The sequence below is a fragment of the Pyrgilauda ruficollis genome, unplaced genomic scaffold, assembly GCF_017590135.1.
Source record: "Pyrgilauda ruficollis isolate IOZ18807 unplaced genomic scaffold, ASM1759013v1 scaffold43, whole genome shotgun sequence".
Classification (NCBI taxonomy): Eukaryota; Metazoa; Chordata; class Aves; order Passeriformes; family Passeridae; genus Pyrgilauda; species Pyrgilauda ruficollis.
The window spans coordinates 11335604-11454366 of NW_024525823.1; the positions used below are offsets into that span (position 1 = coordinate 11335604).

Genomic DNA, 118763 nt, shown 5'->3' on the forward strand with positions numbered 1-118763 from the left:
ACCCTGCCCATGGTCAGAACAATTTAACCCACTGAGCATATACGAGAAACCAGTCTTTGCAAATGTGTTTTGTGCATCTTAATTTCTCTGGCCCAGGCAAACACCATTTTGCAGATGGGCGAACTGAGATAGACAGATAAGCTGCCACCTGTCCAGAGCTATAGCAACAAATCAAACCTACCCAAAAATTCAAAGGCCTCTGAAAACACCAACCACAAACCTGTGAAAAGTCCTCTGTCAAGCAGGGAAAGACAGGGGCGATAAAGACTAAGTCGAGCTAGCAGACCTCACTTGAAGAGGCAGCTTTTCTTCACATCTATGGCTAAGCTTTTTATCCTTAAGTGACACCATCTGTTCTGACAGACAGTTTTATAAAATTTGAATAAGGTGACCTGGATAAAGCATGCCTGTTATATGGAAATGCCGGTGTCATACGTGGATGTGGAAAGGTTGTGGATGGTTCACGCATCAAGCACTTTCAGTGTCTCGTCATAAAAGGCCACACAAACCTTTTCTGACAAGCCACAACACAAAGCGAGCCATGCTTTTGATAACAATGCTGCAATAAGTTTTCTACTATCTTACAAAGACCTTGCAGACAGCATTCACACTCCTTTAAGTATTCATGTATATAGGTAACTTTTTAACATATGAAGCCATGGTCCATCCTCCCCCCTTTATAATACAGCCGCATCACTGTACAAAGACCAGCACCAAGGATATAAATATGTCTCTGCTGACACCTGGTTAATGGCAACAAGCAAGGCCTGCAGACTGGACTGTCATTTGGTGGTCTCTGGAAAGGAGCACCAGCAGAGAAAAGACAATGGGGGGGTCAACGTGAACTGACCTTCCTCTTTCTCCAATGAAGAAGCTTCTGTCTGAACCTGGACTAAAGGAAAACACAATTGTCATCTCCTTTTTTCCTTGTTTCTCCTCACCTGTCATGACTATGGGCAGTGTCTGTTCCAGCAAAGATTCCAGGAATGTGACAAGGGCTGATTCTGTATCACGGTTGAAGGGCACTGGCAAAGTGCAGGTAGGAGTATTTATGAACCTACTTGGCATCTCACTTCATGTTTTATCAGTGCATTTGGTCCCTTCTTTTGGAAAGCGTTAACCATCCACAAACAAGAGATAAAACATTTCACTGCTTGTCTCTGAGTTTGTAAGAGAGCAGAGAACTCATTTTTTTAAAGCAATTGATGGGGAAAATCAAGTGGTTTTTAGCAAGTCATGAATGCAGAGCTGTATGTAATTACACTTGTCTGTGTTTATGAGTGTTTGGACATATGCTTCACTGATATAGAGAGGACAATTTTTAAGTGTAGTATGTGCCATCTGCAAACTACTTGCTACAGGATGTCAATTAAACTGGATGTTAATTATTTTAAGATTACATGTTTCTAGAAATAGCTCTAATGAATAAAATTTTTCTATTTTTTTAAATTAAAAAACCCACAACCAACCAACTAAACCACAAAAAAACCAACCCACGAAACAATAGGTTCTGTTTCTCAAAGGTTCGTTAATGCTGAAGATTGGAAGGAAGCTGCTGCCCCCTCTTGGCACCACACACAAATGCAGGTACTTGCACGGAAAGAAGAAGATTCTGGTCACAAATTGCGATTATTAAGTAATAGACAAGTTTGGAAGTGGAAAACAGCATAAAAACCGACACAGCCCCAAGTACACTTGCCTACTTACCCAGACCATTCAAGATAACCCCATTAACTTAGTAAGATGTGGGGGTCATAATACATAGAATTGCAACATCTTTCATTTTAAAATAAAAGTAAGTAATACGTGACCTGGATTTAAAATACCACTTCAAATAATACTTAAAGGAGGACCTTAATTCTTCTGGTTTCCTGAATTGCCTTGTAACACCCCACATCTCTCACAAATTAGGAGAACACCTAAACTGCCACACTGGATAAAAAAGGAAGATCAAATAAACAGGAAAGCCTGCAGCAGCGCTCATTTGACAGCTATACAGAAATCCCCCTTTATCAAATATAAAAAGTCAATTTCTCTGTTCCAAGCCCAAACCTTCCACCCTCAGAAGGTGAGGACACCCACTGAGGGTTTAAATTGCAGCACACATGGGGAATCCCTTCTGACAGACCCACAGATTACCATGCAAATTAAAAATTAAACCAAGAGCTGGTGCATTTATGGACATAACTCAAAGGCTTCACTTCTACAAGAGGATCAGCATGGGCAACCTAGAGCAACCTTATTCCCTGACCTTTAGCAGAAGAGTCAACAGTGGCAAACCCTCTACAGGTTGTTCCAGCAGGGATTGAATAGGGACACTCCATTTCTTATTGGAAGGGAAAGCATTCAAGTCAAGGACATCTCCAGCAGTGTAAGCCCAGTGGACCAAATATGTGACTATTCCAGTTCAGCAGTATGACTTTCAATGCTTCCATTCCCCTAAAGAAATTGATGACAGACAGAAACACTTGGACAACAGCAAGTAACATTAGAAAAAATATTTTCACGGGGATCTGACTTATTTCATTTGACAGAAGTAATATCTATGCAAATATTTAGACAGTTTATAGGCAAATTAAGATTTAATCAACAGGGTTTACAGAGATTTACAGATATATTTGAAGACTTGCAGTTTTAACAGAAAAGTTACCAGCTGTCTCCCAAGAACCCCTGACTTCCAGCACTACAGGCAATCAAAACATGTCTGTGAACGCCTGTACTTTCACTCTACTTGTATTTACATTTTCCCAACTTCCTCATTGAGACCCAGCCATTGAAAACCAGGCAGCAGAGAGCTAATGGCCCCACAACTGATGCACAAGAAGCTGGGGAGCCAGCTAAGGCTGCAGAGCTTTTGCATTTCAAAAAGGAAATTTGAAGAAACACAGAGTGCCAAAAACTCTGAAGGGAAATGTGATCACTCTCTCCAGTAGAAAGTTACAAAGAAAAGCTGTAACCAGTTCTCCTGGTATCAATACATGGACTTTTAAAATACCTCTCATAAGGGACTGGAAGAACACACTCCTGCAAGGCCTTCAAAACATTGGCAGCTCCAACGCTTAACCTAGGTACAGCTGGAAAACACAAGCCTTAGCACGTCAAGCAGAAGGCAGACAGAGAGACACCAAGTAATTTAGACAGTTGATTGAATCAAACACTTGTATAAAGTGTGGAAAATTTACCCAAGCGACTTAAAGTTTTCACCTAAGAATTTAAAATCCTTGAAAAAGACTACTTGGCCATTTTCCAACATTTAAATCAGAAGCATCAAGCCCTACACAGGAGCGGGCATCACGAGCAGATTCCAAAGTACATCTGTGGGTTAGGGTGAACAGAGTAGCTAGGACAAGGCTACTCTGAAGCATTAAAAGCAATATGAGAAAAGAAAATCCAAAGAAATGGAGTATTTCTCTTTCAAAGTCAGCGTGTTTTCCACTTCTCAACTCCTCGGTTCCCTTACAACTATGAAACTTCTGAAGAATTGGGAACTGCGTCCTATGGGAAAAGACACACTGGACAAGGTGATAATATGTTCCAATTATTATAGTGTAAGTTGAAGCTTACAAAGGCAAGCTTGAAATATGTTAGCCCATATTTTTTCAGGCCATTGAGCTGAGGTTTTAATCAGCAAAATCAGACTTCCACATATACTAAGGACATGTTTCTCTTCCTGTCATGTGTGGGTCTCTGGGAAAAAAAAATGCGGAGGATTCTTCAGTGACCACAGTCACTGGGAGCATCCTCTGAGGTTCTTCAGCAGGACACTGGAACACAAATTTTGAATGATCTTCTTTGATCTCAGGTAACATAAAGAAGTAATTTTGTTTCTCCTCTATCATCTTCATTCATAGCTGCCTCCATTCCTCTGCTTGTTTTACAACTCAAGCTAGATTTCTCTCCTTTCCCTCTTCTTTCCATCTGCTGAAGTCACCCATATCTAAACCCTCCTAAAAAATTTAGAGCTAAAAAATAAACAGTTAACAGTTTGAGCCCTCACCAATTGTACATTCTACATCTTTTCATCCAACATGACTCAGCCTTGTCTATTGAGACAGTTCCTACGCTCACAGTTTTCTGCCCTCTGCTTACACACTCCCAATAAATCCTTAAGCACTACCATAATTATACTACTACCAGTTACCACAGCACTGCCTTTCACTTAGCTCTCTGCTCATTCAGATGAACTTCATGCTTTAGGGTGAGATGACCACTCCAGTACAGGTATACAATTTAAAACACAAAACAGACACTCAATCTGAACAAAAGGACTTAAATATCAGGACTAAAAGTTGTAACTTAAAGGGAAGTGTTTTGTAACTGCAGTGGAAAACTTTGAAGACTTCAAAATGCATGGAAAACAAACAAACACCAACCAAAAAAATAGAGATAAAGGGCAGTTTCCACAATTTTAGCCAAATTACTTAACCCTTTGACAGATCTAGGTCTTTATAGCTCTTCCTGGTCAAGGGTTTCAGAATATTTATGGTATTATTATACAGTCAGAATACTTATGGTATTATTATACAGTCAGAATATTTATGGTATTATTATACAGGCTTCAGTCAGTTTTGGTATTATTATACAGTCATATGCATTATACTGCAAATATTTGTTGTCTTTTAACTGAAAAAGATTCAGCAGAAAATGCATCTCAATGAAATCTCAGACATGTCCTGTAACTGTCTTTCAAAACAATGTATTTTGCTCTTAATTATTGCCAGCCAAGACTAGATTAGAGTCAAACTTTACATTATGCTGTTCTGGTTTCCCCCATATTAGCTTTTTGGCCAGGTGTGGACTACACGCTTAACAGACAAAAAACACACACATGGTTGGGTCTTTTTTATGTACAAAAAGAGAAAAAAATGAAATACAACTCTGAATTAGGTGCAGAAATTACTGCAATGCAGAAGAGTATATTTATTTACAGTCTAATAAAAATATATTATTTTCAGCTCAGCTAGGTGTATACATGTTTTGCAAAATGTTCTATCTGCTACAGAAATGAGAGTAACCCATAATGTAATTACGTTTGAACAAATACAATAAATATCTGTATTTTGTTTGATACAACTGTGGATTAACATATATTGAGATGGATACAAACCTTCCTCACTGCCAAGAATACACTTCTACAAAGGAAATACTACATACAGCCTTTGATCAGAGTTAAATTTATTGCCGTAAAGCACTTTCCTTATCTTACATGCTTTTAATTAACATTGGTCCCAGATGCCAACAAACACTGTCCACCTTTAGCTTAAAATACAATTGTCTTACAATTGAAGATTTTAATAGGAAAGGAATTATATACCAAAAAAATTGAAAAATTATCTTTAGAATATTATTTTATTTTTTTAAGTAAAAATATATATACACACGCAAGTAAACTGTTTTACACTTTAAAAAATAAAAATTAAGTCTGAACACTGACTTTCCTCAGAAATTCTTCCAAGTCTAACTCATTAAGCCTCTGGGAATCAGCAGGACTGAGTCTTCCAGTTACCGACAAAGGGGAGAATACACATTTGTCCATTGAATCTGGAAATCTCAACTTGCAAAACTTTTCTCAGTTTAAATATTAACCTCTAAGCATTTCAGTACAATTGCAAATAAACCAGTATGTTAAATCAGGTGGTAACAAGTACAGCATAAGTGGAGACAGACTGTAGTGTCTGAGTGAAATCCTCCCATCCACAGCTTCCTGAACAAAGATTATAAAAACTGCTGGGAAGGAAATCTGGTGATAATTTACTGCTACCTGATATGTCTACTCCCAGTCATCTTCCTCAGCAATTGTTCCTTCTGTTGATCTCATATAGAGATAAAAATAAAGAAGAGCAGAGAAAAGGTCTAGCAGATGAAGAAGAGAGCACAGCATCACGTGAAACTGGCAGATGAGGAATGTTAGGAAAGTAACTCTAGAAACATTCTTCCACTTCAGGCTAAAACTGATCAAATGCATTGAACAGAAAATACAGTGCGCCATGAAGTAAGGAAGAAAAAATAAATTAAAAATTTCATCTTTCCCTCAAATAAAGGGAAACTGTACAGGAAAATTGAATGTCTTTTTAAAAAGTTACAAGACTAGTTGGACAAGTCTAATTTCTAAGAACTGCAGGAAGATTCCACAGCAATGATTTTCAAAGACAAGATGACCACAACTGTCTCTTCCTGACAGAGAGGACATTGTGTGTTCCAGGCCACAGACAATTTCAGAGTGCACTCTGCTTGAGTAGCTGTGGGAAAAACACAAATCTGGATGCAAACATTCTGGCAGTGGATTCATCTGCTAACACACAGCCAATGTGTCCTTAAGTTTTTGAAGCTTCAGAAAAAGAAACATGCCTGAGGACCTGTTTCTTCTTCACACAGCTTTATTTTTAAATACTAGTTTCTGTTCGGTGAAAACTGTACAGCCTTGACTATTTTAAAAACCTTCAACAGTATGCTGTACGACAAACACTAGTATAAAAAATGAACCAAATAATGTTACTCCACTGAGTAAGTGAAGCTCATGCACACGCACACACACACACACAAAATGACCGTGTAAATAGCGAAGTTAAGGGATTTATAAATAGCAAAATCTTTGAATAAAGTATATACATTTTTAGGCTTTTTCTATAAACATATAAATATATATAGTGCTCCTAGGAGAGACAAGGTAACTGTGTTCTACGTCACAACTTAGAACATAAGATTAATTGATGTTACTCTAAAGGCCTTTGAGGTTTTTCCTTATGTATTTATATCCTACACAGTTAACACTTGCAAAGATGTCTTTTCACATTAGTTCCACTTTCAATGTACAAAACCATTTTATGTTACAGTTCAACAGCCTGCAGAGCAGTGAACAGGAAAGATGGCACTGCATGCTGAAATAGTAAGTGTGAAGAAAATGTAGAGCTTGTCTGTGGAGTGTGCTGCTCTTCAGCAAGAGCTACAAACGAGCATGAGAAACTGCTCGAGACACCACCCTCAGCCTCGCCACCTGCAGACACGCCAGGGGCCTTTAGATGCACACCAATAAAAAACTATTTTAAGATACACTGCTCTCACAAAGGGAGTAACATTTTGCTTCAACAGTAAGACAATTATAGGTTAATAGGACAGCCATAACATAACACAGATAGGGTCAGGCACCGTATGACTCTGAGAACTTCCTGTAAAGTACTGTGCACTCAACTTCTACTTCCTTAAGGATTATTTGAATGTGAAATGAGTATGTTCAGTACCCATCAAAAGCACTCATCATTTCATAAGGTCAAGCTAATGATGACCAATTCAAACAACTCTGTATTAGCAATAACCATATCCATTCAAAAACAAATGCTAAATTGATGATGCTCAGAAAAAAATACCAAAGGGCTCACATTAATTGTGAGTAAATTTTCAACTAATTTCACTTTTAAACCCCATACTACTCTGTTTAACTACTTTTGGAGCAGGTTTCAAATGGAACAAATGGTGGTGAATTTAAATAAAAACAACAAATGCAAAAATCTCACTCATAAAATTACCATGGTTGAACAATCATGATTAGCAAGCACTCCACTGCTTACATGGGTTTTGATAGTCTTTGCTCAAATAAAAGCTTTCACCTTTACTAGTCTGAGAAAAAAAAAAAAAAAGTGTTTTTTAAAGTTACACTTCAAAAATCCTAAATACAAAACACATGGATGCAATGGAACAAGTGTCCCCCCCATCTGTCTAGGGTTAAAGAATGTTTCACACCAAACCGAACATCAGCTGTCCCTTTAAAACATCAGAGGGTCAAAATTAGGCCTGTCACTCATTATTCTGCTTCCTTAGGGACATCAATGAGATTAAAAGTGGAACATACTGAGGTTATCCACTTTAAAAATCCCACTCTTTGGTGGGACTACTCTTTTATTATTAAAAGAAATTCATTTCACATGCTGGGTGTTCGATAACTACTGTATGTCACGCAAAAGACAGTTTTCCACATTTAGAATTGCTCACAATGAAGCCCTGAGGTAACCGCCTTTTTTCCAGGCAACAGTAATACAGTTCCTTTTGACATTTAATCATCCTTTTACAACCTATACTAGTATATGCAACTTTAAGCAGTCAGTATTGATTATCAATTGCTCCCAAAGATGGGATCAGTCCAGGTTTTGCTTTTTTTTTGATAGTTTTTAGGATAATGACTCAGCAGAATGGGCTAACTTGGGTGCAGTGTCTTCTAAAGAAGCTTCAACTGAATTCCCCAGGTCTCCATTTTCATGTCCATCAATACTTGGCTTCTTATCAAACACTGCAAGTTAAAAAGAAAATTTATTTAAGGAAAGAAGCAATCTTGGGAAGGACAGATCAGTGATCCTTGTTTCAAAAGCTGCAATGTTTCCTGAAATGACTACTAAAATTAAAGCTGATAGGTTTTAGCAGAACAGAGCATGGCAGGAAAATAGGAACTGTTTCTTTGCTTTTCTAATTTAAAAAATGTATCTGAAGAAGTCACCAACATGAAGTGTTAAGGGGAATTAACGACTTCTAGTCAGAAGTAGGAAAAGATAAGAATAAATTTGAATTTCAGCCTTTGGGAAAAGATGACCAAGAAAAAAGTTCATAAGTTAATTCAGTTAATTCAGTTGTATCTAAGTAAACCAGGCCAAACAGTGAGGGACCAACCAGATGAACTGACAATCTATTAGTAGGTTAATTGAATTGACAGCAGATTAATTTCACAATGAACATAAAAAAAGTATTTTCCAGAAATTGGTTTGCATATTGAGACTTCAGAATTAAACTGCATGTAACACATTTTAGAAGGTTTACCTTGTGAGGGTTTGACATCCACATTTGCATCTTTCCTATTAGAACTTGAATTTGCACCTTCTTCCAATTCATCAAGATACAAACGGTAACGGTGTCCACTCTCATCCTCATATTCTACATTTTCATCATCCGAATCAACTTCTGGAGCAACATACACTACTTCAAATTCGATTTCACCTCTCTAAAATGTAGCCAAAAATACAAATTTACTGACTACTGCACAGCTACCCAGCAGGACTACCAAGATGAGCTAGGTTACTAAAAAAAATACATTTTACTGTTGTAAACATATTTCTGTAAATTCAATTCAGTTGACACTGATTCAACTGTGTTGAATATTTTGGATAGGTGTCTGAGTTAAGTTTATACTGACTAAATTAGAACAGCTCTATAGCTAAGCTTTACCAAAACTACCCAAATTTCTTATATGCCAGTACATTTCAAACAGTGATTTTTAAAGAGGAAGTTTTCTGATAAATTAGGCACACGTGTTAATTGTCGGAAAATGGGATGCAAATCAGGCAGAAGATTCTGGACCACAAAGGATATGAGAAACATTGTTTGGCTGGAGCTGTTCAGTCATAAGAGTAAAGCATATGTCAATAAGTATTTATTTCTGTGGGGAAACGTAATAAATTGATTTTCATCAGCCTTACTGAATAATGATTAGCCAATACATGTTTAACTGAACAACTTCTGACCCAGCATTTCTCTCCTTAAATTACAAAACATAAGAGGATTAAGTGTAAGGTGATAGAGCCTCAAGAATCACTGTAGCTTAGCATTACACTGTACTTAAGAGGAAACATTAAAATTCAAGGTAATTCAAAAGGCAGAACACAGGAAGCGTCTAAATGTGCCTATGGATAACAGGTCCAAACTGACCTGTTGGGAAAGAATAGTTACAGCTTCTTTATGCTTGGCATCTCTTAGATTAACTCCATTTACTGCCAGAATAGCATCACCAACATGCAGTCCTCCACATCGATCGGCAGGCTGCCCAGGATGGATTTCAGAGATCAGTATTGGAACACCATGCTCCTTCCCACCCTATTTAAAAAAAAAAGAGCAAATTTTAATTAACTGAGATGCCTTTTAACATAAAATTGACATTCTGATAGTAGCTCCTAAAGTGCTTATTTCAACTTCTATTTTAGAAAATTAGAAATCATTCTTCAAACAAAGAATGTCTAAGAATGCGTGAGCTGCCTCCCTTAATTCTTCTCCCCACAGAAGAATGGAAAATTTCTAATATGTACTCAAAGTCAAAGCACACAATTCTGAATACGAATAAAACTATAAAATCATATACAAACTCATGAAAAGCAGAAAACCTCACTAAAAAAAACATACCAGGCACCATATTGACTTGCAAGAAACAGTATTCGTATTTCAAATAAAAATCTCATAGCCAAAATTTTCCAAATTTGTTGTAAAAAGTTTACACCGCTTTTGTTAGGTGAGAGATGCCAATACAGATATTTTTAAAAAAGTTATAATCACAACAGCTAAGCCTTGGAAGTCAGGTCTCTGATTGTCTCTGCTCTTCTAAATATTTACACCTGGAATTACCCCTGGCTAATCTGCTTAAGTGTCTATACCCTACACATAAATAAAAATCCTAAGTTTAACATAAAGTAGCAATTATCTATTTCCTAATCTATCAAAATGGGTCTTGAAGTTCTGTGACCATAATGACCATAGTTATGGGTTTGTGTATGCTTTTTTCATTTGTTCTAACCACACATTTACTGATCCATGCATCTTACAGAAGTAGGAATACAAACTTGAATTGCTGCTTCTATGTCATAGAAAATAAATACAAATATTTACTGTGATTGAAATTCCTAGTCCTTCATGGTCTTCTTTAACTAGCAAAACTTTTCTGATTGGACCAACACCTTGACTCTTCTTTAAGGCATCAGGATCCTGGTTTGATAAAAAACAAACATAGCACAAACATAAATGTGTGAACCAAAAACTGATGCATTTCAGCATTTTGGGTTTTTGTAATTATATATAGGCAGTGTTATGAGCAAGAGTTTTAAACTAGCTCCAAGCAGGACAAACTTACAGTGCCCCTTTACAAAAAGAGAATGATATCAGAAAAGATTCTTCATTATGCACCCCGATGAGAATAATTATTCAGATTACTTCACTGCTGATTAGTGCACAACACAGAACTTAACTTCAAAAGAAGGAAATCAACCACATATTAAAAACACTAAGAGACCACATGAAGGAGTGCTGATCACTGCTGAAATGCTATATGATGTAAACTCATCTTAAAAGTACCCAAATCACAGAAGATGATGTAATATACTCCCAAGGAAGAGGTTGCTTGCTCGAGTTTATTTTTACAGTAATAAAAATAAACCACACCAAAAGCCATTGAACACAAATCTAAAAGAGAGACTAAATAAACCAAGATTTGTTTTTTCCTTTTGTTAAGTCACTGATGCCATTATGCATACCTTTAAAATCACAAATACATGTGTCCATCAATGTTTTATATGCAATTAGCAACATAAGCAGTAAGACCCATCTGACCAGCTAAGGTATTTAGAATAGCTCAAAGCAAAGCACTTTGCTGAAAATGTCTGGTTTTCTGTACTGAACACTGAGGTGATTGACAGGACATGCGCCATGTTGGGTGAGTTTTACCAAAGATACCCATAGTGAAATGCTGTTTAAAGGTTTTATTTTTAAAAGAACATTTAGGAAGAAAAAAAAACCAAAAAACCATGGTCATTTAGAGGGATATGCTATTCAGCATGGAACTGTCCTTCAACATACAAAAGGACAATATATTTACAAGTGACATTTGAAAAAAACTCAACACTGAAGTGAAAACAATCACAAAGATGAAGAGGCAATTCATATCTGGAAATCATGGAGGAATGGCTGATCTTTTCAACTTACATGTCCTGGTGGGGCTTGCATTGGTCGTTTGAGATCGTTCCGACCTCGACAAGCTCTAATGACAGTTTTGTGGCGGTGAAGGTGTATTTCTGCTTCCAGCTGGTTCCACAGCTTGTCGTGAGCAGGTCCTTTCATATCCCGGCCCAGCAACTGAATCTGCTGGACCCTACACAGTGACAAAGAGAGTACAACAATGTTGCACTACAACAGGAAAAGCAATGCACAGTAGGACTCATACACCTCATCCGCCTACAGCACGCGATCACGCAGCAACCGGCGCAAGAACCCTGGGGATTTTTGCTCTTCCTTTTGTTAATTAACTGGAAACATGAGGCTTTTCCTCCTTAGTCTTACCCTTGAACCTGCCTCTGGGGATGCAAAGGAAGGAAACAACAACAACAAACATCTTATGCTAGGGGACATGGATTGACTTCACATACCTTCCAGCTAGTTCCTTATCTAAATACTTGGCTGCCAATCTTGCTCCATAAACCTCAGCCTGAAGCACAGCTATGTGTCTACGGAGGGCTTCATTCTCCTTCCTCAGCAACTTCACCTCAGCTTCCAGTTGAGCTTCTTTGACTTTTTCCTTCTTGTTAGCTTCAAGTTCTCTCTCCTTTACAATGACAAAAAAAACCCCAACCAAAAACAAAGAAAATAATATTAAAAAGCTTTTATCCAAGTTAATAATAAAAGAACTTACTGTTTCTACACACACAATCTGAAATTATTTTCCTGTGTACAAGATATGCATGCAGGAAAAGAAATTAAACAAAAAACAAAGCAGGGACTCTGGCACTACAGCTAGTGGTTTGCATACTATCCTACACAAAGGTGGCAGAAATTTAAATAGCCTGAATATCATCCTTACATTTTCTTGTCTTGCAAATAGGAGATGGAAAGTTAAGCAATACTATTTTCAAAATTAAAGAGTAACCATGAAGCTACTAAATATTTCAATTTAACTAAATTCTTAAATGATTCTTAGGATGATGATGACATGGAAATGTAAGTCTGCATGTCCTTAAAATGACAATTATTTTCATGCAAACAACCAAGAATGTCCAGCCAGAGACATTTCCAGATCAGAGTCTGAAGACCACATGAATAAAGCCAAGGATTCTACACATGAAGATGCCCACCCTGACAAAACCAGAAGAAAATTAGTGCAAAATAGCTCTGTTAAAAAAAAACCCAAACAACAACCAAACAAAACAAAAACAAAACCCACATTAAAACCACATTTTAAGCAAGCTATCACCCTGTGCTTCACCCCCTGAAAAACGAATTATGGAAATATAAATTAGTTCCACACTGCTCCATCCCAAATGTACACAAATTGCATAGTCATTACCTTTTCTAATACCCAGCATACTGGTGCAAAAGGAATTAGATTGCTAATCTACAAAATCTACTTTAAGGAGAGTGTGCTTGATAACTTGTCTTTTATATCTTGTTCTGCACACCTTTTACAAAGTGGGAGAAAATCTCCACCACAAACCAGGAAAATAGTAAAGATACAGGGCCTAATACTGTTTCCTTTCAAAACCAGCTGTCAACTGAAACAGCAATAAAAACTAAGTTCACCATAATGCATTTCTAAAGGCACCTGGAGTACCCAAAAAACCCCGTTCTCTGTACCTGTACCAATTACATTGTTAAAAAAATAAAACCAGGTAGTGCTACTAAAGAAGCAACAGGACAGATATAAAATTTTACAGAACTGGCAAGACAAATCTGCTATCAAATTGTGCATATGCTATTCACTATTCCAAGCCTGGATATAAAACCATTAATATGGTCGATATCACCACATTTGAGAAACTATACAAAATTGGTCCTTCCAAATGGAATTATTTTCACAACAGATATATGGAAGCATTTACTGACTTTGCCAGAAAGTCACCTCTGAATTTGATAGACTCTACTGCCTCCCTCATCTGTTAAATACTTTTATCAGTTTAGAAGAACGGCGTACACACATATGTACATGTTGGTCACGAACTGCCCAGCACAGTGCTCAGGAGGAGCAGCTCAAAGATAGCTTGAAATCACTGGCATTTCACTTCCTGCAATTCCCATGATGCCCCATCTTCAGATCAAGTTTGGCTCCATAGGCATCTTAGAAAACATGCCACACAAAGCCACTTCTGGTCTCTGGCCTTTGGGCTGGGGTTGTCCTGTGCGAATGACTCTGCAGCAAATCTCTTTCTGAACTGCAGGATCACACCTAAGCCAGGAATTTTGACTAATCTACATTTCAAAACAGGACTTTCTAAGATTATACCAGTCCTTTTTACTATTACGTTGGTCTTGGGCTATTTTCTTTACAAGAATTCAAGAGTGCCACCACGCTGTGCTGTCTTCTGCCACACACTTGAGGAGAAAGAAGGGTCACAGTTCAGACTTAACATCTGTTTTACAGTAGCTACAAAGTCCATGTACAAATACAATGTTCCTGTTAGCTCTGTTCCTGTTGTTCCTGTCAATATTGCATTAAGGTGATCTAAATAGCAGTATAGGCTCCCTGTTTGTCCACTTTTAGAACACTTATTATTTGACAAATATAAAAATACAAGATAGGCATTAAGATAGGCGTATTCTAACCTCCCTCAGAAAAGTGAATTGTTGAAGTGACCAAAGATTCTTGATTACACCAGCGAATTTCAAGCAGCACATTTTACAGTATTTATATAAAATAGCCAGCTTAAACACCCTCATGCAGACTCAGATTTTCCATTGATTTTCTCTGAATTTGGTTTGTCATTTAAATTAAACAGGAAGCCAAATGTTACACTTCTACACAGAATCACTTTTATTCATGCATTTTAAAAGTTACACCTAAAATACAAAAATACAAGGGAAATGCAATCCCATAGAAGTGTTCTCTTCCTATTTTCTCCGTTATTATGACTACTCTTTTATGACACAGGTGAAAATTACACCCAGAAACCAATCTTCTATGGACTGTCTCCAACTGATCACCACATGAAATAAATAAAAAAATATTAAAAGATTTGCAATACAGAATTTCTGAAGATGTCCTGAAAGAGCATGTCCTGTTTTGAATGACTGTCAAAAGATTTGATGAAAGTCTCAAAAATGTTTAAAGAAATCAAGAAAGTTAAGTTACAGAACAGTTTCATGCTTTCTAGTGTTCATAGTATGGCACGGGTTGTGAAAACAGAAAATGTATTTTCTGTTGGTAATATTAAAAAAAAAAGTTACAGAAAGGTTGAAGACTAAAGCTTACAGTTACCAGCTATTCTGTGGCTTTTCAAAAAACCCAATACTGAGTAATGATAACAAAGCATGTAACACAATAAAAGTAGAAAAGCTGTTTAAAAACCTTTCAAGTCTATCACTGTGAAAAGATAAAAGTCAATTTTGCTTCACTTTTTATTTATATCTGTGTAATTGAGTTCATATGCTTTTGGCTGTTAAATCAGTCAGTAAACCATATTAAATCATGCCCATGACAAAAATAAGGGGAAAAAAGGAGAAGTTGACATGATTTTTAAAAATACAACATGCAGAATACTTCATATTACATTCATAGATGCGTACAGCGTTTATGCTTTAGCAACTGTATAACCTTAACAGTATTTGAGATACTGCCAGAACAATCTTTCAGAATGTCACGTTGCCAGATATCACCCCAAACTAGCTGTAGCAATAATAAACAGAATACATACGGAATTAGGAAAGAGGGCACCACATCTAGAAAAGAAAAATTAAAATGCAAAGGAAATTCTTTACACAGTATCTTTCCAACTGTTGAGATGAAGGAACAAGCCAGATCTGTTTTGCCAGTTTCTGAGGCCAACATATATATAAGTTGTTGCACAAAACAAAAGCACTGCTTAAACATAAAAAAATGGCAATCAGCATACTTACCATTTCATCCACAGATAGGACAGACTTAAGACAGAAGAAAAGAGTTCCATAATTAGAGAAACAGGCAATAGGAACTTCAAGAAAATGCAACAACATAAATTACTTAGCCCAAAAGGACTTCACCAGCAGACTGTATATTTCATCAGATGGCACAAAGAACAAACACACTGCTACTTAGCAACAATTTTGGTATTTTATAGTGAAATTTATTAAAAATCTTACTAAAAACTTAACTTGAGTGTAGCATTGAAAATAATACTTCCTAAAATACCAAGAATCTCTATAAATAGCAAAATAATGCAATATACATAAAAGAATCACAGAAAAATCCAGTCTGTAATATAACATTATAAAGGTAATAGATTTTTTTCCTTTCAGAAAGAACAACATAATAGGAGTTAGAAGAGGGACATAAAGGACAGGCAGAAGTATCAGAAAAGGCATCAAGTAAAAAACTACACAAAAAAAATTCAACCAGGCAACTTCATACTCTCACAAAGAGTTATTACGATTGCACTAAGAAGATTCCCCACTCCTAAAAATGGACTTGGCCTAAACTACACAATTATCAATTGCTTAGCAATCTAAACATTTTAAAATGTCCTAGTTCACCACTGTGTACAGTTCTACAGATTACAGGGTATACATTTATGCTAAGAGTCTAAAGAGTCTACATTCAAAATAAGAGTGTCTATCGCTCAAGAAAGCAGGAAGTCAATTGATTGAGCTTTATTTCCCCATTGCACGTTCTGTTGACACAGTTCTTCTTTGCCCTCAGAGACCTTCTGATTGCCAGAAGGTCAGCACAACAGTTTCATTTACCCAAACATCAGAGGTCCCATTTTATTGTCATTTAAGCAGCCCCAGTTTCGCTTGTTCTAGCTTCGCAAACTTTCATAGCTTTCTTTATCTAGAAGAGTTTAAAGTTGAGCTTCTGTCCTTTAAAACTATGAATTCCCTAAAGGCAAAGTAAAATAAACTCAAAGCACTAGTCCTCGTATTTATAAAAAAGAAAAACTAAAGGAAATTAAACAGATAATGCCAGTCTAAGCTGTTAATAAAGTTCAATTTCAACACAGATAAAACTGAACCAATGTATGTAAAATGCTTTTATTGTCACCTGTGGGAAGAAGACTGCTGTCAATAGCATGGAAATTTAATATATCTTTAGAAATCATTTATAATAAGGTAACAAGAAACAAAATGCTTAAAAGTACTAGTCTGTGTGTGAGTCAGAAGCTAAGTCAAACTAAGAAAATCTGGGGACCAAAACCACTCACAGTGATGTGTTAACTTAAAAAAATTTCTACATGTAAACCTGCAGTCTAACACTTACAAAATGCTGGTGATATTTAACTAATGCTTGTTTAAAAGCCACAAGAATTATTTACAGCTCTAAATAAACTTCACCATACTGTAGCCATAATTTAGTAGAGAAGAAATTATGTGTGGACAATCCAGAAAATGTTGCTCTTATACTGCATATACAACTACGTAGCCCTATGAAGACAGCTTTAATCAATTACAGCTTTTGAATCTGAAACACAAAGAATTTGGGTTACTCCTGTTGTTCAGTGATTAGCCTAGGCATCCTTTAAAACTTATAGTCTACTACTGTATTTTATTGTACATTAATTAACGGGACAAAATAGCAAAAGAGACTAATCTAATATTCCATGTATGTTGGGAGTAGGTATTTGCAACCAAACACAGACTTTGATTCATACCAACAGTTAGAAATCACATGTATACAATACTACTCTCCTGTATTTTTTAATTTACCAAGTCATAGTATTAAAGCCTGAATTTGTGGAGTGGCTAGTAACAAGGCAGTCTATACTTGGGCTATCAGTCAATGCCAACTAACTGCACAGATTAATTGCTGTTATCTTTTGGTGGGCTTTGTAAAGGTCTGAGTTTAAAAAAAAACATGCAGTCTACTGAGTGCTTCTATCAAAGCCTTCTTCTATTATCTTTTGCTTAATAAATCACAAAAACTTTTTTTTTTTTTTTTTACTTTCAGAAACCAGTAAAAATTGATTATTTAAAAAAAAACCAACTTATTAAATCCTTACTCTTTATCCTGATATTATTAATCTTATTTTTAATGGTTGCTAACAACCAACTACAAATGTTACTTAAAAGCAAAAAAGTTAATATTTTTAACATGAGAATTTGTAATCAGCTTATTCACACCTTCCAAGGAAGAACTTCAGCCAGGAGAGGAAGAAGAGTAACATAATCCCACATTCAAGCTGCCATACTCACCAGTTTTGCCTTAATAGCCCCAGAGTCAACATTCTGACCAGTCTTGGCATGTAGCTGAAGCTGAACAGCGTGGAGCTGCAAAAGCTGATCGTGCACTTCCTTTTCCAATACTGCTTTCTCTGCCTGTGTTTCTGTCAGCTCAGACTTCAGATCAACCAGCTGTGCCTGTGGAGATACAATCCATCATAGTAATGAGAGCAAGGATTAAATGGGGTCACCAGAACTGTGACACATAACAGCACTTGCTGGTACAGGGATGCTGCACCTGGTGGAATACAGGTTAAGAATACCTGCTGTCACACATTCCCCAGTAACCTAGCTTTAACACTGGATCATTTGCAGAACTTTCTCCCCAACTTGCCACAAAATTCATGCAGCCACAGAACCAGCATCAAATGACCATATATCCAAGAGTAAAAACAGCTGAGCTTTCCTTCATGCAGACAAATGCATGTGATGCTGGTGTTCACTCCAAACCAAGGCAACAGCATTAAACCTATGTAGGATTTACACCCAGAGCAATGTAAACAGAACTTTAAATTGTAAAATGATCAAATCTTACTGAAAAAAATTGCTCAAAGTAAAATGACAATTATTTATCCAATGCTGAAGTCAAATGATCCTACTTACAGCTGGCCTACTTTCAACCGAAAATATTTCAGAGTTTAACTGAAATAGCAAATTAGTTGGATAAACCAGAAGTCATGAAATGCCCCTAAAATGCATATGCAGAAGACAAGAAATAGTTATTAACTCTTGAAAAAAGTGGTTTTGAAACATTTTAAAAACAGTTTTCATGTAAGGTTTATTTACAAAGCAGAAATCTGTAATGAAAGAACAAACATTAACATGTTTACAAAGTTACTTATTATCTAAGTTCAAGTAGCATTTTATAAGATAAGCTACATTTAGATAAGCTTTAAAGCTACTATTTGCCAAAAAAAACCCCAAGGAGTATGATTTCAGGGGATTTTTAGGTAAATTCCTAGAGTACATTTTTGAATCCAAAAGATTTGGAACTAAAGACCAAAATGAAAAAGTGACTAATTCTTAAAAAATGCCCTCTCATTATTAAACCAGGGTATTTTAGGCATTTTAACAACATTATACTAACATTCAAATTTACATTGAAACTCAAGTTGCAAGGCAACTGGTATAAAATGTCTGTGTCTGTTAATGAAAAAAAAGCAGGAAAGATTTGACTATCAAATCAAATCAAAGGGGAGGATTTACTGTGTCTAACTTCAGGTACACAGTTTAGATGGATAGCCTCCTCAAGCTTCCAGAGTAATTCAGACACCAGTAGGCACTTCCAGAGGTGATTCAGAGCACCCAGGGTGCAACTGATGAGACGGAGCAAGCCAACCTCCAGCATGTGGCTGCCAAGAAGAACAATCTCCCCTCCTGCCTCTTGGCTATGCTCTTTAGTCCCATATCTCTGGAACTGAACACAACAGAACAACCTTCCTTGAGGCAGAGCCTCAGCAGATCAGGCCAGCACTTACTTTTTGCCAAAAAAAAAAAAAATGGAGCTGCATGCATTTTCACTTTCCAACTGCCAGAATAGCAAAAAAAAAAAAATTCAAAAAGTTGCAAACCCTTGCAAGAACTCTAAAGCAGAAATTGCCTTTTACAGTAAGATGATATTTAAAACACTACAAAGCCAAATGATTTCAGAGAAATGAGTTACTTACAAAGCTGCATTGCTGTCCCCAGTGACCAGCCACAGTTAAAGTCTCTGCTGTGGCTTACCCACCTTCTAACAAAAGCAGACACACACCTGAACTAACACAGCAAATGAAAATATCAGCAGCATAAAAGCTGATGATACAGTACAGAGCAGATAACAAAGACCTTAATAATGAAGGCACAGTTTGACCCAGTCACAATTTCACATAATAACAATATTTTGTTATTATTACATACTGCATATATTAAGCCTATTTAAAAAAAAAAAAAGGCACCACTACTGACCTACTCCTTTCTAACAGCTGACATGCTGACTTTTATCTACTCTAATTCAAAAGACCTGCAGAATGGCAAAGTGGCAGAACAGCTAAATTAGACCAATTTAATATTTTCCAGCCTCACCTAATAAATAATGGCAATTGGAGTTCTGGTGGGAAAAAAACCCCAAATTTATTTCCCTGTGCAAATAACAAAGTAGCAAGAATGATGGCTACCAGCTTTGTTGGGTGAATGAAGCCCCAAACGTATCAAAAAAGACTGTCAAACATGTAATAAAAATTAAAAGCAGTACTCTACATACAACCTGACATTCAAATTCATATCCTGCTGTTTTAATCACACAATGGCCTGGGTTGAGAGGGACCTTAAAGCCTTGGTTCCGACCCCCCTGCTATGGACAGGGATACCTTGCACTAGACCAGGCTGCTCAAAGCTCCATCCAACCTGGCCTTGAACACTTCCAGGAATGGGGCACTCCAGACAACCTGTTCCAGTGCATCACCACCCTCACAATAAAGAAGAGGGACCTTAAAGCCTTGGTTCCGACGCCCCTGCTATGGACAGGGACACCTTGCACTAGACCAGGTTGCTCAAAGCTCCATCCAACCTGGCCTTGAACACTTCCAGGAATGGGGCACTCCAGACAACCTGTTCCAGTGCATCACCACCCTCACAATAAAGAATTTTTTCCTATTATCTAATCTAAATGTACTCTCAGTTTGAAACCTCCCCCTCGCTTTGTTACCACATGCTCTTGTAAAAAGTCCCTCTCCCATCTTTCTTGTCCCTTCCCTCCAGTTACCGTAAGGATTGAATAAAGAGCACAAAATAAAAAAAAAAAAAAAAAAAGCAAAATGAGTAATGATAAGAGCATATATAATGGAATTAACCTGTTTATGCATTATGAAAAGTCATAAATCTATCCCCAGGAACCGATGCAGACACAGGAGTCATACCAAAATGCAAACACAAGCTACTTTCATATCCTGTGATTTACTCCTATGAAGGTTGACAAACCTTTACATTACTTCACAGAAGTCCTGCCATTCTCAGCTCAGCCAGCTCACTTAATTTTCCTTGATATTGCTCTTACTAGCACCAAATTCCCCAATTAGTTATAAAGAAAACATATGAAAAGACTGTTGGAAATTCAGCCTCTCTATCTTCAATTTTGGAAGCTACTCAGTAAAAGCCAGGGATGGGGCAGAGATAGCAGATGAAATCATGAGCACAAACAAGGACTATCAGTAAAGCCATTCCTTCCCAGAGCACCATTCACTGTATGAGGCAAGGGCTCTGCAGAAAAAGATGGTGCCAGATAATATTATATTTCTATAAACATAATAGGATAAACACAAGGATAAACTAATGCTGCACAAGCAAATGTACTAATCCTTTAATCTGGATGCACTGTCCAACAAGACTGTCAAAGAGAGATGGCCATGTATTCTGGTGGTCACCTGCAACTACCCTAGAATTTGCAGAGAAGTCAGCTGGGGGCAGAAGTTACAAATACCCAGCCACAGGAGACCATTGAGCTTCATGGTTAGGTGAGTGCAGAAAGAGCCACCGAACAACAAAAACAGAACAGAAACTTTGAACGGGGAACAGTGAGGGGCAGAGGTTGAAGAGAAGCTAACGTGTTGACTTCCATAACCTCCTCTTAACTGTAACTTGCTGATTCAGCCCAAAAAGGAACCCTTCTGGGCAGAACACAACTGTGCAGATCAGCAATTACCACTCATCAGCAAGCACCACACTGCAAGGTTACACCTCAGCTTCTCTTTGCTCCCTCCTTTGCGTCTCTGCTCCAGTCAATGCACAGCAAACAGCACCACCAGACTGTGGTCATGGAAGTAGGATTTAATCATGAAAACCTACACCTACATGAATCAAGCAGACAGGACATGAAACTACTGCTTCAGATTATCACCACAGGCTATTTCTAAATTCTAAATAGAAGTCTACAATTCAAGTAAAATAGAGATCTTGTCCAAATTCATCAAATAGCAAAATTCAACATTAATCTTCCACACAATCTAACATCCAGATGATACCAGAAAAATAGTTTTAAAAGGCTAACAAAACATTTAAGCAATTTTGGGACATATTTTGTCATTTACCAGGTGGTTTGTATTTCTCAAAGGTCTTACTGCTATGAAAATTACATGCCAATTTCAACTGAAATAACTCAAGAATTTATAAACTACTCTTTTTAGTCACATAAAGATAAAAGAAATCATGGCATTAAGCAATTAATATTTCTTCCACAGAACATGTCAAAAATTTTAAAAGAATAAAAAATCTCTAGACAAAAGAGCCCATACATTGCCCTATTTTTAATCACCAGTTCTTATTTCAGGTTCAAGCAGTTACAAATTATAAAAAAATTTAGTTTGTTACATTATCTTACATTCAGTATGTATTTTAAGCTGGCAATAAAATAAATGTCATCTCAAATGCTAGGGTTAATTGCATTTATAGTCATGGAGTTCCTGAAGTCTTAACTAGTGTTTTGCATCAGGAGTCTTAGAACAAAATATTAGTATTTAACTCTCTTCCAATCAATTTATATAATATTTTTCATATGATGGTCTGAACTCTCATTGGTACATTTTTCACAGAAAAGTGACCATTAGTTATGCTAACAGAATACTTAGAATAACTAACCAAAAATAATTTATTTCTATTAGATCTCAGAGACATACTCTAAGATCTTATACTAAGTTTACACATTGTAAAAAACAAGAACATAGATCTTGCCCTGGGCAGCTTACAATGTAAAGACACCAAGGAAGGGATGAATAAATGTAACAGAGAAGTACAAATACAGCTGGGTATTTTTGTACAGAAGTGCACGACAGGAAGCAGACAAATGCTAAAACCACAAGTTACATACGACTGCTCAGAAGCATCACTGCTTGAATGAGGCACTAGAAGATGGCAATATTGCAACCCCTGAAGATCTAAAGCGTGAGGGGAAACACACAGAAACTGAGAAAACTTCACAAAGTGGGATGATGGTGACTTACATACCATGGTGACAGGAAACAACCTCCGGATCTAAAGCGTGAGGGGAAACACACAGAAACTGAGAAAACTTCACAAAGTGGGATGAAGGTAACTTATGGTTACATACCATGGTATGCATACCTACAGGAAACAGCCTCCACCACTGATAGGGAAAGCAGCTGCAGGGCGGTGAGGGGCAAACTGAGAGATGGCATCATTAGACAAAGTAACAACAATGGGTTTAGCTTTGGGAAAAGCTTTTTCATCTTCTGAGCTATCATTGCAGTAACTTCTGCAATATGGACAAGAGTTGCATTTGAGTTAATAGATACAAAATATATCTATGACTTGCACATTGCCCAAAGTGAAGCCAAGCTGAATGGGGAAGCTGGGTCACAGCCTGCATACTACTAGGACAAGACAGCAGCATTATTCACCACAGCAAATAAAAATGAGACCAAGACAGACCTCAATCAACTCAAAGTATAATGAATGCACTTCTTGGTATATGAATTTCTAGCTCAAAAAAAAAAAAAAAGTCTAGACATAGTTCAAACATAATAGAAAACTCAGATTTTTCAGCAAAGGGAAGCTAGACACATACAAAAGGATCCATTAGCAGCCTCAAGTGACTAGAAGTCAAAAGGCAAGAACTCATCAAATGCCTTTAGTTTTTGTTTAATTTCAGGCCTTTAGCATACACCTTATTCATTCTTATGCCAAGCCTTCTAAACTCATAAAAACTGAAAACTGTCTAGTTTCTAAAGATTTTTTCCTACCATATAACCTCTGATTGCCAGAAGCTAAAAGTTCATTCAGAATTTTTTAGTTACCTAAATAAGGCCATCTTGAACCATCTTTTTATCTGTATGTACACATTTTTCCCTATTTCATCCTTCTTCCCTGTTGACTTGAACGGAATTAATTTTCAAAATACAAATGAATCTATTAAAGTGGTAAAGGTGTGTATGATTAAAGTTCCTGCAGGAAACAACTTTTACACTAAACAGCTGCCAGTAGGAAAGAGTGACAGATTAGTGCCCTTTCAGAGGGAGAAGTGGGAAGAGTCAAATCTTTAGCTAATTTATTTGTTTAATCCTCACAGAGACCGAAGCCGACAGCCTAGTGTATAGGCAGCACACGTGCAGTTCTGAGCTAAAGACTGAGCTGCTGTCTCGTGTCCAGCCAACTAACCAAAAAATGTAGGGATGAAAAGGCAAAGGAAAGGATGCTGTGATGTGAAAACTCCTATATCATGCAAGAGAACAGGAACTGCCTGAATCAGAAGGTCTTAGTGACTTGGAAAAGTGCTCAACACTTCCATTCCCCACAAATCACGATATTACCAAGCTCCATTGATTCTGTTAATAATAAAACACCTCTGGTGTACAGATATATATATTTAATAGCTAATTTTGAAGGACAGGTCCTTATGTATCTTGCTTTGGGATCAAACCAAAATACACAGTCAAATCAAGTTTATGAGGTGCTTTATTCCCTCAGCAGCATGTCCTTATGTAATTTAGACTAGACTCCATAAAGTTCACCAACATATGCATTTATGTATTTCAACATTTCACTCCTGATCAGGACTATTAATCTTCTGATTTAAAGGCTGCAGGACCCAGGATCAAGAAACACAACAGAGCGCACTACAATGCTCCAATTACTCTGTGGCTCCTGTCCCAGCATATGCACAAAAAAGCAGTATAAATATCAAGATATGACGCTAGCATATTTGCTTATCATTTCATTCTGGAGGCATTTTTTTAAAGACAGAAACGTCATTTAAAGGCAAATGCAGGTAAAAAATAAAAATCTTATAATTATGCTTTACAAAAAATGAAATCATTATTCCTTAGTGTTCCCATAACATTACACAAGTGCAGGACACAAAAGTTCTTCAGAACATGACAGCTGCAGCTCCTACAGCCTGCAGATACACACTCAGACACCAGATAAGCAACAACGACAGAGCCTGGCCTGCACAGCCCACATACTGCCACGTTTTCATGGGGTCCCCTTGCATCAGCCCCTTGATGTGAAGTAGCCAGAGCTCTTAATTATTACATTTCTCTAATTCCTTGAGGAAAGGATTGTCTCCATAATCTCACCAGTATCACTTCACCACTTTGCCTACAGGTCTCCAAAAGACAAGAACACTCTACTCTTCCTCAGTCTTGACTATTCAATTCTTCCTGCCTGCTGAGCAGCATTTGCTGCAATTTGTCACACAACCCCATTAAGTTTAATGGACTGCTTTGAATGAGAAGCCATGGAACAGAGCAGAGCCTGTTTAATCTCATGCTGCTCCCTGCAAAGCTAAACAATGTGACAGCACTGCACAAAATGAGTTTCTGAATAGATGATACACTTGGAAACCATATTTTTTGTGACAACCCTCCCCCAATTTCACCACAGCCAAAGATGAAAATATTTCAAGATATTATTGGAAAAGGCTGTACTGACAGATTATTAGATTATATTAAAAGCCTTTACTTCATTATTATTGTACCCCAAAAAGAACCTTTGTGATTTCAATTTTTAGCTAATGATAAATTTAACAAAACAGTCTTTATCATGTGGCTAATAAGAACTTGAACAACAGAATTTATGACTAATGACTCCCTAAATAAATAATGGTAATAAATAGTAGTGCAACTATGTAAGTGGTCTGGGTAAAAATGCAGTGTACGATACTGAAGACACAAATGAATCATAAATTAATTTAATCCACTTTTATTATGTCCCATACAGAAGATAAAGGACATAAGACAAATGAGATGCTGCATTTCTCAGATTCTACTGTAGTCCTGACAAAACATTCAGGGTCACCAAATTAAAAGGATGTAAAGCAAGACTCCTACTTTTCTGTCTTCTCTGCAGAAGACCATTCTTGACATGTAATTATCTGTACACTTTTCCTCCCAACAATTAAAGGACAAATAATAATACCCCATCTTAAATAAAGCATCTTAAAAATCTGGTTTCCATTTATATAAATAAATGGATACATCCACCTACATTTTACACCCGTGACTGATCTTTTTCACCTCTATTATTAAAATACTGGCTACTGTTTCTTGCTACTGTTTTACTTTGCGCTTGACTGTTTTATTCTGTTTACACCTACTTACAGAAGAACAAATCACTTTTTTTTAAAAATCATTTTGCTGATAGGGACGAATTTCTGACTGCTTCACAATGACTATTTTTGTCAGGTTGCTCATGCTTCTAGTTACTTATGAGGAAGACACAAATCAGTTCTTAGAAGTTGTATTGATAGTTTTAGTGTTGTCATTATTTTGAAACCCATACTACCTATGCAAAGTAAATCAGTAAAAAATTTAAGAAATATAAACTAATACACTGGTCTCTTCTTACTTTCTTTTTGGTAATTCCCAACAAATGAGACAGAAAAGGAAAACACCTTACCACATACAGACTGAAAATTAATTAGGCGAGTTAAATTTGTACAGAAGTATATAGGCTTCTGATACAGGAAAATATTAATTAAGTACAGGCATAAATGTAATTAGACAGGGCATAATGATTCTGAGAGAAGTTATATGTATCACACCAATGACAACTTAGTACATAAGCTGACTGGGAAAATGCATGTAATCTGTATTTCCTGAATATGCGAAAAATGCTCAAATTTTAGGATATCAAATTAGCTGGACCAAATCCCACTCCACTGATATTTAAAAAAAACCATACTCTATCTAGTACCAATAAATTTCTAATCCAAAAGAGAAAAAGTATTAAAAGTCCAATTAATAAAATAACTACTGGAAATATTAATGACATTTGAAAAAAGTAAATAAGCTACTGCAAATATTCTATATGTATGTATATACATACCTCATATGGACAAGAAAATATCTTGGTCTTCAACAAGTGCATTTCTCAACCACACAATAAAGGAGAGAGGCAAAAAAAAAATCCAGACAAACCTTCCTAAGAAGGTGTATGGTCCTACGTTGACTAAAGTAGTGCCAAACAACAGAGCAAGACTGTACCTCTGCAGTGTGTCCCCTAAGATGGACTTGCATGCTTATGGAAAGTCACCATACACATAAAGCCACATACATTTAGCTTTTCCAGTTTGCAGATGGGGTTTTTTACATATGCATCTTCACATTACCCACATCATTTCAGATGTGCTTTAACTGAATAGGTTACAAGTCACTTACAGAAGAATTCCGCTTATAGAGCCATGTTCCTCTAAACATGCTGATCCAACTTAATCACGGATATTAAACTACATTTAACTTCTTAGACATACATGGTTTCCTCAGCTTTAGCATATACACAGGCCTAATACATCTGCCAAGATACAGGGTGTGCTCCACCAAACATTCCTTTCTAGCTTGTTCATTTAAAATTGCAGAATCAGATTGGCAGTTGAAGTGCCAGAGTTAAAGTCAAGCTCAGTTTTCACTGGCACATTGACCTACTTCTTTTATTTCTATAAAAGTGCAGATACACAGAACTTTTATTTTTTGAAATGGACATTTAGACAATGTCATAGTCAAATGACAGTTAAACAGGAAAAAAACCCTATGAACTGCTTCTCAGTTAAACATTTTCTAAAATCTCACATACTGACCACCAGCATGCATTTGCTGATTTATATGGCTTTCCAACAGAGAATCACAAAAAATATCCTTCAAAATGTCTGTCACCAGTTCTAAAAGACCCAGATCCTTGCTATCCTACTAACAAGATACACTTCTCCATTTGTTCACAATTAAATGAGGCTGATCTCAGAAAAGACAGCGGCTTGTATTTCCAAACACCTTTTTTTTCTCCTCTTTGACAAGCTACTTAATTCAACTCTGTCCTACTGTGACCAGCAGGAAATTTATGAAAACAAATCCTCCCCCCAACATACCATTAGTTTAATTTAAGACTGAAAATATTATTAGCACAGTAGTAGACTTATAAATTTTCACCATCCTAAGCACAATTAAATTTATTTGCATACATACCCTATGCGTCTGAAATACCTTCAGGCTCCCTCTAAAAATAACCTGGCCCAGAACTGCCAACATATAGCTGCCTCTTGGGAAACTACTGTCTTCCTGGGACACTTCTTTCACTATCCAGAAACATCCTTCATATAATATTTTATCTAGACTCCTCTCTCTAGCAGTAGATATACAGCAAGATGGCAACAATTTTTTTGGCAAGTCCTACAGCAGGATCTTCTATCCAGCAGACCTCAAGCTGTGTCTCTTAAAAGTGATTGTACCAGTCAGAGAATGCATATTAAGCTGCTAAAGTGGATAAACCAAAGTCTGAACTGCATGCATTTCTTTATTCTTGCCTGCAATGTTATAAGACTCAACAATTTTGATCAAGGAAATGGTATCCACAAACAATAGAACGATATTCATAACTTTTTGTTGTTTTCCTTTATGAAATAATATCATTTATTCAGTAAGACAAGTCCAGTCAAATGCAGCTGCAGGAGTAAACTTAGACAAACTTAGATTCAGCCCAAGTGTTATTTTAATCCAAATAAGGGATTTATTTGTAGTATTTTAGTATTTCTCAACATGGATCTAATTTATTGGCTTAATAAGTGCACCTAAGTAAACTATTACAGAGGACATTTTTGTGACTGCAACAAAAGCTTTGTATCAAAATGTACAAACAGTATGAAGTTACAATGGTGAGTTATTAAGAAATGCTTGCCACCTTAGAAGTTACATGAAGTACAGTAACTCACATTATAAAAAAGAAGTAAAACCACCAATCACATCCTAAATGCCAGTACTGATGTTAGTGATTTCTTTCAAAATACGTAACTGTACTCTTCATATTGGTCACTGGGGCTTCTGACTAGAAATCTGTGCACATAAGAAGACAAGACACTCATTTTCAACAGAGCAGCTCCATCTTTTGGAGATTTTAAATGGCAGCTTTCATTTCATGTTTATGAGTCCAATAAACATGAGGTCCTAAAATTAACAACCTTCAAGGCAATACTAAAGTCTTCTAAAGGTCTATTTGAAAGATAAAAACTCCTCTGTGTGTGTGAGGCCTAATACTACTCACAGTAATAAAAATACTTTACAAAGTAACACTTTTTATTCACTGCCAAAGCACTCACTCTAGATTATCAGCACCATTTTTATCAAACAATTACCTCAAGCATACACAAAAATAATGCTAATTATTAACGACTGCTAACTGGGCTCCATTGCTCTCCAACTCTTATGAGATTTCAGGCATAGATCTTCAGTTCTTTAGGTGCTCCTGATGATTTTAATTAGATACAAAAAACCTTTCAGGATCTGAGCTGTATCATTTCCTTTCAAAATATTTAAGCTTGAAACAACCTTTCAAAGAAATCCACTCTCTTAAAATAACCTGAAAACTCATGTGGTTTACAGGCCTGCACACAACAAGCCCCCATGCCTGTGCAACATGCAATAAACTCTGATTGTCTACCATAAACTCACAAATCTCATTTTACTACGCCTATACTTCATGAAGCCCACTTTATAGGTTGGTACTGTATATGTGTGTGCAAACATATATATGTATCTCACCCCAATACTGAAACATGTAAGACAGTATATCAACATAAACATCACTACAAGTTTGTGGTGAAATAAAGAATGAGATGAAAAAAATCCTAGTTTAACGAGATCTTTGTTCTACTCTGAAAAATCCTGCTCCTCTGTAAAGTTCTTGAGCATTACAATGTCTTCATACCAGGAAGAAACCTGATTAAAACCACAGAAAGTCAACTTACTTCCTAGTGAAAGACACACCTTCACAAGAGCAGGTTACTGCTTGAAGACTCTAAGATTCTTTTATTATAATAAGTGTAACACAAAGGACTGAAAGAAAGGAATTCTGTCTATTGAAGCTCTAACAAAGCCCATATTTTCACGGTGTCTCAGAATTTCCCCTCTTACTGCTATACCCTTACAAGTTAAAAGAACAAGCAATAGAAGTCTAAAAAGTATGCCCTGCAAGATAATGAAGAAAATGGAAGGCTTCAGTCCAGGGAAAAGGTCACTGAGGAAGAAACATCAAAAGCCCTCTAATTGTAATTAAAAGACAAGAGGGCAGCTCACATTCACACCTGCTGAGGACACCACAAATAATACCAAAGACACTCAGGCTGGACAGATATGACGTGACCATGAAGTTCTCCAGAATCTCCTCCCAGAGCATTCCAGTTCTTTCACAGGTGAAGGGACCTGCAGCCCTGTCTCTCAGCAGCATCACGACCAGATACCTTGGCTCTGGCTTATTTTCTCCCAGCCTGACTGAAACTCTGTATCAGGCATGAAGAAAACCTTCCAACAGGAAGGCTAGTTATTATTCTCCTCACAGAATGTGCAACCCCTGCTATTATTTTCAGTTACTAGGCTTGGCAGAGAGCTATTTGATCTGCTTTGAAGTGTGAAGGAACAAGAGGATCTGTCAAAGGCCATCCCAAATCCACTTTTCTGTTTCCTTTACTTGTAAGGAGGAACAATGTCCTCATTTTGACTACTGACTCTAAGCTTTAAGCACCTCAATCGTGCCTTTGACCCTTCTTTTACAAGCTTTTCCAAATTCACAGAATCTAGGAATAAATTAGGCTGGAAAAGAACTCTGGGATCATCAAGCCCAACCTGTGAGCAATCACCACCATGGTAACCACACTAAGACTCTCCTTAAACACCTCCAGGGACAGTGACTCCATCACCACCCTTGAGAGCACATTTCAATGTCCAACCAGCCTTTCTGTGAAGAACTTCTTCCTAATGTCCAACCTAATCCTCCCCTGGCGCAGCTTAAGACTCTGTGCTCTCGTCCTGACTCACTGCAGAGACCAGCCAGCCGCATCTGTTGCCAAAGATTCCTGTTTTCAACACCACACACAACTCCTTAGGCACGCACCGCTCCATGTCGGAGCTGGAATTATCAAACCCAGAGGGAGGATGGCCGCGGCCAGGCCCGAATCCTAAAACGCGGGGCCTGGCGAACCTTCCTCAGCAGCTTCGGGCAGGGAAGGAGCAGGAAGAAACCCGGGGGAGCTCCCGCTGCCCCCGGGGCAGGGCCCGGCCCCCGCGGCACGTCCGGGGATGCGCGCCCGGCCCGGCCCGGCCCGGCCCGGCAGCCCCCTCACCTCCAGCTTGTGGTTGATCTGGGACACGGTCTGAGCCTTGTGGCAGAGCTGGGCGAAGCACGAGCTCAGGCTCGTCATCTTCTGCCGCCCCTCGTACGTGATGTCGGCCTGGTCGGGGTCGATCTCGCCCAGCAGCAGGTCCACGTCCACGAACGCCTTGTCGAACTCCTTCTCCAGCACCTCCAGCCAGCGGAACATGGACACGCCGCCGCCCGCCGAGGCCGGGCCGGCCGCGCCCGGACCGCAGGGACCACCGCCGGCCGCCGACATGCTGCCGCCCTTTCCCCTCACAGCGCACTGCCCGCACTGCCCGCGCCGCTGCCGCGCGCGTGCGCGGCGGCCGCGGGGCCGCCTGCTGGTGTGGCAGGCAGCGCCGGCCGAGCGCCGAGCCACCGAGCGGCCCGCCCGCGCCGGCAGGGGGCGCTGCGGGCCGGCACGAGCTGCGTGTGAGGGGAGGGAGGCTCGTCCCGGCCGAGGAGTCGGGATTGTCCCCGTGTCCCACCCGCGTCCCACCCGTGTCCTTCCTGAGTCCCCGTGTCCTTCCTGAGTCCCCGTCCTGAGCACTGGGAGCGTCCTCGGGCATATTATTGTAATTATGGCCAGTTTATGTTGATATATAGTCCACACAGAGCTAGGCTACGTTGGTACGTAGTATAAAGAGTACGTACATAGTAAAGAAAAAGAATGCGGACCTTGCCCTGAACAACGTAAATTTACGATGCAAATACAACAAGGAAAGGATGAATAAGTGTAACAGAGAAGTGTCATTACAGAGGTATCTGTGCATAGAAGTGCCCAACAGGAGAGACAGATGCCATGCTAAAGCTACAACTTCACGCAGAAGCATCACTGCTTTGTGAAAAAGGCCAGTCACTTGTTTTTAAAACTTTAAAGGTTTATTAGTAATAAAATTGTTATAAAAATAGTAACATAATTAGAGTAATAAACATTTGGACAATTAGGGTTTAGGACAATACAAGACAATAAAAACAAATAGTTACGGACAGTCCGGGTACCTCTTTCTGGGCAAAATAAGCCCGAAAAAGGACACAAAAGGGTTAACAGAGGATTAACCCTTAAAAGCAATAGCCTGTTGCATATTCATACACTTCATACACGATGCATAAATTCCATTCAAACAATGGATTCTGTCTGGTCAGTGTCACCCTCTTCCTCTGAATGCTAACAGCATCTTCAGGGCTGATCGAGGCAGGAAGAAGTTAGTCTCTTCTGATAAGAGAGCAATAAATTATTTTTCTCTGAAAGATTTAGGTGTCCTGTGGCTGCTATCTCGGTGTGAGTCATCTCTTTTAAAAAGGTATCTTATATAGCATAGTTTCTATTTTAACATTATGTTATAACTTAAAATTATATTTAACACACTACTTAAGAAAACTAATACAGGATAACTTTCTAATATAACACATATAATATTCATTTTAATATTTGCAAAAAGCCAGTCATAAAATACACATTTTTCACTGCTTGAATGAGGCACTAGAAGATGGCAACCCCTGAAGATCTAAAGCATGAGGGGAAACACACAGAAACTGAGAAAACTTCACAAAGTGGGATGAAGGTAACTTATGGTTACATACCATGGTATGCATACCTACAGGAAACAGCCTCCACCACTGATAGGGAAAGCAGCTGCAGGGCGGTGAGGGGCAAACTGAGAGATGGCATCATTAGACAAAGTAACAACAATGGGTTTAGCTTTGGGAAAAGCTTCTTCATTTTCTCAGCTATCATTGCAGTAACTTCTGCAATATGGACAAGAGTTGCATTTGAGTTAATAGATACAAAATATATCTATGACTTACACATTGCCCACACTTGAGAACTTAAAGTAGAGCCATGCTGAATGGGCAAGCTACATAATTTTGGAGTATGTATGATCATTTTTATATATAAGAGAGGGGGAAAGAGGAGTCTGCACTACTGTATTCACCAAGGTGCTCAGCATGTGCAAACCACACAGCGGGATTTGCAGAGACACATCCGTTGCTTGAGCTCAGAAAAGATGCAAGTTTGCAAGTATTGTAAGAAATCATAACGTTAAGGGTTGGAAGGGACCATCTAGCCCTAACTTTCCTGCCATGTGCAGGGACAGATCCCACTAAAACAGGTTACTCGAGGTCTCATCCAGCCTGGCTTTGAGCACTGCCAGGGATGGGGTACCCACAGCTTCTCTGGGCAACATGTCCCAGTGGCTCACCAACTACAGAGTAAAGAATTCCTTCTTAATATCTAACCTAATCCCAAATGGACTGCTGCCAGCACCATTGCGTCTCTAGAAGCACCAATGAATTGCAGGATGAACCATATAAAATGTATTTGCTTTTTTTAAGCTCATGCTGGTTCTGAAAATGAAAACAAATTTTAGGGAATAAGCACACGGGTGCTTTCTCCAAGGCACTCTCCTTGACTACAGCTCATCTCCTTTGAAATGCTGCAACTCTGATGTTGATTTCAGTGGGAGCTTTATTATGTTTGTTTCTCTTGTGGAGAACGCATGCAGGTTGTTTTTATTGCACTGAAGCTGTAATTCCACCTCAAGAGAGAGAGCAGATCACTTCAACCCAGACCAGGACCCTAATCCTGCCTACACAAACTACTCTGCCAGCACCAGAGAGGGGGAGCACAGGGACCCTCCAGTCAGTGGAGGGGATACCAAGAAAAAATGGTGGGGGTACCAGCACCCCTCACACACAGCCCTGGGGCTGAAGGGCATCCCGGGGTGAGCTTGTTTCCTTCCTCCACTTTGCATAAATAATTGATTGGAACACAGATTGACAGAAAGATACCACTTTACAGCTCAGTGCTTAGACCAGTCACCTGGAATGCGAAGAGATATGTCAGAGCAGGAAGGAATTGTACTTCCATCAATCTGTGCTTTCAGAAGAGCTTGATAAAAGCAAACTTCACCACTGCCAGTAGGTATCACATTTCCTATGGGACCTGCTATTGTAGGCTTGACAAGGAGCTGACAGAGTGTTGTTACAAACCCGTTCACTTGCCCTTTACCCTTTTTTGTGGTTTCACCACAGCCCTATGCAGCCGCTCGCTCGCTGCCCCACCAGCAGGACTGGGGACAGAATCAGGAGGGTAAAAGTTAGAGAGCTTGTGGGTTTAGAAAAAGACAGTTTAATAGAGAAAGAAAAAGCTGAGTAAGCAAACAAAAAATTAATTCACTGTTTCCCATGGGCAGGTAGATGTTCAACCATCTACAGAGAAGCAGGGCCCCATCCCATATAATGGTTACTTGGGAAGCCAAACACCATCATCCAAACATCCCCCACTTTCTCCTCCTTTCCCCCACTTTATATACTGAGCATGATCTCATATGGTTGGGAATATCCCTTTGATCAGTTGGGGTCAGCTGTCCTGGTTGTGTCTCCTCCCAACTTCCCATGTACTCCCAACTTTCCTTGCCAGCATGGCAACACAAAAAAACAGAGAAGGCATTGGCTATGTGTAAGCCCTGCTCAGCAATAACAAAACCATCTCTATGTTATCAGCTCTGTGTTCAGCAAAAATCCAAAATACAGCCCCACACTAACTACTGTGAAGAAAACTACCCCAGACAAAACCAGTGCACTACTCAAATTGTCTCCACTGCAACTGAAGGTAGGTAGTAACAAAATGGGAAACTAATGGGGGATTCTCTTACTGTTAAGCCCATCCATGGTGGAAACAAAAGCTACAGACACCTTTACATACACCTACAGAAAACATTCTGGCTTTGTAAATCAGCGTGTTCAGAACTGGAGCTGAGAAAAGGCTGTAAGTGCTTTTGAGGGAGTCCAGTAGCACAGAGCATTTGCCTGACCTTCATCCTGATTTTCATTCTTCACAGCTGTATCAACTGTCTTTTTTGCACAACAGCATCCAACAGAAAATCAAAGTATTTGCTGGATCAAAATCCAAACTAATTTTATTGTTTAAATTAGTTCAGCCACACAAGAGAATTAATTATTTCAGGACTATCAGTTTTTATGCTAGCTTTGACTTTGAGTCTGGTACTGCACTGGAGTACCTATAGAATTCTGTTACATTCTTTGCCTTTTTTTAATGGAACAGAAATGTATCACTTAGCCAAAAATTGGCAGTTTTTGTTCATATATCTTTATCATTCATTTGAACAGTATCTCCTAATCTCGACAGAGAAGTTTCCCATAGTTACTATGTAACATATCTACAGCAAATACTGCCTCCAAAAACTTAGACATGTAATTCATGCATGACTGCTTCTTTTTAAAGAATCACTTATTCTTAGGTTTTTAGCGTCCTTTTTCTTTAGCTTAGGGGTTAGTCCCACTCTATCTTTAATTGTCTTTATCTACAGTGGTATCAGAGTTCTGTGGTCATTACTTTTAATTCTTTCATCCCTTATCAGTGCTACCTTTGCTTTGCATGTCCTTACATTTCACCACTCAAACAAGGTTTTGTCTCTCCTTATTCCACTCAAAGATTAGCTTCTCAAATACAATCCTTTTAGAAGCTTACCTGCAGCATAATATCTGTCTAATACATGCTGGCTTATGGATAAACGAGAAGAAATGCTTAAAGAAACATTTTTTTAAAAAATCAGTAAATGTAGCTATCATTAGCTACTTATACTCTTCACCAGAAATACTGTCTAAAAGAAGGGTTGAAAGTAAAAGCAAGTATCTCTTGCTTTTAAGGGTAAACACATGAATAATTTAGTTATCTCAAAACTATGCTTGCAGGTCCCCTAGAAAATTCTGATCAATTCCAGTTACCCTTGAAATGCCTCCCAAAATTCCCTAGAGCAACCGTAGCTCTGTTCTGTAAGGAAGCTGTGCAGTAATTATGGAATTGAACGTAAGAAAGGTTAGTAGTTTTGACCTTCAATTAGATGAAATCAATTTAGAGTAAACTGTAGCATACTACACCCTGATAACATCAACAAAGTAATTGAAGAACACTTAAAGAACAGCAGTAGTCTGGGTCAGCTGGTCCAGCAGTAAGAATCCCTTCTACAAGGAGTATTTCTAACAATCATATAGTTGAAGCAAGTTATATGTGAAGAAGAATTTGGATTTGATGCCTTTAATGTCAGAGATTTCACTGAAAGCTTTGTGATCTGCTCCTTTGACCTTATCTATGGAATGGTAGAGCTGGTGAAGCTAATCACCAGTTAATTCCTCCACATATAATTTATGTACATAATTTCAGTTATTTTAGACAACGTAGAGAGAACATGAGATCTCCTTATTACACTGCTATTAAGTACATTTAAGTACAAATGGTCCTTCATAAATTAAAACCTGCATACTTTAACTGATTACTGGAGTACCTAATTAATCATCTGAAAACTTGCTTCAAGCTTTAAGAGTAAATGACCTTAAGCATGAGGAGGACATATTTTCAGACAAAAAAAAAATCCAAAGTAATACCTGAATCAAAATTTAAAAATAAATTACTTGGATTGATATCTCCAATGCTGTAGATTTGGTATCTAGTGTCCGTGCCTAGACTGGGAAAGTGTTTTGTGAGATACAATGCAAACCTTTGGTTAGCCCCAGCCTCTGCACAAAGAATTTGCAATATAAACAAGTTGTGTTTGCACATGAGGGTCAGTTCACCCTCTGTAATTGCAGCTGCCCAGCTGTGCGTGCCAGGCTGCAGCGCCTGCACATGTCAAGGCCACCTTCTGTGTGGTTTGTGCTGAAGCATCTTGCGTGGTTGCATCGCGTGGGTGGTTGTGCAGTCACAAGTGGGGGCACCAAAGGGGAAACGGAGAGAAAACAGGTAATATCTAGCAGTATCAAAGTATGGGAGAAAATCAGAGATGGTAAAGCAAGATTTTCATGTTCTAAAAGAAGGAATTAGAGAAGATGATTAGAATGTGCCTGTCTAAAGCACACTCCTTTCTGAAAAGAGAGGAGGGAGTTGTCCATTTGTACTGATACTAGAATGGCCATACGTTTTCAGTTGGCATTACAGAAAATTTCTGCTAACAAACACCAGAGATTCTGGTTTTTACATTTTAGGTGATTCCTGCCTCGCATGCCTAGCTAGTTCATAGTTGGCTGCATTTTACAGTCCATGGGTGCAACAGTTTACAGATTTCTATTCTGAGTACCCACTCCCTACTGGTCTCACAAGTCACTTTTCAGACCAGCTTTTCTTTTTTAGAGTGCTATTGTGATCTTAGTCTCATGCTTCTTTCTATGTATACACTTATGTTTAACAATTTTCATTCTGAACTTTTGTTTTGTTTTAACAAATGAATGAAAGACATGCCAAAAATGTTCAGCTTTACAGCATGCAAGAATGAAACCCTCTTTCTATGCACACAGTATGTATAATTTAAAAACTGCTGTTTCAGAGTCCTGTGCCTTGCAATTTGAACAGCAGACAATTTTTACAGTTTAAGCTCCATTCTGATTCTGTTGGATGCTCAGTTATGAGTAGGCTGCTTTAAAAGCTAGATATTCACAGGAAAAGGAAGGGCCAGAACTAACTTACTCCCTACAGGACTAGCAAAGTTCCATTGATTTTTCCATTCCCTTATTGACTGGATAATGCTTCCCTGCCTCTTTACTTTTAGGTTATACTGCACAAGACATGGTCTCTCATACATTAATTACAGATCTTATATAACTGTTCACATACAAAAGACCTCTGTGTTTAATTCTAGGCTGAGAACAGACTCAGCCATCAGATCTACCCTCTTTACTTCCCCCATCTTCATTCCTTTTTGGAAATTACTTGTAATGTCATTAATAGGAAACTGTCATTATACCATACCCTAATCTCTCATTTTATGGGCAGAGCTCTCTGTGGCTCAATTAATGAAAAACATTCCTCCATCAAGTGGATGCCATTGCCTACAATACTTTGAAGGCCAGTTACAGCATCATTAGTGGCATATGTGTATGAAATTATGTAAATTGACCTCCTCCAGGTGGGTCATTTTTTGTGGGGTGCCTGCCCCATATGCATCTGATCTGGGCTAGAATCCCTTAGTATTCATAAAACTGGCAATGAGTAAAACTCCTCAGTATATGAATTTCCATTTAACAAAATTTAATTCCTTTCAATCTGTTTCACCGTGCTTGTTCCTCTGGAATGCAAATGTGCCCTGGACAAGCGAAATGCGAGAAATTCCTAAGGGGTTATCACTTGCGTCTCCTCTATATTTCCAGCATGGAGAAAGAAAAGGAAACCTTCCTTTTTGTGTAGAAGAAAAATCTGCTTTAACTCACCCATCAGCTGTTTCCAGTGTATGAATATGACCTTGCCTGGAGTTACAATACACCTTCTCCACATACTATGAAAATGGATAAAAATAGTTCCACAAAATTCTTGGCTTTAGAAAATTGACATACTTATTTTTTTCCAGACAGGTTTCTGATTATTTTTGTGAAACTCTGCTTTGTAGGATTAAAACACAAAATAATTTTTTTATAAATTTATAACCTGTATATTAACTAGGTCTTAATAATTGGCCTATAGTCCATTTGCTGACATTCTTGATTCCGTGTAACCCTCTGAGGCTCTTTGTTTAGGAAACATTTCTGTAAAGCATTTCAGGACATTTCAACAGATGATTAAGAGATGCACAACATTTTGAAAAACAATATTATGATTGTTTCCCTGAGCAGCCTGATCCACTCTGAAGAGAAGTGCTTGATTGGAGGTAACCTTTGCAGCAGACAAATGCCATGCTGTCCCTATGAAAAACTAGTCCAAATCCAAATCAAAAAACTCCAGCAAAAAATAATTATAAATTCACATGCACTCAGTGGCAGGCACTTGATAGCATATGGCACTTAAATATGCCAAAGATTCCTTAGAGCATCTGCCATCACTTAGCAGTTCCTACTTGCCAAACTGCTTCTGCTTGTGACATCCCTCAGGGATCAAGCTCCTATTCATGCCCTGTGCAAGCCCTGAGCTGGACTTTTGCTGCAATTTTTCCTTTCCATAGGCAAGGGACACCCCAACTGCACGAGCTCAGGTCCTCCATGTCTTTTGTGATAAGACAGCATCTTCCTTTGCATGGTCTGTGCCATCAGGTACATTACAAGGGATCCACCTGCACGTTTATAGGCTTTCTTCAGACATTTCTAAACATGATATAACAAGAATTTTGCAGGTTTATTCTTCCCATTTTAATGTCATTGTACTTTTATGTCATTTTCTAAACCTTAGGTTATAAAATTATGTCTTGACCTAAATATCTGTGCTTGTCAAACCTGTGACTTTGGTGAAGAAAGAAAAGGCCCATACACTTGTACTGCTGAAATATTTTGTGAGGCAAGGCTTGTACAAAAATAGCATATTTTTCTTTAGCTAACTGATATATTTGGAAAAAACCCACCAAAGTTTACAGTCCTTTCTGAGCCATACTTCAGATTTGAAATAAAAGCAGCAATCCTGAAAGACCTAATTTCCAGCAAATCAAGCTTGTGCTTTTTCCAAATTTGTCCAATATATTTAATCAATGTCCTTATTAGCTACCAACAAGACAATGTCTGACACAGACTTGGGATTTTGCAGGTTTTGATCTGAAGTGTTTACCTTTGGTTAAAGCACACACAGTGTAGGATGTCCCTGGGACTTCTCACACAGGAAGATTTGGGTGCTATTGCTCATTCTTTCTGACACAGAAGTGATGGAGTGCTACATCATGCCTTTAGTCCTGCACAGGAATCCCCATCAAAAGCTGGGGAGAGCTTGCATAAATACTGCTGGCAGGAAATGGCAACAGTGATTCATCTTCCTAATAGTGTGCTGTGAGGTTGTGCAACTCATGGCCAGGAGTGCTATGTCCAGTACAGAGATTCAGGAAATTGTTGTTTCATTTGTTTTTTTGTTGTTGTTGGGTTTTTTTGTTTGTTTGTTTGGTTTTTTTTTTTTGGTTGGTTGGTTGGTTGGTTGGTTTGGTTTTGGTTTGGTTTTTGGTTTTTTGTTCTTTAATTATTGCATAGCCCACAACTTCCTGCTAAGCTTATGCTCATACAGTCCTGGGACTCTTTGTCTGTTCTGTTGCCATCAGGTCTCCTAAAGTCAATAAATGCCCTCAGGTCATAATTCTATGCAAAAGCAAAGTCATCAGCTCTGGTGTGAAAATTTGTACAGAATAGGTTTAATAGGACATCATCTTTTATAGCTATTGCTTTAAATTACCTAGCTGCCAAAAGCAGATATATATGAGAAATTGATGGATATATAACGTCATTCTTGATTAAATCATTGTTGTAAGTAAAATGGAAATGAACTATTAAGCCAATAACATTTCCTTTCATTAGTTTGAAAAGACCAAGGACAGAGACATTACACAAAAATGACAAGAGCCAAGAATATTGCACCTTACTATGGTGCAATTACCTTGTAGCTACAGCTGGGAATTCTGACATCAGCTGACTGACCTAAAATTTACAAAATAAGGAAGGATGCAATCTATGACTCTTACAGGGATTTGCAGACTGACTGCAGTACTCTAGAGGTCTCAAAACCAAACCATAGGGTTGGATCTTCCTTTTTTTAGACCCTCCAGGAGCAGAAAGCAGTTGGTTTTGATGACATTTTTAAGTAAGACAAATTCCTACATAGGATGCTGAGCATTACTGTCTTAGTTGCATCAGAATGATGACCCAAGTCAGTGGAAAGATGGAATCAAAGAAATATACCACAATTAGCTGTCAGTATGCAGAAAGGATTTACACTTTTGTCTGAATACTTTGACTCTTGTAGGGGAAAAAAGGAAGTCAAAGCCACAAGCCAAGTATCAAACCCTAGACTGAGATACATTAAAAAACTTCTTTTAATGCACAGCTGCTAAAGCTGCCCACTCACTCATTTTTGCTCAAGTGATCACTATGGCATAAGTCAGGCAGTATTTTTCTGCATAGCTTGTTAAACATGCCAATTTCACAGGCTGGTTTTGGAAAAGGTTTCTGCTCTTGTTGCTTGGTTTAGCAGATGCTGGCTTGCAGTTCTGCACTCACAGTATAGAGAATTAAGGAGACAGAAGGATCTTCAGAAAGGAATATGGCAATAGTCCAGTGTAAGCCCAGCTGCATCCAAAAGGCATTCCCATCAAGGACTGTTATCCATTTGTCAAATCAACTTGACATTATCTTCTGATTGGAAAAATAATTAGCCTAGTCTGCATTTAAGGAATAGGATTACCTGCTTCTCAAAATATGATGAAGATGGAGGCAAGCAGGTAAGAGTGCAAAGCAGATCAGTGTGATAAGATACAAAGGTTTCAGAAGCACACTGGTTTGTATGTTATAAACTGCTTAAGTGCAAAGGAAAATGATCACAACCAAAACTGTATGCCCTTCAAAACTTCACATCTCCAGCTGGCACAGCTAGCAGATATGTCAGAGAAGCACTAATAAGCACAGAGAAAACTCTAGGGGAAATCTTTCTGTTCTCCATCTGTCATGGAGTAAATAGGTCTTATTGATTATCTACCACTTGATTTATACTAAATGATTTCAAGCATTTCCCATTTATAATTTTCAAAAACAAGAATAAATAAATTTTGATTTATGGGAATTACACAAGAAGAGGTGAATTTTTGTCCAGTCAGCAGCACTCAGCTGTACCACAGATATTAAGAAAACTAATAGAGTGTTTTTGCTTTAAAATAGTAGCAGCCTGAGTTTTGAGGTTTTGGGTGGTGGTCTGAATAACACAAGAGGAAGAGCAAAAAAGCTTCAGTGTTGGCTGTAGTTGTGTTTTTACTGTTTCTAATACTGGGTCACAGAAGATACAAAGGTTTTACAGCCCCACTATAAAACAGCTCTTTATCTTTTCTCCACTAATTCCGTGGTGTCACATTTAACAAAACTAGGAAACTGAAGATAATATGGATGTTTGCAGATTAGCTGTCAGGTAATAAATAACACTAATTTCACATACCTACAAATGTAAAGGCACCTTATCACTGTTTAAGTTTCTCACTCTTTGTAATGCCTGCCAACATTTTAACCCAGGCAAATTACAGTATTGTTTTTGCTGTTTTTTCACTGGGATAAAATACACAGTCATAATATCCTTTTATCAGATTTCATGGTATAAAAGGGCTTTGGTGCTTAATTCAAGCTGTATGTTGCTGAGGCAATTCCAGAGTTCCTGTTTTGGAAGATGCATTTGTCTTACCTTTTAGTTTTCTTGTCTTTTCAGAGTGCTCTAAGTACCACTTGCCCGAGAAGATGCAGTTGTGACCCTGCCCAGTCAGTGCAATGCTACAGGGCTACAGAGATCCCCAGAGAAATTCCTTTTACCACCAAGAGACTCTACATCAGCCACAGCAAAATTAAGCAACTCCAGGTAAGAAGACCCAGAAAAAGTACTTTTTGTAGTGCACCATAACTGAAAGTTGGACTTCCCAGATGGTGGTGGCATCTAGTGAGGAGAGAATCTTATTCCATGTTTTAAAAACTGATGAAGTGCTGCCAGATCTGGTTTTATTTTTACTTACTCTTTAAGGATATGTAAATATATTCCTGTAGTGTTTTCATGTTCCTGCAGTCTCCAAGCACTAGTTCATGCTGTCAAAATTATATTCTGTATGAAAATCAAAAAAATAGTATTTTACAACTAGCAGCCAAGGGTTGACTTGTTTTATATGTGGTCAAATAACCATTGACTTTCAGAGTAATTTTTCAACCTGTTAAAAGCTTTTCCTATTTTTGATCCAATATAATACTTTTTCACAGTAAAATGAAAGGGTTTATGTCATTAGAATAATTTCCCTAATGAATGAAATTGAAGCTCTTTTTCGCCTCTCGAGCTGCAAGTGTCAGGTACAACTGCTATTAGAAATGGCAGGGGAAGTAAGTTTGAGTCTAGGGCACAGAATGAGATGTTTCTAAAAGCAAGGCCAGGCCTATCTAATAATCCACATAAATGAGACCAGATTCTAACCAAAGCTGCCAGCTCTTTGTGCTATTGAAAAAGTTTATTCTGGGTTTCTTGAGGCACCACTGGTTCGCTTTGTTAAAGGCATCAGCTTATGCTCATCTTGCACTGCACTCTGGAATGGTGCTTCTTTGTTTCCTACCCTGGAATAATCTTTATTTATAAATCTTTATTTAATAAATTCACCTTGTATAGGCAGACACAAGGGAAATATAACCACCTGTATTACACTTGATTGTTGTGCATCAATTTGCTGCAAATAATAAGAAATGTGCAATTCAAATGAGATACATTTTCTCTTACAAAGAATTTAGCTGCTCTGAAATGCATCTTTGATTTTGCTCAGGACTAAGTGAAATAGGCTGGAAGGCAGCTTAGAGCAGCATCTAGAATGCCTGTTTTCCACTGAGAAATAGTGATTGTACAGTTTTCCTCTGAGAAAGTTTACTCTTTTAGCTGCTACTAATATCTCTGGTTTTCTTGTTTTATCTCACACACCCACAAGAGTCAAACATTGGTGTGATTTAGCTATACTCGGGGTAAACAAAAGGTTTGTCAAATGAATTCTGTATTAGGAAATACATTTTCTGTGCAAACTCTTCTCTCCTCCTCCCCATTATTTTCTTTCCAAGATAAGTAAGATGAGCCATTTTCCATTTCTTAGGCTAGTTGTTCATACCTGTCAGCAAGTCCTCAGTTACAAGCGAAGTAGCCTTAGGTTCTGACTAGAGCAAAATACAGGTGTCATGAAGCATTTAAATGTTGGATATAAGTGAATTAAGTGGTGGAATAAACATTTTATGATCGATCAAAACAAATGGTGTGTGAAAACATCTCAGAAGAGAGTTTTTTCACATTATAAATTAATTCCACTGGCTATGAGTCCGCCTTACTGCTACTACTGACTTTGCACTGAAAGGAAAGAAGTCCTTCTACACTGTATCCTTGTAGTTATGTAAGCTGTTTCCATGAGATTATACTGGGTCTTTGGATATATTTTTTTCTTTTTTTCCCCCATGCAACAAATTATACTTCTGAGGTCTTGACATCATAAATACCTATGCTTAATTTTACACAGCTGAGCAATTCCACTGGCACATATTATAGTGCTTAGGGAAATATTTCTGCTTGTAAAGTACGTGTCTGCAAGCACTGAAATAACTCTGTAGGATTTTAGAGTTTTGGTGTAGGATTTTTGTCCATTTGGCAGGTTTGATTTGGGTGTTTTTATTTGTTTGGTTTTTAAAATTCCTTTATTTACCTACTCATGGAGAAAATAACATACTTTCCTGAAGAAGTTGAATGGAAGACCTGAGTTCCCACAGCTGACCTCCAAGAGACTTTTATATGCAAGCATTCACAAATATTACAGTTTGGCAATTAGGTGCCTCAGAAGAATTTAAAAATATTATTTCAATTACTTCTGCACCTTAATTTGCATTGATTATTATTAAAATTGTGAAGAAATAATATTAAAAAAAAAGAATATATGTTTATATCCTAAATCCAGTATGTATAAAGATAAGAAAAAATAGTAAATTTTTTTTTTACCCTGATTAATTTTGTATTTATTCTGGCAGGGCTGATCAGCATTAAAAACAGTGTCTGGCATTTTTGCTTTTGGTAATTTTACAACCTCGGGTTTGTTATAAAAAGGCTTTAGAATAACAAAACTAGATTAATTTTAGCATCTTTTTTCAATATTTTCTGCTTCCTCCTTGACTTGAAGATCAACTATAACCTTTTTATTCTAAATTTATAATTTAATTTGTATCTAGCTACATTAATAAGTGCTAAATATCTGCTAAAAGAAAATCATCTACCTTGCCTCCAGCATAGGGAACTGTTTTAAAAAAACTGCTTATAACATATCTCAGGTCACAGCAACTTTAAAAACCAAAAAAAAAAAAAAAAAAAATGTAATTAAACAAGGAAATTCCTTAAAACATTTGTATTAAATAACAGCACATTAGATCAACTTTCAGGAGATCAGTGTTTTAAAATATAAAGCTATAATAGTATCATTTTACAGGCAATCCAGTTAGAAAATAAAACACTGCTTCCTAGCAAAAAAAGATTTGGTGGGCTTTCAAATATGTTTTGATTTGTATTAGAAAGACTAGGTGGTTTATAAAAGCACGGATAAATATTTAAGTCTCAAAACAGTATGGTTACAAAGCTTAGCAATGCATACCAAATAGGTGGAAAATAGAAATTATAATAATCCACATTAAGAAGCCTAACATAATTACAGAATAAATGTCTGTACATTGACCTTCATGTAGCTCTCTGTCACTCAGTAAGATGAAAATTAAGTCTCTCAGAGACATACAGAAATCAACTGAGGAAAAGCTGAAAACATTGCTTTTGTATTTTCTAAGAGAAAATGTGTTGAATTGTGAAGGTTCATAATTGTTTCAATTACCATAAGATGGTTTTATAATTACATGTGATTATGTTTTTGTGCTCTTGACCAATGTAGCTCATTCCTATGTATAAGATCACCTTCCTAATCATTACCAAAACTTCAGCATCAGCAGTTCTGATATTGCTATATACTTATATATTCACAAAACACTACATTATGGAAAAATAAAGTAATATAATTTGGACAACTTTGTTGGTTACTGTTGAAAATATAAGGTTTTTAATGGAGGTACATTCCCTCATTGAATTCAAATATAATTGATGGAGAAACCTGCTTCAATAGAGGTTCCATATCTATACTTTCTCAGTAATTGCATCAAAATTTGCAATTCAGAAATTGCTTTGCAAGACAGAATCAAGTTAATCAGAAAGATAAACTAAGGATACCACAGCAAAATTAAATCTGACTCGTCTTTCACAGCTGTGCAGGCTTTAATTTTAAAATTTTAACAGAAGTTAAAATGCAGAGTTTGTAGCTGAGATGAAGAGATACAGCCCAAAAATATGCAAGGGTTGGACAAAACAGTCACCTTTATGAGCTGATTTCACTTGACACAAGTATGATAGTCAAATGTATCCAACCAGGATTATGGAACAAAATTACTACGCCTGTACTGCAAAAGGACTTGTACTGTCCTCCATGCAGATTCCTGACTGGGATGAGGGGTTATGCTGTAGAACAGGCTGTATAGCTTCCCCCACTGAAAGTAAAATGTGCTGGGAGCTACCAAGCCCTGTGGGAAATAGCAGGAAGAATCTACTGTCACTTTAGCCTCTCTAACTGGTGTGGTATGCCTGAGACCTGTAGGGAGATGTCATTGGACATGGAAAGGGAAAACAGATAAGGACACTCTTTCCCACCACTCCTATGCAGAACACCTGCTCATGTTGCTTTTTGGGGGGGATTCCCATATGAATGATTTTTTAAGGCTCAGTCACAGAGGTGAAGGGGAAGCGTATCTGCTAATTTCAGAAAACCAATGTTTTAGCACCTGGTGTGCTTGGAGAACTCCCTGTCTCACCCTCATTGCATACTTCTATCTCAGCTTAGAGAGCGCTGCCAGATTCACTCAGGTTTGCTGCTTAACGTGAGACACAAGATGGCAAGCTTTGTAAACAAGAACCTTCCAACAGAGCAGAAAAAAAATGAAACAACTGTGTGCCTCTCGATATTACAGTTACAGTCAGCATCTAAATATCATTTACCACTGCAAAGTATCTGTTTATTACCAACTAATAGAAACTAAGTTTCTGTGAAAACACTCTGTTCCACAGAGGTGATTTTTCAGGCCAGGCTGATCTGACACTTTTGGTTTGATTGTATTAATATGTGACGTTTTTATTTTTACAGAAAAAGGTAGTGGGGGAGAGAAAAGTGTTGAATTTTAGTTTTCTCACAAAACAGTACCAAGAGGTAAAGATATCCATGGGTACTCCCTCTGGGGAATACATTCTGCAGTGACAGTACTGTTGATATATGGAAATGGCTGTATCATGAACTCAAAAGTGCTCTAGCAAGTACCATTGAGCACAATTTAACATTAAAGACTATCCACTCTCTGCAAAGATTTCTGCCACTGATGATGTCAGCTTTCCATTTTATATATGCTATCCACCAGGAGGAAATAAAATGAATATTCCTTCTTCAAATGTATGTTTTTGCTCAAAACCTGACATAGTATAGACTTAAACCACAAAATTCTGGAAATGTAAATAAATACTGGCAAACCACAGGTATCTATAGTAATACCTCTACTGTGACCACTTATTTTAGTTTCACATTCTAAATATATTGTTTTTCAGCATATACTAGCAATTGTCCAAACATCCAGAAGGAGTAACCCGTGAGGATATCTATTAATGTACTATCATATTAATTTTTTTTTCTCTTTAAGTTTACTGACTTCAGGAGAATGTCAGTCCTTGAAGAGCTGGTCCTATCATGCAGTGGCACAGAATCAATAGAAAACAACACTTTCAAAGCTCTGAGCACCTTGAAGTCCCTGGAACTCTGCAAAAATCAGCTAAAGCAAATACCCACCTTTCTCCCATCTGGCCTTGAAATTTTACGACTTGCTGATAACTCCATCAATGCTCTGCATGCATCTGATTTTGCAGGTTTGATGAAACTAAGGGTGCTCGATCTTCGGAACAACTTGATTGCAACTCTGCCTCCAAGTGCATTTTCTTCTCTTTACAATTTACAGAGTCTGATCCTAGATGGCAACAACATGGAATCTGTGTCTGCACCACTTAGGCTTCCTAGGCTGAAGTATCTGAGCATGGCTGATAATAAACTGAATTTGTTCCCAACCAACTTCTTTGCATCTTTCCAAAGTCTACATTTTCTCAGTTTAAGTGGTAACTTTCTGACAAAAGTGCCTCTAGACCTACCTAAATCCCTGCTGTCACTAAAATTAGAGAAAAACCAACTTAAAATGGTGAGACTTCGAGATGTGAAACACCTAGAAAATCTGTCTGAGTTCCTTCTGTCAGAAAATCAGCTGACATCAATAGACGGTGCCCAGCTTCTTCCTAACTTAACAACACTGGAGCTCTCTAAGAACCAGCTCCACACTGTGCCCCTCAGGCTGCCCGGCAGGCTGCAGAAACTCGACTGCAGCAATAACCTGATCCAAAGGGTGACAGCACAGGACTTTCAAGGACTCCAAGACCTGAAGCACTTGTTTCTTGACAACAACGCTGTCAGCACGTTCGAGGCGGGAGCTCTCCAGCAGTGTGCGCAGCTTTCCAATCTGGCACTGGAACAGAATCTCCTCAGTTCTATTCCGCTGAGGCAAGTGAATCTCAGGACAGCTGGTTCCAAGGTGTCATCTCTCCTTCCTTGCATTATGAGAATGAGAGCCAAAAATTGGTATTCAGACCCAGTCACGGTAGAAGTCTGTCCATACCATAAACCCACTGCCATAACCAGCACTAATTAGCACTCCTGTTAGCAGTCTCAGAGTAGAGCTGCTTTCATTACATCTGTGGCCCCCAATGAATCTGCTCATTTTGCATCTCTCCCTGCCAGTGAGACCACTTTATTTAATTGGCACACCAATAAGAAGAATCTGCTAGGAGAATGCAACAGACTTACTACCAAGGTTATACTGCTACTTAGATTTACCTTCCCCCACAAAAGAAAAATAATTGAGCTTTTGATATAAAAGATAGATAGCAATTTTAAAGCTGATGTTTCTACCAAGCCACACCAAGTCTATCATTATTAAAATATTAAGATTTTGGGAGCTGAACCTGATTAAAAAAAAAAAAAAAAGTGCTTTTTCAGTGATATTGGCATTCCCAGCTTCATTATATTCACACTTTATAAAGTATTTGGAATGCATATAAAGTCTCCAGCTTCAGGCTATAAGAAAAATTCCAGTCAACAGAAGAAACATCCCTTGGGCACACTGTGTTCATTAATGCTCTGCTTAGAGGATCTCTTACATTCATCTGAGTGTTGGAACTGGCCATTATCAGAGATGGCATATTAAGTCAAATGGAGGCTGCTGTGATATAAAGTGGCAATTTTATTATTAGAAAAGAATATGTCATAAAAATAGTGAAGTAATTCCATTAACATCAACTTCATTAACAAAACTGGACTGTTAAACTTTATTTTTATGGCTTGTAGACAGGTTTAACTAGCCTAAATAAATAACACAGTAAAATTTCAATTAATTTAGTACCATGTCCTTTAGCATTTGAATCTATTTGGCAACGGCTTTATAATCAGAAACTGATTTAGTGGTGTATAAATATTTTATTTCAGTCTAGCTCGACAGGAATGTTTAATGCTTTGTAGTTACTTAGTATTGTCTAATCCATCCTATTTTACAACCTTCATAGTCAAGAGAATTAACAGGAAGGAGTTCTCTACTAGCCTTTAAACAGTACAACTTTTAAGGAGATATTGGGGACCTTTCATTCCAACAGTAAATACAGATTTCCAGGGAGGGCTGTAAACATAAAAGAGGTGAAAAAAATGACAAGAAATAAAACTTATGCACTTAATTTAATTGTCTGGTGATGACCAGGTACTCATGGATATACAGAAAAATAAATTATTACTTTTGACTTCTCTCTGAGAACTCTGCCAGGTGTAAAAGGTTAAAAGATATGACTGATGTGTTAAAGTGAATAGGTCTTAGCAGATTTATGGCAGAAATGAGATGAAAGAAAACTGCTTTCCCTCCTTTCCTGAAAAGAAAATAATCCACAAGTCCAAGTATTTTCAGGACTTTTAGAGAAGACTTGTACTTCTCACATCCTTGTACTTTTCACATCCTTCAGGGTGTGGTGAAAATGCAAGGAAGAATCTGATGATATTCCTTAGAGTGGCAGTAGCACAGTGTGGCTGCCATGGTCAGCTCCCAGGTGAGCATGGCTCCTCTTCCAGCTGCAGGGCACTCAGTCATGTACTCAGTGGTGTTATTTTCTCTAGATCAACACAGCCTGAAGTCAAACAATATAGCCTTAAAGTTTAAGTCTAACATTAGTACAATAAGACTCTTCACAGGTTTAAGGACTTGCTGGTCAGGCTTTGGACTGTAATCAGTCTGGATAAACCTCTTGGGTGATTTTCCACTGCCTTTGACATCAGTGGCACTAGGGTTTTACTCCAGAGTACCCTTCTGACGTTACAATGTCATATTGGGCAATTGTCTGCAGTTAAGTTTCAAAACTGATTTACTGCAGTCACAAGCATTTAGTAAGGTCAGATTTTGTGAAGTGAATCACCGTATCAATATGTGAAATTCTCATCTCCCCAGGAAAAACAGCACAATACAAAACTGCCCTACTTTTGAAATAGTAACATTGAACTTGTCAAGTTTTCACAAATCTGGAAACCATCTTTCAGCTTAAGAGGTTCAAACTCGGCTTCACAAAAATAGTGAGTGAGGGTCACCCATAAGTTTACCAGCTGTAGTATACTGCTGTTCTAAATAGATCTTGCTAATATGATTATCATTTCCCTAGGAGGTTCAGTCAAGTTTCCTTAAATTCTGTAACCTTGACTCTTAATTTCATCACCTTGCATACTACCATAGTAAGGTGATTTTTAAGTTACTTTCAAATTAATTTTATTAAAGATATTCCATGCCTATGCTTTTCTGTTAAACACTTGTCACTAACTATATCAGAGGGAAATTAAAAGATCATAAATGAGCAAGACTTTTTAAATTAAGGTCTTTTCATATAAATTTGTAATGTATATGAAAATAAGAATTATACTGACCTGCCCAGTATCAGAGATTATCAGCTTTTTCTCTTCTTCTAAATGTAACCACTTCTAATTCTCAAAAGTACTATTTTAAAAGCATTTATATTTTCTCTGTTGTTGATTTCTTAAAAGTTTATCATCAGATGCATTACTGCTGTGATGATTAATGTTAGAGTCTTTTGGAAGCAGGAGAACAAAATGGAAAAAATATAATTCTTTACAAACTAAGAAATGTTTTTAAACAAATCATATATAAAAGTAGTGGAAGGAGCAGTGTCGCCACAATTGTCTAAGCTTTTGATCTTTCATTGTGCTATAGTTTGGTCATTGGCATTGAAGAGTACAAAAAGCATTTTTAAACTTGACAATTTAAATTAAACAGCTGATTTTCTTCATAATACAGCACAAGACTGCTGTTCAGTTCAGCTGCATGAACAGTCAGTACAGGCCAGAACTGCAGTAGTTTGGGAAAACATTTCAATGCTGTACACAGAGTACACCTGTAACACAAAAACAAAGAACAAACAAACAACCCCAAACCCAATATGAACATCTGTTTTTGCAGAAGATTGCAATTTTTTTAGTGATAGCTTTATTTTAGTACATCAAATGTGCCTGGACAAATACCCACCACCAAATACCACTTACCAGAAACAGTATGATGAATATAACACCTTTCTATTGTTTTATTTTTGTTCAGACTTCCAGAAACCCTTGCTAGGTTGGATCTAAAAGGAAATGACATAGAAGATGTTGGAGAACAAGAGCTAAAGGACTTGAAACAGCTTCAGGTTTTAAATTTACGGAATAACAAGATATCTCTCTTGGATCGCAAAGTCTTGGAGTATTTACCTCGTCTCCGTCATCTGTATTTAGATGGGAACCCTTGGAACTGCACCTGTGACCTTCTCAGAACCAGAAGAGCACTGGTGGCCAAAGGGACGGATGTCCGGGGAGGGCAGTGTGCAGCGCCGGCACAAAGCCGAGGAGAAAGCTGGATGTCTTCCAAAAAGATTCTGCAGCAGTGCGAAGACAATCTGTCTTCCATGGAAAGAGGCAGAGAGGACAGAAAGAAAATGAAACCAGACGAGGCCTCCAGTGTTGGAGTGAACACAGATGATGATTACTACGATTATGAATTAGATTAATGTCACAGTTTATCTTTAGTGAACTTTAAAGTTGTCTAGAGCTGCCCAGTGCCACCAGTGTCTCTACTGACAAGCAGTCTTCTCATCTGTCATTAGCTTTTCCTGCTCTAGTTGTACTACAAGAATTAATAGCCAGTGACAGAAGGGCTACAGTAAGGCTGTCATTGTGAACTGAATATTGTAAAAAAACCCCAACATTTGTTTTTCTATACCATTAGTACTATGTAGTTTGAGGGAAGCAAGAATACGATTACTATGTCTTAGAAAAGCAGTCTGTAACTCTTTATACCTTTTTATAGTAGAACACTTCTCACAGTTGCATAAAATCCCCCCAAATAAAATTCTGCAATACCACAAGACACTATTACTAGGAGTCTCACATTCAACACATTTAAACTCATGGGTCTCCAAGTTGACATGGAGAGTTACACTGATGTGAGCAATGTTTTGGGATTTTTCAGAAATTCTTGCTTTTGAAAAATTGATTTCAGTTTTCCTGAAACATTTCCATTTTTTATTTATTTTAGACTATTTTAAATGACATTAGACTAAATTAATTGAACTGCAGACAAAGCACAGAAGGCTTATCTTCATCACAGCAAGTGAAATAAACAGAAGAATCAGTGTTCTGGTTAATGAGATTTAATAGTAGTTCTGAAGTTAATTAACAGCGAGGAATGAAAACACTGAGGTCAAGTTGATCTGACTCTGTTGCTGTAAACAAAAGAAGGGAGATTCTCAGGAAATATACCCTGGAAATTATTAGGATAAGATGAAGTGAGGTGAAGCTTTAACAGTTTATTTTGGTATCTGGATAGCTAATTTGCTACAATATAGCTCAAGAAACCATGTGCATACTTTTAGGTTAGGTATACTTAATATGCAAGTATACACACTGCAAGTGTCCCCCTTCACTGGCCAGAACTTTCCAGACTTTTGTGCACATACACACAAAAAAATTACTAAATGCTATATAATTAATGCATTAACTCTATATGTACAAATTTTATCAAGCAGTTCCCAAAGTGCTTGAAAACTAAACAAAACTGGATTAGCGAGACCACTAAAACCAGTGACTTAGAAATAATCACTTGTTAGTTTATGATCTCAGGTGACAACTGATGAGTAATTACATTAGCAAATTACTTTTCAAAGCAAACAGTTTCTATTCTTTTTTATCTCCCATTGACATTCAGTAACTGAGTAATCATTCACCTCCATGGAGGCTGATTTGTCAGGTGTCAGAGTGCAGCTATTTGGTTATGTCTCCTATGCAAATGCGATTGACATGTGTGTTTCTTAGATCCCCCAACACATTAAGCTATGCAATTGGAATAGAGAGACCGGAGCTCATTTTTCTTTATGTTCCCTTATCATCAGACTCTGCAGAGGGATCTGCACAGGTTGGATCAATGGACTAAGGCCAACTATGTGAGATTGAACAAGGCCAAGAGGCATGCCCTGCCCTTGGGTGACGACAGCCCCCTGCAGCACTACTGGAGCAGAGGGGCTGGAAAGCTGCCCAGCAGAAAAGGATCTGGGGCTGCTGGTTAACAGCTGGCTGGGCAGGAGCCAGTGTGTGCCCAGGTGGCCAAGAAGGCTGATGGCATCTGGTCTGTGTGAGCAATAGAGTGGCCAGCAGGACCAGGGCAGTGAGTGTCCCTCTGTATATGGCACTGGTGAGGCTGTGCTCACTTTTGGGCCCCTCACTACATGAAACACATTGAGGTGCTAGTGCCTGTCTGGAGAAGGGAAATGGAGCTGGTGAAGGGCCTAGAGCCTGGGTCCTGTGAGGAAAAGCTGTGGTTCTTTAGGCTGGAGGAGGCTCCAGGAGGACCTGATGGCTCTCACAACTCCCTAATAGGAGGAAGTAGCAAGATTAGGGTCAGTCTCAGGAAACAAGTGAAAGGACCAGAGATGACCTCAAGCTGCACCAGGGAGGTTTAAGTTGGTTATTATGAAATTTTTTTTCATGGAAAGCATTGTCAAGCATTAGCACAGACTTTCCAGGGAAGTGGTGGAATCACCACCCTGGATATGTTCAAAAGATGTGGATGTGGCACTTAAGAACATGGTTAAACAGAGGACTTAGCAGTACTGGGTTAACAGTGGGAATTGATCTTGCAGATCTTTTCCAACCTTAATGATTCTATAGCTCTATGGTGAGTCACACAAACTTTTGGTACCTAAGGATTTAGGTATTCATGAAACAGCACAAGCCTTCCCTGCAGTTTGACTGTGTTATTTTTGCTGGCTAAGCCTGGTCTGTATTAGAGGCCAGGAAAGTAGCTATTTTCTGAGTAAGAGAAATATTTCCGTGATACAAAATTCTTATTTCCGTTTGATATTGGCAGATTCTTTTAACAGAGCGCTTTAAACATCTCCACGCCATCTCTGCCCACCTATCTGTCTGACAGCATCGGGCTGGCACTAGCTCTCACTTCACATTTCACCTGCAGCAGCGTTTCCATCTTCGGACCCGTGGGTCCTTACAGGCCAAGGCAGCAAAAGCCTGGGAGCCGCGGCTTTAGTGGACGACTGCAAATCGGGGTGCGGGGTTATTTTTGGTTATAGATTATAGGTTATATTGGCAGCGCGCTCTGAGGGTGAAACCTGCGTTTCAGTAAAGACACCCCTGAGGCCCGGCTGCTTCTGTGGCGTTCAGACGCCTTCTCCCTCCACCTCGGCTTCACACACCAGCGTGAACGAGGCGCAGCAGGCGCCAGGAAGGGCAAGGGTGGGAAGGGCAGAGAGAGGGTCTGCAGACAAGTCCGTGAAGCAGCGGGGAGGCTGGGCAGCGCCCGGCGGGGGCAGAGCCCGGCTGGGGGCAGAGCCCGGCTGGGGGCAGCTCCCGCCCCGGCCCCGCCCNNGCTCCGCCCCCGCGCCTTCCTTCCCGCCCCCGGCCTTCAGGGCCATGGCCAGCAGCGGCCGCCAGGGGGAGTGGCCCCGCCCCTCTCGCGGGGCCGGCCCACCTCGAGCCGTTCCCAGCCCCGCCTCCCGCCCTCGCCCCGCCCTCCCTTATCTCGCGGCCACGTCATTCGCGCTCCGCGGGCGGAAGTGACGCCATCCCGCCCGGCGGCCAACGGGCGGCTCGCGTGTGGCGGGTTGAGAGGTGAAAGATCAGGCGGGGCGGCGGGAAGATGGCGGCGCTGGCGGTTGCCGGGCGGGGGACGCGGGCTCCGTGAGGGGATGGCGCGGCGGGCGGCGCGCAGCGGCTGAGGCACCCCCGCCGCTCCCCCGCGGGCCCCACGCGCTCCTGTCGGTCGGTCCCATGAGCGGGGCGGGCGGTCTGGCGTGGCGCGCGCTGCACGCGCTGGTGCGCGCTTTGCTCTGCCTGCAGCGCGCGCTGCTCGCGTGCCTGCGCGGCCGCGCGGCCGCCGCCGCCGCCACCTCTTGCGCGCTCCTGGCACCCGCCGCCCGCGCGGCGGGGCGGCGCGCGGGCGGCAGCGGTGGCGCGCGGACGGGCGCGCCCTGCGGAAGCTGCCGGTGCACGTGGGGCTGGTGGTGACCGAGGAGGAGCCGAGCTACGCGGACATGGCCAGCCTGGTCGTGTGGTGCATGGCCGTGGGCATCTCCTACGTCAGCGTCTACGACCATAACGGTGAGCGGCGGCCGGGGTGCCCCAAGTCCCGGTCCCGGGCGGTGCCCGCCCGCCCTGGGAGCGCCTCCTGGCATGGAGCCGGAGGGCCGCGCTGTTGGGGTCTTCCCAAGTCCGTCCAGCCTCTGCTGGCAGCTCCTTTCCCATCCGCTGGAGCTGCTTGGCCGCTGCAGAGCTTCTGTCCCCGGGGAGCTTGGGGAATGGCCCGGTTGCCCTTCTGGCCCAGCTCCTGTGTCGGGATGACCCGGTCCTGCCTGCTTTCCAAAGCCTTGTCCACAGCCTCGGGCTGACAGGAACTGCTGACATCTGAAAGTGTAGGGCAGGACTTTTGGTAGGGAAGAGCTTTAGGCTACCTGCTCTTGTGAGTGCTGTTTATGAGCTGGGGCTGGACCTCCAAAAGCGAATGAATGAAAGTAGCCTTCTTACTTTCAAGTACTCCTGTGTGAAGAAACAGGATGGACAAGTAGTTAAATGTAAGCATGTATGTCCTGTGTGCTGTCTGTATTGTGAAGTTAAATTATGTGATATTTGGTCCTGCTTGGCATTTGAGTTAACTCTGAGCCAGTGCTTCTGGAAGCTCTGGTGTTTTTTCATATCTGCTGTGTGATTTTGTTACTGAGTCTCAGGTGTAAAATCATTGAACTCTGGCTCTTGCAGGTATGTTGATTCCACATCACTGACTATCATAAAGATAAGATCAGAGTTTGGATTTCACATACTGTGAGGAAATCATGGAACAAATCTGACTTCCTCATACCGATCCTTCCCTAGTGGGGAGCTCATACCAGCCATATTCAAGATACTCTTAGTTGAAGCTTTCTGTCCAGCTATTGAGAGATGATCTCTAACCTGTACTGGACAAGCTGTCATCTCAGAAGGGATAACAATACATGACATGGACTGTGTCCTGTTTCTGTCCTGCAGAGGAAAAAAACCATCATCCTGAAGATCTCTGTGCTCTTGCTGTCCGGGATGAGACTGTAGGAGACCAGGGTTTAACTTGTTTTGAGCCACTTCCAATGGCTGTTTAGAGGCGTCGTGCAATTTAGGTGAACTGTAGATTTCTGCCAGGTTAGAGGCACACTTGTCTTCTAGCGCTCTTTCAGGAAGTGTCCAGCAGTGCATCCCACAAAATCTTTTGTTGTCAAGTGTGCAAAAGCATCTAAGGTATGCAGGCCTTTCCTTGAGCATAGACATTTGTGATTTTTAAAAATTTTTTGCTTTATTTTAAACCATCACCATTTATAGTTTTGTTTCATGGCTGATCCTTCCTATGTGATAAAAGACTCGGAAGACTTGACTTTCACTAAATTACTCTAAGATCATTATGAGAAACTGGGCTTAGTACCGGTCATTTAGCAGTTTAAACTGGCCATCTGTGCAGGGATGTTGTTGAACTTTGTTATGTTGTATTTGAGAGGAAGAGCGCTTCCTCATTTGAAAGTCAAAGAATCATATAAAATATTTGTGTAACATCTCAAGCACACAGCAGCACCTTCTCAAAAGTCATTTATATGTTGACAGTTTTTATTCCTAACTTGGAAAACATTCAACCAGGTGAAATGCTGCAGAGCAAGCAGTACCAAGGAAGAGAGTTTCCCTCAAAGCTTAAAGAGAGACGTTTTTATTGTACAGGATCCTCCTAAACTTCAAACCTGAAATAAGCTATGGGCAGTATTGCCTAATATGTATGTGCTTAGCTCCTTTTTAGATTCCAGCACTGTGCTCCACAAATTATATGTATGAGAACTGAACTGAGGAACAGATCAAGCTGAGAATCATGTTTCTTGGTCGTCTTGGTTTTCATCTTGCTTACTGTGCAACAGTGAGGAGGGAGAAGGCACCAGACAATGCTTGGGTAGCCACTGTTGCTGAGCTCCTGTCTCACAGTAAGGAGCCAGAGCTGTAGCAGTGTCTGAAACATCATTTTTTTTGAAAACCTACTACTGCTTCACCAGCATGTGTTGAAATTCAGTCAGATCTAAGACTGACTGTTGGAAGACTGAATATGATGACCAGAAATTATAGTTTTGTCCACTGAAGAGCTGGCATAACCTTGCAGAACAATTGTTACTGCTGGCAGTTAAGAAAAATGAAAATCTTGAATTATTTGCTGCTGTATCCATGTATTTTTTAATTCAATCTAAAGTGATGTATGTTGTTTGCTTTTCTGTGTCATTATGTTATTTTTTGTTTTGTTGCTGGGAATTTTTTCTTTGGTTGTTTTTGTTGTTCTAAGTGCAGGTTATGTGATGAGTGTGGGTTTTAGTTTTTCATTCTAAAGTTAGATGTTAACAGGTTTTGCTGTCACCTCTGAGATCTGAAAATATAGCTATTATCTCATGATTTCAGTATCGAAACATTTTTCAGTAGCTTGTTCTTCTGTTGCTCCTCTGGTGCTAGAATGTGCTAGTTTAATTGCTAGGTTGCTTTCCAGTTTGTTACAGCAAAATCAAAGAAAGCAGAGCAACGAAATAGTTTTAAATCTGTGGCTTTTGCCAAACTTCTAGGGTTGATGAGAATAGCCTGCATTACACATCATGTTCCACACAGGTGTTCAGTGGGCTGTCCAGGATAGCAGCTGCGACTGCTCTCTGCACAGCTGGGCTTTTTAGCCTGACTTCAGCTTCAGTCATTCATACAGCTCTAGTGTATGCTTACTGCTGGTAATAGCACATATGCGGCCTTTCTTGTGGTGCTAAGCTCCTTAGGGTGCCTTGATTGAGCATACAGCATTTCCAGATAGACTTGTCATTAAGTAGGATGTTGCTAAGTGCAGTCCTCAGTGGTGGTGGAGTCTGGAACCCTCCGCGCTAACACTGATAATAGTGAAGGTGAATGAAGTCAGGTACAACTTGCTCTTATCAGTAGCAGAGGGTGACCCTTAATTACAGTGTGCACTTGTTTCCATGCACTCAGATGGTGAGTGGTGCTTTTGGACTGCTGAGCTGCTTCTGGGGGTTTGTGTTCATACAAGTGTACCAACTATTGATTTGTCAAAGTCTCCACTGGTGCTGGCTGTGGTGCAGAAGGAGAATTCATTGTGAGTGCTCTGGATCAGTGTTAGATGTGGTGAGGTATGTGTTAATTTGTTTCTTTTCCTTCACTGCATATCTGCAGTACTTTTGATTGCAAGAGGAAACCTTGTTTACAAACTTGGTCTTCCATGGTTGCCTTCTCCGCAAGAAATAGCGTGTCAGTTTCCTGCAGGAGGATTAAATTCAAAATACGTCCTTAACTGCCTCTTCCATAGGAGGAAAGGGAAGCATGAAGTTCTTTACAGAAGTGCTACATAAGCGGGTTTTTTGTTTATAGTAATGAATTTTTGTATTTTTTTCCAAAATTGCTAAACAGAAGGTTGTTCGTGTATTCTTCAATGTTAAAACAAGTAGCTGCATTCCAGCTCACACTGTTTTGTTGCAGCAGCTGCACCAGTAACTGTAAAGGCAACTTGGCTGGAGTTGTGCAGGGCTCAGAACTGAGACTTTCTCTGTTTCCTCAGCATGTTTGGAGGCCCAGGGTGGTCTGGCTTTACTGCCCTTGGCGTGTGGAAGCCCTTTCTCTCAATCTTCCTTATTGTGCAGCATGATAAAGCCATAATAAATTTAATGCTACCGTGCACACCTGAGTTAAATAATGCAAACTAAAGTTTCAGGCTTTTGATCAAGAATTTTTCTCTTGACTTCTGTATTGCCAGTCATTTCTTGGTTGAAATCCAGCTATTCTTGTCGAGACCTTATCTGAGGAAATACTGCAGCTTTGTTGCAGTCAGAAGGCATTGATAATGCTTTCAGGTAATAGCACTTAAAATACCTTCTGTGGAGCAGAAGCCTTTTACTAGTGCTATATACTTTAACTTTCTTTTGGTAGTTGTTTTGCCATTTGGGAGAGCTTGATGGAATGTTACTTCTGTGAAGCTTTTCTGCTATGGTTTAAGACAAGTCTAGAGTGCTTTTTGGGAGCTTGCTGAATCTTGGTGTTTGGGTACTTTGGACTCCTAGCTAGATGCTTCACGCTGAAGGTTTCGTAAAGCCCATAGTGTGACTGTATGGAGAATTTGGAGTTGTTCATCCTGGATTTAGCTTTCTAGTGAACTGCTTTGCTTCTGACCACTTTTCTCTTAAAAACTCTTTGGAAGGATAGAGTATGCAAAAGAAATTACTTAATTAGCCCCAAAGTAGGCTTCTAGTCTCTTCTAGGTTACTTGGTAGTTTAGCTACTTTGATCAATCCATGAAATCTTCTGGGTGTGCGGTGTGTTCATTTCACTGGGCAAGATAAATATGTTGTGTTTATGTCTCTGGAACACTTGTGAGATACCAATATCGCATGGCATTTGTTGTGGGCTTTCACCCATGTGAAATTTCTCATTCAACAGTTGCGTGTTGGTGTCAAGTTGAGAGGAGTTCTCAGACCACATTTATTAAAAGGGATAACACTAATCTGTAGAAGGTGATCTCCTTAAAGGAATGGAAAATATGAAAGAGGTATCTTTTCTCTGAATTTCTGATGAGCCCCTGTTCTCTTAGTGCAGAATGGTCCTCCAAGAAGAAATGTGGGAGGAGTGGTTCACCTATGAAGTTCTTAGAACTAAGTCAAATTCTTTGTTTGGTTAGCGCTGTCTTAAGTGGCCTTAATCTGACTGAAACTTAAGTGACTTTAGCTACATTCAAACTTGGATTACTTTTTTTCCTCTTGGAAATAAGACTCATGGAATAAAGGAGGTGTTTGTAGCTTTCCATATCCTTTGAGGTCCAGTGTAATGGCCACGCTTTCCTCCGTTATCAACCAGCATGAGGCAACAGGACGTAGGCAAAGGTTGTTCATGTGTTAAAACGGTTTCTTGCATGTGCATTCTTTGAAGTGGTTTGTTATTTGATGTTCTCAAAATGTTAATACCTGATAACAATTACTTGTTATCAAGTTAATTTTGGTTACTGTTTCCTTGTCAGCACTGGAAAGAAGTTGAGAAAGCAAATAACTGAAATGTTGTGGAGACATGTACTCCGCTTTGGTAAGGTGTACCCTTGCAAGGCAGAGCTAACTATTATTCTGTGTTTTACCAGATTCTGCTGCTTTAAAAAGCAGGGAAATTAACAATGTTGAACTTTGAGATGCCATTAAGGCATTAACAGGTGGTGACTGTGGTAGTCTGGTCAGACAAACAAATGGTTGACATCACTTGGTGTTTCTCTGTGCCAGTTTTTCACTTCCAGTTCAAGATTCTTGTCACTTCTACACGTGATGAATTTGCAGCCTCTTAGTTACAAACTTCATTTGTCAGTAACTAACCCTAAAGTATTGCAACACCATGGTTGCAAGCAAAGAGGCATGGCTTGTAGCTGCTGTAAATCTGAGCAAAAGGTGTGTGCCCTGGAAAAGACCTGTGTAATGGAGGATTACTGCAGGAAGCTAAAACACTTCTGCTTTGCCTCAGCTCTAATAGCAGCAAATGACTGACAGCATGCTTGCAGCTTGTGTTGTAAAAACAAGTAGTATCCCTGAAAACAGCTCACAAGTTCTCAGTAGTTAAAATAAACAAACTAGGATGGAGTTTGATACTCTCTTGCACTGGGAATTTTAGTGCTTAAATACATGTAATTCTTAGAACACTTCCTTTGCAGGAATATACACATTACGCCAGCTTACAAAGGTTCCAGAGTTCTGACCAAGCAAATGTTTCTGCTCTTCAAAACCAGAAAATCTTCTGATGAAAAATAATAGTGACAATTTCATATTTGTGTTCCATATTAGAGACATGAGTAGTGCCACATTTTTTTTTTCATTTAACAGCAAACAGCTGTTTTATTGCTAAAATTTATTAGACCTTTGTCAAACCATAATTTTTTATAATGTTAAAATTACATTATGGACTAGCTTTAACTTTTTGTGATCGAAATTGGAGGGTAGCAGTAAATCAAGAGTTAAATTTCTCTGCCTAGGAACACGTAATTCTGTTACTAAGTTGGCCTACTCATGCACTTGTTTGCTATATTTGTTATGTTTAAATTAAGCAACAGCATCTCCCAGAACTAACTTGGGCACATTAACAAAGTTTTAAAAAAATGAGCCTTGTAGATAAATGGGCTTTTGAGATACTGTAAGGGTAAGGAGAATATAGCTGAGTCATGACCATGTAAAATTGTTGAAGTTGAATATGAATTTGGCCTTTGAATATTGCATTGGCAGGACTGCATTTGCAGTGACGTGCATTCATAAGTCTCTTGTGCACTGACTAAGAGACAAACGTTGAAGGGGTATTCCCAAATGCTGTTGTTTTTTAATTAAGATCTAAGTTAGTCTGAATTTTTACTACCTTCTGATATGCTTCAGGATCTTCTCTTCAGGAAACCTGTGTACGTGTCAAGGTTGATGGTTCAGTGGGAATTTAGGTGTGGAGGCCTTTCCAAGGAAGGCATACTGCAACTACATGGTACAACTACAGTAGCTTCCTGTTTGTTAAACTGCTATTCCAGGAGCCGTGCAGTCTCCAAGTTTGAACAGCTGAGGGGGTGGGTGAGATAACGGGCAGAACAGAAGGGTGGTACTCAGATAAAGCTTAAGAACACAGTTACTTAGCAAGTCTTCTGTATTTGTTGTGTGTGTTAAGGATCTTCACTTTGGAGCTGGACCAATTCCAGTATATGGTATCTCTTTTTACTGAGAAGCAAACACCTTGGTCAGTTCTTCTACTTGTCCTCAATGTCTTAATTTACTTTAGAGCTGGAGTGTGGAGTCTTAAATTAGTTCTTCCAGTCTTTGGCAGGAATAGACAAAAACCTTTCACCTATCATTAGTGTTGAGTGAGAAAGGGGAAGAAGAGCAGCAGCTTATTTCCCAGATTGGGAGCGTTTCCTAACTGTGTCACATGTTTGTCTGGATATTGAACATAGTCTTATTTCTCATATCTAAAAGTGTATGGAAGTCAAGTGACTCCTGAAGGTGAGGCACATGCAGCCTTGTACAGATCTTCCTTGAAGAGGGTGCAGGATTAGCAATTGCATTGGCTGCACTGCTGCTGACCTTGCGAGTAAGGAAGACAATTTGTGCTAACCCCAGCATGAAACAGACCGAGCCAAGCGGAGTTGTATCAAGCAGTTTTGTTTGAAGCAGCATTCTCAATTTCTATTATGTGTGAGTATATACTAGAAAGCGGGAGCACAAGAAGGCACAATTTAAAGTTAGTTTAAACTTAGCAGAAGTATTCCGACACACTTTTTCTCTGTAGAGGTTTGTGCCTTACCACAACTTGCTTTTCAGTAAACATGTGAAATCAGTTATAAGCACCACTAACACTTCTGTAATGAAATAGGTTTTTTATTTTACATGAAGTATCCATGATGAGAGGAAAAATAGATACTTTGCCACCTATTAAAACCTCTAATGAAACCTATAGAAAAGTTCTAATTCATTAGGCCTAAAGGCTAGCATATTAAATAAATGCATTGTATCACTTCATATTGCAAACTAACTCCTAGTGTATTGTGGTCTTGATCCAGTGCTTAAATACAGTTTGGCCAATATGGGAACACTTGTAGCAGTTCCAGATCCTGTAGTCAGGTTGTGGTGCTGAATCCTAAGCCTAATCATCAAATTGCATGTCTTACATTCTTTTGCACTGTCTACATTGTAAGATTAGTGTGTGGGCATTTTTAGACTGGTCAATGGAAGTGTTTCACATAAGGTTTCTGAATGAAGTGCAGTAAAAACCTCTGAATATCCTGTGATAAAAGCATTATCCAGTTCCTGAGTGAATATGCCTAGCCATGCTTTTGGATTGTAAATATTTAAACTGTAACATTTAGTTTTTGCTGTGACATTTAATTAGAAATAGAGTTATGTTTCTCAGAACATAGAATTTATTTTAGTACAGGAACCCAAGTATGTTTGAAGCAGGCTTTTGTGGTTTCCTGTGTTCGAAATGTCTGCCTTAAATATGTAAGTATAAAAAGGCCTTGGGGACTGCATGAACTCCTTGAAACATACAGCTTGTGAAATTCTCTTATTAGAAAATCCATGCTATTGGATGGTTTAAGAGTGGGTACTTACTGAGACCTGAAATGGTGATGTAGTGGAGACTTGCTTTGTTGGCCTGCAGCCTTAGGGATGTGGCAATAAGTGGTAGCAGACTTAAGCAGCATGGGCTTTAAAGAAATTTGGTGTTAATCTGACTTGGTTGTTCTTTGCTGATTATTGCTTTCTCTATTGCTTGCATACTAAGGACAATAAAATAAGTCATAAGCTATCCCTTACACTGTTGCAACTTGCTGCTTAAATCAGGCTGGGTGAAAGAAGAACAGAAGTACATGAGTTGTCTTTCCAAGGTCACTCAAATTAGTCACGTGCAGTAGCAGTCACTTTGAGTTCTTACCCACACTTGTGAACACCAGTCTGAAACCAGTTCTGACTAACTTTTTCTTCTTGCCTAGTGTCAGATTTATTTCGTAACATCCTTTATAGGAGTTGGCTGATATGCAGCTTTTTTTTTTTAAAGGTATTTTCAAGAGGAATAATTCAAGATTGATGGATGAAATTTTAAAACAGCAGCAAGAACTCTTGGGACTAGATTGCTCCAAGTATTCCGTGGAATTTGCAAATCACGACAAAACTGGTCAAGGTAAGATCAACTACAAGAGAGGCTTGGTATGCCTCTAAATAGCTGTATATCAATCATAAATCTGCTTTTACTTAAACACCTTTCTATGTAGAGTAGCCTTTTTCTTCATGTATGTGCTTCCATCTTTCCAAATATACACCTCAAAGTGGAGAGGAGAAAGGGAAAGAGCAAGACTGCTGGTTGTCATGGCAAGGTATAACGCCATCAGGAAGGTAAAGGGCACAAGTTAAAAAAATAAATGTGATAATAGCTTTTGCACATAGTTAGATGTCAAAGGCAGGAGTAGGTAGCAGCATCTGCTATAAGAACTCATTTACTCATCTGTTCCCTTTAGATGTCAAAGGCAGGACATCTGTCAAAGGTAGCAGCATCTGCTATAAGAACTCATTTACTCATCTGTTCCCTAAGACAAATGCTAGAAGTCTGTTCAAATATAATAAATCACAGGCACGTACTTGAATCAGACCTTTTTCTTAGAGAGATGGGCTGATACAGCTCTTCTAACTACAACTCATAATATTAAAGTAGTTCATTGTAAAAAAATCCCTAAACAGCCCTTATGCTTTAAGATCATCACAGTTCAAAGACTTATGAAAAGTCTGCACAAGTTGTGGTGCATTTAGCTGTGTTGAAAATGCTGCTTGCAAGTTTTGCCTCCCCTATGAGAGCAGACCGAATACCAAAATCCTTTGTGCCAGTTTTCCAGTACAAAGTATAATATTGTAACATGAACTTGTCTTATGAACAGCTAAGCCTAAGATGCTTGCATTTATATGAAGAACTCAGATTTCATGCTATTTTTTTTTTCCTTCCTGTGAAGGTTGAAATAATCAGCAGAATATGGGTAGACAGCCTATTAATGTCTTAAACTCCAGCATACTTAGCTATGCTTACCTAAGTTGAGATATTTATGTTCACACCAAACAAACTACTGAAAGACTTCTCAGACTTGCTGATGGGAAGAGTGCATTTAAATCTCAGGAACCTTTTGTGCTGGAAACTGTGAAAAGCAGAGGTGTTTTCTATTCTGTTTTTAAATTCTTCATTCTTTTTTAGGAGGCTTCACAGTCAGATCAGATGCTTCATGTTTGCAACTGAACAAACTGACATCTATGCAGTTTATTATTATCTGCAGTTTTTCACTTCTGAATAACAAAATTGCATGTGTTGCAATTTAAGGATACTGTTAAATATTTTTTAATGTAGGACATTTGATGCAAATTTGCAAATCCAGCAATATTAAGGAACAATCATTTTCATTGTGGTGGCTTTGGATAGATGAACTGAGGGGTTTTAGGTGTTCTTATGAAGCATGACTGTGCTGTGTGGTCCTTTGCAGTCAGGTTCTGTTTTAAGAAACATATTTTTAACTGTCTGGTTATAACTATCCTAAGTTTGGTACCAGCCTGAAATGTTGACACTTTAGTATTTAACCCACTTAACTTCAAGCCAGTATAGTGACCATCTCTGGCCTTCAGCTTCTTTGGCAAGTTTAACTCATAGGTGCCTTACCAGTACTGACAATGATGCAAGTCATGTAGTATGAGAAGACTCTTGCCTCTCAATAGTGTGGGTTTAAGATAATTACTGTTGTGAAATGTCCTCTTAAGTCATGGACATAATTGCAGGTGAATAGATGAATTCTGAACTATTATCTTGTTCCAAGCTTCAGTGTAGCAATCTTAGATCCTTACTGTAACTCTTGCATCAAGATGCTGTGATCAGATTGAGGGAGGCCCCCAAGGGTAATAATTATGTCACATGAATGTACACAGTAGCTGTCAAAAACACCTTCCTCTTCTAGGGTAGAAATTAGTTTGTTGCTTTTTTTGTTTTGTTTTGTTTTTAATTTCCCTGAACCCCTTAAATTACTATCCAGCTACCTTTCTTCTCAGTGCTTTGCCTGACAGCATAAGATCCAATCCAAATTTCCTGGAAAGCTACATTTGAAGACTGAATTAAGCCCCTTCTCAAAGTAGTTGTCTTAAGCTTGTGTTTTAGTAATACAGCAAATCCAGAAAACTGTTACCCACTTCTCTAAGAGATAGGTGAGGTGTATCTGTGACTAGTTATAATACAGGAATTAAACTACAAGTTACTTTCTGCTGTATCTGTGACTATCTAAAGCACATGCAAAACAATTATATTTCTGTTGCTTTTAAACTATGTTTTGTACTTTCAGTTTTAAATTGCCAATCTACATTGAAGGTGCTGTCTCCGGAAGATGGAAAAGCAGACATAGTCAAAGCTGCTCAGAACTTCTGTCAGTTGGTAGCACAGCAGCAAAGAACACATTCAGACCTGGATGTGAATATGTTAGACAACTTATTAAGTAGTAAGTATAATATGGAGGGGAAAGAGTACTCAATTCATAACAGTTTGGTTCCTAGTGTGTTCTTTGCTTGGATTGTATGCATCTTGATGCTTGGTCTATAAGAGTAAGCTATGATTATTGCTTTTAGGCTTCTGCTAAAAATTTCTCTTTTTATTGCCTTTTGAGCCATTTTTTTAAGCAGAAAAATTATTTAGCAGAAATATTAAGGTAAATTGCAGAGTTTTGGCTTTTCAGAGTTTACAGTACCTGTGGTATGTTCTGCAATGAGCTTTCTGAAAAAACTACTTTTGGGATTGCCTAAAACTAGACTATTCTAATTTAGGTTAACTTCCTGCATGTTGCAAGCTGCAAATATGGATGGGCAGAGTCTTTTCCAGATCTGGTTACAGCGATTAAAGCTGTTCTTGCTGTCTGACTACTACCCTGAATGCCAATGATAGAGCTCTTGCTGCTCTATAACCCACAGTAGCTTAGTTGTCTTCATTACTAATTCATGCAGATTACTGACTCTGCACTGTGATGTGTGGCTACATGCAATAGCTATGGAAAGGGCAGGACTGCCCTAATATCACACCTGGGAGAAGAAGTTTAGAATTAGCATCCACTTTTCCAGTGGTACTATGGAGCGATAATGAGTTGCTCAGCTCGCTTAGGTGATCCATGCATGTTAATTGCAGCTGTAATTAGCTTGGTAGGGTTCAGGTTTCAGATTGCACACTTGAACTTGGATGCCTTTGGCCATGTTGTTGTAGTGTGATTCCCATTAATGGGACTTCAGAGAGTGATTTCTTCTTTTTCATGTGGGTGATCAGCTGAATTGTTCTGCAGACAGACTTCCATGGCGGTTTGGCCACTTCAAACTGAATTCCGTCCCTGTTGTCAGCATCCTCCTATAGTGGAACTATTAAATGTATTTAATAAGGCACCTGAAAAAGAACTTAGGACATCTCTTCTGTTATACCACAAAGGCAATTAAAGGAAATTAATAATCACTCCTTCAGAACAGTTACTAATATAATGGAGAACCAGTGACAATTGTTACCTGTTGTGTGTATTTTGGCCAGTGATACTTAACTGGAGCTTTTCAAACTTGTTAGTGATGTTCTGTCTGGATATATTAAAAGTATTAGGCCCAATCTTTTTATTTTTGAGTTATTGCATGCTAGCTCAGCACAGAAAGAGAAATCTAATCTGTCAAAACTATGAAATTTGAAACACACCGCTTCATGTACGTGGCTAATAATTAAGGATAATACCTGTAACTGGTCCTTATTAATTTGTTTACTTAATGTTTGGGACATTGTTGGAAGTGAAGTATTCTTTCATTACTTATTTAGCAGCAGCTTTTTAAACTTTGTTTTACTTGTAGGCAAATTTAGTTTGTGTGCATTTTGAATGGAACAGTATTGAAAGTAAGCATCTGTGCTTTACTGATTTGAGAGCATGTTCTGGAAAGCAATATTTGAATAGTTATATTATTAGAGTTTGCATTAATTGTGTCTTCTGTAAATCTTTGGGGGTTTACGTTTTGATTTAAATACCTGTTAATTTAGTTTTTAAACTTTTTGTTCATGTTTAGGGTGCAGTTATTGAAGCCTAGTCCTAAAATGGTATGATTCTAGCTTGTCATGTGGCTTTTCTTAATTCAGTCATGCACTTAATTCTTACAGCTTGAGTTTTCTGCAGTGTAAGAGCACTTTCTTTGAGCAATGCCTCATCTAACCAGCTTGTTTTCAGAAAAGTAGGTGCCAGCTGCCTTTTAATATTCTCTGCTTGCTGTCTGTTTGCCTTCCAGCAAAGAACATGACTATCAATTTAAGGCTACTCAAGCTGCCCTGTAAGATCTGTGTGGAGAAGGGTAGAGTTATCAGCTCTAAAATTCCTTCATGTTCCCCTTGCAGAACCCCTGACCAGATTGCCATCCTTTGAGTGTGCAAGTCTTTTGGCCTCTTTTGTTCTTTAAAGTTTGCTCCCAAATCCTTGTATCTCCTGTGTGCTAAACTTGACTGCTGTATCTCTAGCAGCTCTCAGGGAGCTTCCACATGTAAATTATCTGTAGCACTGCTGTTTAGGTAGAGAAATGGATGCAGAGTGGAAAGCACATACTGTGTTTTTAGTAGGCTGTTGTGACAGTAATACTAGTGTGCATTTTCATTTTCCTTCAGATAGGAACCAGAAGGAAATGTTAGCATTAACTGGGCTCTGTGAAGGTCTTGTCCTGTTTGAAAAGCCGTTGCAGTGTTGAAGATCCTGCTGCTGTACCAGCTGAGGAGTACTCAGCTACTGAATCAGCTGATGAGTAAAGTTGTCCACTTCCTCCAGAGTCCCCACTTCTGAGTATTCACTGCTTCCCTGCAAAGCTCTTGGATACTGACGTGCTAGCTTCTGAACACCAAAGTGGCTTTTGCTTTGCAATTTTTTTCTTAACTTTGAGATGAGATTTGGACTGTGACACAAGACACTCCTATCTAAAACTTTATCCCTCCTTAGAAATGCACATGCTTGGGGAGAACAGCTTATTTACATCTGGTAAAAGGTATCATCACTATTGTGGTGATTCAATGGGGAGGGAGGATGTGAACTTTTAAAAAAAATCTCTAGCTTCAGTTTCAAAACCTGGGTGGAGCAAAATCTGGCTTTAGTTTCCTTTTCTGTTACTCCCAAAGTTAAGTTCTTCTACAACTAATCTGAAAACTGTAAAAGGCTCTTGACTGCTTTTTTGGAGTGGTTTTTTTTTTTTGTAAATTATTTTATTTAAGTAAACAAGGAAAGAATTGAGAAATAATATTGATGTTTGGAGCAAGTAGGTTGTATTAAACTTTATCTGCTAAAGGTAGTCGTTACCTAGTATAAACATTCCTGCACTTAACCTGCAGAATTGGTGGATAGTGGAAGGGGTGACAACAAATTACCTGCAATAATCATGACTAATTGCAGCATTGTAGCAAAATAGGGTTATGACTGCTGGAATGCTTTTCAGATGAGCTAGGTAGGTGCAAGAGGAGCAGTTCAGCTTCTTGGGCCCCCTTGGGGTGCTCTACTGGTGCTCTACATGTTGCTCTAATCAACTTGCTAGAATTAGCAGGGAAAGCTGGACTCAGACTGCTCATTCTAAGCCTATTTCCTGTCTGTCAATTTTAGCCTGGAGTAGCTTAGGCACTGCAGAAGTATATGGAAGGGAGACAGAGGCAGTGGTGTTTGATCACTAATTGTCTTCAGCCTCAGAACATGGGCAGGATGTTCTCATGAAGGAAGTGACTGGCTGGGGTTTTAAGGTATGGGTAGTAAGAGTGTGGGCACTTAGTGGAATTCATCAATATTATCTTGCTCTGCCCTAGAATGGGTCAGGTTGTCCACACAGTAACAGAAAAAGACACACTGCCCTGTTCTTCCTCACTCATCTAACCAGAAAGATGCCAGCTGCAGCAGTGTCTTTGAAATTTTACAGTAAGTTGATTTTAAAATTTCTGTCTGGTCTCATGCTGAGAAAGAGACATGTCATCTAACAAGTTGGGTTTGTTTTTTTTTTTCCTTCATGGTCTGTGGTACCAAGGTGTTCTTCAGTGAAACTTCCTTAAGCTTTTTTATGTGTCCTTTCCCTCTACTTGATTGCAGCTCTCCATAGTTAAGGACTATAGTAGAGTCAGGGTACAGCATGTTCTGTGCTACTAAAATTGAGTTTGCCAAGACAAAACTAGAACAAGTCAGATGAAACAGCATTGTTAGGGTTTACTGTTACTCAAAACAATGTAACTGTTCCTGTAATTTCCATAGAAAGTCTTTGAAAACTACCTGACAAAATTAACAGTCCAGCTGGGCCTGCAGTGGCTGCATAAGCTTTTGCTCAGTTGGTCATTCAGGTGTTGCAAGACCAGTCTGTCCTCTTGGGCTTTTAATTGTTAACTTGGGACCTTCATTTAAAACAAAACAAAAAAAAGGCATTTAGTGAAAAAGCAGATGCCTTAGGGTTTAGAACTAAAACAAATTCTATGATGAATTTAATAAAATCTAATGTAACTTGTTATTACAGGTTCAAATGGATTTCCTGATCCTGATTTAGTCTTGAAGTTTGGTCCTGTGGACAGCACATTAGGATTCCTTCCATGGCACATCAGACTGACAGAAATCATGTGAGTTCCTTATAAATGTTGTGAAACACACTAGAATGAAAAATACCTACCTAAACAAGTCTTTATGATGTAACTTAGGGAACTGGCCAAAAGAGGAGATCCAGCTAAACAAGTGTCTGGAGATTGATTTGAGGATATTTTAAAATTATTAAATGAAACTGTCAAACATTCATTGTTGTTTTTTAGTAATACTGACAAGGCAACAGCAGGCTTCATGCCTCAGGTTGAAGGAACAACTTCTGTCACCAGCTAGTGTGTGGTCCAGTCCCATTTGACAGTATTTCTTACATCAGTGTTGATTTTCTGTGGCTTATAGGTTTCTCACAGGGAAACTAAGGATACAAGGGAAATGGAATAATACAAGAAGGTCACACCTATGGATTACTTTTCAATTTTAAAAGTAACTGAACTTCTTAACTCCGAGAGCATTTATAGCACACTGAAACCTGTGGACACACTGTGCTGCTCCAGCTTTTCACTGATTTGAAGGGCCCTGTGTACTCTAATGGGAGGCTTTGGTTTAGAGTGACTGGGTGTTTAGGGGTGTTTAGTTGTTAGAGGTGAGTGACAACAACCATGTTGAGAACAACTTCATAAGGTGACTCAGACAGTAGCTTGCTTTTAGTGATATTCCTGAGTGGCTGTATGAATAGTGCGGTGTTTATAAAAGCTTATTTTAATGATTCTAACTTGCTTTCTCAGTTCTTTGCCTTCCCACCTAAACATCAGCTATGAAGACTTTTTCTCTGCCCTCCATCACTATGCAGCCTGTGAGCAACGCTGGGGAAAGTGACTTCAGGCTGAGTGCATGGAGTCAAGCTTTCTGTGTGAAGGAACTGAAGTCTGTTTACAAGCACCTGCTACCCATAAGTCTGGTTCATAGTCCTTTCTTAATTTATCAAAAAAATTCAATAAAGTGTCTTACCTTTCTAGAGAGTCTGTGTGAATGTGTGAGAATCTATGGGGAGGGGAGTTCACAGATTTCCTGTTTGAAAAAGACAGTTACTAAAAACAAAGTTGAATTGCCCTCACTTTGACATTCAAGTGTCAAAATGAACATGCAAGAATTAAGTGTTGTGAATTCTACAGGACAATGTAAATAGGAGTCCATGCCCTGAAGATCCTTAAAACCAAGAAAGAACTCCCATCTTTGTTTCTTAATTCTTCATGGTCAGGCATTTCAGAGCAATGGTTTATCTTCAGATATATTTACTATGTAATATGTGAATTCTAGAGAAGTTGGGTTTGTTAACTGAAAATAGAGACTGCAGCTTGGCTGGGATGACTAAGCCAGCTGTAGGTGTTAAGTTCTAGAAATACTGAGAAGATTCCATAAAAAGGGGTGGATGCTTCCATGGTAAGTGGATTAGGCACTCTGTGTTGCAGCATCCAGCTTTTTTTTAAGTGGTGGAATGGAAGTATTCCTATAGCCCTGAGTGAATGCAACATCTCAGTCAGTTTTCCATTGGGAATAAGCATAAACAGTACTATGTATTGTTTGTATACCTGTTCTCCCTATAACATGCTAACTCAAGGTAACAAGCAGGAAAAGCCTCTGGCATCATTTGCTGAAAGATTTGAAAAAGGTCTGAGTCATCTTCATGGCTAAATGTGATTTGCTGCTTGTACTTGTGTGCCCAGCCAGGGAGTCTGCTTAAGCCTTTTTTTATTTTTATTTGTTCTGAACTGAGCATTAGAAGTTTGAATGGAAGAAAGCGGACAAAGAAGGAAGATGAAGTGAAGCTGCCCTACAGTATTTCAGCACTGTGATAACTGAGAGATGCTAAATGGTCTTCATCGTGGAATGGCCTGTTGGAGTTACATTCCTGTTTTGCAAGTAGTTTAAAATTGCAAGTTTATGGCTGCATTTGGGCAAAGCAATATCTTTAGATCTGTATTACTGGAGTCAAACATTGATACTGCAGCCTTCTGCCCTGCAGGCTGCAGAACTGTTGTATGCTTCATTCTGGAAGTGTTTCCTGTTTCCCTCTCCCCCCACTCTTCAAACTGAGCCTGGCTTTATCTCCTTTGGGATAGCCATGTCACTAGAAGGGAAGACAACTGTTTTTAAAAGGGAATTGCCAGATTTTAAGCTAATATCTGCCTCATTGTGAAATGGTGTATTTTAACTTGTTGCTTGGTGTAATGTTATAAAGCAGATTGCATAAACTCTTAGCTGTGTGTTTTTCATCATCCTAAGGTTAGATTGCAGTTACAGAAAGACTGTGGTCACTTTATCTCAGAAAAGAGCAAGAGATATTCAATAAATTAACTAAGGGTTTTGACATAAAATAGCTTTCCATAGGAGCTGGAATATTTTGAGTACACTTTGTCAGCTGGTTGCCTGTGTGTGCCAGGTCCTGTATTGCAGAGAAGGTGAACAGTTGTGCAATGTTTCCTCAGCCCTGTCATGGACATGGGCAAATTTTCCCACTGAGTGTTAAGTTCAACTTTTTTGTGGGAAGTGGGTAGCCTGTTGAAGGGTTTGATGTTCATCTGTAATATGAATTTTGTTTCATTAAAATGCAAGGTTGTGTTTGTGTTACGGTATGTGTTACTGTGTCACTGAAGCAGTTCTGGTGCTGGCAGTAGTGGGAAAAGCTTAGTTTAGCCCTCAAAAATAATGTATTTTTTATATTTGTATCAAACTGCCAAAGAATACTTCTCATACCTGAGTTCCCTCAGTCCTCAAACTTCTGCATCTCAGCTAAATAGATGTGTTTAATATTGGAGACAGATCTCAAGACCTAGAATTTGTCTACAGAGGGTTGTTTAATAAAACTAAAATGATTAGTTCAGCTGCATTTGATTCAACTTAAATCTCTTCTGATGGCCAGTTTAATTGTGAATTAAGTGTTCCTCCTGGAATTAATGTAGTTGAACTAATCCATGTTATCACTTAGTTGGGATTATTTTACTGTCCCTGTGTGGGCAATCTTCAGTGAGGTGTGCCAAAAGCACTGTGCATATCCACGACTTGATCTCTGAATGTACGTCCTTGCCCTTAGCGCCTCTGCCCAGCTTGTTCTGTGTGAAGGTCTGTGCTATCGCTGTGACATGTTTGGGTACCTGTACATAATGTGTAAAATGAGTTTTTATGATTAGGGAATCGATTTATTGAACTTTATTATCGAAAGCTGAATCTGTAAAACAATAAATCAATAAAAGACTATAATCTTTCTACAGGCTATGGTGATACATGAATACTTTTGGAAGTTCAGCTGGGGCGCTGTAGCCTGATTTGTGCTACTACATCATTCTGGGGAAGTAGAGAACTTCAAATGTTGTGTTCCTTTATGCTCTTCTTTAATTGCTTTCTGTAGTGCAAGAACTGGGCAAATTTTTCATCTGCCACTTCCAACTTCTTAGATGCTTTTATTAAAGCTTTCATAGTAAAGCATTTACTGTAGAAATATTTCTCTGATAGTCCTGGGAACTTGCTAAGCTTGTTCCTGGCTACTAAAAAGCCTGGTTTCTCTCCCTGCTGCTGAGTCAGTCCATGGGCTGTGCTGGGCCTCCTGCCAGCCCTGTTGTGGAGCAGGGTGAAGTGAGGGTGTGGTGTGGAAGAAGCCTCTGCAATCTGAGTGATTTCCATGCTGAGCAAGAATGGGGAAGCTTGTGTTAAGGTGAGTTTTAAAAATGTACTGGGAATCGAGGTGACCTTGAGCCAGCCTACAGCAAAGGCCAGCAGTCTCCCAGGCTGTGTTAGGAGCTGTGTTGGTGGCACATCAGGAGTGATGATTTCCGCAGATCTGGTGAGACATCTGGAGTGCTGCGTTCAGAGCTGGGCTTCCTTGGGACAAGAGAGACACAGATTTAATGAACCTAGGCCACCAAAAGGCTGTGATGATAGGAAGTGGAGCATCTGTTGCACAAAGAGAGGTTGAGAATTGGAACTGCTCAACTTGGAGGATGCTGAGGAGGGACCTTACCAACACATAAATGCATGATGGAAGAGGGAGTAAACCCAGCCAGGCTCTTTCTGGTGCTGCTTAGTGGCAAGCTGAAAGGCAATGGGCATAAATCGAAATACAGGAGGATGTTGAAACATCAAGAAAACCTTTTCCTGTGAGTGTGGTAAGACAGTGGAGCAGGTTGCCCCTAGAGGCTGTGGAGTCTCCTTCAAAATCAGTATGTGTGCATGGGGATGAGCGTAGGACTAGATCACCTCCAGATGCCTTCCGGCCTCAGCTGGAGCTGGCTGTGCAGCAGTGTTAGGTGTGGTGCTGCTGGGCTCTCCTACCTCAGCTGGTTTTTAATAGTCAGCAATGGAGGCTTGCTGCAGTTAATTTGCCATTTCAATAGCAAAGAATATTAGAACTTTCTGTGTGGTGGAAAATTCTTCAATTGCACCAGTGTGAGACCTCCCCTTCAGAATAACTGCTTCTCATCAACAAATTATTCATGTTTCTGTAGATTTCCTCTTTTTTTCCTCTTTCAGTGGTGCCTGGTAGTTGATCTGGTAAAGGAGTTAGATAAGATTCTGAAATAGTGCTTTACAGCAGGGAATTTGAGGACATGGACAATAATCCAGCTGTTACAGAAAATAGTCCTACAAAACAGTTCTTGAAATTATAGTGCTTTTTAGGACTTCTTGTATGAACATGCACTAAGCAACTGTACAGCATAGCATGGTGCACTGAGCTGAAGATTGAAGTGAGTAAAAGGTAAAGTAAAGGTCATTCTTTATAGAAGAGAGTATGCTCTTACACATTTGCACATCTGTAAGTGTTCCTAAAGCACTTCCCAAAAATGACAAGAAAATAGAACCTGCTGGTTTGATTTCCTGTGTATTTCATGAATTCAGCTTTTGTGTGAAATCATAACTGCCCTGAATAGTTCCATATGTTTAAGACAATGACATCTTTTTGTCTTTACTGTTGAAATAATGTTTCACTATTATTTGCACTTATTCACTGGTTCTGAGAGACAGGTATACCTATAAAATCAGAGGGTAGGTGCAGGCAGTTTTGGTCTTTGCTGATCCCGAGGTACCAGCTGCCTTGCAGGTAGGCTTTGTCCTGCATTGCTGGACTGTGCTGCCCAGCCAGTGCTTGTGCAGGGAGCCCTGGGGACACAGGGACAGGTGCTCTGCTTCATGCTGGTTTCCATGCTGTCATCTTCCCTGGGGGCACAGACCCCCTCAGTCATCTGCTTCTTGGAAAGATGTTCTCTTTGCTGCTGCCAAGCACTTAATGCGACAATGGCAGCTTCAGCTCAGGGGCGAGGAAGGGACTGGAGAATAAGGCTGAGTTGTCACCCATCCTGTGCAAAACCTTCTAACCAGTCTTGCTGTGAAGGTTACTATTTGTCCATTTTTCAGCACACCGTGGGTGAGTGTAAACAACTGCTAACTGTCTTCTATGAGCTAAGCTACTTTGATAAGCTTGAAATGTTCAAGCAAATGAATCAAAGGCCATGCTTTAAAGCCCACAACGTTTTTTCCCTCAGATCTGCCAAATTAAAAGGGAGAGAGACTTGCAAGCCCTTCCTCTGCTGTATGTTTGTCTCTGTTAAATGATGTGAGACCTCCTTGAATTCCATTGAATCACTGCTGAGAGCTGTAGGATTATTCCCTAATTGCATCCTAAACAACTTTTTTAGATGATAAATAATATCATGTATTATACAGAAGCATGCCTCAACCTAAACTTTGAAGTGCTTCAGAAATTAATGTTTAATGAAACTGTTCGCCTGGAGGTTTTTGCTGTACGATGTAACTGGCTGAATACACACAAGCCAGGGCTCTTTCATCTCCCTGACAAGTCTTACTGCTTTAATATAGCATATTTTCTCCAACTGTGTGCAGTCAGTCAGTTCTCAGTTTTCTACACATCTCCCTGGCCTGCAAAAACACTACCTTGTCCCCCCCAAAACGCCCACTCATAGCAGGAGACCCTAATGGATGGATTATATACTAAACACACTTTTGTGGAAATGTTTAATGGAACAAAATATGACTCATAAATGGTTTTGTAATACAGTTCATTATGGTGAACTATGCTATGTTATTGTACAGTGGGGATGCTGGTTGACAGCTGGCTAAACATGAACCAGCAGTGTGCACAGGTGGCCAAGAAGGTCAGTGCCTTCCTGGCTTGTACCAAAAACAGTCTGACCAGCACAACCAGGGGAGTGATTGTCACCCTGTACTCAGCACCTCAAATCCTGTGTCCAGTTCTGGGCCCCTCACTACAAGAAGGACATTGAGGTGCTGGAGTGAGTCCAGAGAAGGGAAACAGAAATGCTGAAGGGTGTGGAGCACAAGTCCTGTGAGGAGCAGCTGACAGAGCTGGGGTGGTTTAGCCTGGAGAAAAGGAGGCTCCAGGGTCACCTTATGGCTCCCTTCCGGAAAGGAGGTTGTAGCTAGGTGGGGGTTGGTCTCTTCTCCCAGGTCATTGTGATAGGACAAGAGAACATAGCCTCAGGCTGTGCCAGTGGAGATTCAGACTGGGCATGAGAAGAAATTTCCTCACAGAAATGGTGGTTAAGCATTGGAATGGGCTGCCCAGGGAGGTGATGGAGTCACCATCCCTGGAGGTGTTCAAGAAATGATTGAATGTTGCCCTTAATGCTGTGGTCTAGTTGACAAGGTGGTGATCAGTCAAAGGTTGAACTTGATCTCAGAGGTCATTTCCAACTTCAATGATTCTGTGAACATTAGAAGCCCAGTAGCTACAAACTGAAACAAAACATTTGTCTTACAACTTGGCTGCAGGTGTTTGCTGTGATTTTAATGAAAAATTTCTCTCTGAGTCAGCTATCAAAGTTAAAAGCTTCCCATTAGGCTTTACATTCTATAATTCTGCAAAAGTTGCCACTTTGTTGGTAGGGTGCCTAGTATGTTTTTGCAAGCATAAAGGTGTCTGAAAATGGAATTTCTGAGGGGCCCTCTCTCTAAATCTGTCAGTGCAAGGATGTTTTTGTTAAATTGAAATAATGAGTCATTTTGCAATTTGCAATATTTTAAGTTGACATCCAAAGAAAATCTCTTTTTAGAGTGACAGAGGAGTCACGCAGTTGAAATTGGAACCTTAGGAGAAGATACTGGCATTATGAAAATAACAATATCTTACAAAATTAAGCACTGTGCTGGTCCTGATTCTTGCTAGTACAGCGATACTGAAAGAAAACAGTAAAATGGTGATGAGAACTACAGAATAGCAGGAAAATTTTGCTCAGAAGGAAGGTGGCTGGAGATCATCTAGTCCAACTTGGGTTTTGGTTTGTCATGGTTCTTTTCCAGCACTTCATCCCTGCTAAGTCTCTTGCAGAGCTGGGCTGCTGTAATTCAGTGCCCTGAACTGGCAGCTTTAAGGAAAACTCAGGAAGGTTTCAGAAAGGAGTCCAAGTGTTTTGCCTTAGACATTGTCAGATTACATACTTAAGGGTTGCAGAGGAAACATCAGGGTTTGGGAAGCTACCCTGGAGAAGGCCCTGGCAGTCTCATTCCAACAGAAGCAGCTCCTGGTCCACTCTATCTTATAGAGCAGAAGCTTGGATTTTCAAAGACTCAGCTTGCAAATTTTATGGGTGGCTTATATATTTTAAAGAACTTTGAACTGATCAAAACATCTGTAATCTCTTTCATGCAGCATCTGAGAGCCCTTGCAGCCTGTCCCAGAAGCTCCCTGGCAAACCCTGTGTCAGCTCTGGGGTGGGCTTAGCTCACTGCCCACCCCATTGCTTCAACACCAGGGATGGTGGCACCAGACTTGCAGGACTGGCAATGTCCAGCAATGGCAAGACCATCTCCAAGCTTTTGGCTTCATTACTGAAGCCCTGCTCAGTCTGATGGGCCTCTCTGTGCAGGCATATTCAGGAGGCATAAACAGCATGTCTGATGATGATCACTACCTTGCAATTATCTCCATGTAGCTGCTTCTGACCACATTTTATTTAGCTGGCTGCCTACAACAATCTCTGCTCTGCAAGCTTGCAGCCTCCTCCAGCTCCGAGCAATTCCTCTGAATGTTGTGTTGTCTCAGTGCTCTGACTCGCTTGTGCCCAGGAGGGAGCTGGGCAGAGCCTGCCTGTTATACCTCAGGGGGAAGGCAGAGGTGAGGGCAGTGCCTGCCAGAGCATCAGCAAGGAGCCCTCCATGGCAGTGCCTTGTGGCCCAGCCACAGCTCCCTTCCCCAAAGCCACCTGTCACCTTTTGCCCACCTCTGCAAAACCCCGCTTTTCCTGTGTGGGCAGAAAGCCTCCACTGGTCCCACATGTCCCTTCTGCTCCCACATGACTCAAACCTTGTCTCTGCTTGACAAGACAACTTGTTGACACCAGCCTCTTTCCTTGGAGGCCCCCTGATCCTGCAGGATCCCCTCGTGCAGGCACAGACACGGGAGGAAGCTCCTCTCCAGGCAACAGGTTCCCTCCTAGCAGCAGCCTCTCATACTGCAGCTGCAGCTCTTGCGAGTAAGCCTTTCAAGTTCTCCCAATTAAGAAGTCTACCCTCATTAGGAAGCTTTTTTTTTTTTTTTCATTTTTTCAAAATAAATTAAAAGCTGACTTGCTTTGAATGTGTGTGTTTTTATTCATAGTGAATCTTTAAAATATGTGAAATGTGTGGGAGGTGACAGCAATGCTGGAAGATGAGTTTTTGGTGGATGTCTTTCTTTTCAATTGAAAGAGAAAAGAAAATTAAATTTCAATTTATGCATCATCTCCAGTATGAATTTAGAAGTGCATAGGAATGGGAGTAAAAAGATAAAACTTATTATACTGACACCAGCTCAGCTGCATTGCACACATTGTCTATGTGCAAAATGAGCTCATTAATACCACAACAGTTGTGCAATATAATGAGTTTAATACTGCTGAGTTTTATGGCTTCCTGCTCTCCCTCATTTTACTGGTAGTGGCATTTAAATCCTGATGCACTGAGATTGTGTTTACCCAATTTATCCTGTGTTTTTATTGTGACCAGGTCAAATTAATCCATTTTTCTTGCAGTAGAAGCAGGACCTGTGATTGTTACTGTGGCTGAGACTGCTTACAGGGTGTTTTCCTTCACAAGGCATGTACAGAGATGGGAACAATGGTTGCAGCTGTTTGGATTGCACACAGGCTAGGGCAGCAAGTGAGGAAGGTTGTGGAGACCTGCAGGCACAAGAGACAGCAGCTCTCTGCACAAGAGTTTGGCATGTACATTTGGGAACGTCTGCCACACCTCTGCTGGCAGTGCACTACTGACCACAAACCTGAAATAAGCTTGCTCCTAATTTCTGCTCTTTTTCAGGTTTGTAAAGTGCTGATTTTCTAGGGGACCAGGAAGGTGGAAGTTGCTTTGAACACCAAGCTCCTCAGAGCTGTTAGGTTGTCCTGTGCATGGACTAAAAAATAAATTGGATTAGAAACATAAAATCACATAATCATTAAGGTTGGAAAAGAGCTTCAAGATCGTCAAGTGCAGCCTTTGACCAAACACCACCATGCCTACTAAAACATAGCACTAAGTGCTGTGTTTTCTTTACTGTTTCCAGGAATTGTGATTCCGCTAATTCCCTGGGAAGCCTGTTCCAACTCTTGACACTTTCTGTGAAAAAATTCCTCCTGATGTTGGACGTGAACCTCCCTGCTGCCATTTCCTCTTGTTCTGTCACTAACTGTCTGGTAGAAGAGGCTGAACCACACCTTGCTACAGCCTCCTTTCAGGGAGTTTCAGAGAGCTATGAAGCCTCTTCTGAGCCTCCTTTACTCCAGGCTAAACCCCAGCCAGCTTTCTCAAATGCTCCTCATATGATTTATACTCTAGACTGTTCACCAGCTTCACTGTCCCACTTTGGACACTCCAGAGCCAAAAGTGCTTCCTTTCTTCTTGAAGTGACCGGCTAGATAATCAGTAAAACACCTCCTAGAGCCTTGCTGAAAGTAATTGCAGAAATCTGTGGACAGCTGAGCTGCGATTTCAGCTAAGGATTCAGGATAAGGCTTTCAGCTCTTAAGGCACTCTACCCCACTTCCCAGCCCTTGCTATTTGCCCTGCTGTGCTGTAAACCTGCAAGGTCAGAGTTGTATGTGAGGATAGCAACAGAAGAAAGGAACTATCAGCACTGAAAAATAACTGCAAGCTTTTAGAAAGCTCCTTGTACATGATGTTTGTAGCCCTTGGCAAGCCACCAATACATTACTGTGATAGGTGTGTTAAACTGCAGAAAGATAACTATAGGAAAAATAAGAACATACAAATCTCAGGGTCACTTGCATTTAATTAATAAAATTAACTCTTTCTCATAGTGTTCAGATCTGAGCATGTGCCATATTTCAAAATGTTCAGAGCTCCCAAACCCCAGACAGGCTGCTTTAAGGCATTGATTTATCTCAGGCCTTTCTTTACATAATATCATGATTTTGTTATATAGCATCTTATAAAGCCCTGGAAATGGCTTTATGTTTTGGAGATTTCAGGAGATTTTTTTCTTCCCTCTGCCGTATGCAGCTAAAACAGGTTTTGGGAAGGTGTAAATGCTATTTAGGCAAAGCTCTCCCACTTCAAACACTCTGCCAAAATCTGTCTGAGCCATCACAATCCTTATGGCTCACTCTGGTACTGTGTTTGGTGTGTGGGTCAGGTTTACCCATCTTTTCCAGTTTTTAATGAGTTTGCCAATGTAGCTGTGCCCATTCTAATCACAATTCCAAATCACTGTGTTGTAGGTTCCTGTTGCTTTCAACAACAGCCTCCAGCACCTTTAGGCACCTAAACTTGTTGCACATCTGATCCCAGACCTTGGGAGCATGAGTAGGAATGTGTCTGCTTGTGACAAAACTCAATAGTTGTTTGCATTTTTTGCCATCTGAAGAACTGGTATCAGTGCCTGTAAGGGTATTATATCTATTTTTATTGGAGAAATGTGAAGAAGAGCTGTCCAGAGCTGGAATCCCATTTCCTCATGCTACATCCACAGTATGACCAGGGCAACATAAACTGCTTCACGGCCTCTGGCTGCCACCTTTCCCCCTGGAGTCTCTCAAAGCACACCGTGCGCCTGGGGAGTAACCAGCCCTGTACTCCTGGAAGTATGAGTGCTGTCACCTGTCACTTTGTGTCCAGGGTGTCGGCCCTGAGCAGAAGTGCAACCCTGGCTGCGAGCCCAAGGCTTAATGCAGACACAGGCACAGCAAATCTTTGTGGTTCCATGTGTCCATGGGAGCATCAAACCTGTTTCTATCACCCAGGGACAGCACCTAATTACAATGCAGTAGCTCTAGGGTGAAGGTCAGTGGTCCAGAAAGACTAGGTAGATGGTAGATGTGCCCAAATTCTACTGGGACAAAGTAGCCAGAAGATAAAATAAGGGCATATTTGGAAAATTTGCATGGGTAGACCCAGTATTACTGTATCCCGAATGATCAGCTCTTGCTTTGACCCAAGGAGAACATCTCCTCTTCAAGTCCTCAGTATTTTTCTGTCCAATGTGGAAGAATCAATTTCACCTTCAATTATTGTTTTGTAAGCAACTAACAACTAGAAAATACAGGTCACCAGGACTTTTAGAGTAAGACATCCACCACCAGATAGCATCAGCTTTGACATTAAATCAGTGAAGGGGAGACATAACCTACTCTTATTCATTTTTATTAAGGTTGTAAAGATGGCTCAGGTAACTCAAATCTCCATGGCCAGAAAATATTATCTGACAACAGGGCCACAAGCGACCGATCATAACATTATTTTGACCTTAAATTGTTCACAGTCTTATCCTTCAGGGCATTGTGTCAGCTTATCTTGATCATTACACGTCTTCAATTGGGAATCAATTAAATGTCATCTGATCTCTCCAATCTGTAGTGCACAGTTTATTTTTATGCAGGAAATGAATACTGCAGCATGATCATCCTGCACCTTCAATTTTCACTGTATACAAATACACTGTATACTGAATAAATACTGCTGCTTTGGCATGTTTAGAACAATGCTTCCCAAAAATAGATGTCTATTTTCAGCCTAGTTCTTGAGGTGAAAAAAATGTTGTACTTTTATTGAAGCAGAACTACAATATTCCTAAACAGTGTGATAACATATTCTTATTAATAGAGTTGATTATCTATCTAAGAAGATAATGTCTGAAGAGTCAACAAGTAAATTGTTGTGCAATTGGGGTTTTTTAGAAAATTACTTTGAATTGTTTTGGTACATTAGAATACATCATATGTTAAGCAAAACTCCAGCTTTTTAAGAAAAAGACATTTGTGTAGAAAGAAGTGCTAATGTTGAAGTGTTAATGTGAGCATAGAGGGCACCAGCACTGCTCTATAAAGAGGAAATTCTAGGAAGGCTGTTGAATGCTGAGAAAATTAAGTTATTTGGTTTAAATCTGTACCATTTTTAAGGCACAAAATTCTGCAGATTTCAGGGAAAAAAAAAAAAAAAAAAAAAAAAGGAAGCATTAACCAGAAGGTACAAATGTTCAGATACGAAACTTTTCTTATCTGATTTTGGGGAAGAAGCAACTGGCTGCAGAGCATCCACTGCTGCTCCAGAGGGAGCAGGATCTCTGCAGAGGTGACTGTGAAGGTTATGGTATTGTCAGCCTGAAAGCAGCAAAGTGGAAAGCAGGAAAAGGAAAGAATAATATCATATTGATTCCAGATCATGTTTGGGGACTTTTTCATATATCTTTTTAGCAAAAGACCCGCGATGAAAGTCCACCTGGGGCTGTCCTGTGGGAACATAACATTACATGTGTGGGTTTAATTCAATCATCTCCAGGCTTTTGCAGTCAAGCTCCACCGTTCTAGGGGATAGTGTCCAGTCCCCAGACTATTAAAAAGTGAATCTGGCTTCCTCTTCCTTTCATCCTTAAAGCCTCTTTTGTTGTTTGCAGGCTGATAGAAGAAAGTCACTTGCAAAGGAATGGAGCAAATTTCTTAACATCAGAAAGAAGGGCAACAGGAGGGCATCCTATGCTGCAGAATCTGCAAAGATGCAAAAAATGAAAGTTAGTGATACTTAAAAGGGAAAAAAGAAGGAGTAGGTTCAAAGCAAATTGCTCAGTAACACTTTTTTTTTTTTTTACCAACAAACAATTGTGAGTGGGAATGGGTATAGCAAGGTGTTAAGTTTAGAGATAAGACAGAAATTTAAATTACAAAAGAATAAAAATTTTCTGGCTGGCTGAGAGAAGCTGCAGATCTAATACATCCCATCCCCACTCCCATAAATAAATAAAATGAGAAAAAAACCCCTTAAAGGTAAGTTTTTTCCATGGCAAGAACATAATACTGTTTTTTATGTTTTGCACAATGCTGAGTTGGCATCCAAAAAATCCCTTACTTGCAAAAAATGAACTGCCAAGACCCATTCATGCTCTCAGGGACCCAGCCTGAAATAAATATGAGTTTTTAAGAAGCACTGAGTTTCTTCTTCCAGAAACTCAGGTCTTTTGGGAGAGTAAACATTACTGACCATTTTTGAAAAATTTGTGTGGAGCCTTGGCTGTCCTTAACTCAGTGCCTTCCTTTGCACTGCCCAAAGCAACAGCAAACCTGAAACCACAAGCATCAGGGCAATTTTCCTCATCCAAGGAGCTGTCAGCTTTGGGTCCTGCTGCTACAGGTCCTGTGGTTTAGTACTCATCCAAGATCCCCCTATTATGCATTTTTGGTCAACAAAGGGTTGCAACAGTAAGATATAGCGGGGGAAAAAATGTTGCCCAGTGTAGCAGGTTTCAAAGCTATGGAGAATGTGCTGGGTCTGTAGGAAGTCTTGGGAAATGTCTGACATTCCTGGCTTCAGCACTAGAACTTCTAACATTATAAATCAACATTGATAAAATCAAAGGGCTGCTGTGGGTATAAAGGAGGATGGGGATTGTTGTCTGGTGTATCCCTACTGTACACAGTGTTAGAAAGTCTCAGATACTTGTCCTGCAAAAAAAAAAAAAAAAAAAAAAAAAAAAAAAAAAAAAGGAAGCTGTGAAAACTGGCCATGTGCTCTCACTTCATACTGGAAAAAACCCCTAGTCCAAAGTGGCATTCAGCTCTCAAGAACATGCTTTTGGAAAATAATCCTACTGGCACTCAGATGCCAGTAGAGGATGCCCTTTCTTTTTGCAGTCATGTCTTGTCCTCTAGCTGGGCATGCATACTGTGTGTGGCCAGAGCACAGCAGTTTCCTGGTCCCATTTTTGCCTTGAGTCACACTGAGTTTTGAGAGAGGCAATTCCATTGACCTTGCTGTGCCTCAGCTCGGCCATTCAGGGACTTGGTCTTCCTTACCTGTGGCATTTAAAACCTGCTTTCAACTTCTAAGCAGAATTTCAAAGACATGCAAAGAAAGCACCTCTGGCTCAGGTGCTGAGTACAAGCAGAGGCTGGAGGGTACCATATTCTGTCACACAGGTCCTCCCATGTCACCTGCTGCAGGCCATTGCCTGTCAGCATATTGAGTGACTTGGGGTTTGACCCAGCAGTGCCACTCTCAGGTTCTTATTGGAGCAAACCTAGAAATCTCCTCAAGCATATTAAACGTTTGGCTGACATGCTCTTCCCCTCAAGGGCAAGAAAAGCATCTCAAGTTGTAGCCTGGAGAGTAGGTGACATCCTGAAGGCCTTTTGGGTATTTTGTTCAATTAGGACAATGTGTTCTCAGTGACTAAACATCTGGGTAATGTCTTGTTTTCAAGATGTTTGTTGAGAGAACACGAGCTGGAAACTCTTCAGTCATTTGTTATTTTAACCATAGGGACTGAAGTTGAAGTTTGCACCACAAGAGATGGGTGTCAGCTGGATAACAGCTGGGTCATTTGGAGTGAGCTGATACACACCGGCTCCTTCAACAACTGCTTCCCAGGTGTGCAGATATGTTCTTGAATTTTTGTGGAATTTTTCTGTGGTATTTTTCATATAATAAGTAATATTTAGTCTGGCTGGTATCTGGGCTCCACTGGAAAAAAAAAATCCATTTTATTTTTATTTGAAATTATGTTCAGAAATTTATCAGCATCTCTTGAGCTGAGGCAACAGAGGAAGGAAGCTTAAAAAAACAAAACCAAATGCACAACAGAGGAAACCTTGAACATTATTTATGAAAGAGCAGAGACAAAATTAATATCTATATACTTTAGACACTTGATTACATCGTGTTTCTTACGCTGTGTAATTTTGCCTCTAAGCTCCCTCTGTCACCTTTCCTTCCATCTGCATTAAGAAAGAACTTAGTATAAATGTTTCCAGGATGTACAGCTCTGACAGATGTTCAAGTGATAAATATTTGCAGGCAGGGTAATTTTCAAAACTGGTGTCATTTTGTTGATTTAGGATTTTTCTGTACTTTGTATTTTTGTGCAAACACATAACTCTGGGAAATAAATTTGCCTTAATCAAAGAAAAAGTAATTAAAAGGATTGTAGCTGAAACTGCTGATGTTGCTTCTGAACGTCACAAAAAATGGGATTTCAAGTGAAGCATGATGCTTTTCAAATAGATTTAGCATATACAAAATTGGAAATTTTCTCTGTTTTAAATTGTATATGTACTGGAAAGCATGGACACTAATTTACTGCAAAAACTAGTAAAGCAGAAAGGAGAAAAATACAGATAAAGCAAACAAAGATAGAGATTGAAAGAGATGACTAGTCAAAAGAGAAACTGCCTTTGAGAAACAGCGCTCTGAAGTCAGGAAGACAACTCGTACACAGCTGAAAGAAACACGTGTTAGGGGATGGCATCACTGCTGCACTGCACTTCCCAGGGCACTTCCAGGCCAGCAAAGCCACAAACAAATGGAATGCAAAAGCAAATTTTCTTTTATGTCGCAGTTTTTCACTTTTTTCTTAAATTTATTTAAAAAAAATTTGCGAGAGATATATTTGTGGTCTTCTAAAATAATTAATTCCTGTCTAAATGTTTTATTTTTATTGTTCCTGACCCTCCAGATTTCTGAGTCAGGGTTAAGCAAGAGTGTTTTCAACAGCTAAGATTTGGTTGAAGAAATTCTACCTAAGCCACTGGCTCAAACTTCACATGGACTTTATTCATCAGACAAACTTCATTTTCCCTGTCTTGTAAGGGCCTAAAACTTTCAATAAATTCCTGTCAAAATTTGCTGTCAAATTATGACAGCATTTGTAAAGACCCACTTCCTTTTTCTCTTTTTCTTCCCTTCTTTGAGAGGAAAATCTTGTGGCTTTTGCAGTGCAGAGATTATTCATCAGAGAGGGTTAATTCTTTTGCAGGCATCCAGCACTTGTTCAGTACAAGAATTTTGTACCCATGCAGTCAATGAACTCCTCACAAAAGCCTCTCCTCATTTTAGCCTTCAAACATAACTCCAGATATTTCTCTTCTAGAACAGAATATTGCTTCTTTCCAGGCAATACTAGAGCGTTTTCTAGTATCAGCACTCTGTATCAGAAGAGCTTTGGTTGCCCCAGGCTGGTGAGTGGAGTTATCTTCTACATAATATTGTAATGGTGTTGTTGAGAGTAAAAATTACTGAATTAATCTGAGGCTGATGGTAAACAGAAATTTTATTCTTGTGGACATTCAGGCAGTGAAAGCACTGCTTTGTTTTGTTTTGGTTCCTTTTTTTAATTTTTTTCTCCCCAGAATTAGATGAAGGAAACAGAATATTTGAAGATGACACTGCAGTTGCTATTCAGCTGCTGACACTTCTCCACTCCTTTCCACTGAATGAAGAGTGGTCTCTGAAATTTAAGTTACAGATTAGAAGTGGGCCACGGAGGAAACACAGACAGAGTGAGATGTACGTGATAGCACCAGAGGTAACAGTCACAAGATGCAGAAAGGGACTTTCCACCCACATATCAGGGAAATGGGAAAACAGAAGTCTCAATGAGTGGGTCACATGCTGGAAACAGGGCCCAGGGTGCAGCCTCTGCAACCCTGAAGAATTGCTACACTTCACTAAACAATGCTCCAGGCAACTTGGGGATGGGATCCCTACCTAACTTTGGAGCTGACTCTGGTTTGAATAATAAATTGGATTACATGACACCCACAATAACCTAAATTTTTATTGGATTTAGTGGAATTTTGGATACATATTTCTTTTAATGGCATTGTTTCCCTGCTGATTCTACTCATCTCCTATGAAAATCAAGTATTTCAAATAAAAATTTTTCCTCTCCTAAATGGCCTTAACCAGACCTGTTTATCCTTTTAAGGACATAACCTCTCTCCACTTAAGGATGCCCATATCATATTCAGCTTTCATCATGTTCTTCTGGGCAATAACCATCTCTTTTTGATGTGCCTTTTTCAAGTTTTGGTGCCTCTGGGCGCTACTACAGCAATGAAAATGCATTTCTCCAGGCATGCCCCAAGGGGAGGACTGAGTTTGTTGCTGAAGAGCACAAGAAGTTTTCAGCAAATCTCCTGGTTCTCCTTGTTCTCCATCAGGCCCTGTGCTCCCCGCACTGCTGCTGCTGTGCTCCCATGCAGTGCTTCAGCTGTGGAGTGCACAAGGGGCAAAGGACCCTAAATACCCAGTGCCATGGGGCAAAGGACCCTAAATACCCAGTGCCAATGGGCAAAAATGCTCAGCAGCCTGAGATTCCCTGGGGGCTGGCTCCACACCCTGGCCCTCAATGCATGAGCAGGACAATCCTGCTTCAGCATCCCTTTCTGGGACAGAATCAGCAAAAACTATTTTAACAACCAACTGGCATCAAAGCACGTTCAGGATGCCCATCCTTCCCCTCGGTGCAGCAGTCCCTGAGAGAGCAGGCTGTGGCAAAGCTCCTGCCAGCCTGGATTGCTGCTCTGTGTGGTATTTCAGGGAGGCTGCATTCATTTCGGCCTGGGAGAAGCAGTCCAGAAGAAACAAAGCAAAATTCTTACAAGTGACGGTGTGGCTTTGAAATCAGCACAAAAATCCGGGTTGCTAAGTAAGGGAGATCAAGGTGAGAGCATAATGGGAAGTGTTGATTCAGCCTCTCCTGTAACAAAGAGAAACAACCTGTCAGTGCCAGCCAGGAGTGCTTAAATCACCTGTACCTCAAGGAAGCCGAAACCCAGAAAGCATCCAGGAGGCTGGGAAGCACCGCCAAAGGTATTTATGTGCGCTCACACTTGGCTTGGTGAAACCTGCTCGTGCTGATGTTCACACTGAGCTTAATGTGTGTGCGAGGCCACTTCCACCCAGCCACGACACAGCTGTTAATGCCAGAATAATCGCAATGGCTTTGGCACTTTGACAGCTGTTGGATGCTACCTGCATCAGAACTGTACCCTTATTTCCCAAATGTCCTGCAAAAGCTTTGGTGCCCCTTCGAGGCAGCAGGAAAAGGAGGTGCAAGGAGGGTGTTTGCCTTGGCTGGGAGCCTGGGCACATCTGCCCCAAACCCGCCCAGCTTTCACGGGAACCAGCTCGGAAAAACAAGTTTGTCCCACATTTTCCAGAAGATGGAGCTCAAGAGTCTCCCATGTGAAATGGTAAAAGGTTGTCTGCGTCTGGGGAATACGGGAAGATAGACATTGCTCCTGGGGAACTACCTGAATAATAATTTTGTAGCAAAAGGCTTAAAATATCTTCTTGTGAGAAAAGGAAGTATACTCCCTCCTCCTGCTCCCCAAGAGTGTGCCTAGAAACGATACAGAAACAGTGAATTTTAGTCTATGGTAAAAAGACAAATGAAAAAGCATAGTTTATTTGTGAAAGAAATGAAGTAGGAACTAGACATTTTCTGAAGCAATTTTGTGCCTTACACCATCTCCCCCCACAATCTTTAATATCCTTACTGGCCAGAAACTGCATTCCCAGGGAAAAACAAAACAAAACAAAACAAAACAAAACAAAACAAAACAAACAAAACAAACAAAAAAAGCCCAAAAACAAAAAACAAAACAAACAAACAAAAACAAAAACAAAAACAAAAAAACCAACAAAAAAAGCCCCCAAAAAACAAAGACTAAAAAACCCCACAAGAAAACCAGGGGGAGATTTGTATTTTTTTTTGAGATTGAACCCACCGCTAACAGTAGATTTCCAGAATGGATTAAAATATTTTCCGAGTGCTGCAAGAGGAATGACAGACAAGGTAGATTGAACCACCTCCTCAGGAGAGAACCATGCACATACAAGAGGTCAGCAGGAATTTGCAGAGATTAACAACTAAGCCCATCTGCACTCTGGAAAAAATCAAACCCGTACCATATATTGTGTGGGAAATCCATGCAGTAACCCCAAAATCCCTGGGGGCCCTATTAGTCAGACCACAAGATAGCGATGAGGAAACAGTTGAAATGAAAATTATTAGCAGCTTGGTCTCTTCAGGTCCACCTTAGAGCAGTCTAGTATAGCTTTTGAAAGAAAAATATGAGGTAATTCTCTCTTAAGCTCTTTAGGCACTGATAACAACTTCCTCCAAATCCAGATGGATTTTTATATCCGGTCTCAGCTGCCCAGTTCCATGCTTAGGCATACACACTCCAAATCTAACTGAGATGATGTAAAGTAGTAAATGTTTATTTTTATGCTACTGTTATGGTATCCATATTCTATTCTATAACATATAAAGAAACATTTCTAGAACTTAACTTTCAAATAGTATTGATTTAAATAGTATTTAAATATATCTGAGTAAAGCTGAACTAGTAAAACTTGGAGTGAATTCTGCTCCTATAGAATATCTGAAGGCCAGATACTGAGCAGTCTGAAATCTCACAATTTCTATTTTGCAACTGTGAAAAAAGCTATCTATATATCTATAAATCCATAATGCCAAATAGGCTGCCTTTCCTGCCTGGGGTTAGGAAATTCCCAGACTTATTAAGCCTTGTTTCCTTCCCACTGCTAGACAGAGAGAATGTAGAAGTCTCTGATAGGTCAGGTCTCAGGGGTTTCTTTCCTCCAATTCCTTCCTCCTTTGGGTTTTCCCATTATAAAAGACCCAGTGCACCTGCCTGTTTCCCTCTTGGAGGAAATGTGAGTGCACATTGCCAGGTCATGTCCAGCCTTTCATCCACCAGTATCCCCAGGGTTAACCAAGAGCATAACTCAGGCACAGCTCAATCCCACTGTATCTTGGGCCTCTCTTTTCAGCAATATCACCTCTATAAATTTGATCAGAATTCCTCCCAAGTGAGCTTTGTGAGAATATCTTTGGGCTCTTAATACACAGCTTTGCACAGAAGGAGCTAATGCAATGAATGAAACAGACATCAGCCATTTCTATCCAAGCAGGAGTGCAGACACTGCTGCTACAGAAAAGAAATATCCAGGACTAGGGCAGTGAATTGTCCTCTGGAAGTGCTCTTTGCTCAAGGCTGCACACAAGGAAAGTCCCAAGTACTGACTGAGACAACCAGCCTTTAGGTACTCAGTATTGGTGAGCAGAGGCCCTTTTTTTTTTTGGTCAGAAGTGTCTTTTTCCATGATTCAAGAACAATTTATTACTGGACCTTTTATAGGCAGGTATTTGATGCAAAGTCAGCTAAAGACAAATCAGTTTACTTAGTAACAAATGGTTATTACTTGACTTTGCTACTAACCTTTTTATTTCAAAATTGGTATTGAAATTCAAGATTTTCAACCAACTTCTTAAATTTGCTGCTGGAGGCCAATTAGTGTGAGTTTATGCAGAGATCAATGCAGAAGTAGACTATTCCTGAGATGTTGAATAAAGAGTGCACTTTCAGGAACACTGAGTAAAGATGATAAACAAGGCTGAAAGCCGAGAAACATCTGAGCATGATTTTGCCTGCTGAAAAGGGGTGAGGAAGGGGAAAAAAGTAAAACAAAAGTACAATAAAATGAGATTTAATGGATTCCTCTTTTGTAACTTAATGATAAAATGGACAAGACATAAACATCAATTATCAAAGAAAAAATTAAGCATCAGACTACACTGAATCAGACACTGACAACTTGGAAAGCAAATTAGGTGAAGAAAACTTTGCTTTTGTCTGAGTGGAAAAATATTTATGTCAAATATTTATTAAAGCACAGACTCAGCATCCTGCCCTATTGTGTGGAACTGAACCTCCCTCCATTCCCTAAACCTGCAGAGATAAATGTATTCCTGAGATTTGAAAACAAAGGTAAAAGCAGATTCTGCCAGAGACTTGGCCATCTTCTCCTAGTGCTAGTAGAGAGGCGCAAATTAAACAAATTTTTCCCTGTAATCCACAGGTTTTTTGGAGACCAGCCACTGAAGTGTTAGTTACATGCCCAAAAAAGTGTCAGGTTAGACCTATGGGGACAACTGTGTTTAAGTGGGTAAAGATAAAACATGATTTACTGCTCTGTGATAGTTTGTGCCTTGCAGAAACTTGCAGCTGACCGTGCCTTTCACACAGCTAAGGACAGTCACTCCTGCCCTTTCAGCATGTTTCTTTTCTTTTTTTTTCTTCCTTTTCTTGCCTTTTTGTTTTTACAGTAAAACTGATGTGGTTTGCTCTATCTGGCACCCAGATTGAAAATCTGTGATACAGACACACAGATAGATTGATTCTTAACACCAGATGTAAGAAGCCTTGAGATGGTCGCATGCAGTAACTCTGCCTGCATGGTGAAGACCACAAACTCTTCACTTATATGTTGTGCTGGGGGACATGGGGGTCACAAGAGCAATATCTTGGGCTAACTGTCTCTGAAACTACTTCAAATTTCCTGTTACTGTGTTCAACATGACAGATTGCTTCTCTCCTTTTCAAAATGATGACCTATTTTTTCTACTGTCACTGCAGAATACATTATCATAAACTACAGTTTTCAAATGTATTGCTCTGGACCCTAGAATCATTATTTATAAGAATTATAAGGTTCTCTATGTGTTTTATTTTTGGCATTAAACTGAAGCTTAGAATGAGCTATTTTCCATTCTTACCTTATTTTGTAGGCCAGAAGTGCTGTGTGTGGGTGCAAAATACAAAAGGTTTCACAGTTTTCAAAATTATAGCACTTTCCAAACTATTTCCAATGTTAGACTTTGAAATAAAGTAGAACACCACTTCACATGCATTTATTTTCTTTCCTAAAATACAAAATTAAAATAATATCTACTTGCAGGGTGAAATAGCTGTAGACTAGGTCTTTAGGTTGGAAAAGACCTGAACACTACAGCAAACCAAGGATTCCATACTGTACAAAAATGTTTTCAAAACAGTCTTTGAAAGAAGTGTGGCATTATAGCTACGCATCTTCACAGTCTTGAAGCACCCAAGCAGCCTCCCCTCTGTCTTTTTTGCAAGGTCAGGCTCTTTTTCTCTCCTTCAGGTATGTTTGCCTGTCAGTTGGATACACGTTCTTCCCTTGCAGAGAAAGAGTTCTCCCACTGAATGACCTCTAGACTAGGGAAAACTTGGCTTGGAATTTGTCCTCATTTGCTGGCAACTAATACAAAAAGAAATCCTGGAGGATGAGCCTCTTCCTTTTCTTGGGAGAAAGTGGAGAAGGAAGTATCTAACTCCAATATCTAACTTTGTTTATCCAAGGGGTGTTCTTAGAAAAAAAAAATCCTCTCCTCTCGTTCAGCCTTTTGTAGAAGTTAGTCAAAGCTGGCTGGCAGGCTTCCTCGGCAGCCAAAGAGAGTTTTACACTGATGGGATGTGGCATCTTTTGGAAGTGCCCGAATCTCCATGCACACGATGACTGGAGAAGGAGCCCACTAACTACAGGGAGCTAAGACAATGTCTTCCTCTGCCCTCAAGGTGAGTACAGCTTGTCTGTAAAGGAACAGCAATAAACAGATACTGTTTCTGTGAGTGAATAAATGAAAGACGTGTTTTGAGATCAATTCTCTGGAGACAGAATTAGAAAAAGTTCAAACCAAGTGCTTCATGGCCACTGGCAGGTACTTTTGTTCTTGGTTGCTGATCAATGTTTTGACCAGGTCAGACAAGGGCAACATGTCACTGATAGTCTTGGGCTATTGCTCACTTCACCTTTTCATTGAGCACTCCCACAAATCTGTTTTCTGTATGTTTTATCAGAAATCTGGGGTTACAGAGACATCCCAGATTTAATCTGGATTTGTGAACCATGCCCCTCTTAAGTGTCTACATTTTGACACAGAGACCATGAAAACTTTTCATATGACATTTAACAAAGTTCCTCCTCGAGGAACTGTAAAATTTAAAAAAGTGTTCCCAAAAACTATGCTTTTATAAACCAAACAGTCCTTCAAATGGAACCTGTACACTGCAACACGTTAATTGTATCTTTATCCTTGTTCACACTCCTGTCCTACCATGCAAAATTACATTTCTAATTGTTCTTCTGTGTGCCACACTTTGACAGCATGTTTTGCTGATAGCAGACTTCTTTAGCTTAAGTTAAGAGTTGAAGAGTAATAAAATATCTGGAACCCACAGACATTCTGCGTTTATGAAATTTTAGAAACATTTCACATTTGTCTCTATTGTACAAATGCTTGAGTAAACACAATATATCTGCGCTAAGAAGAGTTCATATACTCCAGAACACAATCTGACATTTACTCCCATTTATTTTGAAATGCAAATGAATCTAGTTTATTCAGGATTCTTTTGCAGCTTACCGTCTTATTAGTGATCATGCTGATAACTTGAATTTCTGAAATGTTGTTGCTAAGCAATGCAACTTCAGGCATGTAATGAGGCTTTCCAGTGGCTACTTGAAGATGAAGAAAATTATCTCAGCTTCACAGGTTGTTTGATCATCAACCACATTATAATGGTTGGATGATAAATAGGTTTTCAGCTTGCCCTCATTCTCCTGCAAATAATTTATTTTTGTATGGTAACTGAAGATCATACAGTATCAAGAAGAAAGTTGTATGTTTTTGGATGCAAAGGCAGAACCAAAGAACTTGTGTAATTCCTTTGTATAACTTTCTATAAAAAGAAAATTCCTTCCTGCAGCTCATTACTTCAGGGAACAGCAGAGGAAAATTAGGATGCAAAGTTGTCCCAGCAGGATCCCTCCCCGCACAAGGTGATGCTGCCCCTTTGCCCCTTGCAGACCAGATCTCCTGTTGGTGGGACCTGGCTGAGGAGACCCTCCAGCTGTGACAGGAGCAGGCAGCTGTGCTGGGCTGTGTGCTGGGGCAAGTCTTCTTGCATGGATTTTGTTCTTGGGAAGCTAAAACCATACACGGAATCAGGACAGGTGGAATTCCTCTGATGTGGCCCAGCCTGGAGCTCCCCGGTGCATCCAGGCAGAGCTCCTGCTCCAGGCATCCCGTAATGCAGCGGTACCAGCTGCAGTCTGGCTGCTCTTGAATCATCTTTCCATTATTTTCCTTCATTGCTGCAAAGCCCAGTCACTTAAGCCTATTGTCAAGAATCTGATATTCCCTTTTTTCTATGTGATGATCCTGGAGCTCTTCCCTTTCTTTTCCCTCCATTGTAGATATTATAACACCTGCAGCTGAACTACACAGGAACCCTGTCCTGAACAGCTAACCTACTCTTGTGGGTGCTGCCTGGGGGAAAGAATGTCCACCCTGACCTTCATCTCCCAGCGTCTCAAACCTCCACCCACCAAAAGAGGCAGTATCTACAAGTGCAACCAAAAACCAAACCAGCATTTGAAATATTCAGAAGTACTAATAAGGCTAAAGAAAAGGCCAGGGGAAAATAGACAAATCTTTATTCAGAACTGGTTTGAAAAGTCTGCCATAGACAAGGCCTGGGGCTACAAACTGGAGAAAAAAATTAAATGAAATAAAATATTGACCTCCTGCTAAAAAGTGCCTTACCTTCTCCCATACACTTCAAAGTGCAGCAGACCAAGTGAGAAAGGTTGTATAAGATTGTGCCACAAGAGTCAAGCAAGTGGATTGAGTTCAAGTTGTACAAATAACCATCACTTTGTCTCTTCAGAGCCTCATTTTTGCAGATTAATATTTTTGAGGTAGATGGGTGTTTTGTAGATGTCCGTGGTATTGGTGTACAGGGCTTTTCTTGAGGAATCTTGCTAGAACAAAGGTGGCTCCTATCACTGAAAGCTGATTTTGTAAAATTACAGAGCAGTCTTACACTGAAAAATTAAAAGTGTAATGTAAGATGATGTAATTTCTTGCCCTGAAGGATTTATTTTTATATACTTTTTCCCCTGAACATGTCAATGTTCATAGTGAGGCAGTAGTTTTAGAGTAGTCACCCACCCAGCCAAGACACATTTTTCTGTGGGTGAAGGAGTGACATTTTTCTGTCCTCATCAAGACAAGTTTTTGGCTGTTTAACAATTAAAACCTTAAGGATTTAATCCTGGAAAAGAGAACATTTTAAAGGTTATGGAGTTTGAGCATCTTTGGTTTCATTTCTGGCCAAAAAACCACTAAATCCGTACTTACAGTGTGTAGACACAAACCTAATCTGAACATCAGATTAATTTCCTTACCTGTGGGCAAGCAAGCCTTAAAACTCATGCAGCCAAACATTTGTGTCATATTCAGTGCACTGTTCTTGTCACTGCTAAACGTTTGTGCTCCAGGAGAGATTTCTGTTCATTTTGCTCCTGCATGTTCTATAGATGCCACTGACAGTCAGGAGGTGCACTGTTGGCTGCATCTCATTATAGTCACAGCCAGCTACGTTGAATCATATAAGGAAGGAAAAGCATGTGGGGAAAGGTGAGATGATGGGAAGATTTTTTACTTTTAAGGAAGGAGGAGAAATTGGAAATTTAAAAAACCAGACACCTAAGGCTTAATTCAGAGCTGGTCGTGCAGCAGCACAGGATATTCTCACGCACATAAACCTGACATGAAAGCACATATCCCTCCTTTCCTGAGCTGAGAAAGCCAAGTGAAGGCACAGGCTCTGAGCTTCTGCGGAGAATGTCACCCCAGGTAGGCAGCACACCTCGTATTTCAGCCCTGCAGCGCCAGCGCTGGGCAAGGAGCTCAGCGACTTTGATCCTCATAATGATTTTTGTCTTATCGCTGCTGTTTGCTGGTGCAGCAGCAGTCAGGTTTTATTGGTTTGTGCACTTCCCTTCCTCAGTGGCACACACGGTCTGTGGCTATCTGAGAAGGGGATTTATTTTCTGTATCTGTGATAAAATGTTTTCAGTTAAGTCATTAATCTTCTAGACTGACATTTAACCCTGTACAGGCCTAGGATTCCCGCAGCTGGAATCCTCTGCATGAAAAGCCTGGCTAATTAATATCCTCCATTTCCAGTCAATTAGGAGCAATATATTTTCTAACACAGAAATAACGCTGTCAAAAAAAAAAAAAATACAACAACTAACATTCAATGAGAATAATCTCATAATGTAATCAAAGATTCTCTCTAGCGTGGCAGTTAAAATTAAACATTGTGAACAGTGCATAATGTTCCCATCTCTAACAAGTTCATAAATACTTTAACCCTTAGCAGCCTGGATAATTCTGGCATGTTAAGCTTGTTGGACATGGTTGAGCCACACAAACGAATATGTATATACACGCACACAGACAGGAAAAAACAATGCATTTTAAAAAGAAAAATCTCCTTTTATACTGTTTAGCACTTTTACATTTCTTTACATTTTTACATTGCTTTCTATCCTGTTTTACTGTTGGTTTTTACTTTCACTACCAGCACCTCTGCGTGCTGCTGTGCTCAGGCAGCCCAGCCCGTGCTTAGGGAGCTCTGGCAGGCAGCAGTGAAGGGATGGGCCAGGGAAGGCAATCGGGTGGTAGGAGGATGTTGGTCCCCAAGCTGGAGGCTACCCTGGGGCCAGCTACAGGGTTAATGGGGAGTGGAATATGCAGAGAAATGTAGGAGAGGAGCCAGAGGAAAGAAAAAGATCCATAGGAGCCCCAGGGACTGAGCTTAGTGATCTGTGTCCTGATCCTCCTGGGCCACACAAATGATTCCTCTGCGCCATATGGGAGGGAGCGACTTAAGTGGTTCAGGCAGGTCTTGCTGGGGGCTCCTCATTCATGAGGAAGCTGATCAAAGGAGTCAGGCAAACAGCTTCTAAACTTGGGGTGAACAAGAGGATTTGTATTGCCTGTGCCACCTTCAAGGTCACTGATTTCATTACGAGGTCAAGCTCATGACAATGATCAGTCCTCGCTGTGTGAATGACAAAGGCTGGATGGGAGAAAGTTTAGCTTCTGGTCCTCTTGTGAATGGACAGAAATGCTTTTTAGCCATTGTAATTCAAGAATCCTCAGTCAAGAAGGAGACGGTGCCTCTAGAAATAAGATTAACAGCTAGTGAGCTTCACAAGAGGGCTTGAGGATTGATTAATACACTGGCACTGCTCGATAGCATAGAAGTGCTACACATCAACTTACCCAGGGAACAGCCAATGCTGCATAAGATTAGAGCATGAGCATGAGCCCTTGATCCACAGATATACAGTCTTTCTTGAAGTGTTACATGCTAGACCTTGTAATAGAGTGATTGCAGGTGAAGATGTATGGAGGGCTAGTGACCCAAGTGAGGAAAGCAAAGCCCCCAACATTTAAACACAGAAAACCTTCAGCTAAGGAGTAGTATTATATGTGTTTGTATGTGTGTATTTCCTTTTGCATAAGTAATTGATAGCTCATTAACAACCCATTAGAGTGAAAACTCCTGGGATAAAAAGCATGTTTGCTGTTTGTATTTGAAAACCTAATACAAATAGAAAGAAAGCAATTTTAGAGTCTGACAGAGTTGACTGCTGTGTAGCAGGGTCTTTCTCTAGCTTCCAGCTGCTGTGATCAGCTGACCTTGGGGAGACAAGGAGTTTCCATCCTGACCAGAGGAGCTCTACTGGGCCTGTAACTTTTTTGCAGTAGGATTTTTAACAGTTTGCAGTATAAAGTCCTTCCCACAGTCCAAGGGTTCTGATCTTCACAGTGGTATAAAATGGCCAAATGATTTTCTTCTGGCTAGAAACCTAAGAGCTGGTGGAAGGAAAAGAAATTCCCAGCCAGAGACATTCAATATTTCAAGTACAAACATGAAGGGGAACCACCAGCCCTGTTGTACAAGGCTTGGAGAGGGTTAGGGGCTAGGGAAACAGCAGCCTGGGCCCGGAGCACCTGGTGATAATCTTGTCAGCAGGAGGGTGCTCAAGGCTGACAGAAAGAAAATGCTGCTCAGAGAGCAACCTCTCCTTGGCAGGTGGCTCTATCCACAGGTCAGTGCTACGCAGCATATAGAATTCTTTACCAACACTTGTCCCAAGGGCTGAGCAAGGTTGCTGCCTGTCAATGGAATGGCTACTCCCCTCTTGCCAAGGATTAGGCACGGTCACCAAGGAAATGAAAGATTTAGGTCCAAGTTACATCACACACCATACATTCCATCCAGTAACTGCAACAGGAGCTTTGAAACAAGGCAGGGTGAAGGAAACAAACTCAGCTTCCCCCTCTCCACCCTCCCAATGTCCAAATGATGGACTGTCACTATCCCCACTCTTCTCCTCTTGACCCAGCTCTAGGCATCTTGTCCATGAACGAGTGCAGAAAATGTGAGTGCCTTCACAAATGCAGCTCTCAAAAGACACTGGGATAAATATGATACATTTTTCCAAAAGAATTAATTCTATGCAGTTATACATCTGACCAACCAAGGTATCTCATTTGAAAAACACTGATAAATGAACTAGAAAACAATGCTGATCCAGGGTCAAAAGCGATTTCTTGCTCTTATGTTTATTTCACAGCAGATCAGGGAATCAGGGGAAAACCAATGGAAGAAAAAACAGAAGTGTGTACCTTGAAATATGTTAGACACAAGTTTTGTTTTTAGTGTCTAGCAATAAAAAAGACCACCATGTCTTCCACTTTTCTAGCATGTAAATACTTTTCAGATTTTAGCATGAATAAGTTTTGCATAAATAGAATCTTTTATTTGGCACTGAATATGTAAGACAGACAAGACATCTAAAAATTATGGGAAAATTATTCATTTCCTCTGACAATTTCTAAAATCAAAGGCATGTATTTTGGAATAATACATACCAACTAGGAAAATAATTTTTAAAAAGTCTTTCACAAATGTTACCAAATTAAATATAACCTTCAATGCTGTTTCTGAAACACATATTTTCTTATCAGAGGCTCCCCGTGTTCAATTTATTCTGTTGTGCTCCTTTTACATCATAGCAATGACAATGAAATAGTCAATGACTGGAAAATACACATTTATGCAGGAGAAATAGGTGCATCAACACTTTCTTCTGAGTCTTTAAATGCTCTTTATCAATGTATTTAGCAGACAAAAGCAACATCTCGTTCATAACACAGGAAACTTAACAAAAGGCAAGCAGATATCATTGCTACTTGATCCTGTAAAATATTCAAACGGAAACAACGAGTTGCAGGTGAAGTAAGGAAAATAATCTTCATCTTAAAAAGAAAGAGTACGCTATTTTTGACAACTGGGCCGAACCTAGTGATACATTTATTTTGCGAGGAACTGTGACAGGGCAGGACGGAAAAGGTCAGTGTGGGGACTGCCTGCAATCACTGAACAGCAGCATTGTCTGGGAAGGACTGAGCTCAGTGGAGCACGACAGGCGAGGCCACAGAGCCCAGCCAGCCACGGGCAGCCCCGGGCTCCGGAGCCTGAGCGGGGCTCCGAGCTCAGCCTGCACCATCCTGCAGCTGTGCTACAGGCTCAAGGGCAGGAGGGGCCCCTCTCCCCCGAACACGGATATTTCTTTTGGCGCTGTGGAAGATAAATACAGAATTACTAATGATAAAGCCTGCAGACTGTGGGGAAAGTGTGAGAGCATCTACCCTGGAAGACTAACTAGCCCTGGAGACTTCTAGCAAAACAGATGTGGCTGCTTTGCAGCTGTGTGCTGGTTCTGAAGAGGCAAGGAACACATATTTTAAATCTCACCCCTTTGCAGGATAAGAGCTATTTTTTTTCCCTTGAAGCTTTCTTTCTGTTATACTGAGCACTTTTCTCAGTTCAAAGTTTCAGTACAGATTTCATATTAAGCTTCATCTAAGATCATCACCAGCAAAAGCATTTGCTGAGTGCCTGGAATTAGTCAGAAATTCCCCTTTCATCGTGAGCGATTCCACATCCATACATTATTCAACCATCTTCTCAGATCAGTTTTAACCCCAGAGAGAAGCCAGATGAGACAGACCACCACTCTGATCAAGCCTGAAAATTCTGGTAGTCTTTCTAGCAGTGTTAATACTCTACAAATCACACAGACAGGGGTTTTTTTTAAGGTGTTTAGGCACCTAACTTACGCTGCGATAAATTTAAAGGTCTTTGAACAAATTCTTATGCAAGAAACTCATATTAGGGGAAGAATGCTTGTCCTTCTCACTTGAAATGAAATAAAAGATCTAAAGTCTGCTAATGAGCAGTGATATTCTTGAGTGCCAATTTAAATGGAAAAAAATTGCTTTCATTATGCAGATTTTGATGCTGGCCGTGTCATGACACTACTTTCTCCAGAGGATTAATTTAAGTCCAGTAAAGCAGAAAAGAATCCCCTTGAAAATGATGAAGTGAACAAGAAGTGAAATTGATTTATGCAAAGTAAGAAAGTCCTGAAAGACTTGTAGATTATGCAAATGATTAAAAAAATAAAAGACCAGGAATAAAGTAATTTGAAATTTGGAGGGGAAAAAAATCAAATTACATTATACAAGAAATAGTAGCTCTTCAGTTAAAGGTCTTTTTATTTGATTTTGTAAATGGAATAAGTTAATAATAACTTTAAAAGAAATTAAGAATGCAATGCATATTAAAATGAGCCCCAGTCTTGCCTGGGACTAGACCTTTGCCAACTCCTGCGACAGAAATATTGAATAAGAACACCCATGTGCAGTTATTTTTAAATAGCATCAGTGGCTGCTGGCAGCTCGGATTGCAGTGCTTTGGAGAGTACAGCAAGAGGAATCTGATTAGCATCTAGTACAAGGTGCAAGTTCAGGCTCATTAGCCAGCGGTGATGAAAGCATTCACGCCCTTCAAGGAGTGCGTTTACTCTGAACACATTCGCTCATTAGGAGGACGAAGGTCTCTTTTTTCACAATGCATCTGAGCTGTGAAAGAGTTTAAGGAAACTCTTTGCTTTATCAGGAGCTTTGCCTCCTCATGCTGAAAACCAAAGGGAGGTCCCAGGGCAGCATCACCAGGGATGGGACTGAACTCTCTTAGCAGTGCCTCTCGTAGGGCAGCTGCCTGCACCCAAGGTGTCAGCGGGGTTTTCACTAAGGAACAGAGAGGAGCTGGAACTTCTGGTTACTTGAGATGAACTCAGTAAAAATGCCCCATGTAGAAAGAGAAGACTCATTGCTATGAGCCAAAGAGTGGTTTAGATGACCAGTTTGCAGAGAATTGTCCACATTAGCCCTGGGCACATGAGTTGCAGACCTTCTGCCTGGCACAGAGTCATTGCCACTTTAATCCAGTCACAGGTACAGTAGAACTTATTTTCCTGTGGATCAAGCCAACATTTAAAGCCAACAGGAATGGCAACCTCCTATTGCATCCTGAATGGCAGCCTTCTACTGCATCCAGTCACAGAGCTAGAAGAAATGAGGGAACTAATTTGAAAGTGGACCCTTCAAATACTGTCAGAGACAATCAGGAGTTTCTGATCTGTAGCAACAGAAATGCCACCAGTAATTGCCCACATTTGAAAAAACTTTTGCCCCAAGAGTCTTGCCATCCTTGACATAGGATCAAGGCTGGACAGCAAAACAGACAATTAATTGCTCTTAGGACATGTCCCTGTCCTCATTCTCCTTCAAATAAGGGGATTTGCTTCCAGACCCACTTGAGCTGACTACCCTTTTCCTCCTTGTCTTCCAGAAAAGAATTCGAAAGTTATCAGAAGTGTGGCCGTAGAAAAGGCTCTTCCTTAATTATTAGTCTCACCAAATTTAGCTGAACTATTGTGTTAGTTTTCTGCACATGGCAGAGTAGTTATACACATGGAAGACATGCAAAACAAAGGAATTGTTCCATGTCCTTTCAAAGCTGCTTAAAATTTCTTCCCACTCTGCAGCCCATTATTGTTCTGAGAAATGCGACACACTGACACCCCTTACATGAATGCTTGTGCACAGCTTTGTTAGCCTGGTACAAGTATTTCTACAAAAACACTGACTTGTAAAGAGAGTCAAAATACAGATACATTTGCCCAGTTAAAGTTTAGAGAAAAACAGAGATTGCAGTCCATGCTCCAAAAAAGAAATGCTCTCTTTTTTTTTTTTTTTTTTTTTTTAATTAAAACTCTCTTTCACAAGCTTCCAATGTCTTTGATTACAAAATCTTCTCTTCAGACATGATGAACTGCCAAGCCATTGTGTTATTGTTGGGAAAGATGCTGTCTTCATCAGCTTTGTCAGCATTTCATGTTGTGAATTCCATTATACATGGCAAAAAAAAATACACTGTGCAGGGAAAGATGCATATATATGCAACACAAAATCCCTCTACTGTGCCACACTAAAAAAGGGGAATTCTGATATTCAAGAAAATGATCCTATCTGTATCTTTCATCCCTCTGATCGCCTATTAACTATGCATGGAATATGTTAAGGCATTATTATTTAGGGGAATATTAGTTTACTACAAAGTTACATATTATTTAATCATCTTGGGCTGTATCTCTACAAAGATGGTGACTTTGTGGGAATTGTCACAACAAGTGGTTACTCCAATAAGAGATTTCTAATGAAAGGGAATTATACTGATTATTAATGAGTTCCAAATGAATTCAAGTCCCATGGTAAGCTTAAAATAACACAGGCAAAAAATAGTGCAATGGAAAATGGTTGATCTGATCAGAGGTGTATGGAAATGTAGCTTCAAAAGAGTAATCAGACAGAACTGAGCCAATTTTACTTGCAAAAATAATTATTTTGCTTATGTCATACTCACCTCTCAAAACTGTTCAAAAAAGAACCAGTCCATGGGCTCACAGGATTGCTTCACCAATCCATGGATTTTTGTACCTCCTCAAGAGACAAGTGCAAAATAATTAAAAAAAAAAAAGAAAAAAAAGAAAAAAAGGAAGAAAAGAGGGTTACATACTCAGAAGAGGAGAAAAAAGAGTGAGAGAGGAGTAAAAGACACTGATCATTCCCAAAATGTGTTAAAACTAAAGAAAGAAGGTGCAGTACAGAGGAGGTTGGTTATGCCCCAAAGCAGCCTGGTGAAGCCTGAAGATAAATGCAATGTATTGTCAGCACAATGCCTTGCTATAAAGAAACTGGTGCCAGCACTCAGAGGAGGCAAAGACAAAGGAAATAAAAGTGTTAATGTGGTCACACAGTGTTTTGAACAGAATAAATACTAGTTTTCTATCCTGGAAGGCAACTTCTGTCATTGTAAGATTTGCATGGCTGGCAGCCCCCGGGGCTGATGTTACAGCGCATCCTATGGTATGGAGGTGAGCCACCAAAAATGCAAGAACAATTTTGGCCAAAGTAAAGCTGAAATTTCTGGTACCCAGAATTTCTTCTTCAGGTTGAAATTAATTTCTGCTGCCTCTGTTTTCTATGCTGGGCTGTGTGAGGTGTGCTCCCTCCAGCATCAATCCCTCCCCTAGGCAGGATGCACCATCCCAGTTCGAGTGCCAGGAGCCCCCCATCCCCTGACCCCCACCTCCACAAAAAGCTGCCAAGGAAGATTTAACAACTCACAAGTGAATTTACGTAGAGGGAAGGAAAATTAAATTTTCCAGGATGCAAACAGAACAAAAGTGCCTCCATAATACCTTTCCACCTGTGGCCATGCTCCACTGGGCTTCACTGAGATAGGCAAGGAGTGAGAGATGTATCTCTGTCCATGGGTCTCTGGATTTTATTTGCTTTTTCTTTGTGAGGTTCTTCCAGAGACAGTGGATTGTGCTGTTTCTCTGACATTGGATGCTGTGGTCCCCCTCTATGGAAAAAGGCTGTTTGAAATAAACAACAGCCTAAACCAAGAGCGGTGAACTCAAAAGGGCAAGAGTCCTCTTCTGACTTACTTGGGCTCCATGTACCACCTGGACTTCAACTGAGAAAAGGCACACTGGGGACAAGGCAGATTACTGTGGAGTTTGGCATGATGAACAAATTCATTACTGAGCAGATCCCTTGAAAATTCCCTTTCTCCTCTTTTCTCTTTCCACTCTGGAGTTACTCATCCAGCAAGCAGCCCCATGAGGCAGGCAAGCCTTTGGACATACAGCCACTGTGCAGATTACAGTCAAAACTGGCAGCTTGTAAGTTAGGTTGCTAAAGACAGCATTAATCTGTTGGTGATGTAAGTATTCCCAGCTAAGAGTGTTGTGTCAGTAAACTTAATCTGTAGTTAGCAGAGTGCACAACCTTTATTTCTCTTGGCATTCACAATCTGGATTCTAATGGCTTATGAAATATAGGTATGCCCCTTCCTTTTATAGCAAAGGATATTTCCAGTTTGTCATTCCTACTCAGTCTCCTTGAAGTTGTGGGTTTCCAAAATCAAGCAGATAAGTGTTTGGCAAGAAAGCCCCATCCCTGTGATTTCTTAATATGTGCTAACATTATATTTCATTTCCTTATGGTAGCTCATCCTCTCAGTATTACATGAAATGCTGAGGAGGAATACTTATGCTCAATAGCATTGCAAATCCAGATATCCCATGGGGGATCAGATAGTTTTAAATGTTAGGAATTTGGGAAATTTCCCAATTTGGGAATTGGGAAAAGCACACACAATATATGTCAGGACATGCAGCTAACCAGTAATGATGGATGGATACAATAAACTCTCCAGAGAGCAGTGGAGTACTAAAGCACATTTTAATTTGAAACCAACAGCAGCATCTTTTCTCACTCTCTGGAAGATAAACAAGGTATTTTGGTTGCATTTCTTGTTGTGTTGACCTGCCTCTCTGAAATTCTGCGTAGAGCTTAATAGGCTGGCATGGCTTTGCTACTGCAGGAATAGTGTGGGTTTCCTCTTCAGAGGGGCACTGGGCTGAGGTTAGGACCTGTTCTTGGCTGTGCACAGTTGCTGGGACTGCCTTTCACATGCTCATCCCTAATGCATCCAACTCCTTTTGCACTTCATGGCACTACGGAAGTAATTTGCTGATACAGAAAGTAAGCTGAGAGATACAAGCCTGCAAGTTTCTTGGTCTTTATCAATCCTTTTTGACACAGGGAGTGTGTGTGGCTGTCAATGACATTTTTGCAATTCTAGTGCCTGAGCAGAGGAAACTCATGCCATTTCAGGCACACAAAACATCTGCACAAGGCTGAGAGCCACGGCACAAAACCTGCCACACAGCTTGGAGCAGCACCTGGGGACTGGTGTGATGCTTTACAGCAACTGAGACAGCCCTGCATGCCTACAGTTAAGTCATGAGAATCTCATCCTTGGAGTAAAACTTGGAAAATACAAGATTTTGCAAATATAAAACACAAGTCCTAATATTTCATTCATAATTGCTCTCTTTGCTTTCCCACATTCCAATGCAAGTCTCAATTTATTCCCCTGGATATTCCCTGATTCAGTATCAGCGGGGAAAACTTCGGGCAATCAAAGACAAATTGAATATCTGCTTTGTGCTTGATAATTACTTTTTGAAGAAAGAATTATCTCACATAAGGAGAAAGAAGAACTGGAGTAAGAATCTGATACTCCTGATGTCTGTTTCCCAGTTAGAGTTAGTAGATATTTTGCAGTTACTTGTTCTTTTATCTATACGTATATATGTGTGTGTGTATTTTATATTTTTCTTAAGCCACGCTTCTATTAGTAACATTTAAAAAGTTAACTTCTTTTTGTCATTTGTCTGTCTTTTACTGCTGAATATGAAATACTAGTAGTAGCATTCTTAGAAGTGATTTATTGTCTGATGTCAGCATTTTATTTTTTCTTTGGGAAAATAAGCTTTTTCATAGCTATTTGAGAAGCTTAAATTAACCAGGAGAAGGACCAGTGATTTTGAGAAATATAAGAAAGAGTCAGAAGGAAATTACTATGATGAAAAGAAGAGAATAAGAAATAGGAAGGAGGCTGAAAGAAAGGAGAGGAGTTCGGGATGCAGTTTAGGCAATATTTATAAAAAACCTGTGTTCTGTCACAGTCTTGCTTCTATCAAATGCTATTTTGACAAAGTAATAAATGTAAGAAGGGTATGGAGGTCTGGCTTCAGCTCCCCTGTTCTTAAGGCATACAACTTTTTTTTTTAAAGAAAAGATAGAAATGTCAGCATTTCTGTATTTGGGAAAATGAGAAGCAACAAGGTGACTTGTCACAAGATCTGTCATCACCATAGCTATCTTGTTTGTATTCTGCAAACTGGTTTTGAGCTTTGTGTCCACTTTGTGATCAGCTCACAGAGATGCATATCTGCTCCATAGGTGGGCATTGCTGTTATTTTTGAGCATCCTCAGGAAAGATGGGATCAGCTGGAGACAGTTCAGAGGAGAGGGTGTGAATGGGCACAGAAAACAGGAACATCTCATTTGGCCTTGCTGATACAGACGTGTTGGCAGCTGGGCTGGGCTGGGCTGGGCTGGGCTGTACAGAGGGAAACCACAGGCTCAGGGGAGCAGCATCTCCTCCTGGCTGGGAAATTGCAAGGCCAAGGCTGGAGCACTGTGTCCCCCAGTACGAGAGAGACTGACAAACAGGGGAGGATTGTCTGGGATGGTCAGGGAAGCCTTTACCAAGTGAGGAAAGGATTGAGAGGACTTTTATTTGCTAAGAACCAGGCATTATCACATAATAACTGGTAAGGTATAGAACTAAAATTACAGGTGGTTAAATGGGTGCTTTAAAGACTTTTAGATGGCTCTAAAGCAGGAAGACCTTGGAGTCTGAGTGCGATCCCTTCCCCCTTGCTCCTGTGCAAAGCCACCACAACGCACATGACCTGGGCTGCAGATGTGTTCTGTCCGTGTAGCACAGAGTCAGTAATGTCCCTTACTGCCTAACACAGAAATACTGCAAGATGAAGGTGCTTCATTGCCATCACTTTTCCACACTTGTATTGTCAGAGCTGCTTTCCTCAGTGAGGAACAGCTCTTCCCAAAGGGGCACGAGCTGGTGCCTGTGGGTGACTCTGGCACAGGCCACATCCTCTCCAGAGGATGCTGCCACACAGGCTCTGGCTGTGCTGGGCAGAGACAATGGCTGTAACAAAATCCACCAATGGCCCCCGACACGGGAAGCGATGAGGGCCAGGGACCATCCAGGAGCTCCCATCAGGAGCTGAAGGAGAGGACACAGGAGGCAGGATAGAGACAAGGCTGCGATGTACAACCAAGGGATCCCAACACAGAAATCAGACTGAAATGGGGCTTCTGGCCCCAGGTGGATCCAGCAAAGGCTGGGCAGGAGCAGTAGGGCCTCTGGTGCCCTCAGGGCCCTGACATTTGTGTAGCCATTTCCTTGTGAAGACAAGAAAGCAAGAAAGCTATCCAGTAGTTGCTCAGAGTGTGACATTGCTTCAGGCACAACTGGCAGGGAAAAAAAAAAAAAAGAAAACTAGGTCTTTTCTCTCTCTGCAAGTTTCTGGTGGATGAAATATGCAGGAATCTATTTTTGGAGGTGATCAAATAATGAGTGTGAGGAACTCTGTTGTGCTCATTGCATGGGGAACAAGGAGAGTAAAAAACACCCTTTCCTCACCAGCTAGTTAACCAAAAACATCCATACACACACACCACTTTGTTCATATTTCACCTCAACAAAACTGAAATATCAAATAGGCTTTATAGACACATTCCTAATGATTGAGATTAATTTTTGTGGGGAAAAAAAAATCATGGTGTTTCCTGAAATGTAATGCCTTTGTGTTCTTGTTTGCTGTGTGTGGCTGAGGTGTTGGGCAGATTCAGAGATGTCCAGCATGGACCAGACAGTCTGGAGCCCTACTAGCCCTGAGCCACAGCCCAGTTTCTCTGCCATGGGAACACAGCAGACCTACCTGAGCTGGGCTGCACAAGACAGTCCTCCCCTGGCAGTGTGCCTCTTTCTAGGGGATCAGTACAGTTACTCCAAACCACAGCTGCTTTTAACCTGAAGCACACCCAGAAAAGGAAGGGCAGAAGGCAGTGAGAATAGATAGTTGGGTCTCCCTGAACCTCATCCTTTCCCTTCAGATTTTACATGGGTTGGATTCAGCTCTACTTTCACACCAGTGGATGCTCTCAGCAGCTGCCAAAACTTCACCCTGAGCAAAACCTCACCTCCCTCCCTCCCTCCCTCTGTCCCTTCCAGCAGTGCAGTGTGTGTCTGGGTCTGACATCTGGGTCTGAGGTCTGCCTCTGGGAAAAATAAACCTGTTGGCTTGGCTGGTAGGTAGGCAGTACTTTGCAGTGAATTACAAAACCCCTGAAGACAGAAGCCTTCTCCAAGCTATGTCCACAGCTTCAGGCACAGTTTAGGGGCAGCAGGGGCTGGGACGGGCACTGGGACCCAGCCCAGCCTTGCCCAGCCAGCAGGAAGTGGGTGGCATGGCCAAGCCTGCTCCCCTCCCGCCTTTCCGCTCTGCTGCATGCCAGACAGAAATTATCCCTTTGTTAATTTAAATAAACAGAAGCACAGTGATGACAGGTTGTTTATTATAGGCTCTAGGCAAGAATCCATGTTTTCAGGATCACATGGAGTTCTGTGGTAACAAAGTGAGGCAAACTGGGAAAATGCCAGCACAACCCCCCTTTGATTAATGCTATATTTCTCCTCCTGCCCCCTCCCCAAATTTCCTACTGCTTTGTTTGAATTCACAGAGTTAATTGAAAGCAGGCAATAGCAGGATTTTTACAGATCTGAGCAAGGAAAAGTAATATAATGACCTGGTTGAGCCAGGCTCAGGTACTCAACTTCAAAGGAGTGAGGATAACAATGTCTTGTCTCCACTCAGACAGGCGGGGAGACTTCTCCAGTAGCCAAGTCCGCTTTCAGAGGAGCCCCTAACACCTCCAAGGTTCCAAAAGAGGGCAGGGGATTATGTGAAACAGAAAAAGCTGACAGGCTAAAGATATGTTTAAAAAAAAAATTAATCTCAGGAAACAGGCTGAAAGTCTGATAGCCAGCTTCCAGTTCTCCATGTTGGGGAAAAATACCATGTCTGCCTATGTTCCATCAAGGAAAAGCAAGGATGAGTACAAATATAATGTGTAAGGCACCTCTCTTAAATCTGTTCTACTAAGAGCTGTGCATCTTTTTCACAAAATAAAAAATAATTTTTATTTCGGTTAAGCTGCTGTTGCAGGCTACCAGCAAATTAGTGCTGGTAACCCCACATCCCAAATTATGGTGTGAGAAATGCAGAATTTTATGCTGGATGTATCTCCTGCCTTCCTGGGGACAGAGAAAGGGAGAGGGGATCTTAGAGATGCCCACAGCAGGGATGGTAGCACAGCTAACCCAAAAGCACTGATGCAAAGGATTTAGGGCATCCTGGGTGACATTGTACATGTTCTGTCTAGGTCCTTCCTGGACACTGCAAGACCTCTCCTTATAATCCTACATTGTTGTCCAAATGATAATTTTTTTCCTTATAAACCAGCCTGTAATTCCTCATAAATTCATCTGGCTGTCTCACAGAGATTGCATTGACTTTTCATTTTTCACTCCCTGTGGCATTCTGTGGATAGAGAAAACACTGTGGTGAGCTGGTCACGCTTCAATAGCTCTTTCACAAATGGACTTGTCAATAATTAAATTAATATATTTTCAGACAATGAAGAAAATATTTTCAGCAGAGCTGTGAGCTAGTAGTGCTCTGCTTTCAGAATATTTTGAGACCACAAAGGCCACTGCAGAATCTGAACCTAGCACACTAAAAAAAGAAACAAAAGCAACTGAGTTTCCACAGTCTTCATTAATTTAATTTAGCTTGAATAATTCATGTAGCACAGCTTCTCTGTAGTATATTTTATCTGGAGATGCAAAGGTTCTTTAGAAAGTTGGGGAGTATAATTATCTTTTTACAGGTGAGGAAGCAGAGATAATCTCCTCACTCAAACCTCAGGCAGCAGGCAGGATTTTCCTGAGGCAGGCACAAAGGCCCTTTCTGCCAGGTGTCGTTCTGCCAGAAGGCAAGCCTGGCCTCACGTGTTAGGAAAGTAACTCCAGAAATTTGGCTTCTAACCCTGAATGTGACAGATGTGGGAGCTACACTTCTGCAAATGAGGTCACTTAATTGACCTTAAGAATTTATTTTAGTGCCACTCTGTGTCAACTGAATGAGCAGACATCTGAAAACCACGAGTGATGGGGGCTCTCTTGGCAGCCTGGTGGCACCCACCCCTTTGGCAATGCTCTCCTCAGCTGTGGTTTCATGATACAAAGTCCCCACAGCAGCAGGATCAGCGGTGCTAAGGGGCTGCTGCCCCCCTGCTCCTGCTTGCCCAGCTCTCCTCACTCACCAGACCTTCATGGAAACCTAGCTCAGAACTGGCCCAGCCCAAAAATGGCCAAGTGAAAACACTGATGGAGCAGCTCTGTGGATTGAGCGGAACAGTAGGAAGAGATGGGGTGGTGAGGAAGAGGAAAGGGAGGCCACCAACCCTTCAGGCTGGTACTGCCACCTGCCACCAACTTTTAGTAGCCCCTCCCTCATTTGAAAAAAAAAATTTCCATGCAATTGAGCTTACTGGTCCAGGATACCCAGATTTGGTGTTGCATTCAGCAGTCTAAATTTTTAGAGCCCAGCTGAACAGCACTCTAGATGCATTCTCTTAGCTATTGCCAAGAGTCCTAATATCTGAACCTGTGCTGTAGCTATCCAGACTGGTACAAGAGATGGAGCTCTTTTGAAGATTGTTTCTCGATAATGGAAAACACTCAGTGTGAAACTTTCATTTTTTGCCAATCAAGGCAAAAGCTTGGTGAACTTTTAAAATGCATTCCACACAAAACTCAAACTGGCAGCAGTTACATGTGACTTTGCTATGACAGACAAAATCATTTTATCCTCAACTGCATGTTGCCAAGGAGGGTAAGAGAAGCAAGTAGGACACAAGAAAAATGTTTCCTAGAAGAAGATGGACAAATGCATCACACTACTATTGCAATTGTAGTGGTCAGTCATTACAGAGTCTAACACTAACAAAATGTACTTATTTGTGGCATACAAATAAGCAAAAAAGATAGCAAGCAGACCTGAGGGAGCACTGTGATGATCAATTCTGTTACTAGGAGAAAAAAATTATAAACATGGTAGGAGGGACTTGAGTGCAACACTGATGGTTTCCTAGTCTTGTCTTTTCCCTTTTGTGCCTGTTTTACCAAGCATTTCACTTTATTTTTGCTCAAATTCCCATCTTATTCCTTTTGCTGTTGCTCATAGTGTCAGTGTAGCAATTAGCTGGACAAGACAGGAGCTATTTGCTGTGATTTGTTCCTTAGACATCAGACAGACTCTGGAGAAAAAAAAACGAAGTCAGAAACCAGACAGGAAGAAGTCGACCAAATAAAATCAGCCATCAGGAAAACAGAAGTAGTTGTATGAGAACATTTCTCAGCTAAAGTGGAATCTTACATGTGCCCAAAGACAAAACCCTGATTTTAATTTTTGGGTATTTTTTTTAGAGTTTAGAATAGTTTGGGGTTTTTTTCTGGGAAATAAGACCCTGTTGAAATTAATTTAGTCTTACCCAGAATGAGAAACTGCATGTAAACAATCTTCAATGGTTTGTCTTAAAAGAAACATCAGTCATCAAAGCACTTAAATTCTCCTCATGGTTTTGGGGCAAGGAAGGAAGGGCAGAAAAGCAACAGAAAGCCACATCTATGTAACACATTCCACCAGGTTCATACAAATTACCTGTGCTTTCAAAGAGGATTGTGCACTAGACAAGAAGGAGATGTTATTCTGGGAGCTGGGGAATAATAAAGCAAGTAGGTTTGTATCATTAATGGTCTGTACACAAAATTCCCAACCCTTCGACATGGGAAAATTTTAAGCTGGTAACGTCCCCTCTGTGTCTGATGTGAGCCTCTGAGTGGCCACAGTGCAGGCAGAGGAACTGCCAGCAACAATGACATGACAATAAGTCAACTTCACTGTAATGGAGGGGCTTGAAAATGATGTTTGCTTGGAGGTCATCTGTCAGCTGGAAAGGAAGGATGATGAAGAGCTCTCACATAAAGTCATTGCTTGTCTTATTGCAGCTGATGAGCTCTACAAAACTGGGTCTGGTAAAAGTGGCCCCAGCCATAAACAAAATGTTCTCCATGGAAAGGGCAGGGCTTCATAGCCTCCCATGCCTGTGAGCATTTCAGCCAGAGACCTCTGGTCTTGCGTCCCAAAATATCCCATGATACAGTAATTGTACATGACAGTCTGCTTGAAAGTATTGCAGAGAGGCAGCAAAGTCTAGGCTGGCCTAGAGACTCAAACTACAATTTAGGAAATTCTCTCTAACAATCTGAGCTGAACTAAATCTCCAGGTGCCCAAACTGACATAAATTTTAAAGTAAAACTCGTAGCTGTATTATTCCACCTTTGCCAGGGGTGAGACTTACCCTAGAAACAAGTGGTTTTAAGGGGAAAGTGATTTAAACCAGAAACCATTTTACTTTGTAAAGTGGCCAGCTATCAATATGCAATGATCAGCTATGCTGTCTCTGTCAGCATGCAAGGCTTTTTACTCTGCTAAGAAGTGGTTGTCCACCAGAGGCAAGGGTTACAAGGATATTGATAATGCACAGGGTTAACAATTCAGGCTTTGTTTACTACACAACACTGAACTGTAAGAGAAATTTCATCATTTTGATTAATCTTCCTCTCTTAAAATCACATCCAGATACCTTTGTATGGCTCCTTCTCTGTGATACTACCAGTCACTCATCATTTTGAACCTGAAAGTTGCCAGCTACCCCTTTTTTATTATTTTAATTCAGTCAATGGATTAAAGTTGGCGCACTGTAAAGCCTTGTCTCTAGCAGAAAAGTGAGTCAGTTTAATTAAATTGATTTAAACTTACGTAAATTACTATGATAGATGTACTGAAGCTGGTTTAGCTCATGTTGCTATTGATTTATCTTGCATCAGTTCTGTTCCTATCATGAATGCCAATCATGATTTTTTTTTTAACCAGTGTACTCAGACTGGCAAAGTCACAAGGCAAAGGAAAAAAGTAGAATCTTAGGTTTTCTTCCTTTGCAGGAGAAAAATGGATCTCATTGAAACCACCTTGTGTGTTGCAAAAAGCAGTGAAATGGTGGAAGAAGGGAAAGAAGATAGCACAGAGGCATAGGAATGGGCAAAACATACACAGTTTGGGCAGGGTTTGGGGAGTAGGAAAATTTCAGCACTGATGGTTGTGAACCTGCATTTTCCATCCCATTCAGCTGCCATTTCTCATCATTAATTTTTGCTGTACATAGGCAATACCCTGTGCTGAAAAAAAAAACCTTTTCACCTGCACAAAATCATCCCAAAACACCACAAGAGACTCCTGAAGAACTCTCTGTGTCAGAAACAGCAGCGCTGACCTTCAGGCGCATGGTAGGGATTGTAAAAAAATAAAAAAAAAAAAAAAGGTTTGGTTTCCAGAGTATGCTCAGGGTGTCTCCAAGCTTTATGCTGAAAGCCTACAAAATTGCCACACTGACATTTTCTGGGTATGCTTTGTTGCTATTCTGTAGCTGTTAAACCCTCCAGACCTTTCAGAAAGCTACTGCAGCTGCTTGCACTGCTTACTGTGACATAACCTCACAGCTTGTAAGGGGCCTACCAAGATTTCTATCTCGCTCAGTGCACAGATTACTGCTGCATTATCATTGAACACAGCTCCAGAGCTCATGTACAGCTACTCATTGCAAACACTTCCTCTGGGTACTGCAGCCCTGAAATAGTCTACAAAGCAAGAAGACAATGTCTCGCTCTGTCTGAAATCCAGCCCCTTGGGAAGGACAGGCACACAGCTTTTATTTTACTTGTAAAATTCTTTTATTTTAAGTAAAATGACTGGAGTATGGCTCCTGTCAAGGACTCTTGTACTCATCCCCTTATATGGGGATGTCAGTCAGCCACAGGGACACCCAACCCAGCAGCTGGTCCAGCAGGTGGAAATACCATAATCAATTATGGTATTATTCATAGAATCATAGAATGGTCTGGGTTGGAAAGGGCCTTAAAGATGACCTAGTTCCAGCACTACTGACACAGGCAGGGATACCTTCATCTAGACCAAGTTGCTCAGGGTCCCATCCGACCTGAACACTTCCAGGGATGGCGACACACAACTTCTCTGGCAACTTGTTCCACTGCCTCATCACCTCACAACAAAAACCCTCATAATATCTAACCTGAATCTCTCTTCCAATTTGAATCCATTCTCTCTTTTCCTGTAACTACATGCTCTTGTCAGAAGTCTCCTCCATCCTCGTTGCAGGGTCCCTCCAGGTACTGGAAGGCTGCAGTTAGGTCACCCAAGCTGTCTTTTTTCCAGGGTGAACAAACCCAATTCTTTCCGCCTTTCCTTGTATGAGAGGTGCTCCATCCCTCTAAACATCTTGGTGTCTCTCCTCTGGAAATGTTCCAACAGATCCATGTCCTTCAACATGGATCAACATTATCAACAGATCCTTCCTGTGCTGGGACCCCAGAGCTGGATGCAGCACTGCAGATGGGGTCTCACCAGAGCAGAGCAGAGCAGAGGGGCAGAATCACCGCCATGGCCCTTCTGGCCACACTGCCCTTAACTCAGCCCAGGACACAGTTGGCGTTCTGTGCTGCAAGTGCACATTGCCCACTCATGTCCAGCCTCTCATCCACCAAATTCTTTGAACTGCTTTCAGTACAGGTTTTGTACACTTTCGTACACTCTCGAGTCAATGTGAATGAACAAGTTGCTGTCTTGTCATGACATGTGGCTTGGACACAAGGCAGATTTTTATCATACAGGAGATTCTCATCTGGAGTACATAAATATGCCATGTGCAGGTATTGTACTGACCACTTACAGTATTTTGAAGAACAGAAGGATCTCTCTTTTAATCTACAAAGCATTGAACTGCTGACACTCACTGAATGGCAGATGCTGCGCTGCATGGGGCTTGTGGTTTCTTTGCTCCTGGACCACAGTACTGAGGTTGCATCTTGCATCAACCCATCTGCTCTTCCTTGTAATTTCAAACGGACTCAGATTCATATCCAGAGGGATTCAAGCACAAGGTGGGTTATGTTTATTGTATCACAGATTTCCACTCTTCACTAGAAGTCTTGGATGTAAAATTTGAAATGTCTTTGTGCATTTCGTTGATTTTGAAAGGACACTTCCCCTTCAGTAACATTAACTTTGCTGCCCATTTTTCTTTCTGGTAAATTCTTTGGAAAGACTGAGGTGGAGGGAGTTGAATCTCACACTGCAAAAGCAGTCTGTGCTCATCCAAGGAAGCGGAGTGGGCAGAAAGGCTGGCATTATCTGGCAGGCTTTTCATGGGGCAGTAAGCAGTAGTTTACAGGATTAGTTGTCAGGCAATACATTTCATGGGTACAAGTCAGTCTTCAAGTGATGCTGTGAATAATTTGCATGTCTACTATCCTTCTGGTACTTTCTCTCCAGTTCTGTGCTGGGTTACTGAGTCAGAGAAAGCTGAAAAGCAGTCCCAGACATCTCAGCTGGATTTAAACTCTGTTACCCAGGCTGTGCTTCCTTAAGAAGGATTTCACAGTATGTACAGGAGCACATTATGATGGGATTTACTTGCTTTTACTTCAACACGGGCATTATATCTGTCTGCTAAGTAGTTCTTATCACTGAGAATAGCTCTTGCTTCTTCGGCATGACAGTCAAATACTTTTCAGAATATGATAGACATGTTCATTAATCCCAGTGTAGGAAGAAGCAAATCCTGGCTGCTTGTACACCAGGACAAGCACATTATTCATCCTGTTTCCTTGCTCTCCATCCTAAGTGCAGAGAAGGGCAAGGCTCCAGCTCTGTAATTTGGTACAAATGTGTGTAGAAATCAGATCTGTGTTTGTGAGAGCAGTTCATGCACCTGTAGCAAAAGTCTTAAACCAAGAAAAATTTCCACCCAAGTTCTGCATCAGTAGTTCAGCATGGGAGCTAGTTGAGTGTGCTCTAAGTTAAAAAAACCAAGTCAAGAGAAGTTAACAACCCAGTCAGCAAAAAGAGCTGAATTTTGTCCAACACTTTTGCCCATAGACTCTGGCTTCCATATCTCTTTTCAAAATTCAGTGCTCGTTCAGATAATCCTTTATTAACCACTATCATGTTCTCAGACTCTGTGTGGGACATGACTCTCTAATCATCAAATCTAACTTCTGTAATGGATCAGGGTTAGCCATGGAAATAATTCCACTCTCCATGCATCCTTCTTCATCTTGAACACTGCTGATGACACTGACATAATGACCTCATTAGGTGATACCATCCTAAGCACAAGTAATCCTGTTAATCATGTCTCCTTCTTCTGTTTCAGTAATTCAGAACTAATATAATAAAAAATAATTTAATAAAGACTTGAACCTGTCAGTAACTTTCATTAATCACCCAAAGAGTTCACCTATTTGCTAAGCATGACTAGCAAGTGTGATTTTCTTGCCCCAAAATGCTATGTATTTAATCTTTAATTCCTTCAGCACACTAGCTTATGGACTTGGCTTAACAACAATCCTTTCTCTTGTTCACTCACAGAACTGCATTTATGTCTTGCCAAGAAGGCCTGCAAAACAAATGGACACATGAAAAAAAAATAACATGGAAAGGCACTTTACACTTTGAAAGGAGAACTTGTTAATACCTGGAGATCAATCTTTATTTTTGAAAGATAAAGGCATTTCACAAAAATGTACCAGATATAAACAATCACCAGAACTGTAATCAATAATAAATATCACCAGAAACCAATAATAAATATCCCTAAAGAGTGCTGCTTCCAAAGGAAGTATTCTGATCTTTATCTGTTTTTTTTTTTAGTTGTTACCCCTGATGATGGATACACTAAAACAGCCAGTCAGTCACATACATACTGAATCTTACTGAGGCAATAATTCTAGAAGTGTTCCTTTCTCCAGCCTATCAAGGAATACGGCAAGAGAGCTGAATCTCTGCTATTCTTTCCAATAAATTTGAGTAATTAAGAATTTCCATTTGTCAGGCGCTTTGTTGTTGCTGTATTTGCATACATTTTATCTTTGTTCTTGAAGAATGTGGGAGTAAGTCACTTTATAGCTCCTCATCTTTTCATGTTTTTCTGTAACTTTATCCTAATAAAATGAGAAGTAGTGAAAAGGTTATTCTTCCCATCTCTTTTCCCTTGTAGATTTTTCTGACCCCACAGTTACGCGTACATATACACATACTGCTGAAACATAGCTTGGCACAAATAAAATCCTAATTCACCAGACGGTAGGATAACTTTCCTTGAAAGGGAACACAGAAAGACTCTGGTCCACCTCCTGTGAAACCAGATGTCTTGTGATTTCACTAGCTGGACCTTGAAAACCTTCAAGGATGGAGACTTTCCATTCTGGGCAGTCTGTGCCATTACTTGATGGAGATAATAAAGCACCTGGCTGGTTGTAATCTCTATGCTAAAGATCCTCTGACTTGGTGTCTTTAGAGCATTGTCATTCTAGAAAGAGAGCAAATTTGTCCTTGTATTTCCCACATTCTAGGGCAGTCTCAAGGGGTAACCAGGATTCTGACAGTCCTGGGAAGTCTTGGGAAGATAGAAGTCACAGAAAGGAGGAAAGGCAGTGCAAAGGTCAGTCATTCTCCTCCCCTGTAGCATTAACTAAAGTGTTGCGGTGTTGTCTGTCACAGATCTTTGGATCAGCTCCAAAGATCTGAGAAGGTGGGACTGTGCAGGGAGATGAGGCAGGTGGGACTAGATGTACACAACGGCCAGAGAGAGAAGACATGAGAAGTTTGAATAGATGGTGAAGGACAGGCACTGCCAACAAAGACACAGCTGTGGTCACAGCTACACCATTTCAAATGGCCAGTGTGTGCAGGTGAAATGAAGAGCGAAAAGCTAAACTGCAGCGGTGGTGGCTGACCTTAAGGTGTGTCCCGGCTAGCTGCGGCCAGCATCGCCGGCAGCACAGGGGCACTCTCCCGATCCGGGGCAAGGGCATCGGCCCTTCGATTCCCTTCTGCGATGAACCCCAGCAGGTTGGTGTGGGATCTGACATGCATCACATAAAAAGGTTGCTCTCGGCGGGAGACTAGATTGACAAGATTTGAGAGCAAGTTAAACAGCGTCATGTTGGACACCTCTTGCAATATTGCATTTTCTGCCCTGGATACTACACCGGCAACATATGACGAATCGGTAACCAAATTGAATGGTTCAGGGAACTTCTCAAAGGCTCTGACGACTGCGTCCAACTCAGCTACTTGAGGTGATCCTTCTACCTCAGTAACTTCCGCCTCCCACCGCTGAGTTTGAGGATCCTTCCAAGTCATCACTGACTTGTGGGATGCTCCAGACGCGTCAGTAAACACAGTCAAAGCCTTCAAAGGAGTCCTACTCTGAACACTTTTTAAGGACAAAGAGAATTGAACATCCTGATTAAAAATT

At 40.1% G+C, this 118763-nt stretch overlaps 3 protein-coding genes across 4 annotated transcripts; 2 read left to right on the forward strand and 1 right to left on the reverse strand.

Annotated features, from left to right (window-relative positions):
* Positions 1-4883: 4883 nt before the first annotated feature.
* On the reverse strand, positions 4884-31427 carry GOPC (golgi associated PDZ and coiled-coil motif containing). 2 transcript variants are annotated; one of them, XM_041478059.1, is made up of 9 exons: positions 31010-31427; positions 17890-18054; positions 15622-15645; positions 12165-12340; positions 11725-11890; positions 10636-10731; positions 9688-9852; positions 8803-8983; positions 4884-8281 (listed from the first exon to the last, which is right to left on the reverse strand). In XM_041478059.1, the coding sequence occupies exons 1-9, from the start codon at positions 31277-31279 to the stop codon at positions 8163-8165; spliced, it is 1362 nt and encodes a 453-aa protein (XP_041333993.1). In that variant the 5' UTR covers positions 31280-31427; the 3' UTR covers positions 4884-8162. The 2 variants fall into 2 exon arrangements, with proteins under 2 accessions (XP_041333993.1, XP_041333994.1); XM_041478060.1 differs by lacking the exon at positions 15622-15645 and having other exon boundaries at positions 31010-31332.
* A 10718-nt stretch (positions 31428-42145) lies between these two features.
* LOC121359310 (nephrocan-like) lies at positions 42146-51727 on the forward strand. Its single transcript, XM_041478187.1, has 3 exons — positions 42146-42331; positions 47245-48146; positions 51280-51727. Exons 1-3 carry the CDS (start codon positions 42146-42148, stop codon positions 51725-51727), a joined length of 1536 nt encoding a protein of 511 aa, XP_041334121.1.
* A 3120-nt stretch (positions 51728-54847) lies between these two features.
* NUS1 (NUS1 dehydrodolichyl diphosphate synthase subunit) lies at positions 54848-71335 on the forward strand. The gene is given in 6 exon segments (XM_041478114.1): positions 54848-55143; positions 55146-55328; positions 63819-63941; positions 66124-66276; positions 70307-70406; positions 71109-71335. Coding segments are annotated over 6 exon segments (795 nt in total). The 5' UTR covers positions 54848-54998; the 3' UTR covers positions 71200-71335.
* The last annotated feature ends 47428 nt before the right edge of the window (positions 71336-118763 follow it).

Coding starts and splice junctions, on each gene's coding strand:
- GOPC (XM_041478059.1), bottom strand. CDS start 31,279: ATGTCGGCGGCCGGCGGTGGTCCCTGCGGTCCGGGCGCGGCCGGCCCG. Junction 15,646..17,889: donor GGGCTATTAAGGCAAAACTG/GTGAGTATGGCA, acceptor TTCTGTCTTAAG/TCTGTCCTATCTGTGGATGA. Junction 8,282..8,802: donor GGATGTCAAACCCTCACAAG/GTAAACCTTCTA, acceptor TTTAACTTGCAG/TGTTTGATAAGAAGCCAAGT.
- LOC121359310 (XM_041478187.1), top strand. CDS start 42,146: ATGCATTTGTCTTACCTTTTAGTTTTCTTGTCTTTTCAGAGTGCTCTA. Junction 42,332..47,244: donor GCAAAATTAAGCAACTCCAG/GTAAGAAGACCC, acceptor TTTCTCTTTAAG/TTTACTGACTTCAGGAGAAT. Junction 48,147..51,279: donor CTCAGTTCTATTCCGCTGAG/GCAAGTGAATCT, acceptor ATTTTTGTTCAG/ACTTCCAGAAACCCTTGCTA.